We start from the raw sequence: 144,179 nt of genomic DNA, 5'->3' as shown, positions 1-144,179 counted from the left end.
TTTTTTGGGGGCTGAGGAGTTCACTGGAGGTATTGTGGACCAGAGGCATTGAGGGTTTTGAAGACTAACAGGATTATTTTGAAGTTGATTCTGAATTGGATGGGTAGCCAGTGGGAGAGAGGCTAGAATGCAGGTGTTGTGGGCAGATCTCCAGGTTCCTATGAGGACCCCAGCCTGCACTGTTCTGCACAAGCTGCAACCTGTGGCTGGTTTTTGAGAGGAGACCACCAAGGAGGGGATTGCACTAATCAAGCCGGAAGGTGACGAGGGAGTTGACCAGTTTTTCCAGATCAGGTTTGGAGAGAACAGGACGAAGCAGGGTGAGTTTTTTGAGACATGATTTATGTGGTCGGTGAAAGTGAGGGAGGGGTCCAGTAACACTCCAAGATTGGAGACCGAGGAAGACAGTGGGATGGATTGGCTGCCAAGGTTAAGTATGGTGATGCGACTGGTTTTGGTGTAATGGGGAGTGCCGATGAGGATTGATTCTGTTTCAGTATTGTAGAAATGTAGGAGGTAGTTTGACATCCTGGCATTGATCTCATCGGAAGAGAGGGAGTCTGGGGTTGTTTTTACAGTATGTAGTTCTCTGTGTCGTCAACGTAGCAGTGGAATTGGAGGTTGTTGAGGTTGGTCAATTTTCAACCCAGCCCCTATTGAATACACAGTGGGATATTGATATGTTGCACTTCTTAAGGCTTCCACTAGATGTCAACCGTCTTTAGAAACTTGAATGAGGCTTCTACTGTATTGTGGGGCCGGATGAGAGCTCTTTGAGTCAGTGGTCTGGCAGAGAGCCAGGTCCTGGTCACGCGCATTTCACATGATAGCGACCTGCGTTCCATGGTATTTCTACAGACAATGGAATTCTCCGGTTGCAACGTTATTGAAGATTTATGATAACAACATCCTAAATATTGATTCTATACTTAGTTTGACAAGTTTCTTCGACCTTTAATAGAACTTTTTGAAGTTTTTGTCCGACGTTCGGCTGGACCTGCACGAGCGTTTGGATTTGTGTACTAAATGCGCTAACAAAAAGTTGCTACCTGGACATAAATAATGGACATTATCGAACAATGTGGAACTTGGATTCCTGGGAGTGCATTCTGATGAAGATCATCAAAGGTAAGGAAATATTTATAATGTTATTTCTGATTTCTGTTGACTCCAACCTGGCGGATAATTGTTTTTTCTTTTTCTGAGCGCCGTCTCAGATTATTGCATGGTTTGCTTTTTCCGTAAAGTTTTTTGAACTTTACTGACACAGCAGTTGCATTAAGGAGAGGTATATCTATATTTCCATGTCTAAATATTGTATTTATCGACATTTATAATGAGTATTTCTGTAAAATGGTGTGGTTCTCTGCAATATCACCGGATGTTTTTGGAACTAGTGAACGTAAAGTGCCAATGTAAAATGAGATTTTTTATATACATATGCACTTTATCAAACGAAACATGCATGTATTGTGTAACATGAAGTCCTATGAGTGTCATCTGATGAAGATCATCAAAGGTTAGTGATTCATTTTATCTCTATTTGTGCTTTTTGTGACTCCTCTCTTTGGCTGGAAAAATGGCTGTGTTTTTCTGTGAGTTGGTGGTGACCTAACATAATCGTTTGGTGCTTTCGCTTTAAAGCCTATTTGAAATTGGACACTGTGGTGGGATTAACAAAAAGATTACATTTAAAACGGTATTAGATACATGTATGTTTGAGGAATTTTAATTATGAGATTTCTGTTGTCTTGAATTTTGCGCCCTGCACTTTCACTGGCTGTTGTCATTTCGATCCCGTTAACGGGCTTGCAGCCCTAAGAAGTTTTAACCACTCCTATATAAATGGTAGATTATCAGACACGCAACAAGAAGGTCTGATATCGTTATTATTGAAACAGGACTCACGTGGTATATAAAAAGATCCAGTCCATTAAAAAAAATTGGAGACCTCTTACAAGTCAGTGTTGTGATGCAAAAATCCTAGCAAAATGCTTGGCACATATAATTTAAAAAGTATTGTCAGATATTATTCATTCTAAACAGACAGGTTTTTTACATGGACGATACATTGGAGATAATATAAGACAAGTACTGGAAACAATAGAATACTATGAAATATCGGGGACACCAGGCCTGGTTTTCATAGCTGATTTTGAAAAGGCTTTTGATAAAGTATGACTGGAGTTTATATATGAATGCCTAGAATATTTCAATTTTGGGGAATCTCTTATAAAATGAGTTAAATTTATGTATAGTAACCCTTGGTGTAAAATAGTAAATAATGTCTACATCTAAGAAGGTTTTAAACTATCTAGAGGAGTAAAACAAGGTTGTCTACTATCGGCATATCTATTTATTATTGCCATCTAAATGTTAGCTGTTAAAATTAGATCAAACACAAATATTAAGGGATTAGAAATCCATGGCTTAGAAACCAGGGTGTCATTGTACGCTGATGATTCATGTTTTCTTTTAAAACAACAATTAGAATCTCTCCACAGCCTCATAGAGGATCTAGATACTTTTGCTATCCTCTCTGGATTAAAACCAAATTATGATAAGTGTACTATATTACGAATTACATTACCGTGTAGTTGATATGCCTTAGCTAGCCCTTATGTTCCACCCCCCACACATGCATTGACAGCACCTGGCTTAAATAGTGCCTCTTGAGACAAAACCTCTCTCATCGTCACTCAATGCCTAGGCTTACCTCCACTGTTCTCACATCCTACCATACCCTTGTCTGTACATTATGCCTTGAATCTATTCTTCAGCGCCCAGAAACCTGCTCCTTTTACTCGCTGTTCCGAACGCACTGGATGACTAGTTCTTTTAGCCTTTAGCCAAACTCTTATCCTACTCCTCCTCTGTTCCTCTGGTGATGTAGAGGTTAACCCATGCCCTGCAGCCCCCAGCATCACTCCCATTCCCCAGGCACTCTCATTTGTTGAGAGCTTGCTCTTCAACCGATTGCTGCCCGCACCCTCCAGCCTGACTATCATTCAATGCCATACAACTCTCCTTCCGTGGCCTCCAACTGCTCTTAAACGCAAATAAAGCTAAATGCATGCTATTCAACCGATCATTGCCCGCACCTGCCCGCCCATCCAGCATCACTACTCTGGATGGCTCTGACTTAGAATACGTGGATAACTACAAATACCTAGGTGTCTGGCTAGACTGTAAACTCTCCTTCCAGACTCACATTAAGCATCTCCAATCAAAAATTAAATCTAGAATCGGCTTCCTATTTCGCAACAAAGCTTCCTTCACTCATGCTGCCAAACATACCCTCGTAAAACTGACCATCCTACCCATCCTTGACTTTGGCGATGTCGTCTATAAAATAGCCTCCAACACTCTACTCAGCAAACTGGATGTAGTCTATCACAGTGCCATCTGTTTTGTCACCAAAGCCCCATATACTACCCACCACTGCAACCTGTACACTCTCGTTGGCTGGCCCTCGCTTCATACTCGTCGCCAAACCCACTGACTACAGGTTATCTACAAGTCTCTGCTAGGTAAATCCCCGCCCTATCTCAGCTCGCGGGTCACCATAGCAACACCGACTCGTAGCACACGCTCCAGCAGGTATATCTCACTGATCACCCCCAAAGCCAATTCCTCCTTTGGTCGCCTTTCCTTCCAGTTCTCTGCTGCCACTGACTAGAACAAACTGCAAAAATCACTGAAGCTGGAGATTCCCATCTCCCTCACTAGCTTTAAGAACCAGCTGTCAGAGCAGCTCACAAATCACTGCACCTGTTCATAGCCCATCTGTACACAGCCCATCTATCTACCTCATTCCCATACTGTATTTATTTATTTTGCTCCTTTTGCACCACAGTATCTCTACTTGCACATCCATCTTTTGCACATCTACCATTCCAGTGTTTAATTGCCATATTGTATTTACTTCGCCACCATGGCCTATTTATTGCCTAAACTCCCTTATTTGACCTTATTTACACTCACTGTATATAGACTTTGTTTTCTTTTTTTCTGCTGTATTATTGACTGTATGTTTTGTTCATTCCATGTGTAACTCTTTGTTGTTGTATGTGTCGAACTGCTATGCTTTATCTTGGCCAGGTCGCAGTTGCAAATGATAACTTTTTCTCAACTGGCTTACCTGGTTAAATAAAGGTAAAATAAAAAAACTCCGCCAACCCAGATGTCCTAGTCGTGTCTGAATCCTGGCGTAGGAAGGCCACCAGAAATCCTAAAATTTCCATCCTTAACTATAAAATTTTCCGCCAAGATTGAACTGCCAAAGGGGGCGGAGTTGCAATCTAACGCAGAGATAGCCTACAGAGTTCTCACACTATCCAGGCCTGTGCCAAACAATTCAAGCTTCTACTTTTAAAACTCCATCTTTCCAGAAACAAGTCGCTCACCGTTGCCACTTGTAATTATTTTTGCCTCTAGGGCCTATTTATTGCCTACCTCCCTACTCTTCTACATTTGCACACACTGTACATATATTTTTCTATTTTTATTTTATTTTGTGTTATTGACTGTACATTTGTTTGTGTTACTCTGTGTTGTTGGTTAAATAAATAAATATGAAATAAATCAATAATAAATAAATAAACCTTGAGTCCAATCAATCAGATGAGATTGGAGATGTTGGTTAGAGCTGCCCTGCCCTATAAAAAACACTCACAAAATTTGAGTTTGCTATTCACAAGAAGCATTTCCTGATGTGAACCATGCCTCAAATAAAACAGGTCTCAGAAGACCTACAATTATGAATTGTTGACTTGCATAAAGCTGGAAAGGGTTACAAAAGTATCTCTAAAAGCCTTGATGTTCATCAGTCCATGGTAGGACAAATTGTCTATAAATGGAGAAAGTTCAGCACTGTTGCTACTCTCCCTATGAGTTGCCGTCCTGGAAAGATGACTGCAAGAGAACAGCGCAGAATGCTCAATGAGGTTAAGAAGAATCCAGGAGTCTCAGCTAAAGACTAACAGAATTCTCTGGAAAATGCTAACATCTCTGTTGATGAGTCTACGATACGTAAAACACTAAACAAGAATGGTGTTCATGGAAGGAAACCACTGAAGAAGTTACTGCTGTCCAAAAAACCCCATTGCTGCATGTGTTTTTATTTATATTTCTCCGTTATTTTACCAGGTAAGTTGACTGAGAACACGTTCTCATTTGCAGCAACGACCTGGGGAATAGTTACAGGGGAGAGGAGGGGGATGAATGAGCCAATTGTAAACTGGGGATTATTAGGTGACCGTGATGGTTTGAGGGCCAGATTGGGAATTTAGCCAGGACACCGGGGTTAACACCCCTACGATAAGTGCCATGGGATCTTTAATGACCTCAGAGAGTCAGGACACCCGTTTAACGTCCCATCCGAAAGACGGCACCCTACACAGGGCAGTGTCACAATCACTGCCCTGGGGCATTGGGATATTATTTTTTTTAGACCAGAGGAAAGATGGCCTCCTACTGGCCCTCCAACACCACTTCCAGCAGCATCTGGTATCCCATCCAGAAACTGACCATGTCCAATCCTGCTTAGCTTCAGAAGCAAGCCAGCAGTGGTATGCAGGGAGGTATGCTGCTGGTATGTTTGAAGTTCGCAAAAGAGCACCTGGATGTTGCACAGCGCTACTGGCAAAATATTATGTGGACAGATTGAACTACAGTTGAGTTGTTTGGAAGGATCACACAACACTATGTGTGGAGAAAATAGGCACAGCGCACCAACATCAATATCTCATCCCAACTATAAAGTATGGTGGAGGGAGCATCATAGTTCGGGGCTGCCTCGGGCCTGGACACCTTGCCATCATCGACGGAAAAATGAATTCCCATGTTTATCAAGACATTTTGCAGGAGAATGTAAGACTGTCTGTCCTCCAATTGAAGCTCAACCGAAGTTGGATGATACAACAGGACAGCGACCCAAAACACAGAAGTAAATCAACAACAGAATGGCTTCAACATACAGGTATATAATAATGATACACCTTCCTGGGGTAGCCCAGTCAGAGTCCTGACCTCAATCCGATTGAGATGCTGTGGCATGACCTCGAGAGTGGTTCACACCAGACATCCCAAGAATATTGTTGAACTGAAACAGTTTTGTAAAGCGGAATGGTCCAAAATTCCTCCAGACCGTTGTGCAGGTCTGATCCGGAACTACAGAAAACGTTTGCTTGAGGTTATTGTTGCCAAAAGAAGGTCAATCAGTTATTAAATCCAAGGGTTCACATACTTTTCCCACCCTGCACTGTGAATGTTTACATGGTGTGTTAAATAAAGACATGAAAACGTATAATTGTTTGTGTGTTATTAGTTTAAGCAGACTGTGTTTGTCTATTGTTGTGACCTAGATGAAGATCAGATCAAATTTATGCAGAAATCCAGGTAATTCCAAAGGGTTCACATACCTTTTCTTGCCACTGTATGTGTTCCTTCAATCGACCCAGGAGGATGCTGTGGTCAACCGTGTCGAAGGCGGCACTGAGATTAAGGAGGATGAGGATGTTCAGGAGTCCGCTGTCAGCTGACATGAGGAGGTCGTTTACCATTCTGACGAGGGAAGTTTCTGTACTGTGCTTAGGCCTGAAGCCGGATTGGAAAGTCTCATATAGGCCATTGGAGGTCAAGTGTGACTAGTTGTTTAGCGACAACTTTTTCCATAATTTTGGACAAGAGGAGGTTGAAGACTGGTCAGTAGTTGGCAGGGTTCTCTTGGTCGAGGTTGTTTTTTTTCTGGATGGGGAGATAATTGCGGATTTGAACTGGGAGGGAACAACACCTGTTTGGAGGCATTTGTTATAAAAGGGCTGAGAATGATGGAACAAAGGGCACAGCTTGTGGCCTTCATTTTTGAGATCATGGACAACATCTAAGCAGCTGAGGTTTGAGTGAAGCAGCTCATGGAAGGTCAAGTATAGATATGTTTGGAGGGTGGGGTGGTGGCTGAGGAGGTGATTATTGCACTTCTTATAGTCTTAGTCTTCACAAAGTAGGTGGAAAATCTTACACAGTTCTCTGTGGTTGCAGCATTGTAGGTAGTTGATGGTGGACAAGAGGTGGCGCGGGTTTCCTCGGTTGTTGTCTATTAGGTTTGAGTAGTAGGTAGGCCTGGTGGATTTGACGGCTGCAACAGGCAGCCTGGTGGATTTTGAAAGCCAGTAGGTGGACAGAGAGATTTTCACCATTGGCATTCAAGCCTGCGGTCCTGGGCTTTCATTGTACCATGGCGGTGGACAGGGGAATGATACCTGCCATGTTTTCTCAGGGGTTAGGTGGTGTACTGTTAAGCTCAGGGTGTTGTCTTAGGGGTGACCATCTCATTTGGAGAAAGGCTATTTCCGTTTGACGTGAGGTAAGGGTTGACTTCCTCTAGAATATACTCCTTGTTGATGGACTGGATGTTGTGAAGTTCAATGAGACAATTTATTTTTGGGGGGTAGGATTTGGGATGGACAAGGCTCACAGCTTTGTGGTCTGAAACATCGACTTCAAGCATAGTGAGGTCTTCGATGACAAGCTGGCCTGTGATGACAAAGTCTATTGTGTATGGACATAGTTGTGGGTGGGAACATCATTATGATGTTCTAAAATCAGGCAGTCCAGAAGTTTAAAAAAGTTGACAGCAGGGGGCACTGTGGGCTATCAACACGGATGTTGAAATCACCATTAATCATCGTCTTGGGTCGAAACTGGCAAAGTGAAGTTAACTGTTCAGAAAAGTCATGCATGAATGATTTTGTGGGGCCGTACATGACTAGGACACTGGGGCTTTGTGGTGGCTTGCATTTGAATGCAATGTGCTCAAATGACGCGTAATCAGAAAGAGGAAGTCGCCATTTTCAAGCTGCTACGGTGCTAAACAGCAAGACCCCCTCCTCGGCAGGCCAACTGGGCATGTCTGATCGATGCAGCTTCGTTTAACAGGCATGTTTCTCCTTCCCTGTGCCATGTCTCAGTTAAACATAGGAAGTCCAAGCAGTTTTCACATATAAAGTCATTGACAATAAAAGTTTTATTGGAGAGAGATTGAGTTTTGAACAGTGCAGCTTTGAAACTCGGAGGGGAGGGGTAGCCGTATTGTCACAGCGAGGGATAGAGTGCAGGCTTGACTGATTTTCCCCTCGTTTCGGGCGAATGGTGTCTTTAGATTGAGGTAATTCCATTTTGATGGCAGTGCGTGACATATTTACGACCAGCACCCCTGTGATTGTGTCAAGGGACACGCAAGTCCCGCATTTGTGCATAAACTGCACTGCAGGGGACTGTGGCTTTGAAGTTTGCGAAGCTCGGGAAGGGATACTTCAGAGCCATGGCAGCAGAGTAGTGAAATATATTGGCACAGAGTGGGGAGGTGGATAAACCCGCCCACAGGTAGACAAGTGCCGATATAATTGAAGTCCACATTGCTAACTCGATAACTGTGGTGTCCACACCCAATGCCCAAGAAGATTTATTAAGGTCTCAGTACAGAGGCTTACTGCTCTGCCCGGGAATTAGGCATCGGAGACGGATTCGGGTGGACAGTGGCCTCGGGTGAAAATAACAAAGCCAGGTAGCAGGTCAGCAGGTGCTTGGAGGTGATCAGCAATGAAACTTTTCAACATTTCAAGTCTTTCAATTCATCAGTTTGCAATTTCAACTTAGCGGGTTTTATTCCTCAAATTGGAAAATACAAATTATGACAAGGAAATAAACCCAAGTGCTTTAAAATATACAAAGGGATAAATTAATTGAAATGAAAAACAGACTGTCCTATAAAGTCTCAACTTAAAAAAAAAAACTAAGATCTAACGTGCAAGAACAGAACATGCATAAAACAAAAATAATCTACCAAAAACTCTTCAAAACTAACAATGGCCTGTCTAAAGACAAGGGTTTTTAGGACATTTTTAAAGGAACCCAGAGTCTGTGGTGCCTTCAGGTGGTCCGAGAGGAGTGCATTCCAGAGGTGGGGGGTTGAACAGAAAGCCAGATCCCCCATGGAGAGGAGCTTGGTTCTTGAGCAGGCTATCACTCGACCTGAGGTTGCGTTGGAATGTCAGCAGGGGGTTTTTGAATTTGATTCTGAATGAGATGTTATCTCCTCAAGGCAGGGACTTGGGGCAGTTTTCACATACAGCTGGGTGTCCTCAGCATAGCAGTGGAATGACAGCATCTCAACATCCCTCCACACTCCCTTTCCTCCACTGACACTGACCAAAAAGGGACACCATCTTCCAGGTGATGGTGAAACTCGAACCGCATTATTTTTGCCTCATGCACAAATTCATGTTATTACTCCTATGAACAGAGAAAGTTAAATATTCCTCGATATTGTAAAAGACCAAAGCCGCTAATAATAACAACGCAAGCCTATCAATACACTTCCCTACTCATTCATTGCAGCTGCAGTGCTGGTTGTAGCGTGAGTGGAAGTAGGAAGAAAGCACATTTTATGGCTTATGTGTTGAATACAACGTTTTTGACAGTTCTGAGTAAGAACTTACATGAACTCACTCATAAAAACAGCAGCTCTTTGCTGTATTCTTTGACCGTCTCTAGCCATGGTTTTAAAAGTTTTGAAAAGCACTGGTGACCGGGACATGGACCTGCCTAGGAAGACATACTCAGTCCTGTCTGAGAGGTAGGAGCGAAACCAGCTCAGGGTTGGTCCAGAGAGTCTGATGGTGTCCTGGAAGCAAATGCTGTGCTTAAGTCCAGGATGATTAGGAGACCAGGGGGCCTGCATCAGCTGCAATCGGTGACCATGAGTAGGGCCATTTCAGTGCTGTGGGCCAGCTGGAATCCTGACTGGAACTTTTCAAACAGGTTGTTGTGATTGAGATGGTCTTGGAGCTGTACGGCAACCACTTTTTCTAACACCTTGGAGAGGAAGGGGAGGTTGGAGATTAGCCTTTAAATTGGTCAAAAATTCCAGGTTCAGTGTGGGCTTTGGGATAGGGGGCAGCATTGGGAAGTTTGGATGAAAAGCGTGCCCAGAGTAAACTGCCTGTTACTCAGTTCCAGAAGCTAGAATATGCATATAATTCGTAGATTTGGCTAGAAAACACTCTAAAGTTTCCAAAACTGTTAAAGTAATGTCTGTGAGTATAACAGAACTCATATGGCAGGTGAAAACCTGAGAAAAATACAACCAGGAAGTGGGAATTCTGAGGTTTGTAGTTTTCAAGTGAATGCCTATCGAATATCCAATGTTTGTGGCTCAGATTGCACTTCCTAAGGCTTCCAGTAGATGTCAACAGTCTTTAGATGTTGTTTCAGGCTTCTATTGTGAAAGGGAAGAGAATACCAGCACTCAGAGTAAGTGGCTCAGCTGAAAGCCATGAGTTGTTTATCGCGTGACATTAGTTCCCTTTCCTTTCTAATGAAAACAATATTGTCCGGTTGAAACGTTATTGAATATTTACGATAAAACACCCTAAGGATTGATTAGAAACATCGTTTGACATGTTTCTACGAACTTTAAATGAACTTTCTTGACTTTTCATCTGGATGTTGTGTTTTGGGCATAAAGATGAACGTTATCGAACTAAATAAACATTTATTGTGTAACATGGAGTCCTGGGAGTACCACCAGATGAAAATCATCAAAGGTAAGTGATTAATTTTAGCGCTATTTCTGACTTTTGGGACACCTCTCCTTGGCTGGAAAATGTCTGTGTGGCTAGGCTCTGTCTTAACATAATTGCATGGTGTGCTTTCACCATAAAGCCTTTTTGAAATCTGACACAGCGGCTGGATTAACAAGACGTTTATCTTTAAGCCTATGTATAACACTTATCTTTCATCAATGTTTATGATGAGTATTTCTGTAATTGAATTTAGCTCTCTGCAATTTCACCGGATGTTTGTTTGAGACAATGCATTACTGAACATAATGCCCCAATTCCTAACATAATCGTATGGAGTGCTTTCGCCATAAAGCCTTTTTGAAATCAGACACTGTGGTTGGATTAACAAGACGTTTATCTTTAAAATGGTGTATAATACTTCTATGTTTGAGGAATTTTAATTATGAGATTTCTGTTGTTTGAATTTTGCACGCTACAATTTCACTGGCTGTAGGCCAGGTTCTCCGCTAGCGGAACCCCCTTCCCAGAAAGGTTAAGAAGGGGGATGATTTCTGTCTTTAGTGTGGGTGGGACACTGCCAGGGAGTGGTTTGAAGGTAGTGGTTTACAACCTGTGTTTTGTGAGGGCCTGGTGGATGATTTGAGCAGGGCAGTTGGAACAGGATCCAGCGCACTTGGTTTCGGACATGGTTTCCTTAATACCTCACTGAGTAACTTCTAGGAAGCAGGAGAGAGGCTGTGGTGGCATTGGCAGAGTGTCTAGGATCGGAGGATTCAGAGTAGTAGACCTGGAGATTTGATGTTATTGACTTTTTTTAAAGTCAAATGAAGCTGTTATACTACTCCACCATTGTCTCGATAGAGGACTGGTAATGGGGTTTTAGAAAGATGGTTTAAGGTGGGAAACTGGTGGACAACCAGAGGAAGACCAAAGTATAAAAGCATGAACGATTAGAACTATAGCGATCTTAGTAGAACACTTGTTTAAAGGGAACGATAGATTCCCATGGGCGAAAAGTGGACACAGAAATGTAAACATTGGACATTTTTTCTTTATTTTTACTATTTTATACATTGTAGAATAATAGTTAAGGCATCAACACTATGAAATAACACATATGGAATCATGTAGTAACCAAAAAAAAGTGTTAAAGAAATCAAAATATATTTTATATTTGAGATTCTTCAAAGTAGCCAACCTTAGCCTTGATGACAGGTTTGCACACTCTTGGCATTCTCTCAACCAGCTTCATGAGGTAGTCACCTGGAATGCATTTCAGTTAACTGGTGTGCCATCTTAAAAGTTAATTTGTGGAATTTCTTTCCTCAATGTGTTTCAGTCAATCAGCTGTGTTGTGAAAAGGTAGGGGGTGTACAGAAAATAGCACAATTTGGTTAAAGACCAAGTCCATATTATGGCAAGAACAGCTCAAATAAGCAAAGAGTAATGATAGTCCATCATTATTTTAAGACAAGGTCAGTCAATGTGGAAGATTTCAACGTTTTTTCAGGTGCAGTCGCAAAAACCATCAAGCGCTATGATGACACTGTCTTTCATGAGGACCAAAAAGGAATGAAAGACCCAGAGTTACCTCTGCTGCAGAGGAGAAGTTCAATAGAGTTACCAGCCTCAGAAATTGCAGCCCAAATAAATGCTTCACAGAGATCAAGTAACAGACACATCTCAGCATTCAGAGGAGACTGCGTGAATAAGGCCTTCATGGTCGAATTGCTGCAAATAAACCACTATTAAAGGACACCAATAAGAAGAGACTTGCTTGGGCCAAGAAACCCGAGCAATGGACATTAGACTGGTGGAAATTTGTCCTTTTTGGTTCCAACTGCTGTGTCTTTGGATGATCTCCCACCGTAAAGCATGGAGGAGGAGGTGTTATGGTGTGGGGGTGCTTTGCGGGTGACACTGTCTGTGTTTTATTTCAAATTCAAGGCACACTTAAACAGCATGGCTACCATAGCCTTCTGCAGCAATACGCCATCCCATCTGGTTTGCGCTTAGTGGGACTATCATTTGTTTTCAACAGGACAATGACCCAACACGACTCCAGGCTGTGTAAGGGCTATTTTACCAAGAAGGAGAGTGATAGAGTGCTGTATCAGATGACCTAGCCTCCACAATCACCCGACCTCAACTAAATTGAGATGGTTTGGGATGAGTTGGACCGCAGATTGAAGGAAATGCAGCCAACAAGTGCTGAGCATATGTGGGAACTCCTCCAAGACTGTTGTAAAAAGCATTCCAGGTGAAGCTGGTTAAGAGAATGCCAAGAGCATGCAAAGCTGTCATCAAGGCAAAGGGTGGCTTTTTGAAGAATCTCAAATATAAAATATATTTTGATTTAACAATTGTTTTGGTTACTACATGATTCCATATGTGTTATTTAATAGTTTTTATGTCTTCACTATTATTCTACAATGTAGAAAATAGTAAAAATAAAGAAAATCCCTTGAATGAGTAAAATAAAACTTTTTACCAGTAGTGTATATCTTACTGTATTGAGTTGGAGGGAAGTGGCAGAAAGGGAGAGAAGAGTAGGAAGATTAGAGAGACTGTTGTGTGAAGAAATAACCCTGATATCGTTTATCTTATGGCTCAGCACCGCTCAGTCGAGGATTCTTTCAACCTGACACAATAATTAAAATGTCAACCCTTTCTTTTCTATCTGTGAGGTAGGTGGGTTGAGGGGAAGTTTGATGAAGGGATTGAAAGAGCTGATATTTAATTGATACGGGAGAATGGCTGTCCTTTTATTCCTCCAGGCCACTCCAGGACATCAAGCTGGCACAGGTGTGTGTGTGTGTGTGTGCGTTCGTGTGGGTGTCTGTGACAGAAGATTAATGGCATATTACCCATTCATCTCTTCATTACAAACAGTTTCCTTGGAGCGTAGGGCGATTTGAATAGCTAAATTGTCCAAGCGCTGCAGAAACGAGGGCTAATGGTCCTGTGTCCTTGTCACTGATGGCCCACTGTCAAAGTCAAACTGAAGATCTGAGGCACAGTCAACTATTGTCGGGGCAAGACACAGCTCAACAGGGAGCCAAATTGTGTGGTTGTAGATTGATAGAGATTTGCCCATTTCCGGTCTCTGTATTCTGAATGTGCTGTGTGTTGGCATCATGAAGTAAAGGAATTGCTTGTTGGTGACTGATTATGCTCTGTTCATTGGACCTTCTAGTTCTATGCAGAGCTATGTGCAGCCGGGGTAGGCAACCCTGGTCCAACAGTATAGTGCTGCAATGTGTGCAAGCTTTTGTTCTAGCCCAGCACTAACACACCTGGTAATAACAGTCATCTAGTCTTGGTCTTCAATTGAGAAGGTCTCTGGACACTGGACAGGAGTTGCCCATTCCTGGTGTCTGCAACTTGGAGCTACCTGGACGTGATCATCCTCTCCTGAGGATCACATGGTACATGTCTTCCCCTCACTGTCTCTCTCCTTTTCGACACCATCTCTGACATTTTTGCGATTAACAGGCAGCACTTTACAAAACGTCTCTCTTGTGAGACAATATAACTCTCCAACTCTCCGCTGTGACTTCACCCCGTTGTCCTTCAGAGTGATTGCATTTCCAAAAAGAGATTTGTTAAGACAACATTTTGACTTGAGGGGTTTAAGGGTGTGCTCTGTCCTCTCACAACGTAATTTTGTGCTTCACAACTGAGCTTAAGTCAGAATATTGAAAAGCCACAAGGAATGCCATGAACAGTGTGGTATAAACGTAAAGGTGCATTCGAAAAATATTCTGACCCCTACACTTTTTCCATATTTTGTTATGTTACAGCCTTATTATAAAATTGATCAAATATAAAAAATCCTCATCAATCTACAAACGATACCCCATAATAACAAGGCGAAAACACGTTTTTAGAAATGTTTGGCAATTTATAAAAAAAATAAAAACAGAAATCGTATCTACATAACAAAAACCAAGCCCAAGACAGGATTGTGTCGAGGTACAGATCTGTGGAAGGGTTCTAAAAAATGTTTGCAGCATTGAAGGCCCCCAAGAACACAGTGGCCTCCATTATTCTTAAATGGAAGAAGTTTGGACCCACCAAGACTCTTCCTAAACCTGGCCGCTCGGACAAGCTGAACAATCAGGGGAGAAGGGCCTTGGTCAGGGAGCTAACCAAGAACCCGATAGTCACTCTGACAGAGCTCCAGAGTTCATCATTGGAGATGGGAGTACCTTTCAGAAGGACAACAATTTCTGTAGCACTCCACCAATTAGGACTTTATGGTAGAGTGGCCAGACGGAAGCCACTCCTCAGTAAAAGGCACATGACAGCCCGCTTGGAGTTTGCCAAAGGGCACCTAAAGACACTCAGACCATGAGAAACAAGATTCTATGACATGATGAAATTAAGATTGAACTCTTTGGCCTAAATTCCAAGTGTCACGTCTGGAGGAAACCTGGCACCATCCCTACAGTGAAGCATGGTGGTGGTAGCATCATGCTGTGGGTGTGTTTTCAACGGCAGAGACTGGGAGACTAGTCAGGATTGAGGGTAAGATGAAAGGAGCAAAGTACAGAGAGATCCTTGATGAAAACCTGCTCCAGAGCACTCAGGACCTCAGACTGGGGCAAGGGTTCACCTTCCAACAGGACAACGACCCTAAGCACACAGCCAAGACAATACAGTAGTGGCTTCGGGACAAGTCTCTGAATGTCCTTCTGTGGCCCAGCCAGAGCCCGGATTTTAACCCGATCGAACATCTCTGGAGACCTGAAAATAGCTGTGCAGCGACGCTCCCGAGCCAACCTGACAGAGCTTGAGAAGATCTGCAGCGAAGAATAGGAGAAACTCCCCAAATATAGGTGTGCCAAGCTTGTAGCGTCATACCCAAGAAGACTCGAGACTGTAAACGCTGCCAAAGGTGCTTCAGCAAAGTACTGAGTAAAGGGTCTGAATACTTATGTAGAATCAAATTATATTTGTCACATGCGCCGAGTACAGATGGCGCTGAAGGGGATGGCTAATGTTTTACATGCCCTTAACCAATTGTGCTATTTTGTAAAAAACTAATTGCGTTGTTTATAACTTATTTTGTACAACATGTTGCTGCTATTGTCTGTTATGACAGAAAATAACTTCTGGACATCAGAACTGGGATTACTCACCACAAACTGGAAGAAGCTTTTTCATTTAACGAGTCCGACGAGAAAGATAAACTGCTCTCCAGGGAACAGGCCCGGATGCCCGTCATTAGAGTGAAGAAAAGACGGAGGATGCAGATCGGGCTGCCTTTTGAGAATCCATAGGAGAGTGAGTAAACTCCCTCTGCCATCATTTCTACTTGTGAACATGCAATCATTGGAAAATAAAATTGACCTACGATTACTATTATCCTACAAATGGGAACTTAATATTAAAGAAGTCTTGAGGTATAGATCGCCTGAGGTAGAGTACCTTATGATAAGCTGTAAACCATACTATCTACCAAGGGAGTTCTCATCTATATTATTCGTAGCCGTCTATTTACCACCACAGACCAATGCTGGCACAACGACCGCACTCAAAGAACTCTATAAGGCCATAAGCAAACAAGAAAATGCTCATCCAGAAGTGGCGCTCCAAGTGGCCGGGGACTTTAATACAAGCTAATTAAATCAGATTTACCAAATTTTTACCTACATTTCACGTGCAACCAGAGGAAAAAAAGCTCTGGATCCCCTTTACTCCACACACAGAGATGCATACAAAGCTCTCTCCCGCCCTCCATTTGGCAAATATGACCATAATTCTATCTTCCTGATTCCTGCTTACAAGCAAAAACTAAATCAGGCAGTACCAGTAACTCTCTCAATACGGAAGTGGTCAGATGACCAATTTGATTAATTGTTCAGCAGTCTTATGGCTTGCGGGTAGAAGCTGTTAAGGAGCCTTTTGGACCTAGACTTGTGCTCCAGTACCGCTTGCCATGCAGTAGCAGAGAAAACAGTATTTGACTTGGGTGACTGTAGTCTTTAACACATTTTTGGGCATTCCTCTGTCACCGCCAAATATATAGGTTCTGGATGGCAGGATGCTTGGCCCCAGTGATGTACTGGGCCGAACACACTACCCTCTGTAGCGCCTTACGGTCGGATGCTGAACAATTGCCATACCAGATGGTGATGCAACCGGTCAGGCTGCTCTCGATGGTGCAGCTGTATTACTTTTTGAGGATCTGGGGCCCCATGCCAAATATTTTCCATCTCCTGAGGGGGAGCAGGTTTTGTTGTGCCCTCTTCCCAACTTTCTTGGTGTGTTTGGACCATGATCGTTTGTTGGTGATGTGGACACCAAGGAACTTGAAACTCTCAACCAGCTCCACGACAGCCCCGTTCATGTGAATGGGGGCATTCGGCCCACCTTTTCCTGTAGTACACGATCATCACCTTTGTCTTTCTCACATTGAGGGAGAGGTTATTGTCCTGGCACCACACTGCCAGGTGTCTGACCTCCTCCCTACAGGCTGATTTACTGTTGCCTTTGATCAGGCCTTCCATCCTTGTGTCATCAGCAAACTTAATGATGGTGTTTGAGTAGTGCTTGGCCACGCAGTCGTCGATGACCAGAATGTATAGAAGGGGACTAAGCACGCACCCTGAGGGGCTCCTGTGTTGAGGTTCAGCTTTTTTTTCCAAGATGGCGCAGCAGTAAGACATATTTTGTTTTTGTCCCATGTAAATATTCAGTGTTTTCAGTTTTTTTTGTGTACATTTCATTATATTTCAATCTCTTTTTTACATTTTCGAATTAAATATACCTTCCTGCAATCCGCTTAACCCAATGTGGTACGGATCTGCAATTTTTAAGACCTTATAACTGGAACCTCCATCAGGAGCTAGCCAGCTAATTAGCTACTAGCTATTTAGTCATTGTTAGCCACTGCTAGCGGTATTTAACTTTAGCACGGACACCAGCCGCTTTAGCCTGGATAGCCCTGATAATACCTGCCAGTCTACACAGCGCGATATCAGCCCTGAGCATATCGGACTGCTTCTTTTTTCCACTACATCACCGGATTCCTGCCACAAGCTCTGGACCATTACACCGTATCTAGCTAGCTGCTACTGAGTGACTATTGTGGCTAACGCCCTTGTCCAGAAGCATGGACCGGTTAGCCTCGAGCTAGCCTCGAGCTGTGTGTAGCTAACTGACTCTCTCTGGCCATTTATCGCCATTTACCCGTAGTTGTTGTTGTCTTAGCTGTTTACCCGTTGTTGTCTCACCCGTTGTTGTCTTAGCTTTCCCAATCAACACCTGTGATTGCTTTATGCCTCTCTCAAATGTCAATATGCCTTGTATACTGTTGTTTAGGGCAGCTCTCATTGTTTTATTTAACTGTGGAGCTCCTAGCCCTGCTCAACATGCTTCAGATAGCCCCCTTGTCCCACCCCATACACATGCGGAGACCGCACCTATCTTAACTAGCGCCTCCAGAGATACAAACTCTCTCATCGTCACTCAACGCCTAGGTTTACCCCCACTGTACTTGTACCCTACCATACCCTTGTCTGTACACTATACCCTGAATCTTTCCAACCATGCCCAGAAATCTGCTCCTTTTATTCTCTGTTCCCAAAGCACTAGACGACTAGTTCCTATAGCCGCACCCTCATCCTACTCCTCCTCTGTTCCTCTGGTGATGTAGAGTTTAACCCAGGCCCTGTGTGTCCCCAAGCACTCTCATTTGTTGACTTCTGCAACTGTAAAAGCCTTGGGTTCATGCATGTTAACATCAGCAGCCTCCTCCCTAAGTTTGTTTCATTCACTGCTTTAGCACACCCCGCCAACCCTGATATCCTAGCTGTATCTGAATCCTGGCTTAGGAAGGCCACCAAAAATTCTGAAATTTCCGTCAAGACAGAACTGCTAAAGGGGGCGGAATTGCAATCTACTGTAGAGATAGACTGCAGAGTTCTGTCATACTATCCAGGTCTGTGGCCAAACAGTTCAAGCTTCTACTTTTAAAGATCCATCTCTCCAGAAATAAGTCCCTCACTGTTGCCGCTTGTTATAGACCACCCTCCGCTCCCAGCTGTGCCGTGGACACCATATGTGAATTGATCGCCCCCCATCTATCAGAGTTCAAACTGCTAGGTGACCAAAATTGGGATTTGCTTAACACCCTGGCCATCCTACAATCTAAGCTAGATACCCTCAATCTCACACAAATTATCAAAGAACCTACCAGGTACAACCCAAATCCGTAAACATGGGCACCCTCATAGATATCATCCTGACCAACTTGCCCTATAAATACACCTCTGCTGTTTTCAACCAGGATCTCAGTGATCACTGCCTAATTGCCTGCATCCGTTATGGGTCCGTGGTCAAACGACCACCACTCATCACTGTCAAATGCTCCCTAAAACACTTCTGCGAGCAGGCCTTTCTAATCGAACTGGCCCGGGTATCATGGAAGGATATTGACCTCATCCTGTCAGTAGAGGATAACTGGTTGTTTTTTAAAAGTGCTTTCCTCTCCATCTTAAATAAGCATGCCCCATTCAAAAAATGTAGAACTAAGAACAGATATAGCCCTTGGTTCTGCCCTCGACCAGCACAAAAACACTCTGTGGCGTACTGCACTAGTATTGAATAGTCCCCACGATATGCAACTTTTCAGGGAAGTCAGTAACCAATATACTCAGTCAGTTAGGAAAGCTAAGGCTAGCTTTTTCAAACAGAAATGTGCTTCCCGTAGCACTAATTCCAAAAGGTTTTGGGACACTGTAAAGTTCATGGAGAATAAAATAACCTCCTCCCAGCTGCCCACTGCACTGAGGATAGCAAACACTGTCACCACCGATAAATCTACAATAATCGATCATTTCAAAAAGCATTTTTCTACGAATGGCCATGCTTTCCAACTTGCTACCCCAATCCCGGCCAACAGCTCTGCACCCCCCGCAGCAACTGGCCCAAGCCCCCCCGCCTCCCGCTTCTCCTTCACCCAAGTCCAGACAGCTGATGTTCTGAGAGAGCTGCAAAATCTGAATCCATACAAACCCGCTGGACTAGAGAATCTGGACCCTCTCTTCCTAAAATGATCCGCCAAAATTGTTGCAACCCCTATTACTAGTCTGTTCAACCTCTCTTTCATATCGTCTGAGATTCCTAAAGATTGGAAAGCGTCTGCGGTCATCCTCCTCTTCAAAGAGGGAGACCCTCTAGGCCCAAACTGTTACAGACCTATATCCATCCTGCCCTACCTTTCTAAACTCTTCGAAATCCAAGTGAACAAACAGATCACCGACCATTTTGAATCACACCGTACCTTCTCCACTATGCACTCTGGTTTCTGAGCTGATCATGGGTGCACCTCCTCCACGCTCAAGGTCCTAAACGATATCATAACCGCCATCGATAAAACACTGTACTGTGCAGCCGTTTTCATCGACCTGGCCAAGGCTTTCGACTCTGTCAATCAGCATATTCTTATCGGAAGACTCAACAGCCTTGGGTTCTCTAATGACTGCCTCGCCTGGTTCACAAAGTACTTCTTAGATAGAGTTCAGTGTGTCAAATCGGTGGGCCTGTTGTCAGGACGTCTGGCAGTCTTTATGGGGGTGCCACAGAGTTCAATTCTCGGGCAGACTCTTTTCTCTGTATATATCAATGATGTCACTCTTGCTGCGGGTGATTCTTTGATCCACCTCTACGCAGACAACACCATTCTGTATACATCTGGCCCTTTTTGGACACTATGTTAACAAACCTCCAAACGAGCTTCAACGCCATACAACACTCCTTCTGTGGCCTCCAACTGCTCTTAAATGCTAATAAAACAAAATGCTTGCTCTTCAACCGATTGCTGCCCGCACCCTCCAGCCTGACAAGCATCACTACTCTGGACGGTTCTGACTTAGAATATGTGGACTACTACAAATACCTAGGTGTCAGGTTAGACTGTTAACTCTCCTTCCAGACTCACATTAAGCATCTCCAATACAAAGTTAAATCTAGAATCTGCTTCCTATTTCACAACAAAGCCTCCTTCATGCTGCCAAACATACCCTTGTAAAACTGACCATCCTACCGATCATTTACTTGGCGATGTCATTTACAAAATAGCCTCCAATACTCAGCAAATTGAATGCAGTCTATCACAGTGCCCTCTGTTTTGTCACCAATGCCCAATATACTACCCACCACTGCGACCTGTATGCTCTCGTAGGCTGGTCCTCGCTACATATTCGGCGCCAAACCCACTGGCTCCAGATAATCTACAAGTCTTTGCTAGTTAAAGCCCCTCCTTATCTCAGCTCACTGGTCACCATAGCAACACCCACCCGTAGCACGCGCTCCAGCAGGTATATTTCACTAGTCATCCCCAAAGCCAACACCTGCCTTGGCTGCCTTTCCTTCTAGTTCTCTGCTGCCAATGACTGGAACGTACTGAAATAATCGCTGAAGATGGAGACATATCTCCCTCACTACCCTTCAGCGTCAGCTGTCAGAGCAGCTTTCCGATCGCTGCAGCCCATCTATAAATAGCCCATCCAACCAACTACCTACCTCATCCCAATATTTGTTTTTGTTTTCTGCTCATTTGCACACCAGTATTTGTACTTGCATATCCTCATCTGCACATATATCACTCCAGTGTAAATTGCTAAATTGTAATTACTTCGCCACTATTGGCCTATTAATTGCCTTACCTCCTTACTTCATTTGCACACACTGTAGACATTTTTTTTATTGTGTTATTGACTGTACGTTTGTTTATCCCATGTGTAACTCTGTTGTTTTTGTCGCACTGCTTTGCTTTATCTTGGCCAGGTCGCAGTTGTAAATGAGAACTTGTTCCCAACTGGCCTACCTGGTGAAATAAAAACATTGGTCTTGCTCACATCTGCTATGTAGCGCGTGATCACACAGTGGTCTGGAACAACTGATTCTCTCATGCATGCTTCAGTGTTGCTTGCCTCAAAGCGAGCATTAAAGGCATTTAGCCCATCTGGTAGGCTTGCGTCACTGGGCAACTCGCAGCTGGGTTTCCCTTTGTAGTCCATAATAGTTTGCAAGCCCTGCCACATCCGACGAGCATCCGAGCCGGTGAAGTAGGATTCATTCTTAGTCCTGTATTGACGCTTTTCCTCTTTGATGGTTTGTCTGAGGGCATAGCAAGATTTCTTATAAGCTTCTAGATTAGTGTCCCGCTCCTTGAAAGTGGCAGCTCTAGCCTTTAGCTCGGTGTGGATGTTGCCTGTAATCTGTGGCTTCTGGTTGGGATATGTACGTATGGTCAATGTGGGGACAACGTCGTCAATGCACTTATTGATAAATCCGGTGACTAATGTGCTATACTTCTCAATGCCATTGGATGAATCCCGGAATATTCCAGTCTGTGTTAGCAAAACAATTCTGTAGCATCCGGGTCATCTAACCACTTCCGTATTGAGTGAGTCACTGGTACATCCTGCTTTAGTTTTTGCTTGTAATCCGGAATCAGGAGGATAGAATTATGGTCAGATTTGCCAAATGGAGGGAGGGGGAGAGCTTGGTACGTGTCTCTGTGTGGCGTAAAGGTGGTCTACAGAGTTTCTTTTAATTTGTTTGCACATGTTACATACGTCTGTCTGAATCTACAACAGGATGTAATATGTCTATCTGGTTCCCAAGAATAACATTTTGTAACAATAACAATCTGCTAGTTGCAGCAGAGAATGAACCTGTACAACGGATAAAATAAAGATTATATAAACATCTTGGGAACAACACTAGAAGCATTGAGTGCAACTCTGCCCAGCTCAAAGGCGAGAAAGAAAATTAGCGATAAGGGAGGGAAAGCAAATGACTTAAAAGCAGAGCTAGAGAGATGGAGAGACTTAATAATTCAATCAATGTCATTGATGGTACATTTTGGGGGGAAAAAATCTCCACAGTATGAAATGTTATTTTCTTATTCCAGGGAGACATTTTCCCTCAGCAACATTTTTATTTCCTCTGCACAGCTAAATGACCCACCAAATGAACGTGATCTGGAAGGCACATTTCCTTATTAAACACATTTTTATGAACACATGTTGATTATTGTGCTTCCTCTGAAAATGTTACTTCCACAAATTTTGATGGCTACCTTTAGTGGTTTTCTATTTATTTTGTGTTTTATTTCACCTTTATTTAACCAGGTAGGCTAGTTGAGAACAAGTTCTCATTTGCAACTGTGACCTGGCCAAGATAAAGCATAGCAATTTGACACATTCAACAACACAGAGTTACACATGGAATCAACAAAACATACAGTCAATAATACAGTAGAAAAAAGAAAACAAAAAGTCTATATACAGTGAGTGCAAATGAGGTAAGATAAGGGAGTTAAGACAATAAATAGACCATGTTGGCGAAGTAATTACAATATAGCAATTAAACACTGGAATGGTAGATGTGCAGATTAAGTGGTTATGTTAATCAAATATAGCTAATTTACCGGGAATATATTTGTAGATCTGTGAATTAGAATTTGTGGCAAGGCTGAGTCTTGTATGGTATAGTATATGTACTGTGTTACAATACTGTGGTTAGGGAGAGCATTACATGTACTACAAACAGTTTTCACAAAAGGCAGAAGAGTGCTTAGCATCAAAGGTGCTTTTCATGGATTGAGAAGTGCAACATTAAAGCTTTTCTAAGTCCTTAAGGGTTTACAAAAGTAAGATACCACTTTAAATGGGAAAATAATAATTTCAAAGTGCATTATATTATTTTTCAATGTGATATATCTTGCAAATAATCCCCATATACTGAGGTATCTACAGTGCCTTGCGAAAGTATTCGACCCCCTTGAACTTTGCGACCTTTTGCCACATTTCAGGCTTCAAACATAAAGATATAAAACTGTATTTTTTTGTGAAGAATCAACAACAAGTGGGACACAATCATGAAGTGGAACGACATTTATTGGATATTTCAAACTTTTTTAACAAATCAAAAACTGAAAAATTGGGCGTGCAAAATTATTCAGCCCCTTTACTTTCAGTGCAGCAAACTCTCTCCAGAAGTTCAGTGAGGATCTCTGAATGATCCAATGTTGACCTAAATGACTAATGATGATAAATACAATCCACCTGTGTGTAATCAAGTCTCCGTATAAATGCACCTGCACTGTGATAGTCTCAGAGGTCCGTTAAAAGCGCAGAGAGCATCATGAAGAACAAGGAACACATCAGGCAGGTCCGAGATACTGTTGTGAAGAAGTTTAAAGCCGGATTTGGATACAAAAAGATTTCCCAAGTTTTAAACATCCAAAGCAGCACTGTGCAAGCGATAATATTGAAATGGAAGGAGTATCAGACCACTGCAAATCTACCAAGACCTGGCCGTCCCTCTAAACTTTCAGCTCATACAAGGAGAAGACTGATCAGAGATGCAGCCAAGAGGCCCATGATCACTCTGGATGAACTGCAGAGATCTACAGCTGAGGTGGGAGACTCTGTCCATAGGACAACAATCAGTCGTATATTGCACAAATCTGGCCTTTATGGAAGAGTGGCAAGAAGAAAGCCATTTCTTAAAGATATCCATAAAAAGTGTCGTTTAAAGTTTGCCACAAGCCACCTGGGAGACACACCAAACATGTGGAAGAAGGTGCTCTGGTCAGATGAAACCAAAATTGAACTTTTTGGCAACAATGCAAAATGTTATGTTTGGCGTAAAAGCAACACAGCTGAATACACCATCCCCACTGTCAAACATGGTGGTGGCAGCATCATGGTTTGGGCCTGCTTTTCTTCAGCAGGGACAGGGAAGATGGTTAAAATTGATGGGAAGATGGATGGAGCCAAATACAGGACCATTCTGGAAGAAAACCTGATGGAGTCTGCAAAAGACCTGAGACTGGGACGGAGATTTGTCTTCCAACAAGACAATGATCCAAAACATAAAGCAAAATCTACAATGGAATGGTTCAAAAATAAACATATCCAGGTGTTAGAATGGCCAAGTCAAAGTCCAGACCTGAATCCAATCGAGAATCTGTGGAAAGAACTGAAAACTGCTGTTCACAAATGCTCTCTATCCAACCTCACTGAGCTCGAGCTGTTTTGCAAGGAGGAATGGGAAAAAATGTCAGTCTCTCGATGTGCAAAACTGATAGAGACATACCCCAAGCGACTTACAGCTGTAATCACAGCAAAAGGTGGCGCTACAAAGTATTAACTTAAGGGGGCTGAATAATTTTGCACGCCCAATTTTTCAGTTTTTGATTTGTTAAAAAAGTTTGAAATATCCAATAAATGTCGTTCCACTTCATGATTGTGTCCCACTTGTTGTTGATTCTTCACAAAAAAATACAGTTTTATATCTTTATGTTTGAAGCCTGAAATGTGGCAAAAGGTCGCAAAGTTCAAGGGGGCCGAATACTTTCGCAAGGCACTGTCTGTGAATACACCTAATTCAACCGCAACAATAAAAGTAGCAGTGGAGAGTACTGTCACTTGAGCCTCTTCTTTTGTATCACATTGCCATCTAGCGGATAAAACAGATAATTACATCTAACGAGGTTTTGTATGAGGTTAAACCTTGCATCGTTAATGATGAAAACTATCACATCCGTTTGCAATATTACAACAACAAAGAGTTATCGCAAACAATGAACACAGTTCACATACTGTATTCACAGAGCTCATTATAATATCTAATCTCTACGACTACATTGCATTTTGTCTGGACAATGATGATTTCTGTTTTTTGATTTAATTGTTTATTTTTTTCTCCCCAATTGGTCATTAGTCTTGTCCCATTGCTGTAACTCCCATACGGACTCGGGAGAGACGTGCGTCCACTGAAACACAACCCAGCAAAGCCGCAATACGTCTTGACACAATGCTCACTTAACCCGGAAGCCAGCCGCACCAATGTGTCGGAGGAAACACCGTACACCTGGCGACCATTTCCGTGCGCCCGGCCCGCCACAGGAGTTGCTAGAGCGTAATGGGACAAGGACATCCCTGCCTTCCAAACCCTTCCCTAACCTGGACGACGCACCATGGGTCTCCCGGGTTGAGGCCGGCTGCAACAGAGCCTGGACTCGAACCAGGATCTCTAGTGGCACGGCGATGCAGTGCCTTAGACCACTTGGGAGGCCTGTTGTGTACTTGTTTGACATTTCTACTGCATCGTTAGGAGTTAGCAACGTAAGCATTTCACTGCACCTACTATAAGATCTGCTAAACTGTGTACGAGACCAACAAACTTTGATTTGAATATGCACTGCTATTTTCTTTTACCACTTTGTGATGCTCCTTAGCTCCCCCTTTGTCAAAACAATGAAACAACAGTGGTGGGGCGGACAGTGGCGCTTTCCTCTACAGGGTATTCAATCTTTAACCATTCCAACCCACTGAACATCAGCGTTTATAGGTTGAAATGTACAGGTCATTACATTTCTGAGAATCACAGATGTTAGAGTGGTCAAAACCTTTTGGACCGGTATATTCTTAGACTTAGCACTGTATTTTGAATCAATTGGTTCTAAGTATCAAATCCTAGAAACTTGATTCTTATAGGGAAGCACTGCATTTTTCTTCATGTTGATGTTGTGATTAACCCTCCGCCATGGCACGTCGCTCACACAAAAGTCCGGAGTACATCTCCTCTCACTCGCACCCCTGTCACACAGGCAGTTTCCATGGTTACCGAGGTTTCCGTTTAGATCCCGGCAACGGTCCATCTCTGAAGAGCATTCGCATTCAGAACCCATAAACCCCTCCTCAAAAGCACAGCGGTTGCAGTCACACCGCCCGTGACCTGGCAACCAAACACAAACAAAACAGATCCTGCAGTTAAAGTGCCTTCAGAAAGTATCAAATTGATTAAATTGAGGTTGTGTCACTGGCTACCTCATCTCTGTACCCCACAAATACAATTCTCTGTAAAGTCCTTCAGCCGAGCAGTGAATTTCAAACACAGACTCAACCATAAAGACCAGGGAGGTTTTCCAATGCTTTGCAAAGAAAGGCAACTATTGGTACATTGGTAAAGATAAAAAAGCAGAAACCGAATATCCATTTGAGCATGGTGAAGTTATTAATTACACTTTGGATGGTGTATCAATACACCCAATCACTATAAAGATACAGGCGTCCTTCCTAACTCAGTTGCCGGAGAGGAAGGAATCCTCTCAGGGAGTTCACTATGGTGGCTTTAAACAATGGTGGCTTTAAAACAGAGTTTAAAGGCTGTGATAGGAGAAAACTGAGGATGGACTAGGCAAGTCATTTAAGTTAAGAACAAATTCTTATTTACAACGATGGCCGACGCTGGACCAATAGCACTGCCCTATGGGACTCCCGATCACGGCCAGTTGTGATACAGCCCAGAATCGTACCAGGGTCTGTAGTGATGCCTCAAGCACTGCAATGAATAGAACATATTTCAAAACATGCATCCTGTTTGCAAGAAGACAACAAAGTAATACAGCAAACAATGTGGCAGTGGTGAAAGTGCAAGGTGATCTTGATTCTCCTTTCCAATAAATATGAACAATCTTATTCTGGTGACATGATGATCGATGCTTGACTGCCGTTTGACAAATCAAAATCGTCTCGCTCTTACACATGACAATCTCAGAATGTAGACTAGCCTACCTGCGCAGCCTTCAAGCACTGTATCTGCGACCTTTTGGCTAGAGCACACGAGCCAAGACCAGAGTAAGGCACATTTGTTATTTAACGCAACAGTTTGTGACAACTATCGGTAGAGTTCAAAATGTGATGGAAACACAGCGAATTTAAGATTTCTATTCAGTACATAAAAATATAAGCGAAAAAGTACATTTTATGTGTACTACGTCAGCATGCACAGATTTTTTTCTTCTGCAACAAGTCGGTTTTTAGAATATACTCATTAAAATCTGTCACCAATTGGATGGAAACCTAGCTATTGTCAGCTACCTCACTGATGGGTCAACTTCACACATACAATTAGAGCAGGGCAGTGTGGTGCCAGGACAACAACCTCTCCCTCAATGTGAGCAAGACAAAGGAGCTGATTGTGCACTACAGGAAAAGGCAGGCCGAACAGGCCCCCATTAACATCGACGGGGCTGTAGTGGAGCGGGTCGAGAGTTTCAAGTTCCTTGGTGTCCACATCAGCAACGAACTATCATGGTACGAACACACCACGACAGTCATGAAGAGGGCACAACAAAACCTTTTCCCCTTCAGGAGACTGAAAAGATTTGCCATGGGTCCCCAGATCCTCAAAACGTTCTACAGCTGCACAATCGTGAGCATCCTGACCGGTTGCATCACTGCCTGGTGTGGCAACTGCTCGGCATCTAAGCGTAAGGCTCTAAAGAGGGTCCTGCCATCCAGGACCTATATACTAGGCGGTGTAAGAGGAAAGCACAAAACAATTGCCAAAGACCCCAGTCACCCAAGTCATGGAATGTTTTCTCTGTTTTTACTTTAGTTTATTTGGTAAATATTTTCTTAACTCTTTCTGGAAGTGCACTGTTGGTTAAAGGGCTTGTGACTAAGCATTTCACGGTAAGGTCTACACCTGTATTTGGCGCATGTGACAAAGTTAGATCTGATTTGATGTACTGGCCGACAATTGGAGTCACACTCATTGGAGTTATAGATATAGATAGCGTAGTATGAGTTGAGCTCTTGGTAGCATGGCTTGGTTGTCGATGGCAGCTTGCTGAGATGTCTCTTGCAATGCACTGGGCCTGCTGGATTGTAGCGTTGGGTGTAGCCTCTCACAGCTGCGTCATGCAGGTCCCCTTTGTATGTAGTCACCCTGAAGGTAAATTCCAGGTCTTTTATACTCTAGACTAGTTCTTGGGCGTGTTTAGCAATTCGTTTGGAGAAGGAAGAGGTAATAGGGAATTCTCAATAGCTGTCTAAACGTCACTTTAGTCTATGCCAATCTGTGGAATCACAGCACACCATACAAGCAAGGAAAATAGTCCATGCAATTCAATTCGAATTCACTCGTGAGAATGTAAGGAGTTAAATGAAAGGAAATCGTTGTAAACTACACACAGCACACATGATTAAAAGGCACTCATACATTACTATGGGGAGGCATTGACTGAAGCTCAATGTTCAATTCAAATCTCCTTATGTCACGTCCTGACCATAGAAAGCCTTTATTTTCTATGGTAGAGTAGGTCAGGGCGTGACTCATATTATGGCAAGAACAGCTCAAATAAGCAAAGAGAAATGACAGTCCATCATTACTTTAAGACATGAAGGTCAGTCAATACGGACAATTTCAAGAACTTTGAAAGTTTCTTGCAGTCGCAGAAACCATCAAACGCTTTGATGAAACTGGCTCTCATAAGGACCGCCACAGGAATGGAAGACCCAGAGTTACCTCTGCTGCAGAGGATAAGTTTATTAGTTACCAGCATCAGAAATTGCAGCCCCAATAAATTCTTCACAGAGTTAAAGAAACAGACACATCTCAACATCAACTGTTCAGAGGATACTTTGTGAATCAGGCCTTCATGGTCGAATTGCTGCAAAGAAACCACTACTAAAGGACACCAATAAGAAAAGAGAAATATGAGCAATGGACATTAGACCGGTGGAAATGTGTCCTTTGGTCTGGAGTCCAAATTGGAGATATTTGGTTCCCACTACCATGTCTAGGTGAGATGCGTTGTAGGTGAACAGATGATCTCTGTATGTGTATTTCCCACCGTACAGCATGGAGGAGGAGGTGTTATAGTGTGGGGGTGCTGTGCCAGTGGAATTCAAGGCACACTTAACCAGCATGGCTACCACAGCATTCTGCAGCGATACACCATCCCATCTGGTTTGTGCTTAATGGGACTATCATTTGTTTTCAACGGGACAATGACCCAACACACCTCCAGGCTGTGTAAGGGCTGTTTTACCAAGAAGGAGAGTAATGAAGTGTTGCATCATCTACCTCAACCAAATTGAGATGGTTTAGAATGAGTCAGACCGCAGATTTAAGGAAAAGCAGCCAACTAGTGCTCAGCACATGTGGGAACCCCTTCACGACTGTTGGAAAAGCATTCCACGTAAAGCTAGTTGAGAGAATGCCAAGAGTGTGCAAAGCTGTCATCAAGGCAAAGGGGGGCTATTTGAAGAATCTCAAATATAAAATATATTTTGATTTGTTGAACACTTTTTTGATTACTACATAATTCCATATGTGTTATTTCATAGTTTTGATGTATATACGTTTTACGGACACAGTAGGTTTTACATTAGTTATCTTGTTGTTATTAATCCCATTCAACCCCTCCCATCTATATCTCAACACCATCCATATTGGATTTCTATTTACCATATATTTTTTAACTGTGCTGTGATGTTTCACAAAAATTCTGAACCTTTCTATTCTCGATTGAAAGTTGACATTAAACATTTTTGCCAAAGGTATAATAAAGTATATCTTATTATACTTTTTCATTTATCACAATTTTCTTTAACCAATTATGGTCTTTAATGCAGGGCCAACAGTTCATTACTTTTCCCCCGTCCACTTTCCTCTTCCATTTTTGCGGTAATGCTGCAATTTTTTGTTGTTGTAATTTTGGGTAGAGAAGACATTTCCATATGTTTTGGTTAGCTGCATGTATGACATAACTCCACCAGCCGTCTTTGTGATATAATTTACAAAGATTATACCTTTGTTTTTAATGTTTTATTATCCATTAGGTTAACCATAATATTTGTTGTATTATATGTTCTGTCTTTTCTGGTGGATTAAATAGAAATTGCAAACAACTTTCTATGGCTTGTTTTAAAAATAGTGATATTTGGGAGATGATTTCCTTTTCAAATAACTGAAAGTGAGAGGTTGTAGTCTGAATAAAGGGAAAAAGGCCTTTCTTGAACATAGGGTGAGACATTCAAACTAATTTGCTAGAGAACCAGTTCGGATTTAAGTATACATTTTGCATGACTAAAGCATTTAGGGAGAGGTCTAATGCTTTAATATTTAATAAATCCTGCCCTCCGAATTCATTTGAATTATATACAGTAGGGCAAAAAAAGTATTTAGTCAGCCACCAAGTTCTCCCACTTAAAAAGATGAGGGGCCTGTAATTTTCATCATAGGTACACTTCAACTATGACAGACAAAATTAGGCATCCACAGTGTAGGATTTTTTATGAATTTATTTGCAAATTATGGTGGAAAATAAGTATTTGGTCACCTACAAACAAACTAGATTTCTGGCTCTCACAGATCTGTAACTTCTTCTTTAAGAGGCTCCTCTGTCCTCCACTCGTTACCTATATTAATGGCACCTGTTTGAACTTGTTATCAGTATAAAAGACACCTGTCCACAACCTCAAATAGTCACACTCCAAACTCCACTATGGCCAAGACCAAAGAGCTGTCAAAGGACACCAGAAACAAAATTGTAGACCTGCACCAGGCTGGGAAGACTGAATCGGCAATAGGTAAGCAGCTTGGTTTGAAGAAATCAACTGTGGGAGCAATTATTAGGAAATGGAAGACATACAAGACCACTGATAATCTCCCTCGATCAGGGGCTCCACGCAAGATATCACCCCGTGGGGTCAAAATGATCACAAGAACGGTGAGCAAAAATCCCAGACCACACGGGAGGACCTAGTGAATGACCTGCAGAGAGCTGGGACCAAAGTATCAAAGCATACAATCAGTAACACACTACGCCGCCAGGGACTCAAATCCTGCAGTGCCAGACGTGTCCCCCTGCTTAAGCCAGTACATGTCCAGGCCCGTCTGAAGTTTGCTAGAGAGCATTTGGATGATCCAGAAGAAGATTGGGAGAATGTCATGTGGTCAGATGAAACCAAAATATAACTTTTTGGTAAAAACTCAACTCGTCGTGTTTGGAGGACAAAGAATGCTGAGTTGCATCCAAAGAACACCATACCTACTGTGAAGCATGGGGGTGGAAACATCATGCTTTGGGGCTGTTTGTCACGCCCTGGTCTAAGTATTTTGTGTTTTTCTTTATGTATTGGGTCAGGCCAGGGTGTGGCATCGGGTTTTTTGTATTGTGGTGTGTTTTGTCCTGGGGTTTTGGTGTGTATGTATTGGGATTGTAGCTAGTGGGGTTATCTAGCAAAGTCTATGGCTGTCTGGAGTGGTTCTCAATCAGAGGCAGGTGTTTATCGTTGTCTCTGATTGGGAACCATATTTAGGCAGCCATATTCTTTGAGTTTGTCGTGGGTGATTGTCCTGAGTGTCTTGATGTCCTTGTTTGATGTTAGTTGACACAAGTATAGGCTGTTTTCGGTTTTCGTTTCGTTTATTGTTTTGTAGTGTTCGTGTTTAGTCGTGTTTACGTTTGTTTAAATAAACATGGATCGCAATCGACACGCTGCAGTTTGGTCCGACTCTCCTTCACTATATGAAAGCCGTTACAGAATCACCCACCACCAACGGACCAAGCAGCGTGTTAACAGGCAGGAGCCACAGGAGAGGCAACAGAGGCAGGAGCAGCAGCAGCTGCAGTGGGAGAGGCTGCACCACCTGGAGAAATGGACATGGGAGGAAGAACTGGACGGTAAAGGACCCTGGGCTCAGCCTGGAGAATATCGCCGCCCCAAGGAAGAACTGGAGGCGGCGAAAGCTGAGAGGCGCAGATATGAGGAGGCAGCACGGCGTAGCGGATGGAAGCCTGAGAATCAGCCCCAAAAAATTATTGGGGGGGGGCTCAGGGAGAGTGTGGCAGAGTCAGGAGTCAGACCTGAGCCAACTCTCCTTGTTTATCTTGAGGAGCCAAGGAGGAGACCAGAACCAGAGCCGGTGTTGGAGGTGAGCGAAACAGAGACTGTGAAGGAGTTAAAGGGGAAATTGGAGGAGAGAGAAATGAGGGAGTTGCTGTGTTGGTGCTTTTTGCATGGAATTTGCCCGACGGAACGTGTTGGGGATTTGATGGCACCTGGGTTAGCGCTCCATACTCGTCCTGAGGTGCGTGTTAGTCGGCTGGTGAAGTCGGTGCCAGCCTCACGCACCAGGCCTCCTGTGCACATCCTGTGCCAACACTGCTCTCAAGATCTCCAGTACGCCTTCACGGTCTAGCCCATCCTGTGCCACCTCCACACTCCAGTCCTCCGGAAGCAGCTCCCCGCACCAGGCTTCCTGTGCGTGTCCTCGATCCAGTACCACCAGTTCCAGCACCACGCACCAGGCCTTCAGTGCGCCTCGCCTGTTTAGCGCAGCCAGAGCCTTTCTCTTCTACAGCGCTGCCGGAGCCTCCCGCCTGTTTAGCGCAGCCAGAGCTTTTCTCCTCTTCTGCGCTGCTGGAGTCTCCCGCCTGTTTAGCGCAGCCAGAGCCTTTCTCCTCTCCTGCGCTGCCGGAGTCTCCCGCTTGTTTAGCGCAGCCAGAGCCTTTCTCCTCTCCTGTGCTGCCGGAGTCTCCTGCCTGTTCAGCGCAGCCAGAGCTGCCAGCCTGCATAGAGCAGCCAGAGCTGCCAGCCTGCATGGAGAAGCCAGAGCTGCCAGCCTGCATGGAGAAGCCAGACCTGTCAGTCTGCATGAAGCAGCCAGAGCTGTCAGTCTGCATGGAGCAGCCAGAGCTGTCAGTCTGCATGGAGCAGCCAGAGCTGTCAGTCTGCATGGAGCAGCCAGAGCTGTCCGTCTGCATGGAGCAGCCAGAGCTGTCAGTCTGCATGGAGCAGCCAGAGCTGTCAGTCTGCATGGAGCAGCCTGAGCTGTCAGTCTGCATGAAGCAGCCCGAGCTGCCAGTCTGCAATGAGCTGCCAGTCTGCACGGAGCTGCCAGTCTGCAAGGAGCTGCCAGTCTACAAGGAGCTGCCAGTCTGCACGGAGCTGCCAGTCTGCAAGGAGCTGTCAGTCTGTAAGGAGCTGCCAGTCTGCAAGGAGCTGCCATTCTGCACGGAGCCGCCGGAGCTGCCAGTCTGTAAGAAGCCGCCAGAGCTGTCAGCCTACATGGAGCAGCCAGAGCCGCCAGTCAGCATGGAGCAGCCAGAGCCGCCAGACAGTATGGAGCAGCCAGGTCTTTCAGTCTGCCAGGATCCGCCAGTCAGCCAGACTCCTCCAGATCTGCCAGTCAGCCAGACTCTTCCAGATCTGCCAGTCAGCCAGACTCTTCCAGATCTGCCAGTCAGCCAGACTCTTCCAGATCCGCCAGTCAGCCAGACTCTTCCAGATCCGCAAGTCAGCCAGACTCTTCCAGATCTGCCAGTCAGCCAGATTCTTCCAGATCTGCCAGTCAGCCAGACTCTTCCAGATCTGCCAGTCAACCAGACTCTTCCAGATCTGCCAGTCAACCAGACTCTTCCAGATCTGCCAGTCAACCAGACTCTTCCAGATCTGCCAGTCAACCAGACTCTTCCAGATCTGCCAGTCAGCCAGACTCTTCCAGATCCGCCAGTCAGCCAGACTCTTCCAGATCCGCAAGTCAGCCAGACTCTTCCAGATCTGCCAGTCAGCCAGATTCTTCCAGATCTGCCAGTCAGCCAGACTCTTCCAGATCTGCCAGTCAACCAGACTCTTCCAGATCTGCCAGTCAACCAGACTCTTCCAGATCTGCCAGTCAACCAGACTCTTCCAGATCTGCCAGTCAACCAGACTCTTCCAGATCTGCCAGTCAACCAGACTCTTCCAGATCTGCCAGTCAACCAGGCTCTTCCGGATCTGCCAGTCAACCAGACTCTTCGAGATCCGCCAGTCAACCAGACTCTTCGAGATCCGCCAGTCAACCAGACTTTTCCAGATCCGCCAGTCAGCCGGGATCTGCCAGAACTGCCAGTTGGCCAGGATCTGCCAGTCGGCCAGGATCTGCCAGTCGGCCAGGATCTGCCAGTCGGCCAGGATCTGCCAGTCGGCCAGGATCCGCCAGATCCGCCAGTCGGCCAGGATCTGCCAGTCAGCCAGGATCTGCTAAAACCACCAGCCAGCCAGGATCTGGTAGATCTACCTACCTGCCTGAGCTTTCTCTCACTCCTGAGCCTTCTCTCACTCCTGAGCCTTCTCTCACTCCTGAGCCTTCTCTCACTCCTGAGCTTTCTCTCACTCCTGAGCTTTCTCTCACTCCTGAGCTTTCTCTCACTCCCGAGCTTTCTCTCACTCCCGAGCTTTCTCTCACTCCCGAGCTTTCTCTCACTCCCGAGCTTTCTCTCACTCCCGAGCTTTCTCTCACTCCCGAGCTTTCTCTCACTCCCGAGCTTCCCCTCAGTCCCGAGCTGCCTCAGTCCCGAGCTGTCCTTCAGTCCCGATCTGCTCCTCAGTCCAGTGGGTTTCTGGGTGAGGACTACTAGGCCATGGTCGGCGGCGAGGGTGGACTATCCAGGGACGCGAGGAGAGGGGACTAAGACATTGACTGAGTGGGTTCCAAGTCCCACGCCGGAGCCGCCACCATGGACCCTCCCTATTGTTTTGAGGTGCGTTCGGGAGTCCGCACCTTAGGGGGGGGGGGGGGGGGGGGGGTTGTCACGCCCTGGTCTAAGTATTTTGTGTTTTTCTTCATGTATTGGGTCAGGCCAGGGTGTGGCATCGGGTTTTTTGTATTGTGGTGTGTTTTGTCCTGGGGTTTTGGTGTGTATGTATTGGGATTGTAGCTAGTGGGGTTATCTAGCAAAGTCTATGGCTGTCTGGAGTGGTTCTCAATCAGAGGCAGGTGTTTATCGTTGTCTCTGATTGGGAACCATATTTAGGCAGCCATATTCTTTGAGTTTGTCGTGGGGGATTGTCCTAAATGTCTTGATGTCCTTGTTTGATGTTAGTTGACACAAGTATAGGCTGTTTTCGGTTTTCGTTTATTGTTTTGTAGTGTTCGTGTTTAGTCATGTTTACATTTGTTTAAATAAACATGGATCGCAATCGACACGCTGCAGTTTGGTCCGACTCTCCTTCACTATATGAAAGCCGTTACACTGTTTTTCTGCAAAGGGACCAGGACGACTGACCCGCCGTGTAAAGGAAAGAATGAATGGGGCCATATATTGTGAGATTTTGAGTGACAACCTCCTTCCATCAGCGAGGGCATTGAAGAGGAAATGTGGCTGGGTCTTTCAGCATGACAATGATCCCAAACACACCCCCTTGGCAACAAAGGAGTGGCTTCGTAAGAAGCATTTCAAGGTCCTGGAGTGGCCTAGCCAGTCTCCAGATCTCAACCCCATAGAAAATCTTTGGAGGGAGTTGAAAGTCCGTGTTGCCCAGCAACATCCCCAAAACATCACTGCTCTAGAGGAGATCTGCATGGAGGAATGGGCCAAAATACCAGCAACAGTGTGTGAAAACCTTGTGAAGACTTACAGAAAACGTTTGACCTCTGTCATTGCCAACAAAGGGTATATAACAAAGTATTGAGAAACTTTTGTTTTTGACCAAATACTTATTTTCCACAATAATTTGCAAATAAATTCATTAAAAATACTACAATGTGATTTTTTTTTCACATTTTGTCTGTCATAGTTGAAGTGTACTATGATGAAAATTACAGGCCTCTCTCATCTTTTTAAGTGGGAGAACTTGCACAATTGGTGGCTGACTAAATACTTTTTTGCCCCACTGTAAATAGGTCCATTTAATTTTGTCTGGCTTGCCATTCCAAATCAAATATTTTTTTAAATTCTCATATGATTAAAAAAAAAACTGTTTGCTAGGTGTAGGCAAGACCATAAGCAAATAGGTAAACTGCGATTATAACTAAAGAGTTAATCAGGATGATTTTTCCACAAATAGAATGTCAGTGAAGTCACTTGCCAGTTGGTCTGGGCACGCTCTGAGTACATGTCCTAGTAATCCGTCTGGCCCCGCGGCCTTGTGAATGTTGACCTGTTTAAAGGTCTTGCTGACATCGGCTACGAAGACAGTGATCACACAGTCATCCGGAACAGCTGGTGCTCTCATGCCTTCCAGGCATCCCTTCCACAAGCAAACAAAGCAAGAGAAACAAAAACATACATTTAGCCGTCCATTCATCAGTTGGTGTGTGTAAGTGTGTGTGTTGCGGGGTTAAAGCTACGAACCCATAGGCTTGGCTCTCTCATCCCTTCCAGGCTTTTCGGAGGAAGGGTGAACAATGAGGCAGTCATTCGAATGTAAGCAATGTCCCCACGTGCTCTGGCAGCTTTCATGGCTGGGATAAGTTATTTTCCCTTCTGACGCACAGCTTCAGGATAGTCCTCAATGAGGAAGATGTACATTCCCCTCAAGTTCTTGACTCATTCCAGAACCACTACCTTGTCAAGTTCCTGAGGTTCAAGGACGTCACGTGGGCCGGTGGTGGGTTTTCCAGTATTTGGGGCGTGCTCCAACTCAATCTCCATCTTCAGTTTCTTCAAGATCATTTCCCTCACTTTGTCCACCATCCAGGTCTCATGTGGAGATTGTCCCTCGAGATAATCTGATTTATTTGTCGTTGTTATCATAGATTCACATACAGAACTAATGTCCTCTCAATGATTTACAGATTGTCTTCTTGCCGTTTTCCTGTATAAACTCATCGAGCGGACCCTGGGAGAACTGCAAACTGTTCTTCAGGTCCTGGACCTCTCTGGTCAGGTCGTCCATTTTTTAAATTAGTTTATTCCACCAGTATTATGACACAACAGTTGAAGCTATTTTCTTGTTGTAACAACTGCTTGTAGAACTGCGATAGTGACGCCCACCGGCTTTGGTCTTTGTCATGGTAGCAACGTAGGCTACGCTGTTACTCCCCACAATTCCAGAGAGGGCAGGTCACAGGGAAGATGGGAACAGCAACAAACAGTAGGGATCTAGACAGCCACGAGCCCGGGAAAATCCGCGCTCAAAGCCACAAGGGCTAACTGCGTCTCAGGCTGCATTCAAGCCCCCAAGGAAACCCTGCTTGCTTTATAGACAGCTAACCCTCGGACGGAATGATCCGCGAACAGACCGCAGTGATCCCAGCATCTGATGCCAACGGTGCAGCGGGATCCAAAATCAAAAGGTATCTAGCTAGTAACCAAATTTTTCCAATAGAACACTTTCAGACACTTCCAAAACAACATACCGAGCGCTGTCTCATTCCGCATTCAACAGGAAATTATGTGATTAATGGACGACATCAAGCTTGTGAATGGTAAATAATGTATTGTGTCATTTTGGAGTCACTTTTATTGTAAATAAGAATATAATATGTTTCTAAACACTTCAGCATTAATGTGGATGCTACCCTGATTACAGATAATACTGAATTAATCATGAATAATGATTAGTGAGAAAGTTAGACACACAAATATCATATTCCCCCCAAAATGCTAACCTCCCATGTGATTGTAATGGTGAGAGGTCAGCATGTCTTGGTGGTATGATATTTGTGCATCTGTAACTTTCTCACTCATCATTATTCACGATTCATTCACCTCATGGAGTACAGAGCCAAAATGAAAAAATGCTTCACTGTCCATGCCCTCATTGTAAATCTATTAAGCACTGAGCCGATAAGTCTTCAATCTATTAAATTCATATTTGAATATGTTTGTATCCTCTTGCATTCTGCAACAATTAAGTCATGTCAACAACCCTCACAGAGAATGTCCATATAACGTTAAATGTACTGTATATATTTTGTCTGTTTAAGTAAGCATTTGGAGTCAAAAGCAAATGAACATCAACAAATTCAGTACACTGCACACTGTCATTGATCTTTATTGATCATCTATTGTATACATTTTGTGTAAACAGATGGATGTCCAAGACTCAGTGAACCACTCTGGTTGTTGCTCTATTGGTACAGAGTTTATAAGGCTGTGAGGTCACAGTTCAGTGTGCAGTAGAAGCTTGGCTTTTTTCATGTTCTTGGCCACTATGGAGAGAGGGAAAAGAAGCTTGGGTAAGAATCTGTTTACCAGGGAAGTGGTTAATTCCATTTCATGTCAGGAAGAGAATTGGGAATTCAATTCGGGAATTGACTGAAGTTAAATGGCCCAACCTTGCTTTATGTTGTTCTGATAGTAGTGGACCAAGCAATACATTTTTTTACACTTTGAGCAATTAGCCGCTAAGAACTGTCCTTATACATTCTCATTATTTTGCATCTCCCAAATTTCTCCTCTCAACTAGTTAGTGAATTATGTGAAGGGGTGGAAGAAAGAGTAGAACCAAGTAAGTGCAGTCTGTGTTATTGGAAAGTGTGTGTGTGTGTGTGTGTGTGTGTGTGTGTGTGTGTGTGTGTGTGTGTGTGTGTGAAGGAGGCAACAGGAGGATATCTGACTCTCATAGGACCTCATTAGGGAAGAAGAGGGACACTCACAGTACGGGATGTCGCTTGGCTTGTAGGTGTACAGGCGATTACTGTACTTCCCAACAAGGTCTAAACGCACAGTCATGGATGGATCTGTGGGCGGAGAGATATTTTGGAGGACTTTGCCAACGCTTTAAAACATAATGCATCATTATGTAGGTATAACTACATTGTAATGCTTTATTCATGCTATTCCATTTCTAACACTATGACGACCCATAAATGACATTGATCCCTTGATCAAGACCCACACACGTACTGTAAGTTATTTGGTGGTTCTTAGGCAAATTGCTACTGATTAAAATAAATGTATGTGAGGCACTGAATACAGTTACATCAAAGATCTCACAGCAAGCGTTTGACCTGAGTGATGTGTTGGGGATTCAGAATAAGTGGTGGTTTATTTCCTAAGTGAGATGGCATGGTAGAAGAAGAGGCCCACCAACAAAGATGATTCTTGGAACATAGTTGCCATCTGCTGCCAGATTCGTGTCTGTAGTCTCATGCTGAAAAAGAAATCAAAATGACATCAAAATGTGCATTTCTAATCAACTATCATCTATTTAACATCTAAATTCAAACATTTACCTCCAAGTGATGAAATAATGAAATGCATGATGCAATGTACAATATGTGATTGGGATATGGTTACAACTATATAATTCCATTGCTTCCATTGCGTGTATGTTGATTTTGTTTTGCTTTGATGATCAATTACCATCAAATTGAGCATAACAAAATCCTTTTGGGCCATTTTCTGTACGGTTTTATCCACAGCAAACGCCTTCTTCAGAGCTGTGGAGGGAAGTGTGACAGAATGATAATCAGTGAGAACCTCACCTTTAACTTCAACACACTTTATCCTCAGAGTGGAATTTGTATGTATTGCTATTCTTTTGTCATACAAGCCTTGACAAATGATAATGTCTAAAGAAATGTTGATACCACGAGACCAACTGTAAGGCAACAAAGACCTTGGTTGGTCCCTTGGTTAGATGAAGTACAGTACCAGTCAAGTTTGGACACACCTAGTCATTCAAGGATTTTTCTTTATTTTTACTATTTTCTACATTGCAGAATAATAGTTCAGACATCAAAACTATGAAATAACACATATGGAAACATTTAGTAACCCCCCAAAATGTTAAACAAATCAAAATATATTTTATATTTGAGATTCTTCAAATAAAAACAGTCTTGAAGGAGTTCCCACATATGCTGAGCACTTGTTGCCTGCTTTTCCTTCAAGTCCAACTCATTCCAAATCATCTCAATTTGGTTGAGGTCAGGTGATTGTTGAGACCAGGTCGTTTGACGCAGCACTCCATCACTCTCCTTCTTGGTCAAATAGCCCTTACACATCATGAAGGTGTGTTTTGGGTCATTGTCCTGTTGAAAACAAATGATAGTCCCACTACGCACAAACCAGATGGGATAGCGTATCGCTGCAGAATGCTGCGGTAGCCATGCTGATTATGTGTGCCTTGAATTCAAAATAAATCACAAACCGTATCACCAGCAAAGCACCCCCACACCATCCATGCTTCACGATGGGAACCACACATGCGGAGATGATCCATTCACCTACTCTACGTCTCACAAAGACATGGCAGTTGGAACAAAAAATCTTACATTTAGACTAATCAGACCAAAGGACAGATTTCCACCGGTCTAATGTCCATTGATCATGTTTCTTGGCCCAAGCAAATCTCTTCTTATTATTGATGTTCTTTAGTAGTGGTTTCTTTCCAGCAATTTGACCATGAAGGCCTGATTCACTCAGTCTCCTCTGAACAATTTAACCAAATAGGTCTATATTTTGTATACCACCCCTACCTTGTCACAACACAACTGATTGGCTCAAACGCATTAAGAAGGAAAATCATTCTACAAATTAACTTTGAACAAGGCACACCTGTTAATTGAAATGCATTCTAGGTGACTACCTCATGAGGCTGTTTGAGAGAATGCCAAGAGTGTGCAGCTATCATCAAGGAAAAGGGTGGCTACTTTTTGAAGAATCTCAAATATAAAATATATTTGATTTGTTTAACACTTTTTTGGTTACTACCCGATTCCAAATGTGTTATTTCATAGTTTTGATGTCTTCACTATTATTCTACAATGTAAAAAATAAAGAAAAACCCTTGAATGACTAGGTGTGTCTAAACTTTTGACTGGTACTCTGTGTGAGTATGAAAGCACAGCAGTATTACCTTGGCTATGAGGACAATCCTCCATGTGATGAATGACCATCAGAGGCTTCTTACTGTGGGAACATGAGGACACAGACAAAACAAGAACACATTCCACTGCAGAATAAGTAATGGGTGGATGTGCTTACAGAGAAGTCTCTGGGATTGTACCAAACTTAAGTCCCTAGTGTCATTATGGAGATAAGAAAAGAAATAGGCTTAGTGTGTCCCAAATGGCAACCTATTTCCTATTCTGTGCACTACTTTTGATAGCGCCCTGGTCAAAAGTAGTGCACTGTCTAGTGAATATGGTGCTTGCGCCATTTTGGGATGCAACCATATAATAAATATGAGGATTTCCGTTACAGTTTGATTAGTTTAATTGGACATGTTGAATTAATGGGGCGCATCGATATGTGATTCTCACCTAGTTATCTTAAGATGAATGCACCAACTGTAAGTCACTCTGGATAAAAGTGCCTGATAATTGACTGAAATGTTTAACATGTTTAACATAAGCAGATAGCTTTAATGAAATGTTTCACTCTCAGACATTTGAAAGACTGCTCTAATTGTCAGACATATGCCACTAACCAAACAACACAATTGCAATTTGATGTCTTGTTGTGTATTTTGTCTAATCTTGTTTTACCTTTCTTTCATTGTCATCAGGGCTTCCTCGTAGGTCTTGACCCAGGCAATGTAATCTCCCCATCCTGAGACAAAATTGAGGATGGAAATCAGACCAAAGGATTTGGTGTTAATGTAATGGGGATGGAGAACTGTTTTCGTACACTCAGAAAAAAAGGTGCTTTCTAGAACATGAAAGAGTTATTCAACTGTCCCCATAGGAGAACCCTTTGAACAATTTTTTTTTTCCAGGTAGAATCCTTTTGGTTCTATGTAGAACCCTTTCCACAGTGGGTTCTATGTGGAACTCAAAAGGGTTCTACCTGGAACCAAAAAGGTTATCCTATGGGGACAGCTGAAGAGCCCTTTTTTTCTGAGTGTAGTAAATTCAAATAGACGTTAGGGGTGGGGCGAGAATACATTGTGACATAATTCTTACCTCTTGAGAGAGTTTGAGGGCCTTTCCTTGTTTTCTTCTGTAGGGAAACGTCCATACAGGTGACAAAGAGCAATGCAAAGAGAGACCAGCGATACATGGTTGTCATCCGTTCTGAGGTAGAGAGAAGAGGAGGCAGTCAAGTCAAACTGCTCAAAAATACGTATATGTAGTACTTATGTTTATTATTTATTTAGTTAACCTTTATTTGACCAAGGAGTCATGCTGAGACCAAGGTCTCTTTTACAGATGAGCCCTGAATTACATGCATTACAGAAAATGCACACATCAAAATAGCAAAATACAAATTGCAAGCAGAAAGAAAAACACAGTCATAAAATGAATTGCTCTAGAGGCACCAGAACATCAAATTTAAGAACATTTTAAAGATCATTCCTCAAATAAGGTGCAAGAGAACTAAAAGCTGATTTACCTAACTCAGTAGAGACCAAAGGAATGTTCTAAGTTTGCCATCCCTGCGACCGGGTGTGGTAACTCGTATGTCTGAAGATAAGTAATGATGTTAGGTATGGATCGACTTTTTGTAAAAAGGGCTTTATAAATGAAAACGTGGCAATGTATCTCTAGCCTTGACCATATAAAAGCCAAGTGCCATAAAAAGGAACCCCTTCCAAGAAACACCTGCCTTGTGCCATTTATGGGTAGGCCTATTTCAATACAAGTGCCTAAATGAATAGGAGCAATATTTGTCTGCTTACTAAAACAGGCCAAACCTGTTTGGTTATGTGTGCCACATTTCCTCAAACTACTCCTTTTCTCGATTATGGCATTTGTCATTTGTCTATTAGTATTTTTTAAATTCTAAAATAAAACCATGTACAAGTATTTTAGAGTTTGCACAGATCACATTGATGTGTGCGGAACTTCAAACAACCGATTTTGGTGTCAGTCTGTTTCTTCTTCGGCCGAATTGCCAAAGGCAAAATGAAAGTTTAACATGATTGAATGTTGACAGAGATAGGCCTGTACACCAACCAGGTAATTCAAATGCTGCATCAAGTCAACACAATAATATTACAAGTTTACACTAAGAAATGTTCAATGATTTTGATATCTTACCTATTGCACAGGCAGAGGAGGAGTGTCTGCAACCTATCTCCAAGCTGACAGTAATTTGGTTTTGATTTGCAGTTATTTTTATAGACAACAGAACTCACCAAACAGGTATGGGGAGCCAGGCCTATCCAATTATTTATTTTTTATTCTCTCTACTTGTCAGTGTTCCAAACAGGACATTTTTATTTTTGCCTAAACACTTAAACACCATGAGAATTCATAGAAAGCAGTGCCCTGTTTTAGTCATATTTGATAAAATATAACTGAAGAGATGAACTGGAATAACATTCACTCTCATGGAATGGGTTGCCAATAGTAATTACCTGAAAGCCACATCCCCAATAAGCCAACCTCTTAAGGATAGGCAAATGTCTGAACTGGCCAATATGACTGCAATGACATGATATGTCACAGTGCTTCTATGGTTATATACTGTACACCATGGCACTGCCTATTTCATTTGTTAATTTAGCAAACAAGACAACTGAAAATCCAGTGCCTTTGTCACAGTCAGCACACCTACATATTTTCCCAGTCGTAGCTCATTTGTCCCGAGTTCGCAGTTGTCTTGAACTCACTAAAGTCAGATATTGCAGTTCCTAGTTAAGTTGTTTTGAGCACGTCACAAATCATGCTTCATTGACAGCATGGCCAATGTTGAATGTTTATAATTTAAATTAGGAAAAGAGACCCTTAATTTTAGACTTGGGACCACACCGCCACAGCCACACCACTGAATAGCAGGCTAGTGATTGCTTTGCAACGCTTGCAGTTAGCCACTTATTCCTTCCAAACCACTCATTGTTGAATTTGCTATTTCCAACTTGTTGTGTAATGTTTATGTCCAATGGCCGATGAGCACCGATACATTTTATCTATACGTTCTCTTCATTATTTTATCTTCACATGACAAGGATTAAAAAGGATTTGCCAGTAGATTGTCAACGTGATTCATGATGATGACTGCTAGCTGAGATTTTGAAAGTATGATGTTGACATGACAGAAAGTGATTTGAAATCAAATCAAATCAAATCAAAATCAAATTTTATTTGTCACATACACATGGTTAGCAGATGTTAATGCGAGTGTAGCGAAATGCTTGTGCTTCTAGTTCCGACAATGCAGTAATAACAAGTAATCTAACTAACAATTCCAAAACTACTGTCTTGTACACAGTGTAAGGGGATAAAGAATATGTACATAAGGATATATGAATGAGTGATGGTACAGAGCAGCATAGGCAAGATACAGTAGATGGTATCGGGTACAGTATGTACAAATGAGATGAGTATGTAAACAAAGTGGCATAGTATAGTATAAAGTGGCTAGTGATACATGTATTACATAAGGATACCGTCGATGATATAGAGTACAGTATATACGTATGCATATGAGATGAATAATGTAGGGTAAGTAACATTTATATAAGGTAGCATTGTTTAAAGTGGCTAGTGATATATTTACATCATTTCCCATCAATTCCCATTATTAAAGTGGCTGGAGTTGAGTCAGTGTTAGTGGTGGCTGTTTAACAGTCTGATGGCCTTGAGATAGAAGCTGTTTTTCAGTCTCTCGGTCCCAGCTTTGATGCACCTGTACTGACCTCGCCTTCTGGATGATAGCGGGGTGAACAGGCAGTGGCTCGGGTGGTTGATGTCCTTGATGATCTTTATGGCCTTCCTGTGACATCGTGTGGTGTAGGTGTCCTGGAGGGCAGGTAGTTTGCCCCCGGTGATGCGTTGTGCAGACCTCACTACCCTCTGGAGAGCCTTACGGTTGAGGGCGGTGCAGTTGCCATACCAGGCGGTGATACAGCCCGCCAGGATGCTCTCGATTGTGCATCTGTAGAAGTTTGTGAGTGCTTTTGGTGACAAGCCGAATTTCTTCAGCCTCCTGAGGTTGAAGAGGCGCTGCTGCATCTTCTTCACGATGCTGTCTGTGTGAGTAGACCAATTCAGTTTGTCTGTGATGTGTATGCCGAGGAACTTAAAACTTGCTACCCTCTCCACTAATGTTCCATCGATGTGGATAGGGGGGTGTTCCCTCTGCTGTTTCCTGAAGTCCACAATCATCTCCTTAGTTTTGTTGACGTTGAGTGTGAGGTTGTTTTCCTGACACCACACTCCGAGGGCCCTCACCTCCTCCCTGTAGGCCGTCTCATCGTTGTTGGTAATCAAGCCTACCACTGTTGTGTCGTCCGCAAACTTGATGATTGAGTTGGAGGCGTGCGTGGCCACGCAGTCGTGGGTGAACAGGGAGTACAGGAGAGGGCTCAGAACGCAACCTTGTGGGGCCCCAGTGTTGAGGATCAGCGGGGAGGAGATGTTGTTGCCTACCCTCACCACCTGGGGGCGGCCCGTCAGGAAGTCCAGTACCCAGTTGCACAGGGCGGGGTCGAGACCCAGGGTCTCGAGCTTGATGACGAGCTTGGAGGGTACTATGGTGTTGAATGCCGAGCTGTAGTCGATGAACAGAATTCTCACATAGGTATTCCTCTTGTCCAGATGGGTTAGGGCAGTGTGCAGTGTGGTTGAGATTGCATCGTCTGTGGACCTATTTGGGCGGTAAGCAAATTGGAGTGGGTCTAGGGTGTCAGGTAGGGTGGAGGTGATATGGTCCTTGACTAGTCTCTCAAAGCACTTCATGATGACGGATGTGAGTGCTACGGGGCGGTAGTCATTTAGCTCAGTTACCTTAGCTTTCTTGGGAACAGGAACAATGGTGGCCCTCTTGAAGCATGTGGGAACAGCAGACTGGTATAGGGATTGATTGAATATGTCCGTAAACACACCGGCCAGCTGGTCTGCGCATGCTCTGAGGGCGCGGCTGGGGATGCCATCTGGGCCTGCAGCCTTGCGAGGGTTAACACGTTTAAATGTCTTACTCACCTCGGCTGCAGTGAAGGAGAGACCGCATGTTTTCGTTGCAGGCCGTGTCAGTGGCACTGTATTGTCCTCAAAGTGGGCAAAAAAGTTATTTAGTCTGCCTGGGAGCAAGACATCCTGGTCCGTGACTGGGCTGGGTTTCTTCCTGTAGTCCGTGATTGACTGTAGACCCTGCCACATGCCTCTTGTGTCTGAGCTGTTGAATTGAGATTCTACTTTGTCTCTGTACTGGCGCTTAGCTTGTTTGATAGCCTTGCGGAGGGAATAGCTGCACTGTTTGTATTCGGTCATGTTACCAGACACCTTGCCCTGATTAAAAGCAGTGGTTCACGCTTTCAGTTTCACACGAATGCTGCCATCAATCCACGGTTTCTGGTTAGGGAATGTTTTAATCGTTGCTATGGGAACGACATCTTCAACGCACGTTCTAATGAACTCGCACACCGAATCAGCGTATTCGTCAATGTTGTTATCTGACGCAATACGAAACATCTCCCAGTCCACGTGATGGAAGCAGTCTTGGAGTGTGGAGTCAGCTTGGTCGGACCAGCGTTGGACAGACCTCAGCGTGGGAGCCTCTTGTTTTAGTTTCTGTCTGTAGGCAGGGATCAACAAAATGGAGTCGTGGTCAGCTTTTCCGAAAGGGGGGCGGGGCAGGGCCTTATATGCGTCGCGGAAGTTAGAGTAACAATGGTCCAAGGTCTTTCCTCCCCTGGTTGCGCAATCGATATGCTGATAAAATTTGGGGAGTCTTGTTTTCAGATTAGCCTTGTTAAAATCCCCAGCTACAATGAATGCAGCCTCCGGATAAATTGTTTCCAGTTTGCAGAGAGTTAAATAAAGTTCGTTCAGAGCCATCGATGTGTCTGCTTGGGGGGGGATATATACGGCTGTGATTATAATCGAAGAGAATTCTCTTGGTAGATAATGCGGTCTACATTTGATTGTGAGGAATTCTAAATCAGGTGAACAGAAGGATTTGAGTTCCTGTATGTTTCTTTCATCGCACCATGTTACGTTAGTCATAAGGCATACGCCCCCGCCCCTCTTTTTACCAGAAAGATGTTTTTTCCTGTCTGCGCGATGCGTGGAGAAACCTGTTGGCTGCACCGCTTCGGATAGCGTCTCTCCAGTAAGCCACGTTTCCGTGAAGCAAAGAACGTTTGATTTGATATAATTTTATCTGTGGCCAATGACCTTGAGGCTTTTTGTATCAGCACTTCTAATGTAACTCTATGGCAGAACCCAAAGGGTAGAATTTTTTTGGTCTACCCTTCGACTTGTTGGTGAAGTAGTGTCCCCATGAGTGACAGAACACTGAGCCAATCATGACGCAACACTCTGTATTTTCTGCTGGCTTGCCCCACCACAGAAAACACTGTGTTAGGCTGAAACACCTGCATTTTGGAGCTGCCTTACTCAAGAAAACAAAAAAGAGACCATGTTTGTACGTGGCTTTATTAACTCAATGACAAAATAACATGCAAAACAGGCAAGCATGCTAAAAATGTGGGGCTCAAAAGCCACACCTGCCCTGAATGACGGGTCGCCACTGCATTTGACATTCCGGCAACTTTGAGAAAAAACACTTCATATCGGAGTTGTTCCGCCCCCACTGTTAGGGCTTGGACGCAAGCATCTCGCCATTATATACAGTATCTCTGATTTAGCACAAGCGCATTTCAGATTAATGATGCATTGTGGGATTGGATGCTATTGACATAGCGACAGGATTGTTGATTGAAGAACAGTCTTGTTTTCATCAATAACTTTGGGGGAATTTGTCATTTCAGCAGCTGCCATGAACGGGTCAGTGGCCAAAAAGACCCAAGACACTTTAGGGAGAGTTATAAAGAAACCGCCGCTTACTGAAAAACTGCTCAGCAAACCGCCGTTTAGGTATCTGCACGACATATTCAGTGAGGTGAGTGATTAGCTAACATTGGCTACTAGCTACAAAGAGTTATTGCTAGTTAGATTGGATTTGATAGCTAGCTAGCATTTATCCCCTGCTAAAACCAGCCAACTAACCTTTCAGCATTGAGACTGAGGCATGATAATTAGCCAATTTACCTAACAGTAGCTAGCCATCAATCAGATTTTTTCGTTGCTAGGCACTCCTGTCTGCTTGTTTTAGTAAACAAAACCAAGTCGCGGCGCCGGGAAATGTGCCTTTTCACTGTATCTATGACAAAAAAATGAAATTATTTGCTAACTGTTTGGCTATTTACTCATGAAAAGGTTAAAAACATTATCCTCCAACAAATTACATTTCTGCCACAGCACTAGTTAACTCTAGTTAACATTTACTAGTTAGTTAGCAGGTACAGTTACATTTTTTGTCACCGAAGTTTTGTGAGGGTGTCATCCCTGTTATGAAATGAGACCTCCCAACCTTCTATTCTAGGTGACGGTCAATGAGCTTATCCCTAAATGCAGCTGGATTGCTTGTTTGAATTGGGCTCTTCCCTAACTAACTAGTTAGGATGGCAACATGAAGGCATGGCACTGTGCTTGCTTGTTATGCTTGCTTGTTATAGCCAAATAATATAAAAAGGAGGCCGCTGATCATGGTTCTAAATCCATTGTAATTTGTACTTGACATAACAAGTATCATGATGGCAGGGCCATGGGGCAGGCAGGGACATGCCCTCATAAATGGTGCCTTCAAAGTATTTACACCCATAGACTTTTCCCAAATGTTACCTGCATTTCAAATCGATTACACTTTCACTGGTCTACACACCAAACCATATAATCTCTAAGTGTTTTTTTTTCTTTTCTGTTCTTGATTCATGTATTCAACCATTTTGGTAGATGGGCTAAATCAAATCTGACATTGAATATCCCTTTCGGCATGGTGAAGTTATTTATTACATTTTGGATGATCACTACAAAGATCAAGACGTTCTTCCTAAATCAGTTGCTGGAGAGGAAGGAAACCACTCAGGGATTTCACCATGAGGCCAATGGGGACTTTAAAACAGAGTTTAATGGCTGTGATATAAGAAAATTGAGGATGGATCAACAACATTGTAGTTATGTCACAATACTAACCTAATTGACAGAGTGAAAAGAAGGAAGCCTACACAGAATAAAAATATCCCGAAACATGCATCTGGTTTTCAGCAAGGTACTAAAGTAATAATGCAAAAAATGTGGCAAAGCAACTTTTTGTCCTGAATACGAAATGTTTTATGTTTCGGGGAAAACCAATACAACACATTACGGAGTACCACTCTCCATATTTTCAAACATAGTGGTGGCTGCATCATGTTATGGTTATGCTTGTAATCGTTAAGGACTGGGGAGTTTTTCAGGATAAAAATTAACTTAATGGAGCTAAGCACAGGCAAAATCCTATTGGAAATCCAGGTTGTCTGCTTTCCACCAGACACTGGGAGATTAATTCACATTTCCTAAAACACAAGGCCAAATCTACATTTGAGTTTCTTACCAAGAAGACATTGAATATTCCTGAGTGGCCGAGTTTTAGTTTTGACTTAGATTTTCAAGTAGATTTTAGGCAAAACCTGAAAATGGTTGTCTAGTAATGATCAACAACCAATTTGACAGAGCTTGAAGAAATTTGAAAAGAATAATGGGCAAATGTTGCACACTCCATGTGTGAAACTCTTAGCGACTTACCCAGAAAGACTCCCAGTTGTCAAATGTGCTTCTACAAAGTATTAACCTAGGGGTGTGAATACTTATGTAAATGACATATTTCTGTGTTATATATATATATACATATTTTTTTTAATGTCTAAAAACATGTTTTCACTTTGCCATTATGGGCGTGTGTGTGTGTGGATGAGAAAACAAATTTAAATAATTTTGAATTCAGGCTGTAACACATCAAAATGTGGAATAAGTCAAGGGGTATGATTCATTCTGGAAGCACTGTACGAACATAGGGTGTTATGCTTTGAGAATGGCTTCCTCGCTAGAAGGTTTGCCTGTGGCTGGGTCTGTGCCACAGGCTATATACCAGGCTAAGCGAAGATTATCCAGACTGACAGATCCACCTGCACAAGACTACAACATCTTCTGGACACAACACACTCTCTGAGCAAGTCTGACTTAAAGGTCATTCAGGTTGCTTTTGGCAACTGCTGTTCCCACGAGCAGCAGAGCTGAGTACAGTCTTAATCCCATTCAATTGGTAGTCTCTCTCTCTCCTCCTCCAGTGAAGTTTCTCACCTTTCAGTATATGCTCATGCATATTTGATAAGTGTGTTTGCGTGGATGACGCAATTGACCCTTCGCTAAGCCCCACCTCAGAATTTAGGGCACCAATCTCAGTGTTCCAATGGATAGCAACTGTTGTTGAGTCCGACGTCTCGGACAAGCTCATGTTTAAATCGCATTAAAGATATTTTAGCGATTCGATTTTGAATTATAGGACCCTTTTAGGGAAATGCAAAAACGTCCCTTTTTCAGGACCCTGTCTTTCAAAGATAATTCGTAAACATCTAAATAACTTCACAGACCTTCATTGTAAAGGGTTTAAACACTGTTCCCCATGCTTGTTCAATGAACCATAAACAATTAATGAACATGCACGTGTGGAACGGTCTTTAAGACACTAACAGCTTACAGACGATAGGCAATTAGTGTCCTAAGTTTTCATAACTGTGACCTTAAAGAGGCTTTTCTACTGACTGAAAAACACACACAAAAAAAGGTGCCCAGGGTCCCTGCTCATCTGCGTGAACGTGCCTTTGGCATGCTGCAAGGAGGCATGAGGACTGCGGGTGTGGCCAGGGCAATAAATTGCAAAGTCTGTACTGTGAGACACCTAAGACTTCGCTACATGGAGACAGGATGGACATCTGATCGTCCTCGCAGTGGCAGACCACGTGTAACAACACCTGCACAGGATCGGTACATCCGAACATCACACCTGTGGGACAGGTACAGGATGGAAACAATTGCCCGAGTTACACCAGGAATGCACAATCCCTCCATCAGTGCTCAGACTGTCCGCAATAGGCTGAGAGAGGCTGGACTGAGGGCTTGTAGGCCTGTTTTAAGGTAGGTCCTCACCAGACATGACCGGCAACAACGTCGCCTATGGGCACAAACTACTGTCGCTGGACCAGACAGGACTGGCAAAATGTGCTCTTCACTAATGAGTCGTGTTTTTTTTGTCTCACCAGGGGTGATGGTTGGATTCGCATTTATCGTCGTAGGAATGAGCGTTACACTGAGGCCTTTACTCTGGAGCGGGATCGATTTGGAGGTGGAGGGTCTGTCGTGGTCTGGGGCGGTGTGTCACCGCATCATCGGACTGAGCTTGTTGTCCTTTGCTGTCAATCTCGACACTGTGCGTTACAGGGAAGACATTCTCTTTCTTCCCTCATGTGGTACCCTTCCTGCAGGCTCATCCTGACATGACCCTCCAGCATGACAATGCCACCAGCCATACTGCTTGTTCTGTGTGTGATTTCCTGCAAGACAGGAATGTCAGTGTTCTGCCATTGCCAGCGAAGAGCCCGGATCTCAATCCCATTGAGCACGTCTGGGACCTGTTGGATCGGAGGGTGAGGGCTAGGTCCATTCCCCCCAGAAATGTCTGGGAACTTGCAGGTGCCTTGATGGAAGACTGTGGTAACATCTAACAGCAAGACCTGGCAAATCTGGTGCAGTCCATGAGGAGGAGATGCACTGCAGTACTTAGTATCTGGTGTGGAACCAGCTGCATTGACTCTTACTTTTGATTTTGACCTCCCCTTTGTTCAGGGACACATTATCCAAATTCTGTTAGTCACATCTCTGTGGAACTTGTTATGTCTCAGTTGTTGAATCTTATGTTCATACAAATATTTAGTTAAATATATTTAGTTAATAGTTAAGTTTGCTGAAAATAAATGCAGATGACAGTGAGGATTTTTCTCTTTTTTTTGCTGTTTATAAAACCAATATTTACAAGTCAAATGTTTGGACACCTACTCATTCCAGGGTTTTTCTTTATTTTTACTGTTTTCTACATTATAGATACTATTGAAGGCATCAGAAATATTAAATAACAGTGTATGGAATCATGTTGTAACCAAAAAAGTGTTTAACAAATTAAAATATATTTTATGTGTAGATATTTATTTATTTAATCCATTTTTAGAACAAGGCTGTAACTAAACAAAACGTGGGAAAGGGAAGGGGTGTCTCCTATATCTAGGATATATAAGAAAGCTCAGGAAATATATATATATATTTGACACATTTCACCCCTTATTTTTGTTGCCACAAAACTACCTCCATACTTTCAATTGTTTGTATGGGTTACCTTCAGATGAGTCCCTTGACAATTGTGGCGGTCGTAGAGCAAATTGGAGAACACAATCATGTTAGTTTATAGCTTAAACAGCTTGAACAGACATTTTCGTGAAGAACGATTTTTGGGATGTCTCATGGTCTGACAAACACCACTATATCTCACCCGCCTTCCACCGCATGTGCGGAAGGCCGACGTAGGCGGATGCAATGGATTGAGCCGCAGCCCCTGCAAAACATATACATTTCTAGCTTAAACTGATGGCTTTTGGGGATTTTTTTTATTTTGTTACTTAGATTGACACGTGTGCGTCAATAGCCTCTTAAGGATTAACGTAACTTGTTTTCTCAATTTATTTTAGCAAGCTAATTTAGCGGTGTTATGACTACAACTCCCATCTGTTGCTGGTTATAGCTTTGACTGCATGCTGACAGTGAATTCAGTCAGCTATTTAGTGGCTAGCTACAATACAAACATTTACCAGGTTCCTGTGAAGCAATGACAAAGGTGCATAAAGATGAGTGTCCCCATGTACTTACCACAAATGCTATGTTTGCTGTATTGTACACTGCTCAAAAAAATAAAGGGAACACTAAAATAACACATCCTAGATCTGAATGAATGAAATATTCTCATTATAGTTTACTTTTTTCTTTACATAGTTGAATGTGCTGACAACAAAATCACACAAATTATCAATGGAAATCAAATGTATCAACCCATGGAGGTCTGGATTTGGAGTCACACTCAAAATTAAAGTGGAAAACCACACTACAGGCTGATCCAACCTTGATGTAATGTTCTTAAAACAAGTCAAAATGAGGCTCAGTAGTGTGTGTGACCTGCCTACAAAGCCTGGGCATGCTCATGATGAGGTGGCAGATGGTCTCCTGAGGGATCTCCTCCCAGACCTGGACTAAAGCATCCGCCAACTCCTGGACAGTCTGTGGTGCAACGTGGCTGGTGGATGGAGCGAGACATGATGTCCCAGATGTGCTCAATTGGATTCAGGTCTGGGGAACGAGCGGGCCAGTCCATAGCATCAATGCCTTCCTCTTGCAGGAACTGCTGACACACTCCAGCCACATGAGGTCTAGCATTGGCTTGCATTAGGAGGAACCCAGGGCCAACCGCACCAGCATATGGTCTCACAAGGTGTCTGAGGATCTCATCTCGGTACCTAATGGCAGTCAGGCTACTTCTGGCGAGCACATGGAGGGCTGTGCGGCCCCCCAAAGAAATGCCACCCCACACCATGACTGACCCACCGCCAAACTGGTCATGCTGGAGGATGTTGCAGGCAGCAGAATGTTCTCCACGGTGTCTCCAGACTCAGTCACGTGCTCAGTGTGAACCTGCTTTCATCTGTGAAGAGCACAGGGTGCCAGTGGTGAATTTGCCAATCTTGGTGTTCTCTGGCAAATGCCAAACGTCCTGCTTGGTGTTGGGCTGTAAGCACAACCCCCACCTGTGGACGTCGGGCCCTCATACCACCCTCATGGAGTCTGTTTCTGCACATGCACATCAATGATGTTGCTCTTGCTGCGGGCGATTCCCTGATCCACCTCTACGCAGACGACACCATTCTATATACTTCCGGCCCGTCCTTGGACACTGTGTTATCTAACCTCCAAACGAGCTTCAATGCCATACAACACTCCTTCCGTGGCCTCCAACTGCTCTTAAACGCTAGTAAAACCAAATGCATGCTTTTCAACCGATCGCTGCCTGCACCCGCATGCCCGACTAGCATCACCGCCCTGGATGGTTCCGACCTTGAATATGTGGACATCTATAAGTACCTAGGTGTCTGGCTAGACTGTAAACTCTCCTTCCAGACTCATATCAAACATCTCCAATCCAAAATCAAATCAAGAATCGGCTTTCTATTCCGCAACAAAGCCTCCTTCACTCACGCCGCCAAACTTACCCTAGTAAAACTGACTATCCTACCGATCCTCGACTTCGGCGATGTCATCTACAAAATTGCTTCCAACACTCTACTCCGCAAACTGGATGCAGTTTATCAAAGTGCCATCCGTTTTGTCACTAAAGCACCTTATACCACCCACCACTGCGACTTGTATGCTCTAGTCGGCTAGCCCTCGCTACATATTTGTCGCCAGACCCACTGGCTCCAGGTCATCTACAAGTCCATGCTAGGTAAAGCTCCGCCTTATCTCAGTTCACTGGTCACGATGGCAACACCCATCCATAGCACGCGCTCCAGCAGGTGTATCTCACTGATCATCCCTAAAGCCAACACCTCATTTGGCCGCCTTTCGTTCCAGTACTCTGCTGCCTGTGACTGGAACGAATTGCAAAAATCGCTGAAGTTGGAGACTTTTACCTCCCTCACCAACTTCAAACATCTGCTATCTGAGCAGCTAACCGATCGCTGCAGCTGTACATAGTCTATTGGTAAATAGCCACCCATTCTCACCTACCTCATCCCCACACTGTTTTTATTTATTTACTTTTCTGCTCTTTTGCACACCAATACCTACCTGTACATGACCATCTGATCATTTATCACTCCAGTATTAATCTGCAAAATTGTAATTATTCGCCTACCTCATCATGCCTTTTGCACACAATGTATATAGACTCCCCTTTTTTCTACTGTGTTATTGACTGTGGTTAATTGTTTACTCCATGTGTAACTCTGTGTTGTCTGTTCACACTGCTATGCTTTATCTTGGCCAGGTCGCAGTTGCAAATGAGAACTTGTTCTCAACTAGCCTACCTGGTTAAATAAAGGTGAAAAAAAAAAAAAATGTGTGGCCTGCTGGAGGTCATTTTGCAGGGCTCTGGCAGTGCTCCTCCTGCTCCTCCTTGCACAAAGGCGGAGGTAGCGGTCCTGCTGCTGGGTTGTTGCCCTCCTTCGGCCTCCTCCATGTCTCCTGATGTACTGGCCTGTCTCCTGGTAGCGCCTCTATGCTCTGGACACTACGCTGACAGACACAGCAAACCTTGCCACAGCTCGCATTGATGTGCCATCCTGGATGAGCTGCACTACCTGAGCCACTTGTGTGGGTTGTAGACTCCGTCTCATGCTACCACTAGAGTGAAAGCACCGCCAGCATTCCAAAGTGACCAAAACATCAGCCAGGAAGCATAGGAACTGAGAAGTGATCTGTGGTTGCCACCTGCAGAACCACTCCTTTATTGGGGGTGTCTTGCTAATTGCCTATAATTTCCACCTGTTGTCTATTCCATTTGCACAACAGCATGTGAAATTTATTGTCAATCAGTGTTGCTTCCTAAGTGGACTGTTTGATTTCACAGAAGTGTGATTGACTTGGAGTTACATTGTGTTGTTTAAGTGTTCCCTTTATTTTTTGAGCAATGTACATTGCTCTCCATTACTCTAGCTCCAAGACGGCGGCAATTTGAAGAAACGCAGATTGTGCTGATTTACTGGCACATTGAGCCATGTTGCGGGCCGTAGTTTAAGATCTCTGTGGGTAGTGTTCAAAAACAATGCCATCAGAATTCTTCCGTCTTCATGCACCTTCCCCAATGTAATGACAGCCCAGGAGTTTCCTGATTAGCAAGGGGTCATTTGTGTTTAATAGAAACACAGTTTGAGATCATTGTGAGGGGGATTTTTCCAGTGGTTGAATGGGAAATTGAGCTTCCTGTGGAAATGTTGTCAGAGGTTGCAACAGTAAACAAGGGGGCTGGGGCTTAGCAAAGGGTTAGTTACTGACCACTGAATTTAGCATACGTGTATTGAATATAACTTAACTGACTATTTATTTGGTTTTCCCTCCACAAAAAATATGCTCAAAATGAACGGCTTAAAATCAGTCATGCTGTACTGCATTGATAATTACAACCATATAGTGGCTAACCGCTGACTCATTTGGCAATGTATCCTAACCTTTTCTCCTATAGGTGATCCGGACCACTGGCTTCATGAAGGGACTCTATGCAGAGACTGAGATGAAGTCAGACAATGTCAAGGTAAGACATTTTCTCCATTTGATCACTTGGAGGAATTTGTGAAACTCCAGAACAGACTGAAATCTTGAAGGCCCCCTGCCTATGAATTTGTTGCTTTGGCCTAATTGTTATACTGCTCTGTGACAGATCTAATGAGTAATTGTCATTAGTCATTATAAAATAAATGATACATAGCCTAACTCTTAAGGTGTCCGCGTGCTTCCCAACTAGAACAGTTCGTTCATATATTATGCCAAAATTGTGATGTTTTGGTCTTTGGATTGTGATGTTTTGGTCTTCAGGTGGTCGTGCTCACAACAATTTCGGAGTCGAAGTCTAAGCCCCTTCATTGGTCAACAGTAGGAATTCTTCAATGAAGTGTTGGTTGTCATTCAACAATAGATGACCCGTTTACATGAAGAAAAATAATTACTTGGGAAATACTACATCAAACATCTTAGTTAGATCTCCAATGCAAAAACGTCAACTCAAAGGATCTGTCTTATTTTATCTTACATTAATTCTGACTTATTTGAGGAAGTGTGTACTGGCTACGGCGTCTCAAAATGGACAAACAGTGCTATTGCTGCTTTTTTTTTTCATTTTTCAAGCAAAGGTCTTCTTTAAGTGTGCGAGCAGACTCGTTCGGCTAGCTGAGTTCGACTATGTGCCAGCCAAACCGACGCATGTAGAAACCTTTAGGCCTGTTTCATACAGTGATTGCTCTGATTAGCCGGGGCCTTTTTAACACTAAGTGGATAGATATCATCTCACTGAAGTGTGCTTCTGCCCATACTTATGTGTGTGTGCATCACTTCCAGCACCCTGCCTGGGTGTGGAAAAGCATCCAGCCATTACATGACATGATTAGTGTAACCCAAAACGGCTTGTGTAGTTATATAACCTGTAAGTCAAAAATGCACTCGCATGCCTGAGCTATCTTTTTTTGCAGCTGCATGGTAACAGTTGAATAAAATGAGAGAAATGTTGAAGCCCGCGCACACTGCTCTTGATAGTATCACTGCTCTTTAATAAGCTTTACGTATCGGCCTCAATTCTCTGACGAAGGCCGTGAGGCCGACATGTAAAGCTTATTAAAGAGCAGTGATACTATCAAGAGCAGTGTACAGGTTTCTTCTTTTTTCTCGTAGTTATATAACCTAAAACTCTCCGTACTAGAGTGGGCTGTGACTCAGGCCGTATCAGAGGTGGTGTAACGTCACACTGCTGTGTTATCACACCACTGACTGACCTGGGATCAGTATCAGGGTCAGATTCTTAGCGAGGCAACCTTCTTCTCACCCAATAGGGCAGGAGACTGTAAACCCATAGGGTGGCCTCGTCTGTCCTCCTAACTGACCTTAGATCAGTTTGAGAGACCACTTGTAATTTTTGGAGCTGGCACATACAATTTAGAAGAGTAAACCCATACTCACCCACATAATTACAGACACGCAACCTGTGTCGAGATCAGTTTTCAGGCGCTTTTCTCTCCAACTGGCCTTAGGTCAGTATGAGAGTCTGGCCTAAGAACAGTAGAGGAGAATAGAAACCCAGAGAGGGAACAAGGTAGGGCTGTCCCCGACCAAAACAATATGTTGGTCAACTGATTTGGTATTAAAAAAAAAAAATACGTCTATTTACCCTGTGTTTTAATAAAATCAACAATATGCTTTTAGCTTACGTTTTGATGAAATAAGACAAATGCCTCTAGGGCGCCAGAGATCTAGATAACAAGAAGAAAAAAAACTTAACCTGACCCAGCTATTCTCCTTCCACTCGTGCTAGCTTTCACAGTTTCTGCCATTACTCTCCTGAAATTACCAGTAATGGGCTACACGAGGAGTCGGCAACCTTTCTCATGTGGAATGCCAATGTATCTTACCATTTCTTCCAATCTACATACCAGTTATGATTTTCACATGCAAATTTTCATGAAAGTTTAATTTAAAATAGTTTAAAAAGAAAAACTCTTGAATGAGTAGGTGTGTCCAAACATTTGACTGGTACTGTAAATTGAATAGAAATTGTAACTTCTAATTACTACCGCAAAGATGGCCGCCAGTCCACCCACCGTCAAAATGTCAACTTAATTAAATGGTCATGCATGTTCAAATATCTAAAAATCTATAATAAAAAATAAAAATGTTTATTTCACCTTTTATTTAACTAGGCAAGTCAGTTAAGAACAAATTCTTATATACAATGACGGTCTACTTCAATAGACTTCAATAGGTTTCCTATTGGGGATTGACAGTATAATTCAAAACTACTGATATTCCCATTTCAAGTCAACATGCTCTGATTCATGGACCTCCAACAGTCTTTGTGATACCATTTGAAAGTTTACATTTCAATCCCATTTCAGTACATTTATCAGCCAAAACATGACACCCACCCTGTATTCAAGATCATGTTGTCTCGATCGATGGCAGGCACAACACAACCTCCGATAGGGTCAAATAGGGTCTAAGCTGCAACATATGTGAATATGAAGACAGAGTTGATGCACTTTTTAAGGATAAATTAACGATTTTACTAAACAATAAATTATAAAATGGTTTAAGTTTTTACATTATATAACCCTCAACCATTTTAAAATGTTCCAGTTAAGAAGACATGGATGTCTCATGATATCGGTCGACTTTGAGCACCAATGTGTAGGGAAGGCTTCATTCTAATCAAACCTGGTGCTGTTAAAAAGTTTAAATTTACCTAGCAGCATGCATAATGAAAGGGGACACACACAAAGCCTGTAATTGGCCGGCAGCACCTGAAAGGGACACCTATCAATCAATCACCTTTATTTATAAAGCCCTTTTTACATGGGCAGATGTCACAAAGTGACATTTGGGGCGGCAGGGTAGCCTAGTGGTTAGTGTTGGACTAGTAACCGGAAGGTTGCAAGTTCAAACCCCCGATCTGTCGTTCTGCCCCTGAGCAAGGCAGTTAACCCACTGTTCCTAGACCGTCATTGAAAATAAGAATTTGTTTTTTAACTGACTTGCCTAGTTAAATAAAGGTAAAATAAAAGTGCTATACAGAAACCCAGGCTAAAACCCCAAACAGCATGCAATGCAGATGTAGCATGGTGGGTGGCTAGGAAAAACTCCCTAGAAAGGCAGGAACCTAGGAAGGAACCCAGAGAGGCTCTGAGGGGTGGCCAGGCCTCTTGCTGCTGTGCCAGATGGAGATTATAAGAGTACATGGCCGTTAAGGCCAGATTGTTCTTAAAGATGTTCAAACATTCATAGATTACCATTTGTCATGGCTCCCGAGTGGCAAACAATGGGGTTGCCTTGCAGTTCTCCAGCTTTATCCACTCACAGTGGTGAGCGTGCGAGGTTCAAGGCACGAGGGGACGGGCCGCAGAGCAGCGCACAGAAGACGGACCTAGCCCATGGGGAAGGGAGGAGGAGGAAGGGGGTGAACCCACACCCTGCCCCACCGGGTAGCACAGAGGGGCACTTTAAGGGGCATTGCACTAATAATGGCGCTGACTAGGAAAACATTCCCACTGTTCTTAGAGCCAGTCTGCACGTTCAAACTAAAACAATGTTAATGGCGTGGAAAATGTCCCTTGTATATGAATTCGGAGGGCAGAAATGATTCAATATTAAAGCATTAGACCTCTCACCAAAGGCTTCAGTCAAAAGTTATACTTGAATCCGAACTGGATTTAACGAAAAAGGACATGAAAAGCGCACATTTGTAAATCACAAACTTTAAAAGTAATTGGAAAGGTAGATACAAATGATTTGTTGCTATTGTGGTTACAATAAAGAATACACATGATGTGTTTTTATTTACAGTAGTAATGGACAGCTGGAGGCATTTTGAAAGCAGGTTTTCAAACACTTGTGAAAAACAAGTGTACTGTAGCAGGTGTAACCCTATTAGCAGGACAATAGACTCTTTATAGCCCGGCTACTGTAGGTGTGAAAATCCCCAACTTGCAATGTATTCGATGCTTAGGTACTTTAAAGTGTTGCATTTGTAACTCAAAACAGCAGTACAGTATTTCTTCATTGACATCTTTCTGCTTTCCTTAATAAAATGACGAGGAAAAAGTTGGGAAGCGATTCCATGGCACATGGTTTACGAATTGACACACAGTTTTCCGTTCCTCCTGCAAGTCCTAACAGTCAAAACCATTCTCTGCGTCGCTACAGATGCTGGTTCGATACCCGTACCGGCCGCCACCGGGAGACCCATGAGGCAATGCACAATTGGCCCAGCGTCGTCCGGGTTAGGGGAGGGTTTGGCTGCCGGGATGTCCTTGTCCAAAAACCAACAGATGGAGAACCTACACCAGTCTAGCAATTTAATTTCACCAATAAGCTTTATTTGAATTTGACTTTACAAACAACAAGAGGGCTTAATTACAGTCTATTTCTTCGGAGCCTAGACCTATCTAACTTAACTGGCTGAGGTAGGCTATGAGGCCTAGTAGAAGTAGGATTTTTAAATTTAAATTAAGCCTACTTACAATTGCAACTGATCAAAAAATGTTGCATCCTACATAAAACAAGTATTTAAAGAAAAAAAGTCTGTCTGCGTCGGGATAGCCTGCTCTTGTAACGACAGAAAAAACGGAACATACTGTCAGCTTGAGATGTCAATATCCCTGGATAACCTCTCACAGTAGTATTAGAATTGACCAAATACAGTCATATCGGCCGCTAAGTTACTTATTCAATGAGAAGAATTGCATTTCCCCTCTGACACAATCTTGTGGATGTCGGGTTTGATGGATGGATGTGATTTTGATGTGCAGGCAGTCCTCGATTGACTTATGTGAAAGCCGGTTCCTGTCATGAGTCTATATTGCGTTCATAGAGGGAAATGAGGACTCGCAGGTGTAAGTCGATCCAAACATTGTTAGCACATAAAATGCCAGTTTCTTTATTGTGCTGTATTCCTCTGAGCATGCCACCCACAACGCACACAGGGACTCGGCACTCCTGAGCGCAGCCCTGGTTTGGCTCGATGTCTGGAATCAGCTCAGTTTGAATTGCGGCCTCATCCAGCGAGGTTTGTAGTTTTCTTAGCAAGGGAGAAGTATTCTCCACCTGGGAAGACTGTGAGAGGATCACATACAAACGCAATGATATCCTTGGGCATGCTTAAGTCTTCAAATCTGTTGGATAAATTGTCCCTCAGCTGCTTGATGAAATCTTCCATCACCTCTGTGACAATGCTGCAAGTTATTTTTTTTCTAATTTTGTCTGTCATAGTTGAAGTGTACCTATGATGAAAATTACAGGCCTCTCTCATCTTTTTAAGTGGGAGAACTTGCACAATTGGTGGCTGACTAAATACTTTTTTGCCCCACTGTATATGGGGCGGGAATACCAGTAAAAGTTTGCCAACAACGATATTTTAATTACAAATAAGACTCACTGGCTTGGCATTGGGAAAAGAACACATCTCTGTACATTCTTCTCTGAAACTTCGATTTTCATTATCCCTTTCTTTTTGATACTTTTTGAAAGTGACATTTTAATAATAAATAATATATTATAAATAAATAAATAATCAGATCAAAATGATTTTGTCACTGAGTTTATGTACTATTCATATGTGTTAAACATGTTACTTTTGTAGTCTAGGCCAATTAATTGTTCTAATATTATATTCTGGCCCCACTGACTTGTCTCAGAAAAAAACAGGATATAACCCCACCCACTTTGCCAAAGCACAGCCCCCAGAACACTAGAGGGATATCATCAACCACCAACTTATTACCCTTAGACCAGGCTGAGTATAGCCCATGAAGATCTCCTACACTGCAAGAGCCAGAGGGGACGCAAAACCGAACAGGAAATCACGTGGGCTCAATCCACTCATGTGGCGCACCCCTCCTAGGGACGGCATGGAAGAGCACTAGTAAGCCAGTGACTCAGCCCCCGTAATAGGGTCAGAAGCAGAGAATCCCATTGGATGGAGGGGCGCCGGCCAGGCAGAGACATCAAGGGCAGTTCGTTGCTCCAGTGCCTTGCCGTTCACCTTCACACCCCTGGGCCAGACTACACTCAGTCATAGCACATACTGAAGAGATGACTCTTCAATAAAGACTTAAAGGTTGGGCCTTAACAGGAAGCCAGTGTAGAGAGGCTGGCACTGGAGCATTGGTTTTAGTCAAGATTCTGGCAGCTGTGTTTAGCACTAACTGAAGTTTATTTAGTGCTTTATCCAGGTAGCCCGAAAGTAGAGGATTGCAGTAGTCTAGTCTGGAAGTGACAAAAGATGGATTTGCTTTTCTGCCAATTTTTTTGACACAAAGTTTCAGATTTTTGCAATGTTACGAGATGTAAAAAAGCTGTCCTTGAAAAATTCTTGATATGTTCGTCAAAAGAGAGATCAGGATCCAGAGTAATGCAGAGGACCTTAACATAACAGGCTTCCGGGGTAGGCGATTTTGGGGTTTCATCGAAATGTACAGCTGTGTGTTGTCAGTATAGCAGTGAAAGTTGACATTGTGTTTCGGAATGACATCACCAAGAGGTCAAATATATATTGAAAACAATAGTGGTCTTAAAACAGAACCATGAGGAACACTGAAACTTACAATTGAATTGTCAGAGAACAAACCATCCACAGAGAAACTGATATCTTTCCGTCAGATAAGATCTAAACCAGGCAAGAACTTGTCCGTATTGACCGTATTACCAGTCTCTCCAAAAGAATATGGTGATTGATGGTGTCAAAAACAGCACTAAGGTCTTGGAGCACGGGGACAGATGCAGACCCGTGGTCTGACACCATTAAGGTATTTTACAACATTCACGAGTGCAGTCCCAGTGCTATGATGGGGTCTAAAACCAGACTGAAGCATTTCATATACATTATGTGTCTTCTGGAAGGCAATGAGTTGCTGCCCAACAGCTTTTTCAAAAAACAATTGAGAGGAATAGGAGTTCTTTTTTTGACATTTTCAAGGTCAAAGGTATGGCTTTTTAATGACAGGCTTTATTACTGCCACTTTTAGTGAGTTAGGTACACATACAGAGGATAGGGAGTCATTTACGTTCGACATATGAGGGCCAAGCACAGGAAGCAGCTCTTTCAGTAGTTTAGTTGGAATAAGGTCCAGTATGCAGCTTTTAGGGTTATGAATATGTTAAGAGAGACAGGATTGAGAAAATTGATAGTCTCTGTTGATCCTAGGTCCTGGCAGTTATGCGCAGACTCAGGACAACTGAGCTTTGGAGAAATACGCAGATTTAAAGAGTCCGTAATTTGCTTTCTAATGATCATGATCTTTTCGTCGAAGAAGTTTGTGAATTCATCACTGCTGAAGTGAAAGCCACCCTCTCTTGGGGAATGCTGCATTTTAGTTAGCTTTGCGACACTGTCAAAAATACATTAACAGATTGTTCTTATTCTCCTCAATTAGTTTGGAATAATAGGATGATTGACCAGCCGTGAGGGCTCTTCGATATTACACGGTGCTGTCTTTCCAAGCTAGTTTGAAGACTTCGTTTGGTGGAGCGTCTTTCCAGTTTTCTTCAGGGCTCTGGTATTTTCTGTATTCCAGGGAGCTAATTTCTTGTGACAATTGTTTTGTTTTTAGGGGTGCGACTGTACTCTTGGCTGTGGCCCGTTCACCGCTCTTTTCTTTCAGGCCTGAATATCAGCTGTGTTGTGAAATACAGGGCCTGGAGAGCTCAGGGGCTGAATGGATTTAGAGCTTGTTATACGTTAAGTTAGTGGCCAGCTTAATGTTACACTGTTGGCATGGAGCTTAGGTTGTGGTCTCAACTGTGCTTATCTGGAAATGGATAACAGATGAGGACACTGTTTTGGAATGGTCTGTGCAGCGCAACACCCTCAGTTCCATTTGTGCGTTGGCACGTAACTATACAATGTTGAGAATTCCCTCAAGTGCACATGGTGAAGAGGGGTTTCACACAAGCATGTCTGCATAAACTCTCCAGTGGTCATGTGTACTCTGATATTAATGGAGGATCCACTCAAGAAAACCGATGCAAAGAAACCGGTCGAAGCAGTTTTGTTATGCTAACCTCAGAGGGAAAAAACAAAAACATTCCCATTAGACGGTCTTCCTAAAGCCGTTGTTCTCACTCTTTCTTTCAATCCCTCTCATCCTTCCTCTCTCCTGCAGGATAAGGACGCTAAGATAGCGTTCCTGCAGAAGGCCCTAGATGTGGTGATGCTGGTGAACGGCGAGCCCCTCTCGGTCAAGCCAGCGCGCATTGTAGCCGGCCATGAGCCTGAGAGGACCAACGAGCTGCTACAGGCCATCGCCAAGTGCTGCCTCAACAAGGTCTGTTTGCTTGGAAAGACCCATGTACATGTGTAACGGAGTACATGTGTACCGGAGTTACAAATTGGTAACTTTTGTATAGCTCAGTTGGTTCACACGTTGTCAAGGAGGGTGGTCGCGACGCAGAGGGTGAGCACGGTTCGAGCACGGTATGGGGACAGGGACAGTGGAGGAATTTAAACTGTACATTGGCATCTGTTTCACATGCACACGCCTGTAACTACACGACATACACCCTCACAGACAGACAGACAGACAGACAGACGCGCACTCTGTCCAGATTGTCATACACATGCAGACACGTTTGTGTACAATTGTAGCGCAATCTTCAGTCCACAACATCCAAAGTTGCCAAGAAATAAAATATTTTACATAGCCACAGCCGCAAAGAAAAGTGAAAAGGTAGCTCTTGCTGCAAACATTATGAGCATATGTTTCAGTGGCTGTCACCTATCAACACACAAACCAAATGCTCCAGATGAGGCCATGCATGTTTACACACACTAATGATGCTTGTGGGTGAAATCTGAAGAGGATCAATTACAGTCTAGCACATTTTAATTGGACCCTGAAGACAGCCAGTTCGAATAAAGGGCTTCGAGCTCAGGGGATCTTTGCCATGCCTCCCAAAGGGTCTCATCATGACAACTGTTCACATGAATGTAAACTAGCTAGCTAGCACAACATTTAATTATAACAAGGACCACAATGGGAAAACATTTAGACTTGATTGTGTTTTTAATCCTCTATAATTGATGTATCGTTGTACTCGAATGGCTGCGGCAACTATGTTAGACATTTCTAATAAAATGAATTCAATTCATTATGAACAGACAGATGGGCAGGTAATTCTACTCAACGATTGATGTGTGATAGTGATGTGCACTCCTTCTACAATGAATTACTTTGAAAAATGTTTAATCCCAATAAACAAAGTTAAAGATATAGATATGGTAGAAAGGACTATCTGCGTTGACCCTATCTTGCACTGACTCTATGCATACTCAAGTCTATACACACTATATACACTGAGTGTACAAAACATTAGGAATACCTCTTTCCATGAGTCTGACCAGGTGAAAGCTATAATCCCTTATTAATGTCACTTGTTATATCCACTTCAATCTGTGTAGATGAAGGGGAGGAGACAGGTTAAAGAAGGATTTTTAAGACTTGAGACATGGCTTGTGTATGTGTGCCATCCAAAGGGTGAATGGGCAAGATAAAATATTCAAGAACCTTTGAACAGGGTATGGTAGTAGATGCCAGGCTCACCGGTGTCAAGAACTGCAATGATGCATTGGAGTCAACATGGGCCAACATCTGTGTGGAACGCTTTCGACACCTTGTAGAGTCCATGCCCCAATGAATTGAGGCTGTTCTGAGGGCAGAAGTGGATGCCTTTTATGTACATACTGTATCTACCTCAAATACCGCATGTTGGTCTGGTACTGGTAATCTCTGTATATAGCTTACAATTTGTGTTACTATTTTTTTTACTCTGCATCACTGGGTAAGGCTCGTAAGCAAGAATTTCACGGTATCGTCTACACCTGTTGTATTTGGCGCATGTGATAAATTGATTTGAAAGTGAGTTGACAATCACATCTGTCCCCTGTGTCATGTCGTCCCCAGCTGTCCAGTGAGGAGGCGGTGAAGCGGGTGCTGGCCGGGGACAAGCTGGACCCCAAGGGGAAGGCCAGCTCCTCCCGGTCCCAGGACAAGGAGAACAGGGAGGGACGAGAGCGCCAACGAGACCAAGTGGTGAGACCAGGGGCTCCATCCACAAAGCCTCTCGAAGTGAAATGCTGATATAGTATCAGGTCCCAACCTGTCCATATAATCTTATTAATTATGATCTCAAAGGCTAAACTGGTCCTAGATAAGCGATACTACTCTGAGATGCTTTACGAATACGGCCCAGACACACACAATTCAGACTGGACAGGATATATTCCCATCAGACTTTATTGGGACAGTGAAGCAAAGATTTTATTTTTTGCTCTCTACTCCATCATTTTGGATTTAAGTATTTCCATAGATATCGGTGTTACTGTTTTAGAAATGAAAGCACTTCATGTATATAGTCCCCTCCATTTGAAGAGGTCATAGGTATTTGGACAAATTCACTTGTGTATTAAAGTAGTCAAAAGTGTAGTGTTTGGTCCCATATTCATAGCACGCAATGACTACATCAAGCTTGTGACTACGAACTCGTTGGATGCATTTCCAGTTTGTTTTGGTTGTTTTGAATAATGATGATCATACCCCACAAAAAACGCTTGACTCCCCATTTCATTGGTAATAATGTTTTATTGTAGCCTCTGAATGGTATCTCACTCATCATTATTCATGGTTTTTCTTAATCATGGCATTATCAGGATTAATTTAGAAGTGTTCAGAAACCTCTTATCTGCTCACTTAAAGAAAGTTACTCCAGTCATCATTCACCATTCAGTTACTATTGGGCGAGTTAGTAATCACAAGCTTGATGTACTGGGTGCTAGGAATTTGGGACCAAATACACTTTAAGTGAATTTGTCCAAACACTTATGACAAAGCACTTTCGTGAAAATAACCTCAAATAAAAGGTGACATTCTGTAGTGTTGCCTCATATGAAACGTTTGATCTCAAATCCAAAATGCTGGCGTGTAGAGAGAGCCACATGTAACATTTTACCTTCACTGTACGTAGGGGAGTGTACATTAGCTTAGTGAAATTCTAGAAATCAGTCAACATCATTTAATTTTTTTTAAATTCAATTATTGTTCTGCATGTAACTTCAACCTCCTAACGTAAAGGTTTGTCATACAGGGCTAATGTTTGCCTGGTGCCACTGTGTTTTGAGGGTGTCCCTATGGTCACATTTAATGTATCTGTGTGTATGTACGCTTTTGTGTGTGTGTGTATATGCTTTGCTATATATGTGTGTGTTTCTCCAGGAGAAGGCGATCCGAGAGCACAGCGCCGGGGAATGGGAGCAGAAGGACCCAGACCTGCCCAAAGAGCAAGAGGGCAGACGGGGCGACAAGGAAAAGGAGCGCCACCGCGAGAGAGAAAGGTCAAAAAAGAGCCGCGATCGAGACCGTACCAAAGACCGTGGCAAGGACAAGAGCCGGGACCGAGAGTGGGACAAAGACAATGAAAAAGAGAAAGACCGAGAACGAGTCAAGGAGAGTGAGAGGGACAGAGACAGGGAAAAGAGCAAAGACAAGGAGTCGCACAGAGGGAGAGATCGAGAGAGGGATAAGGAGAAAGATTTAGACCGGGATAAACGGCGAGAGAAGGAGAGAGAGCTCAGACACAAACAGGGGGAGGAGAAAACCAAAGTGCCAGAGAAGGGTGACAAAAAGGTAGAGTATGTCTGTCATTCTGTGGCTTTGTGCCAAATGGTCCTCAATATAACAGTGGCCGCAACGATGCTTCTATGAGATCCTGAAGTGTGTGTGTGTGTGTGTGTGTGTGTGTGTGTGTGTGTGTGTGTTTAGGCCAGAGTGTCAGAGGACACAAAACACAGACCACATCAAGAGGAGCCCAGTAAAACTGCCAAACCTGAACCAGCGGTAAGCTTTAAATGACTCCAACCCACTTTCTCTCCAATGAGCAGTATCTACTATTGTCAGTCAAATTCAACCAATGCCTACATTTCTCATGCCAGTCCTTTCCATGGTTGTATTTTTGCCACATGTTCATGTTAAGTCTAGTTTGGGAAATGAATATAATCAGTACATTATGAAAGTGACTGGTCATTCGTTAACATCGTACAGTACATAGCAACAAGTCTCATTGAAGACGAGCAAAACACAACAACATAAATAACGTTTTTACAGTTTGGCAGTTGCAATAGCATATGAATGTGTGATGTCAACCCATGACATTTAAAAATGTCTGATTTTTCATTATATTAATGGAGGATATTAAGGTTAAGACTTGCAGTATGTAGAAGAGTGTTGATAAGGGATTGATTTTAAGGGTTCACCTTATTACCTGGGGCAAGTGAACTAAGCATTCCTGCAAGTTGAGCATGCTCTGAGTTTGCCCCATTGGGCAGGTGATAAAAAACAACCAAACTACAAAGAATTATAGTAGCCTAAAACCGATCTTTCCGATTCCTCACCATTGTTTAAGTGAAAGACACAATTTATGCCATTTATGCAAGTTATCCCAGCTATGAGAACTTTTTTACTAATGACGACCCAAATAAAATAGATTCCTGTACTTATCTTTCTGATTCCTCCACTATGTGTAGGTGAAAGGAAATATGGCACTTCTGTGTGTAAATAGCTCATTTATATTTTCAGTCAAGTGAACATGAACTTTGGCCTCCTGACGTGATGGCCTTTAGAATTTTATTTAAAAAAAATGTATTTCAAATATAAATTGGTTAAAATTGTGACACGTTTGGGACCAACTCCATATTTAAGCCCATGATTTTGGAATGAGATGTTCGACATGCAGGAGTCCACATACTTTTGGTCATGGAGTGTAAATCTATTTCCGGAAACCGTAGTCCCAAAGTCCATGACATTTCAAAATAGTTCTGATTGATTACATTTTGATCTCAAAATCTATGTCCACATGGTGTGACACATTATTCTGATTAAAGAACGACCCAGCATTTGGTCACCATTGCGCAGGGGAGGGTTCTCTTACAATGAGAAAGAACGGAAGACATTGCTGGAGCACCTGTTCTGGACAGATTGTGAGCTTTATCAAAAATATTTATCAAATATTGCACTTTTCTGCCATTACCATAAAAAGGGGCAAATTCCTTAGTCCTTTGAATATATAATTGAAAATAATAATTAATTCGAAGTATAAATAGCAATGAAAATATGTGTGGTGAAATCAAATGGTAAGCTTACTGTTAACAATAAAGCCAATCCAGCCTGAGATTTCCACAGGCGTGACAACTTTTTTCCCTTGGTGTGACTTGAAGATGGTGACACACCAGAGGAAATAGCTGTCACCCAGGGGGACATAACCTATTAATAAACTTCTGTAATTGCCTTTTTGAGATGTATTTCTCATCAAATAACACCTATTTGTATTAGACTTATCCTGTATAAATGTTGATCATTTTAAGTGGTTCTGAGTGCAATATTTACATTTTCATTCTCCCACGTCTGGTTTCTCACACCCTGCAGTTGACCTTTGCTCAGGCAACCTCTGTGTCTCTCTCTGCCGTCTGGGCAGGGTCTGGTTATTTTACCTGGCCCTAGTGATGGTGCAGGCCCATATTAGGGACTGGCTGTGGTGCCTCAAAGTCCTGGTTTTCACTCCCTGCATAAGACCATCCATCCTCTTGATCCCTCTCTGTCAAATCATTTTCACTCCCACTGACCGATTGGCATATGTAGTACCCCTGGGAGGGCCCCCATTGGCAGAGCCTCTTTTTGAAGACTATTCACCCTGCCTCCTATACGCCCCAGTCGGTCTTACTCTGAGTGTCTCAGTTTTCCTCCGATGGTTTTCCGGTGATGGTTCTCCGGCGCGGGGCATGGCACGCCAGTGCAGTGATGTCTGGAACGGGGGTCACCCTATTACCTGCCAACATCAGAGATACGTTGTGTTTTTCAAACCCTGTCATTGGCTCCATTGTACGGTATACTCCAAAAACCCTCAAACGGAACACCTATCAAGCCGTGCCTCGGCTCCTATGGCTCCCACTGCATCAGCTGTCAGGGCCTCCCCCTCGGTGCGCATGGGTCAGACCCAACATCAATGTTGGCTACTCTCAGGCACCACAGACGCTTTTGGTGAGTTTATAGCCTCGACTGGTGACGTACTGACATGTAATTCAAATGTCTGCCCTGTCAGCTTTCAATGGTACTTTCTGTGCGTACAATGGTGACCACGGGTAATGTTGGAAACAGGGTTTGATTCTGGGTAGGGAGCCTAAGAAACGGCTACCACATCCACGGAAGGCACTAGGTGTGCAAATGACCCATTCCTGACCCTGGGAGGTAGTGATGAAAAATAACTACAGGAGTCAATTTTTTTTATATATATATATTTTTATACATTTGAGTCATTTATTATCTCATCCAGAGTGACTTACAGGAGCAATTGGGGTTAAGTGCCTTGCTCAAGCAGCTTGTTCACCAAGTCGGCTCAGGGATTCGAACTAGCGACCTTTCAGTTAATTTGACTGCCTGTTGTATATTGTCCATCGCTGTGATATAATGTCCTATGGAGTGACGCCAATTGATAAAGGGGGAATAAAAGGTGTTTTAAACAAAATGTAAAAATGAAGCATGAGGCAAGCAACGGCTTAATACGCAAGTAAACTAAGGACACATTCAATGAATGAAATGGTTAATTAAGTTTGATAAAAAAAATTCAATCAAAGGTGGCCACAACACTTTGAATTGTTTAGACATAGTTTATTGCAACTATATGTTTTTACTTTCATTTTAGAATAATAATTTGTTCACTTTGTTTTGGCCTTAGCAACGACCCTTATGTCAATTCCTTGTTTATGCTCCCATTTATAATCTTGCCCCATCACCGTGTGTGTGTCATGGCCTTAATGCATTTGTACTCTCACCTTCAACCCCAAGGCTGAAGATGATGAACAGGAGGTAGCTACATGCCTAATAGTAATGTAGTTGCTCTGAATGCATTTGTGTTAGCATAGATGCTAATTTGCTCGCTCGCTTCATTTCACTTCAAGGGCTCTTACTCCTTGCTTGTTGCTAGGATAGAACACATTCAGGTTTTTTTCTGCAACTTTGACCAAGACAGCTGTCATCTGCAGCGCTCTGCATTCATTGAGAGATGAGTTATATTTAGCACACGCTTGGTTTGTGAGAGTTTCCAGTCTATTGCTTTATCTTCCGTTTTCAACTCCAGCATTTCAGTAGAATTTCATCATTATTTGTCTATGCTAGCCTATATTTGCTATAAAAAAAAAAATAGAAACTTAATTTATACTTGGTAAGACGAACCATGGCACATATTTTAGGTGGTCATAAGACTGCTGTTGTTTCTGAGACTGATATAGGCTACTGCTACGTCCATGAGCTGATGTTGAATATGCTTTAGTTGTGTGGCACAGATTTGACTTAGCTTAGATGGAACCCATGTAGTACCACATGGTCATAGGTTAGGACTAGGGTGCCATCCATAGAAATAGAAAAGTGGGCCAATATAACATATTAGACTGGCTAATATAGTCTATTTCTATGCTGCTATTAGTGTGCTAATGGTTCATTCTGTGCTTCTGTGCTACCGCTGGAATTATCCACCGAAGCCTATTGAAGATGCATCTGAAGAGGTATCCTTCCTTTGCCTCTATCGCTAGAGCTATTTAGTAGATTCAGAACTGTGTAGAACTCGCTAGTGCAGCATGGCTGCCTGATATAGGTTCACCTACTTTAACATAGCGCTGTGAGCATCTTCAGTAGTTTGTTTGGCTGTCTTAGCGTAACTTGTCATTCCATGCTCTAGGAAAAAAATATAATAATCATAGCAGCTTGGTTTTCCTACTGTTTTACTTGCTTTGTAGCCCCCCTCGGTGGAAGGTTTGGACATAGGTCTGCATTCAGATATTTACTCAACGCTGTCTTTCTCTGTTTGTAGACAGCGGAAGTCACATACAAGCAGGTAACCTCTTATTTTTAAAGAGGGGCTGCCTGTGTTCTCCTTTTCCTACGAATGACCCTGCATGTGTGTATGTTTATAAGTGTGTACGCATGCTCTCCATCCGAAAGGGGACACACTTACCCAGTCATCTTCCCCTCCCATCTCCTCTCCTCAGTCTGACAGTCCAGCCAGAATACCTCGGCCTTCATCTGCCAAGGGGCAGAGGCGCTGGCCCAAAGCAGGAGCCCAACAAGGTAACCCCAAGCACCCCTCAACCCCTCCGGCCTTTCGCTAAAGTCATTCTTCTTTTTACACCATAATATGAATAGATACAAATAATTGTTCTGTTTCCTCTTTTCCAGAAGAGTTTGACAGTGAAGGTGAGTATTTTTCTCACTGCACCAACGGTGCTGGAGTTTTTTCCCCCATTTAGTAGTCCAGGTGGACATTTCTATACGTCTCTGTTCTAAAAGCCCTAGCCGTCAGTATTTCTAGTTCTTGCCATCAAGTTCATCGGCTGTTCCAATAAAACGTGTTAGAAGGGGTGTTCTCATGTCAGCATCATGTTGTAGATGGAGACACTCCGTTGGCACAGAGGCCGGTTCCACTGGAGAACGGAGATGCCACAGACGCAGTGCCAGCCCACATGGCCCACAGGTCTGTACTGTGTGTGTGTGTGTGTGTGTGTGTGTGTGTCAACAGCTTACTAAGCAAATTAGCAGGGTTTGAGGGCACTGCTCGATTTGCACATTCAGCAACAATGGAAACGGTCTCTCCCGTAACCTCACAACTTTGAACCGTCTTTCTGCCCATTTCCTCTGTGTGCCCGAAAAAGTTGTGTAACATGCAGCAATGTGCGTTTGCATGCTACAGCTCTCCATTCACTGACGCAAATCCTCCACTTTCTCCTTGATCAACAACAAATTGCTCCGCTAGTCCCCACTTATAATTTTCTCAGTGTAACGTCAAACGCGTGACTGTCCCATGGTGGAATAACTGACTGACTGAATGGGAGTGAGTGTTGTCGACTGTTGAGGGCCAGTAGAGCAGCAGGGTTTCTCAACTCTAGTCCTGGGAACCTCTGTATGTTCGGGTTCTCACTACAACCAAATACAGCCATTAGACTCTGGTCTATTTTATTTTATTATTCCAACTAAATACAGTAACTTTGTACCCTGTCCTGTTCCTGTCTACCGTTCTTTGAATATTTGTGATTATTTGAAGATATGATTCTCAGTGTCTCTTGGTTAAATGGTTGTCTTTAACCATCCAAACAGATGACTATTGGTGAAGAATATCGCGTACATAGCGGGTCCCCGGGATCAGTTTTGAGAAGCACTGTAAATGAGGCTATTGGTGATAGAGTTGCTTTACTGGCTGGCTGATCATTAGTGTGGACCGTCTTATCTCCCCAACAGGAGGATACCTCGGCCCAGCAGCGCCCGGCCCGCCCCTCCTCGGGTCAAGAGGCAGGAGAGCTACACTGACGTGACCACAGCTGAAAGGTGACTTCCCCTCATACTTTTTTACTTCCTGTGCCACTATGAATTATACAGTAGTCAGCATTGAAGCTCTGTATTTAGCAGTGCACAGCATTTTGGAGCTTTTCTAAATATATGACGTAGAACAAACATGCCTCTCTGACATGTAGATTTAGGAGTCACATCAGCTCTATTTGTGACATTTCTATCTGCTTACGTTCCACAGTGTTTACCTACGGAACCAGGCTGAGAAAATGTTGTACTTTGCGCCATAGCCTCCTTCCTCTAAATTGTGTGTATGTGTGTGTAAGGCTGACCAGTGCCAAGCCCCCGGCGGCCGTCATCACGGAGGGGAAGAAGCTTTCTGAGGATGAAGATGAACAGTTTGTGGTGTTGGAGGCCGCCCCTCTTCCCCCCGACATGCCCGAGATGGTGAGAGAGCACATACGTACAGTACCTTCGGAAAGTATTCAGTCCTCTTAACTTTTTCCACATTTTGTTACGCTACAGCCTTATTCTAAAATGGATTAAATAGTTTTTACCCCATAATGACAAATCCAAACAGGTTTTTAGAATTTGTTGCTAATTTATAAGTAATGTAAAACTATCACATTTACTCAGTACTTTTGTTGAAGCACCTTTCGGCAGCGATTACAGCATCAAGTCTTCATGGGTATGACGCTACAAGCTTGGCACACGTGCATTTGGGGAGTTTCTCCCAGTCTTCTCTACAGATCCTCTCAAGCTCTGTCAGGTTGGATGGGGGGCGTTGCTGCACAGCTATTTTCAGTTCTCTCCAGAGATGTTCGATCGGGTTCAAGTCCGGGCTCTGGCTGGGCCACTCAAGGACATTGAGACTTGTCCCGAAGCCACTCCTGCGTTGTCTTGGCTGTGTGCTTAGGGTCATTTTCCTGTTGGAAGGTGATCCTTCGCCCCAGTCTGAGGTCCTGGGTGCTCTGGAGCAGGTTTTCATCAAGGATCTCTCTGTACTTTACTCCGTTCATTTCTCCCTCGATCCTGACTAGTCTCCCAGTCCCTGCTACTGAAAAACATCCCCCACAGATGCTCCCACCACCATACTTCACCGTAGGAATGGTGCCAGTTTTCCTCCAGACATGACGAGATCAATCTTGGTTTCATCAGACCAGAGAATCTTTAGGTGCCTTTTGGCAAACTCCAAGTGGGCTGTGCCTTTTACTGAGGAGTGGCTTCCATCTGGCCACTACCATAAAGGACTGATTGGTGGAGTGCTGCAGAGATGGTTGTTTTTCTGGAAAGGTCTCCCATGTCCACAGAGGAACTCTGGAGCTCTGTCAGAGTGACCATTGGGTTTTTGTTCACCTCCCTGACCAAGGCCCTTCTCCCCTCGATTGCTCAGTTTGGCCAGCCAGCCAGCTCTAGGAAGAGTCTTGGTGGTTCCAAACTTCCATTTTAAGAGTGATTGAGGCCACTGTGTTCTTAGGGACCTTCAATGCTGCATAAATATTTTGGTACACTTCCCCAGATCTGTGCCTCAACACAATCTGTCTTGGAGCTCTACGGACAATTCCTTCAACCTCATGGCTTGGTTTTTGCTCTGACATGCACTGTCAACTGTGGGACCTTATATAGACAGGTGTGTGCCTTTCCAAATCCAATCAATTGAATTTACCACAGGTGACCTCCAATCAAGTTGTAGAAGCATCTCAAGGATGATCAATGGAAACAGGATGCACCTGAGCTCAATTTCGGGTCTCATAGCAAAGGGTCTGAATACTTATGGTATTTGTGTGTTTTCTTTTTTTTTTAATGCATTTGCACAAATTTCTAAATTGTTTTTTATTTGTCATTATGGGGTATTGCGTGTAGATTGATGAGGAATTTTGTTTTATTTAATCCATTTTAGAATAAGGCTGTAACGTAACAAAATGTGTAAAAAGGAAAGGGGTCTGAATACTGTCCGACTGCACTGTAGGTCATTCAGGTTGCATTTGGTTGTGCTGTTCCCACGAGCATATACTGCACTGTATCTGTTCAAGAGAAGGCAGCAGCAGTGTTGGTCATTCAGCGTCTCTTTCTAATGGTTTCTTCACGATTTGGTCCTTCCACAGGAGCCAACAGTGGATCTCCAAGGCGATGAGAATCATGGTGAGCAATCCTACAAGCCAAACAATCACTCACATTTGACACTGGAGGTGCTTATAATTCTAGTACAAATTGCTAGACCTTTGGTCAGGGTTTGTATCTTAAGGAGCAGTCTGCAGTTGTTTATATCCATTTTCAGACTTTTATATTGATATACCGATTTGATTCCTGAAAAATATAACATATAAATAAACTGCAAGTTTGATCTCATGAATGGTCAGTCCTTGCATCTTTACCTCTGTCAATGAATTTGAGTGGTCACATTTCTCAAGCCCCATTCCTCAGCTATTTACCAAAACAGTGGAGGGTTACCCACTTATTTGAACCTCAGATTGCCACTTTAAGGATGGTTAAACATGGCCAACATTTTGAAAAAACAAATGAACCTTTTTTCATCCCCAGGTGGGCTGGTGAAAAAAATCCTTGAAACCAAGAAAGACTTTGAAACATCACCATCATCTCCAAAGTCCCAAGACCAGGTAAAATGTGTCCTACATATGTAGTGATCTTGATCTCCGCTAGAGGGCAATGCAATGACAGCATAACGAACGACTGTGTTCCAAGTATTTGGCTCTCTCATTCCTCTCCCGTGACTCAATTCTAGACATTTTACTACCTCTCACGGAGTGTACACACACCGCTATTTCTCGACATTCAGTATCTTACGCATGTGGGTTGCAAAACCCCATAGCATACAGTCTATTAGCTAAAGAAAGAATCTTGCAAATGGAGTGACAAAGTTTGCAAAATTGCAAAAAACATTGAACATTTTGATCTCCTCAGTGGAGCTAGAAAAACAGCATCATGCGGGTTGATTACATCAGCGAGAATGAAGATTAAGTCAGCAAAAAATCTCCACCTCTTGTTGTAATTTAATGTGGTTGTTTCTCATTTTATGTTTTGTAAGTGTTTTTGGCCTCAGAAAGCGTTGCAAAAAATGCATCCAAATTAGGCTTATCTAGCTCAATGTCTCAACAACCAGTTTGAGAGAATGTATGTTTTATTTTCTTCTGTCTAGTTCACATGCCTAATGAATACATTTGATCATTATAATGGAAAATAGATTTCAATCGGCTGCACCGATTTTACACCAGCTGCATCATTTTACTAAACTTAACTACATTTCCTTTCTGGTGTGATTTAAGTCTTCCTCAGAAAAAAATCTTCCTTTTTTGGGGCCATGCTATATCCCACTTTTCTACCTTGGCCTCCTTCCCTACCTCTCCCTGTGATTCAACCATAAACTGTTGTCTCCACATTTCATAGTTGATAGATTTTTCATTACTCTGAACATGTCTTCCAGTCTGATGTAACGCCATTATTGCTGCCCCTCTTCTGTTCCCCCGAGTGTGTTTATTGGCCAGAGAGGGCTCCCACAGTTAATATTTGGATAGGGAATCGGTGTGAAGGCCTCTTTTCATGCTCCAGCGGTGTGGGTTGTACAACGCTGCCTGTTTTGGGTGGTCTTTTCTGCCCAAGCGTGCTGCTCCCTCCGCTCCCTGCCCAGCTGACCACCCGACTCTGATGGATGCTGGGTTTTTGCCTGTTGCCTGCTAAAAGGCTCTGTCTAGCCCCCCCCCCCCCCTTTTCCTGACCCCATCCCTCTTCCCCAACAATGTCGCCTGTCCCTGGCCAGCTGCTGATGAGCGGGGAAAATGAGTGCTCCTATCTGCAAGGCGTGCGCCAGGCTCCATCCGTTGTTCCGGCTCCGAGGCACATTTAGCTCATAGCAACTCAGATGAAGTCCCCCATTCCCAGCTTGCCTTCGGATGGACGGCTCCCCCACCCGCCCCAATAGGTCAGATTTCACTGCGCGCCCCTTGTAGTTTTAATTTCAAAATAATCAGACTGGATTTCCCTTTGGTTTCCAAATAAGTTTCCGGTTCAACTTGAGCACAGCCCACAGGGTTATCGTAATTGACTTAATGAGCTTTGGGATTCCAGGCCCCTTATTATAGGGCATCTAATTGGGGGGGGGCTGTATTGCTGGGGCATTCTGCAGTCTGAATGGAAGGTAGGTGTACTTGTACAAGCCACGCTATGTGCTACCCCCCTCGTTACTGGCCTTGCCTCGTCCGCTGTAGGAAGGACTATAATGGCTTCCTTCCTGACATGAAAGGGTTGACGGTCAGTGTAATAGAGACATTGCTCTCTTGTAATCACGGAGGAACATGGAGGGTTAAAACATGTAAACATTGAGCTTCCCCCATCCCCCGGTGTGGGGTCTGGAATTACAGCAGGACGTGATTCTTTCTTAAATGCTTTATCAAACGTTTTGCCGTATCCCGCCACACAAAAAGTGCACCATAGAGCAAATTCTTCTCTGTTTATAGGTACGACCTTCCCCATGACCTTTCAGAACACTTGTATATTATTCTAAGATACTTCTGAGGCCTTTTTATTTAGACAGAATCGGGCCCTCGTAGCAGCTGCGTTTTCACACAATGTTTTCGGACTGTCTCTCCCTTTTCTTACCCCATCAAATTAGCCTTGATGAAAGTTTACAATGTATAAATAAACCCCGTGGCACACATGGATGGTTGAGTTAGAGTCACGGAGGAGGAGTGCCAGAATACTTGTGGCAGAATCGGCAGGAAAATAAATAGTCCAATACCCACCAGGCCCGTGTCTTCGTAAACATTCACCTTTTTTTGTGGAAACGTAAATGAAATGACCCTGCAGCATTCCATTAGCCATATTGCCCTTGCAAGAACTGCACTTTGAGATTCCAGTGGAATGAGGAAAGGTTTCTGAAAAATACCTTTCTGAGACTGGACTCCAATGCAGACCGTGGCGTAGTAGGTCCTATTTTTCTTAAGTCGCTTCAATCACACCAATCGAGTCAAACCCCATAACCTTACAAGCTAGAGGTCTTAGCAGTTTCAACCTTTGTGGTGTAGCCCACTTGGTCAAACAATTGAATCAAGCCCTTTTCCCTGTCCCCAGTCTTGTTCAGAGGTAGGGGTTCCCCCTGTACCCCTGGGTTCAGGGCAGGGGGCTCAGCTGTGACCCCCTCAGGGGGCTACACACTGATCCTAACATCCTGTAACCCCTCTCGCCCTTAGCCTCACTCTTCACCTCACTGACTCCTAGCTATTATTATGATCTGGCTGGACATTTGGATGATGTCTGTCTTCCCCCCCCCCCCCCCCCAAAAAAATAGCTAACCTCTGAACAAAACTGGACTAATCATCATCATGCTGTAATACATAGCTCCTTGGCCTACCTCTGAAACCCTCTCTGGGGACACAATTCAGGGCCCTTGGGTAGCCTGCATTGTCTCCAACTTAGAGCCAGTAGCCAGGAGGTGGATGGGTCTAAAGTGACGTCATCAACTCCTCGTCTCCTTTCCTTTGCCTGCTCTGTTCTGAACACGACTATGTTTTGAAATCTATCGCAGAAGCCAGAGAGAGCCAGAAGACTTGTTCATCTGTTAAAATGTAAAAAATTAAATAATAATATTTAATAACGTGGGGATGAAGGAAACAAGACGAGACGAGGAAATCCAGTTGACACTATTTGGGGCCGTAGTAATGATCCGAAAATATGAGGAAACATGCTGTACGTTCACCTGATCGACACTGGAAATTGAATTTGTCATATACCCTAAGTGTGTCATGCCATTCACCACGGAAACGTTGTTACACTGTTGCGGTGTGCAGTTTATATGTTTGTCGCCGGACATTTCAGCTGACCCACAATTGAGGTTGATGAAGTGGCTTATTACATCAGTCTGGAAGCCAATACTCTGCCCTGAAATGGTCCAGTGGTGGGTAAATGAATTATGTAATTAAAGACGCCCAAGAGGTTGGTAGGTCTCTTAACAGGTTTCACGCCGGCAACCCATTCTTCTTTTTAAAAGCCTTACTTTGTTGACAGTTATTCTCCCACCGCCTCTCACCAGCTCCTTATTACCGCTCCATAAATCATGTGTTTTGCATGTGTTCCCTCCTTTAGGCAAATTAGGCATCAGAGATTTCGGGTGAATTCCACATTGCAGCACAGCAGCCTGCCCTGCAGGCCTGTGAGGAGTTTAGATCCTGCTCTTAGTCGCCGGGATGAGACTAGATGCTCATCAGAGTTTCCACAAGACATAGTAAAACATTATGGCACAAGAGTGCACGTTTTGGATTGATATACTCAGCAACGCATCGTTTACAATGCGAAACCAGAGGGAACTTTCTCCTGCAAGGAAAAGCAAGATTGCTATTAATGACATATCCCTGACACGCTCTGACCTGTATGGATTGACTAGGGGCTCCTAGGAAAAACCATGAAAGACCGATAGAAAGGGAATTGATGTTCAACACTCAGCTGTCTCTGGGTGCCACCTGCTCCCAGGAAGGATCATTGGCTCGGGTCTCCACCAGTGGCGGTCGGTGCCGTTTTACGATTTCCTCTTTTTTTTGTGTGTGAGCATGGCCTTATTACAGCATATCGGATGACTCTTTCATATTCCATTCACCCAGTTCAATGTAACATCGATAGGTTTAGGCCACTACATGATACTCAAATTTGCCCTATACCCATCATGAGGTTGCTACAACCTAGCCTACAAATGAACGTTTTTAACGTAGGTGCACAGGGCGAGAGACAAATTGGAGTAATCAAGGTGACTGACAGTGACCCGTTCAATACCGCCTTGCACACTCTCGCCTGCTTCTCGATGATCTAGGGTGTAATCATTAGTCCAAAACGTTGCAAAACGGTAGTCCATCCCCATTTCGTGCTGTTTGCTTCTGTTAAAAAATGTTTTGCAACATAATTGGTGGAATGAACCCCTTATTACCCGCACACACAGGTCACTTTCATAACAGCCATACACAAACATCACATCTACGTGCTTTCCTCCTATTACGTTGTCCCTTCGCTTGTGGACTTCAGTGCACAACACAACAGCTGTCTGTGATCAGGTAAAAAATACCTCTCCAAGCCAAAACGTCATACCATACCATAACCGCTACACACAACCTGCATTGTTGTCACCATAGTTAACCTAGTCAACATAGCTACTAGAACTAACGCATTAGTAAACCCACAATCCAATGCATGTGTACAATCCCACAGTAGTGTACAGAAAGCAGTTTAGCAGTTACAGTGGAAGGCCCCGCTGGCAATACATTTATAAAATTGAAAGTTTACCTTAGCCAGCTAGCTAACATTAATATCATTCCTCTCTGTTTGAGTCAGGTTGATGAGTAGGTTAAATTAGCTAGCGTAAGTGAAACTGGAAAAACTAAAAACAAAATATCTCTGTCCTGCTTCTACTTAATTTTTAAAGAAATTAATTTGTTCAAAACTGTCCAACTATTGTCTTTCTCTCTCTTTGAGTCAACTATTCACCATGATATGCACTGCAGTGTTAACTAGCTGTAGTTTATGCATTTAGTACTAGATTCATGGAAGTTGTTACTGTGTAGGTCTATGGAAGGGGGTGAGAACCTAGGAGGCTCTTGGTTTTGTATTGAAGTCAATGTACCCAGGGGAGGCCGGAAAATATCTGTCCTCCGGCTACACAATGGTACTACCCTACAGAGTGCTGTTGACGCTACTGTAGACCTTCATTGCAAAACAGTGTGTTTTAATCAGTTATTTGTGCTCCCGAGTGGCGCAGTGGTCTAAGGCACTGCATCTCAGTGCTAGAGGCATCACTACAGACACCCTGGTTCGATTCCAGGCTATATCACAACTGGCTGTGATTGGGAGTCCCATAGGGCGGCGCACAATTGGCCCAGTGTCGTTTGGCCAGTGTATGCCGTCATTGTAAATAAGACTCTGTTCTTAACTGACTTGCCTAGTTAAATAAAGGTTAAATGGTGACGTAAATATATTTTACATAGTTTTATATAAAAATGACAACTTTAAAATGTTCCACTATTTTGTTTATAAAATTCAGTGAGTAGGATGGTCCTCCCCATCCTCCTCCGAGGAGCCTCCACTGGTCTCCACAGCCAACGGCGCTTCCGTTACTGACTTCATGAGCTAATGGAAGAACCTGCCCCCACACCCTCCTCACCCTTCCTCCAGCCACCGGACTCAAAACAAATCATGTTCTTGGGTCGGGGTGAAAAAGAAGAAAGTAGGAGTGCGCTGGACTTGTAGAGCCTGACTATAAAGTGCTGATATATGCTCGCTGGACAGAGTGCACCGTGCAGACCAGGGACGGGTTTTCTTTATATTTTACTGGTTTTCTGAGGGGTTGAGGCTGTGCAAGAGGACAGAAAACAGCGCGGAGCCCGTCGGAGCTTCCGCAGCGCTCCACCGTGGCCAGCGGACTGACTGAGCCGCGGCGTGTTTGTGTAGCCGCAGTGTTCACGGGGTCAAGGGGAAAGCCACCCACATTGCAGGCGACGATTAGACATTTCAATCCTCGCACACTTTGCAAACCACAGAGCGAAGGGAGGGAGGGGGGGGGGGATGAGGCAGCTTGTCAGACGTTTTTGCTGGCTTCCTGAAGGAAAGGAAGACAGTTGACATTTTTTACAGTTTAGTTCTATGTAGTTTAGCGTGTTTCTAAGCTTTAATTATTGAGTTGGCTTGTTTTTATAAGCGAAATGATAAGAAGCTAGCTCGTAATGAAAGTTGGATTAGTGGCGCTTAACGTGAAGTTTTGCCCACCTATCTGGCCTAATACCTGAGTCTATGATGGTTGGTCTGTTTTGAAGGGGACGTTATTGGTTAGTTTACACTGTCATGTAGCGGGAATGTGATTTTTTTTTTACAGACCCGTGAAAGCAGGTGTTTCAATCTCGAGGCCAGAATGACACATTGGCCCAAGAGTTGAACTTGAAAGGGACATAATTGTAGTAGTTGTTACCGAATACTGTAGTAAAATAACTTCACTGCCACAGCCTGTTACTAAAATAAACAAGGGGTTTTAATTCCACAGGAGTGTGGGTGGGTACCATTTAGTGTGTGTGTGTGTGCGCGCCTGCAGTGCCACACACACCAGCCTGCAGACCCAGCTGAGTAAACGTCCCTGGCCCTCACTGTGCCAAGGGGAGGCCCTCCACCCCCCTCCCATCCTGGGGCTGAGGGGTGACTGGGGCAGAGCAGGACTTCCTAGCCACATACCATACAGAGGCCTTCACCAGCCAGTCCCCCCACATTAGCCAGCATAATTCAGCCACGCGTTTGATATTTATATACACAGCCTAGGTTTATATAATTCCTGCCTAACATTTTTAGCCTTGAAATCCTAAACCACTAAATGCAGCCCTGCAACTGGCTCTGTACATTTGATACTTTTTATGTGATTCGGTTTAAGTAGCCTCTGGTAGAGTTGAGGAGTGTGTGCATGCACATTTGGTAGAGAATTTTAGCATTATTACAGACATCCAAAAGCTATGAAGAGTTGCTTTGCAGCACATCACAACATATGTGTGACCTTGTACTGACATTTATTAAAAGTCTATTTTAAGATTAACATGTAATGCTCTGAATTTATAAAATACATCGGCCAATTCAGAAGGGAAGAGAAACTTTGGAGGTAGCTCTCAACTAGTTTCTTTCTGGGATCACTTTCGCAATTACTGGGCTGGCACTGTATCAGTCCCCTGTAGATGGCGCACTCTGCCCATAATAAGTCTGCCACCTGAGACAGCATAGACAGGGAAATAGGCAGTTTCCGTTTTGCCTACTCACAAATTTGATTTAGAACGTCATAATTTGGGATATCAATACATTGTAGCCTTAAGTTTAGTTAACACAATCATGTTCAACATTAATTCATTGTTTCTATTTATAGTTTTATTGTTTAGGGGTAAGGCAAGTCCTGTACCTTTACCTAAAGTGGATATACGCCAATCTTTGTCTGAGACTCTATTTCCTAGACCCTTTAGACCAGGGGTGTCAAACTCAAATACCCAGTGGGCCAAAATGTAAAACCTGAACAAAGTCACGGGCCAACATTGAACAAATTAACCTTTTAATATGGACCCAAACAAGTTTTGCTTTAACATTGAATATGGAACAAGCATCGCTTATTACCAGACAATATATAATTTAATAGTGGAGACATGCAACATCGAATTTCAAATGAAAAAACACATCAATGGCATTCATTTATTAAATACATTTTTTTTTAATAAAAATGGTATGCCTCTTTTCTATTTGCAGCCTTCTGATTTAAATACCAAAATAAACTTTTTCCACTGGCTAATAATTTTACAAATAAAATGATAATAAATCAATCAACCATTCAAGCCCATGCCTTGTAGCAAGAAAAAGTGCATAAAGAAAACGTTAATTATTGCACACTGGTCTAATCTGATGTGCCCAAGCCAGATACCTGGCATCTCTTCTTGGATGCTAGTTCATCAATGTCTGGGCTCAAGCTCTGAGCTGAAGAAATCCTCAGTATCGAGCGAAGATGTTCATCAGTCAGACGTCTCCTGTGAGTTGTTTTGGTCATCTTCATCGAGGAGAAAAGTTGCTCGCATAGATAAGTGCTGCCGAACATGGAGAGCATCTGAGCAGCTTGGGTGCGGAGCTGAGGCATTGTGTCAGGGATGAACCGTGGAAACTGTGCGGCGCCCACAGCATCATACTTTGACTTCAGCGTGTCGTTGCACTGGAGTTCAATCAGCTCCATTTGGATGTTGGTTGGTGCATTTTCCACATCAACTGCGAAGGGATTACTAAGCAGTTCAAACTTGCATTTCTGGGCATCGAAGTCGGCAAATCGCCGGCTAAACTCAGCGGCGAGAACACTGAGTTTTTCAGCAAACTGTGCGCATGGGAACACGGCGGTAGAGATCTGCGCTTTTATGGATTGGCAGCAGGGAAAATGGCAAGGGTTTCCTTGCAGCATCTGATTCTCCCACAGGCACAGTTTAGTTTTGAAGGCCCTCACTGCAGCGTACATGTCTGTGATGATGCGCCCCCGCCCCTGAAGCTGCAGGTTCAGCGCATCGAGATGGCTCGAGATGTCACAGAGAAAGGCCAGCTCACACAGGAACTTTTGCTCCCGGAGCTCTGCTGTATCCTTCCCTTTGGTTTCCAGGAATTGACATATTTCCTCACGCAGCTCAAAACATCTGTTCAGTACTTTTCCTCTTAGCCATCTCATCTCTGTGATACTCCAGAAAAGATTTAAACTGGCGGTGATTTAGACCTTTGGCTCTTATAAAGTTAACTACCTGTGTTACTGTGGTCATAACATGTTCCATCTTTAGGGCTTTGGCACACAGTGCTTCCTGATGTATGATGCAGTGGTAAACAGTTAGCTCACCTGCACAGTTCTCTTCCCGCATCTTCTCCCGAACCATGCCCACCAGTCCACTCTTTTTACCGCACATCGCTGGCGCACCATCTGTCGTTAATCCAACGAGTTTATCCCACGGCAGCTTTATTTCAGTTACACATTTGGAAACCTCCTCAAAGATTTCCTTTCCTGTGGTTGTGCCATGCATTGATTTGAATCCTAATAGCTCCTCCGTAACACACAGATTTGAGTCCACTCCACGGATGAAGACTGACAGCTGAGCAGTATCAGATGCGTCGCAGCTCTCATCCACAGCGAGGGAGAACGCAACAAAATCTTTTCCCTTTTCCATCAGCTGGTCATACAGATTGGTGGCAAGATCACATGTGCGATCAGCTACTGTGTTCCTGCTCAGGCTCACGTTTGAAAATGCTTGTTTTTTCTCTGGGCATACGAGGTCACAAACCTTCATCATGCACTTTTTCATGAACTCTCCCTCATTAAAGGGCCGGGCTGATTTTGCGATCTCTGCTGCCACTATATAACTAGCCTTTACAGCAGCCTCGCTTTGTGATGTGGCTTTTTTAAACATATTCTGTTGTGAAACCAAACTTCTTTTCATCTCCTCTACTTTCTGGCTCCTTTGAGTCATGTCCAGGTCCTTGTATTTGTCATGGTGTTTCGTTTCATAGTGTCGTCTAATGTTGTACTCCTTACTTACAGCCACGTTGACTCTAAACAGATATTCTGCCTCCCACTTGTCCAGAAAGCTCCTGTTTTCTGCCTTTCTTTTCGCCATTTTTGGGAAGGGTTAGCTCGCTGACAGTTGTAGCGTCTATGTTGCTATGACTACTGTCACAGAGGAGAGAGCGTTTCTGGGTCCTGCCCTGATTGGCGTGCGAAAACAGCAGAGCATTATGGGATTCGTAGTATTAGTGGTGAATGCGCTCGCTGTATAATACCGGCGGGCCAGCTCTAGTAGTAATTTGGTATTGTCTCGCGGGCCAAATATAATTACCCCGCGGGCCAAATTTGGCCCACGGGCCAGAGTTTGACACCCATGCTTTAGACAGTCCTACAATGCTTTAACCTTTTCTTTATCAAATGATCCATAGAGGGACCACTCTGAACATTTCTCAAAATATGTTTTGCACCACTTACGTACTCCTACGTGTGGGTGTGCAAGTTGTTTATTATTTTTCTCCATTGTTACTTTATCAAATCTCTAGTAACCCAGTATACTTCACCAATTCCTCCTTTAGACTAGTGTTCTATTCTTTCAGGGGTTTAGATATTTACACTAGTTGTTCTCTTTAACAGCATATTCGGGAATAGTACGTTCTCCTTTCATATCTCTCACATACACAGATTCCCTATATAATGTTATAGATCAACGTGAATCCCTACAGACATCACACCACTCATGTGCATCTTCAACGACTCAAAATGCCTACAGTAACACCTTGTGCGATTATCAGTGGTTCTCGGACCACGTAGACTATCGTTACATCCTATGCCATATGTATCTTCAACGGTTCTTTTGCCGCAACATCCTATACATATAAAATAACACTGCTATTAGTAATGGCAGCAGACACACAGAGACACTTCTTCGGTATTTACCATATGTATCTTCAGTGGTTTTCAGACCATGTAGACACTTCTCTTTATAAATGCCAACAATTGTCAGTGGGGCCTCCTGCCCTCACTCTAGCCTTCTCTGAAGACTAGCTTGCCGCCACTTCCTATACATATAAACTCAGCAATAAAAGAAAAGTCCCTTTTTTCAGGACCCTGTCTTTCACAGATAATTCGTAAAAATCTGTTTCCCATGCTTGTTCAATGAACCATAAACAATTATTGAACATGCACCTGTGGGACGGTCGTTAACCTCTCTGGGATATGTGGGACGCTAGCGTCCCACCTGGCCAAAAGCCAGGGAAAATGCAGAGCCAAATTCAAATAAATTACTATAAAAATCAAACTATCATGAAATCACACATGTAAGATACCAAATTAAAGCTACACTTGTTGTGAATCCAGCCATGTCAGATTTCAAAAAGGCTTTTCGGCGAAAGCAGACAATGCTATTATCTTAGGATAGCACCTCCGTAAACAAAGAGAGAAAGCATATTTCAACCCTGCAGGCGCGACACAAAACGCAGAAATAAAAATATAATTCATGCCTTACCTTTGACGAGCTTCTTTTGTTGGCACTCCAATATGTCCCATAAACATCACAAATGGTCCTTTTGTTCAATTAATTCTGTCGATATATATCCGTTTGCTGAAAATAAACGTAGTTGACAGGGAGAGGACGTTTCTTTTTTTGCTGAGTTTATATTAACTGTAGATAACGTTATAGATCAAAATACTCAGCTCACAGAACTGGCTGGGTTATCCATTCAGACCTCTTTCACACTGGAGCCAGTCTCCTGACAGCTCTTATTCACTCAGTACTTAATTGTAATAATGTATCTTATTATCCAAATTTCAATCCGTTTAACACGTACTTTCCACACTCCCACAACTCTCACATCCACATTCACTTAGTACTATTCCCAAACACACTCGGTTATCTCCCTAATTACCCCATGTGCATCTCAGCACCATATGTATCACATACATATATAATAACACCATATGCTACCAGTAGTGGCTGCAGCCCATGTAGACACGTCAGCGGGGCTTTTCATGGTACCGTTACTTGCCCTTCTCTATAAGATTGGCTCTAACCTTCTTCTGTCATATGTATCACCGCCATGGTTCCTCTATAGTCTCTACAGTCGCCATAGTCTCTAATGTCTATCCGTCCCTATAGCATCACAGTCCCTATAGCATCCATAGTATCAATAGTTTATATAGTCATAAATGCTATGTTTTCTATAGACTCTATAGTTTATGCATATAGAATAAAATAACATGCATATAGAACAACACACATACTTTCACACATTCACTCAGTACATATTATCCAAATTTCAACCACCTAACTAATATTTCTTAATATCCAAATTTCAAGCTTTTATTATCCAAATTTAAATCTGCTTAATAGGAACATTTCTATCCTGCTATTGTCCCAATTTTCAATTATCTTAATAGTTTCCACTCTCACAAAGCTTTCACGTTCACTACACTCACACAATTCACATTCACTTCGTGCTGTTACTTGACTTAGGACTAGTGGTACCCTCCTCCAAGTAACAGCACAAAGGGAATGTGAATTGTGTGAGTGTAGTCAATGTACATGTGAACGTTGTGTGAGAGTGGAAACTGTTAAGCTGATTTGAAATTGGGATGATAACAGGATAGAAATTTGCTTATTAAGTAGATTGAAATTTGGATAATAAAAGCATATTTTTTTTACAAATTCATTTAAATTGACTTACTGAAATCAGAAGACATGTCCCTCAATTGCTCGCGGGGAATGTGTCTCCTCCAGGGCAGCTCACAGTAAGGGTCTGGTCTGAGCGGGTCTTTTGGTCAGATGGAAATTTCCCTCCCGCTTCATAAAATGCGCCACCGGTTATCCTCGCAGACCCCCTCTGGAAAGCTCTGCAGGCAGAATCAATCATCCTGTTCGTTGACGCCAAATTGTTTTGAAAATTCTACACAGGGACACTCGAAGTCAATATTAAATGTATCATTCTTTATTAGCAGCGTGATGAAGAGGTTCCAACCAACTCAATGCACCAAGTACACATGTCCATCAGGAGCTCTACCGGGGCAGTCCTGTTAGTTATATTATATACTGCAGACAAGTTATATTTGCATGATTTAGCTTTATTCATCATTCACAATTAATTCATCATTCACGTTCGCTTCATTCATTTGACCGACCAATACTGGTTCATGCATGTGACAGACCAATACCTCACGAGGCTTCTTCTCTAAGTTGAGACCTTGAAACTGAGAGATCTTTTGTTCTTAAAGCAAGGGTCTGGGTGTACTGCCAAATTGCAGATACTGATTGTGAGGATTTGTTCAATCAGTCACTTGCACGAACATGAAAATTATTCATTAGAAAAGCACAAACATCCAAAATCCAGTTTTTCTATATTGTAACAATCTTTCTTGGCTTCTCTCCTACTCCATCCATCTATCCACCCCTTCTCTCTATCCCTCCATCTATTCATCATCCCTCATTTTCTCCAGAGCCTGGTGTCAGAGGTGTCCAGGAAGAAGGAGCGGGACCTGGTGTCTAGGGAGATTGAGCGGCTGCGCTCGTCCATCCAGACAGTGTGCCGCAGCGCCTTGCCCCTAGGCAAGATCATGGATTACATCCAGGAAGACATGGACGCCATGCAGAACGAGCTGCACACCTGGAGGAGGGAGAACAAGGAACATGGGCAGGCCCTGCTGCATGAACAGAGGTTTGGAGGGCTACACACACACACACACATCTTACACAAACACACACTAAAGCAGGGTACTCCAACCCTGTTCCTGGAGAGCTACCATCCTGTAGGTTTTTGCTCCAATCCTAATCTAGATACCTGATTCTAATAATTAGTTGGTGGATAAGCTGAATCGGTTTAGTTACAACTGGGGTTGGAGCGAAAACCTACAGGAGGGTAGCTCTTCAGAAACAGGGTTGGAGAGCCCTGCACTAAAGCCTGGAGGTAGGAAAACAAGGAGCACACACAGGCCCTGATGCAGCAACAGATCTGGAAGACCACCAACTCACACATTCTCACACACACACACGACTTGGCATACATTTATATTTTGGGGTGTTTACATCTTTTCCAGAGTGACGGACAGCGCGGTGGAGCCTCTGAAGGCCGAGCTAGCCGAGCTTGAGCAGCTGATCAAGGAGCAGCAGGACAAGATCTGCGCCGTCAAGTCCAACATTCTGAAGAATGAGGACAAGATCCAGAAGATGGTAACCAGCATCAACTTCTCCTCGCGAATATGAGGGGGAGCCAAGGTCCAAATAAAGGATTATCGCCTTTAAAAAAGGACCGAGCGTTCAGGGTGAGCCTGGTTCTTACTTAGTCTGGTGAAGTCCGAAATGGAGGCCTCAACTGCACTTTTACACACACACGCACACACTGACTGACTGGTTAGTGGAGAGAGGGTTCGAATTCAACCCCCTAGGGAGGGAGAGAGACGCATGTTATTTTGCTAGTGCTCCATCCACTTTAAGGTGATTGACACACCTTTACTACACTGAACAAAAATATAAACCCAACATGTATAGTGTTGAATCCCATGTTTCATTAAATTAAAATATCCATACGAACTAATAGCTTGGTTCTCTCAAATGTTATGCACAAATTTGTTTAGATCCCTGTTAGTGTGCATTTCTTATTTTCTGCTCCATTTCTCCATCCACCTTACAGGTGTGGCATATCAAGAAGCTGATTAAACAGCATGATCATTACACAGGTGCACCTTGTGCTGTGGACAATTAAAAAGCCACTTTAAAATGTGCAGGGTTGTCACCAACACAATGCCACAAATGTCTCTACTTTTAAGGGAGTGTGCAATTGCCATGCTGACTGCAGGAATGTCCACCAGAGCTGTTGCCAGAGAATTTAATGTACATTTCTCTACCATAATCTGCCTCTAACATTTGACAGTTCTTCCAACCAGTCTCACAACTGCAGAACACGTGTAACCACGCCAGCCCAGGACCTGCACATCTGGCTTCTTCACCTGCGGGATTGTCTGAGGAGGGGTGGGAGGGGTGCTGAGAAGTATTACTGTCTGTATTAAAGCCTTTTTGTGGGGAAGAATCATTCTGATTCGCTGGGCCTGGCTCCCCGGTGGGTGGGTCTATGCCCCCTCAGTCCCACCCATGACTGCAACCCTGCCCAGTCATGTGAAATCCATTGATTAGGGGATAATGAATTTCTTTCAATTGACTGATTTCCTTATATGAACTGTAACTTAGTAAAATCTTTGAAATTGTTACATGTTGCGTTTATATTTTTGGTCCGTATAGTTTCGTGTTTTTTGACATTACAATGTATATGCGTTATGGGAATTAAGGCTTGACATTGGAGTTATTTTACAGCTTCAAGCAAAGGGCACATGGACCAAGCCAATACCCTCCACATCTACTTGATATACATTTGATACAGACATCTGTAATTTTTTAACATGTCTGTCTATTAACAATTATGTTTACCTGAAGCTTCTTCAAAGCCTGTACAAAGCAACAGGTCTGAGGTTTGCTGAGGAGCTAGGGACGCCACGAGCAGAAGACATGGCAGTCCTTTGACTCTTCCTTCTGTCAACCACTATGCTTATCCCAGATCTGTTTGTGCGTTCTGGCCAAGGTCAGCAAGACATCAAAAACAGGCCTGGGATCAGGCTAGTCGAGCACCACTGTGCTTTGAGAAATTGGGTTAGTATAGAACTGTGTCCACTCATTGAAAGAGTAGCGTTGGAGTTAAAAGTAACATGACACTTTCATAGATAAAAAATAAATAAATATACACTGCTCCAAAAAATTAAAGGGAACACTAAAATAACACATCCTAGATCTGAATGAATTAAATATTCTTATTAAACATACTTTACATAATTGAATGTGCTGACAACAAAATCACACAAAAATTATCAATGGAAATCTAATTATCAACCCATGGAGGTCTGGATTTGGAGTGACACTCAAAATTAAAGTGAAAAACCACACTACAGGCTGATCCAACTTTGATGTAATGTCCTTAAAACAAGTCAAAATGAGGCTCAGTAGTGGGTGTGGCCTCCACGTGCCTGTATGACCTCCCTACAACGCCTGGGCATGCTCCTGATGAGGTGGTGGATGGTCTCCTGAGGGATCTCCTCCCAGACCTGGACTAAAGCATCCGCCAACTCCTGGACAGTCTGTGGTGCAACGTGCCGTTGGTGGATGGAGCGAGACAGGATGTCCCAGATGTGCTCAATTAGATTCAGGTCTGGGGAACGGGCGGGCCAGTCCATAGCATCAATGCCTTCCTCTTGCAGGAACTGCTGACACAATCCAGCCACATGAGGTCTAGCATTGTCTTGCATTAGGAGGAACCCAGGGCCAACCGCACCAGCATATGGTCTCACAAGGGGTCTGAGGATCTCATCTCGGTACCTAATTGGAGTCAGGCTACCTCTGGCGTGCACATGGAGGGCTGTGCGGCCCCCCCCAAAAAATGCCACCCCACACCATGACTGACCCACCACCAAACCGGTCATGCTGGAGGATGTTGCAGGCAGCAGAACATTCTCCACGGCATCTCCAGACTTTGTCACGTGCTCAGTGTAAACCTGCTTTCATCTGTGAAGAGCACAGGGCGCCAGTGGCGAATTTGCCAATCTTGGTGTTCTCTGGCAAATGCCAAACGTCCTGCATGGTGTTGGGCTGTAAGCACAACCCCCACCTGTGGACGTCGGGCCCTCATACCACCCTCATGGAGTCTGTTTCTGACCGTTTGAGCAGACACATGCACATTTGTGGCCTGCTGGAGGTAATTTTGCAGGGCTCTGGCAGTGCTCCTCCTTGCACAAAGGCAGAGGTAGCGGTCCTGCTGCTGGGTTGTTGCCCTCCTACAGCCTCCTCCACGTCTCCTGATGTACTGGCCTGTCTCCTGGTAGCGCCTCCATGTTCTGGACACTACGCTGACAGACACAGCAAACCTTCTTGCCACAGCTCGCATTGATGTCCCATCCTGGATGAGCTGCACTACCTGAGCCACTTGTGTGGGTTGTAGACTCCGTCTCATGCTACCACTAGAGTGAAAGCACCGCCAGCATTCAAAAGTGACCAAAACATCAGCCAGGAAGCATAGGAACTGAGAAGTGATCTGTGGAACCACTCCTTTATTGGGGGTGTCTTGCTAATTGCCTATAATTTCCACCTGTTGTCTATTCCATTTGCACAACAGCATGTGACATTTATTGTCAATCAGTGTTGCTTCCTAAGTCGACAATTTGATTTCACAGAAGTGTGATTTACTTGGAGTTACATTGTGTCGTTTAAGTGTTCCCTTTATTTTTTGAGCAGTGTATATATACACTACCGGTCATACTCATTCAAGGGTTTTTGTTGTTTTTTTAAAACCATTTTTTACATTGTAGAATAATAGTGAAGACATCAAAACTATGAAATAACGCCTATGGAATCATGTAGTAACCAAAAAAAGTGTTATAATATTTTTTAGATTCTTCAAATAGCCACCCTTTGCCTTGATGAGAGATTTGCACATTCTTGGCATTCTATCAACCAGCTTCACCTGGAATGTTTTTCCAACAGTCTTGAAGGAGTTCCCACATATGCTGAGCTCTTGTTGGCTGCTTTTCCTTCACTCTGCGGTCCAACTCATCAAAAACCATCTCAATTTGGTTGAGTTCAGGGGATTGTGAAGGCCAGGTCACCTGATGCATCACTCTCCTTCTTGGTCAAATAGCCCTAACACAGCCTGGAGGTGTGTTGGGTTATTGTCCTGTTGAAAAACAAATGATAGTCCCACTAAGCCCAAACCAGATTGGATGGCGTATCGCTGCAGAATGCTGTGGTAGCCATGCTGGTTAAGTGTGCCTTGAATTCTAAATAAATCACAGACAGTTTCACCAGCAAAGCACCCTGTTAAGGTTAGTTTCTTTGTTCCTTGTCAATCATTGTCTCATTGGTTAAATTAGCATTGTGACAATATCTTCAATTACATCATTCAAAAACCTTTATTAATTAAATTGCAGACATATGTTGACAACAGGAACGTAATGCATGTTTACAAGTAAGTTCTGCATCAAAGAAAATGTCCCAAGTTATTTTAAGTCCAGCCCTAGTGATGTCACTGCCTATGTCATTATCTTCTACAGTCGTGGCCAAAAGTTTTGAGAATGAATATTAATTTTCACAACGTTTGCTGCTTCAGTGTCTTTAGATATTTTTGTCAGATGTTACTATGGAATACTGAAATATAATTACAAGCATTTCATAAGTGTCAAAAGCTTTTATTGACAATTACATAAAGTTGATGCAAAGAGTCAATATTTGCAGTGTTGACCCTTCTTTTTCAAGACCTCTGCAATCTGCCCTGGCATGATGTCAATTAACTTCTGGGCCACATCCTGACTGATGGCAGCCCATTCTTGCATAATCAATGCTTGGAGTTTGTCAGAATATGTGGGTTTTTGTTTGTCCACCCGCCTCTTGAGGATTGACCACAAGTTCTCAATGGGATTAAGGTCTGGGGAGATTCCTGGCCATGGACCCAAAATATCAATGTTTTGTTACCCGAGCCACTTATCACTTTTGCCTTATAGCAAGGTGCTCCATCATGCTGGAAAAGGCATTGTTCGTCACCAAACTGTTCCTGAATGGTTGGGAGAAGTTGCTCTCGGAGGATGTGTTGGTACCATTCTTTATTCATGGCTGTGTTCTTAGGCAAAATTGTGAGTGAGCCCCCACTCCCTTGGCTGAGAAGCAACCCCACACGTGAATGGTCTCAGGATGCCTTACTGTTGGCATGACACAGGACTGATGCTAGCGCTCACCTTGTCTTCTCCGCATAAGCTTTTTTCCGGATGCCCCAAACAATCGGAAAGGATATTCATCAGAGAAAATGACTTTACCCCAGTCCTCAGCTGTCCAATCCTTGTACCTTTTGCAGAATATCAGTCTGTCCCTGATGTTTTTCCTCGAGAGGTGGCTTCTTTGCTGCCCTTCTTGACACCAGGCCATCCTCAAAGTCTTCGCCTCACTGTGCGTGCAGATGCACTCACATCTGCCTGCTGCCATTCCTGAGCAAGCTCTGTACTGGTGGTGCCCCGATCCCGCAGCTGAATCAACTTTAGGAGATGGTCCTGGCGCTTGCTGGACTTTCTTGGGCGCCCTGAAGCCTTCTTCATAACAATTGAACCGCTCTCCTTGAGGTTTTTGATGATCCGATAAATGGATGATTTAAGTGCAATCTTAATGGCAGCAATTTCCTTGCCTGTGAATCCCTTTTTGTGCAAAGCAATGATGACGTCACGTGTTTCCTTGCAGGTAACCATGATTGACAGAGGAAGAACAATGATTCCAAGCACCACCCTGCTTTTGAAGCTTCCAGTCTGTCTGAACAATATTAAACCTCATAATGTGTATATATTGTTCATCTGTAGTCTAGGACCCTATACATGTAAGGAGGGTCTTATAACCCCTCCCCTTCTATTAATACAACATAAGCATAATTAATTATAATAATAATAATACATCAAACATTTCGTACAGCCCCTATCATGACCCCTAGGTGAACCCCTTTCAACCCCCACACCATAACACCACCTCCGTACTTTACGGTGAGAAATACACATGCTGAGATCATCCGTGTAAGTCTCACACTGACACGGCAGTTGGAACTAAAAATCTCCAATTTGGACTCCAGACCAAAGGACAAATTTCCACCGGTCGAATGTCAATTGCTCGTGTTTCTTGGCCAAGCAAGTCTCTCTTCTTATTGGTGTCCTTTAGTAGTGGTTTCTTTTCAGCATTTCAATCATGAAGGCCTAATTCACACAGTCTCCTCTGAACAGTTGATGTTGAGATGTCTGTTACTTGAACTCTGAAACATTTTATTTGGGCTGCAATTTCTGAGGCTGGTAACTCGAATGAACTTATCCTCTGCAGCAGAGGTTTTTTTATTTTTTTATTTCACCTTTATTTAACCAGGTAGGCTAGTTGAGAACAAGTTCTCATTTGCAACTGCGACCTGGCCAAGATAAAGCATAGCAGTGTGAACAGACAACACAAAGTTACACATGGAATAAGTAAACATTTAACAAGTCAATAACACAGTAGAAAAAAAAGTCTATATACATTGTGTGCAAAAGGCATGAGGAGGTAGGCGAATAATTACAATTTTGCAGATTAATAACACTGGAGTGATAAATGATCAGATGGTCATGTACAGGTAGAGATATTGGTGTGCAAAAAAGCAGAAAAGTAAATAAATAAAAACAGTATGGGGATGAGGTAGGTAAAAATGGGTGGGCTATTTACCGATAGACTATGTACAGCTGCAGCGATCGGTTAACTGCTCAGATAGCAGATGTTTGAAGTTGGTGAGGGAGATAAGTCTCCAACTTCAGCGATTTTTGCAATTCGTTCCAGTCACAGGCAGCAGAGAACTGGAACGAAAGGCGGCCGAATGAGATGTTGGCTTTAGGGATGATCAGTGAGATACACCTGCTGGAGCGCGTGTTACGGATGGGTGTTGCCATCGTGACCAGTGAACTGAGATAAGGCGGAGCTTTACCTAGCATGGACTTGTAGATGACCTGGAGCCAGTGGGTCTGGCGACGAATATGTAGCGAGGGCCAGCCGACTAGAGCATACAAGTTGCAGTGGTGGGTGGTATAAGGTGCTTTAGTGACAAAACAGATGGCACTGTGATAAACTGCATCCAGTTTGCTGAGTAGAGTGTTGGAAGCAATTTTGTAGATGACATTGCCGAAGTCGAGGTTCGGTAGGATAGTCAGTTTTACTAGGGTAAGTTTGGCGGCATGAGTGAAGGAGGCTTTGTTGCGGAATAGAAAGCCGATTCTTCATTTGATTTTCGATTGGAGATGTTTGATATGATTCTGGAAGGAGAGTTACTCTGAGGTAACTCTGGGTCTTCCATTCCTGCGGCGGTCCTCATAGGGCTTGATGGTTTTTGCGACTGCACTTGAAGAACTTTCAACGTTCTTGAAATTTTCCGTATTGACTGACCATTTCTTAGTCATGATGGACTGTCGTTTCTCTTTGCTTATTTGAGATGTTCTTCCCATGATATAGACTTAGCCCTATTTGGTAAAATACCATCTTCTGTATACACAGCTGATTGGCTCAAACGCATTAACTTTTCAGAAGGCACACCTGTTAATTGAAATTCATTCCAGGTGACCAGCTCATGAAGCTGGTTTAGAGAATGCCAACAGTGTGCAAAGCTGTCATCAAGGCGAAGGGTGGCTATTTGAAGAATCTCAAAATATAAAATATATTTAGAGTTGTTTAAAAATGTTGGGTTAATACATGATTCCGTATGTGTTATTTCATAGTATTGATGTCTACTATTATTCGACAACGTAGAAAATAGTAAATTAACGAAAAACCTTTGAATGAGTAGGTGTTCTAAAACTTTTGACCTGTAGTGTATATATTTTTTTTTATTGACTAAATCTAGCAAAACTGAATAAGTTGTCACTCGTGTTTTTATGATGACAATTTGTAGACACTGCCCAAATTGCATGTGAGAAAATAGTGTACTTTGATTTCAGAGTGCATAACATGATTGCTATTTCATATGAATTGGTTTTCGGAAAAACGTATCCCCACCTAGTGAATATGACATGTTTTATGGAGTTTAATTTACATAGATTTTGTTTTTAAAGATTAATAAGCAATGATTTATAAGATGAAGCCATACTATGCTGGTGAAATTGCACTAGAATATACACGACATGGTTAATGAATGAAAATGTGAAGATGAAAAAAACAAAAACAAGTGGATCGCAGTCTAAGTCCCTAACAACCCAACATTTTACACTAACATGTTTATTTGTCCATGCTGAAAATAACAAAGTTTTCATGCTGAACTTGTTTCACTTACGAAGCCAAAACAGTCACTTCAATTGGATACAGAACCAAACTGCACATTTATTACATTTAAATAGTTATTTACCTTCTTACACAAGTGTAAAAAAGTAATACTGTATACAGATTTTAATCCATTTCATATCAGTATTATTAGCTAGCACATCAAATGTACATGTTAACATTGTACTGCAAAATAATTAACACTTTAAAATAATGTACTCTTAAACCTGTGTAGTAACACTCATTTCTTTAGTAAGAGCATTTGCTAGGGTATTAGGATACATATAGTGCTTGAGCAATTGAATCTTAACTGACTTGCCTAGTTTTTTATTGAATTAAGGACAAATTCTTATTCACAATGAAGGCCTACCCCGGCCAAATCCGGACGACGCTGGGCCAATTGTGCACTGCCCTATGGGACTCCCAATCACTGCCGAATGTGAAGCAGGCTGGATTCGAATCCGATACTGCAGTGATTCCCCTTGCACTGAGATGCAGTGTCTTAGACTGAGTGGCATACTGTACAAGGAAACTTTTTACTGAATTTCCTGCAAAGCAAACCCCATTTAGGGAACGCTTAGTATTTCCATGTATTTTTAAGAAAGTTTATAGTGTAAATGGTCCTATTTGTTTCATACTCACAGTTATGATGTATATTTTGAGTCTGTGTCAGTTCACACATGAGTATAATTTTTGTTGTGGAGTGAAATGGTTATATTTAAATAAAATAAATTAATGTCCTTTTGATTATTTTCATTAGAGATTGAGTATGGTTTGGGGTATACTGTAGACTGCTAACATTAGGATGGAAAAGAACAACCAATATTTTCCTTTTATAATCTTGGCCCTTTCAATCGGGATAGGCTATACGGACACACCTGGTGCCCAAATTGATGATGCATGTCGAGTGTGAAGACTAATGGATTCGGTTCAGGCTGTCATCCTGAAGATCCCTTCCCAGACCCAGCTGGCAGCAACAGCAGCATGGTACTAGTTAAAACTTGTAAAATAAAGTGATGTTTATTTTTATGGGAGAGGAATAAATAACTTGTATTGGTCACCATCTGGATTTGGTCACTATCTCCAAATTGTTCCATCCCATTTGATTTTATTTTGAGTAGGATAGCAGCCTACACAATAAATAACTTGTAATATTGATAGTAACCATCGATGTCACCCTGAAACAGTCTACAACTGCTCAATGGGGAGAGTTTAAGCTGCATGCCTGCAACACAACACTGGGCAGTGTCTTTCGCTCCCTCTTGCCGCAGTATGAAGTTGCTCGGTAGTGTAGGCAAAGATGTATTGTCTTTTTCGCCGAAAATGTCCAAAGTTACGGCATTAACGTTTAAAATTTTCTTACAATTTTTTTTTTATCACTGATCAAAACTGAAAGATTCAGAACACTCCCAAATCCCAGTTTCGGCAGACACGTTTCAAATTCTCGCTGAAGTTTCTAGCCACAAGTATAAACTAAAGGATGACTGACTGAAACACATCCGTTCATCTCGACTCGCAGCGCAACAAACGCCATCGATTTGGGCACCAGGCGTGTCCGTCTAGCCTCTCCCTTCTCTATCGATTCACAGCTGTATCCAGCCATATTGGCCATATACCACAACCCCCCTGGGTGCATTTTTGCTATTATAAACTGGTTACCAACATAATTAGACCAATAAAGCTGCAGATCAGAAGCAGGTGACGCTCGTTCGCAATTCTCAAACTACGGGCAGATGAGTCATTCGGTGTGGATCATCGTTTCATAATTTTTCCTGCCCTCACTCCATTTGTTAGATATTATGCACGTTTATGGCTTGATAGCAAATGCCATTGCCTTTGAGCTAGTTATCATAGCTAGCTAGTAGCAGTAAACAGCTGCAAATGATCTGTGCAGGGTTGCCAGGTCCAGCTAAAATGTCTAACCCAAAGTCCACAAAAAACAGCCCAAAGCAAGAGAGGAGTTTCTATAGTTATACAATATACCCTTTTTCCATAAGGTTATTGAGCCAATTAGGAAGGAATATCGTAGTAACTTGTAAAGAGGTTAGAAGCCAAATTTGGTTTTCCTCAACATATTAATTAATGAGAGCTATGACAGGATTTAGCTAATAAAGTAATTATTATAAGTTAGTTACCTACCCTAAACACCTGGGGGAGGCCCGTCAGGAAGTCCGTCAGGAAGTCCAGGATCCAGTTGCAAAGGGAGGTGTTTAGTCCCAGGGTCCTTAGCTTAGTGATGAGCTTTGAGGGCAATATGGTGTTGAACACTGTGTTGTAGTCAATGAATAGCATTCTCACATAGGTGTTCCTTTTGTCCACTCTACCATAACAGCCTGATTAGTGGAGTGCTGCAGAGATGGTTGTTTTTCTGGAAGGTTCTCCCATCTCCACAGAGGATCTCTGGAGCTCTGTCAGAGTGACCATCGGGTTGTTGGTCACCTTCCTGACCAAGGCCTGAAGTCTCAGTTTGGCCGGGCAGCCAGTTCTAGGAAGTTTTGGTGGTTCCAAACTTCTTCCATTTAAGAATGATGGAGGCCACGGTGTTCTTAAAACCTTCAATGCTGCAGAAATGTGTTGGTATCCTTCCCCAGATCTGTGCCTCGACACAATCCTGTCTCGGAGCTCTACGGACAAATTCTACGACCTCATGACTTGTTTTTTGCTCTGACATGCAATGTCAACTGTGGGACCTCATATAGACAGGTCCAATCAATTCAATTTACCACAGGTGGACTCCAATCAAGTTGTAGAAACATCTCAAGGATGATCAATGGAAACAGGATGCACCTGAGCTCAATTTCGAGTCTCATAGCAAAAGATCTGAATACTTATGTAAATAAGGTATTTATGTTTTTTATTTGTAATACATTGGCAAGAACGTGTTTCCGCTTAGTCATTATTTGGGTATTGTGTGTAGATTGGTGAGGGGAAAAAATATTTGATCAATTGTAGAATAAGGCTGTAACCTAACAAAATGTGGAAAAAGTGAAGGGATCTGAACTCTTTCTGAATGCACTGTGTCCTTGAACCGATTATTTTAAAATCGTACACAGAATAAGTTATAAAGATAATTTGGTAGCCTGCAGTGCCCCGGTCGGCCTTCAATTTGAGGTTGCTCGAATACTCCCTTAAAAGACCTTCGCTTGAAAAATGAGAAAAAAACGGCAATAGTACTGTTTTTCCATTTTGAGATGCCGCAGCCTCAAAATAGTCCAAATTAATCTAAGATAACTCAATAAATCTGTCATTCATTTTGACGTTGTTGCAGAAGCGATCTTAGTCACGCAATTTTACATCGAACTGAGATGTTTGGTGCTGTATTTCTCAACCAAACATGAAATGTACATGAAAACAAGTCGTCTCGTTGAATGACAATACTTTATTGATGGATTCCTTCTGTTGACCAATCACAGATGAAATGTGTGTGCCTGTACAGATGAAAAAACCCTTACTGAAATCCAAAACAAAAAGGTCACAAAATGTCGTCATAATACAGTATATTCACAAATTCTTCCGAACTGTTTTGGCTGGAAAGCATGCGGACGGACGACTTTACTCAATGAAAGGGGGCAGCACTGAGCTAGCCTGATTGCACTTATTTTTCATTTGCCTGAATGACAGCCAGTCAGCCTGAGTATTTGTGTGCCGAGCCTTTCGCCAAATAGAATTCTTGAGGTGGAGTAACTCTGCCAGATAACGGTCGACCCGGGGCTGAACCTTGTTTTAATTCTCATTTTCTTTATGGGGGCATGTCTGTTAACAATACCACTGAAGATATATAAAAAAGAAGGTCCAAGCGTCTTCAACAGAGGGGATCAAGCTGATTCTATAACAATTTACAGAGGCCAGGTCATGAAGGAAGGCTTGCTCATGAAAGTTTTTTAGCAAGCGTCTATGACGTTGAATTAATCATTTTTAGGTAATAAGCTTAATGTGCAGAAAACCCAGGCTTTTACAAGAGCAGAAATCTGTGAAGCAGAAATCAGAGCACAAGTCAGGATTGGGGTTAGCAACAGTAGCTGGGCCAGGGTGTATATACACATTTCCAGGTAACATCAAAAGTAATACAATCAGGGCACGGCAGGACAGGGAGAGCTGTGCAGTGTGGATTTTGTTATGACATTTGAATGTGCATCAGGTGATAACACGATCATAATGTACAGCAATTTCATCAGGAAACATGAATACAAAGCCGGCGAGAGATGGATAGAATAGGAGGGGAGGCCAAGAGTCCATGTAACCAATAGAGAGTCAGAGTCGCAAGTGTGGAAACAAACATGGTCTGTCCCACGGTCGGGTTAACAAGCAAGTTCATAATTAACAAAGCATGCAGGAGTCATGGGGTAAATAGAACAAAGCACAAGAAAAAAATAAAACGACTTGGGGCCATTGTAAGTTCAAAGAGTCACTCGCCCCAACAAGATAACTTTAGAGATTAGCTCTCTATGAGTCCAATAGGCTATAAATGTCTTAGACTAAATAAACAAACAGTAGGCCTATACTAGTTAATTCAAACTTTTCTGAGTAAGATCACATAATAAGCTTCACAAGTTAATTAGCTTACATAAAATCCAGATCAGTCCAAAGTCTGCGGGTTGTGTGTATGTTCGTGTGTGTGAAAGCTCGGGAGAGAGGGGGGAATGTGGCGGGCGTACCTGTAACAGACAGGGGGAAACAGGCCAGGGCAGACGGGCAACAGATCACCAGGTGGGATCCAAGTAGCAGGCAACTGGAGTAGTGTAAGGCGTGCGTAACTGGTGGCAGTGAAGTCAAACGCAGGAGAGCAGAACTTGGTAAATAGCTAGAGCCGTTTAATAAACATAACTACCGGCATACAAAAAACAACAAACACATGGGCACAAAATCCATATCGCACCAGGTACACAATGCACGTGATAAATAATTCCCGACAAGGACATGGGGGAATCAGAAGGAACATATACAACATGTAATTATGGAATTGAAACCAGGTGAGTGTGAAAACAAGACAAAACAAATGGAACATGAAAAATGGATCGGCGATGGCTAGAAGACCGGTGACGCCGACCACCAAACACTGCCCGAACAAGGAGAGTAACCGACTTCGGCAGAAGTCGTGACAAGTAGGTTTTACACCCGCTTGGGAGAAGCTTTTTTCGGGAGGCAGAGTAGGAGAGGAGGTGTTTCACCTTACCCGACAGGTGCATGGGAGAACAGATAAAAAACGCCCTAAGCTAAAAGCTGTTGAAGAACTGTAGTAAAGTTGGCTTGCGTTTCAATATTTGCCAGACATTCGGGCCATCAAACATCAATAGTTTGCGAATGATTTCCTGAGTCGTTAGCCAGGCATCTCAATAGGGCTGAGATGTGGGGTTTCCGCCAGTTAGTAATTCTTATGATATGTAACCATAATAAACGTAACATAAGACGAATGGTTACTTTGGTCAGGGTGGATGGGTGGGTGTATAAAGCAAACGTCTATCAGCACAAAAGTTGCGAGTTCGAATATCATCACAGACAACTTTAGGATTTTAGCTAATTAGCAACTTATCAACTACTTGCTACTTTGTAACTACATAGCATGTTAGCTAACCAAAACCTTAACCGTGAGCTAACCTTATAACCCCCTATAGTCAATGTCCGTGCCACCGCGTAAATCTAATTAGCATAATAAAACATCCCCATAAACATCTGTCAGAGATATCTGTTTTGCATTGGAGTCTCAATCTACAGCATCCACCGATGTCACATCTGGGGTGAAAGGTGACAGAGCTAGAGCGATGTTTGTCAGATCATGAGACATCCTGAAAATCGTCTGTAGCGTCCGGACAGTTTGGATTACACGCTCATATGTGTGGATATGTGAGACTCATGAAAACATACAGTACCTGTCAAAAGTTTGGACACATCTACTCATTCAAGGATTTTTCTTTATTTTTTCTACATTGTAGAATAATCGTGAAGACATTAACACTATGAAATAACACATATGGAATCATGTAGTAAGCAAAAAAGTGTTAAACAAATCAAAATACATTTGTTATTTGAGATTCTTCAAAGTAGCCACCCTTTGCCTTGATGACAGCTTTGCACTCTCTTGGCATTATCTCAACCAGCTTCATGAGGAATACATTTCAGTTAACAGGTGTGCCTCATTCAATGTTAATTTGTGGAATTTCTTTCCTTCTTAATGCGTTTGAGCCAATCAGTTGGGCTGGTATAAAGAAGATAGCCCTATTTGGTAAAAGACCAAGTCCATATTATGGCAAGAACAGCTCATATAACAAAAGAGAAACGACAGTACATTATTAAATGTGGAACATTTCAAGAACTTTTAAAGTTTCTTCAAGTGCAGTCGCAAAAACCATCAAGCGCTATGATGAAACTGGTGCTCATCAGGACCGCCACAGGAAAGGAATACCCAGAGTTACTTCTGCTGCAGAAGATTCATTAGAATTGCCAGCTTCAGAAATTGCAGCCCAAATAAATGCTTCACAGACTTCAAGTAACAGACACATCTCAACATCAACTGTTCAGAGGAGACTGCATGAATCAGGCCTTCATGGTCGAATTGCAGCAAAGAAACCACTACTAAAGGACACCAATAAGAAGAAGAGACTTGCTTGGATCAAGAAACGTGAGCACTGGACATTAGACCGGTGGAAACAAGATGCTTTACTACATGATTACATGTGTTATTTCATAGTTTTGATTAGACTGTGTTAACCTAACTCCTAAACTTAACCATAACCCCTAGTCTAGCTAACATTGGCCGTATAGATAATGTTAACCACCTAGCCGACTAGCTATAACTCGTAACATATCATACACTTTCGAAATCCTTAAATTATTTACGTTTTTGCTAATTCGTAACAATGTACCTTTTACAAAATCTTAAATTATTGTACATTTTGCTAATCTGTAACATATAATACAAACGGTAATATGTAACATATCATCCGAAATGGGTGCTGGAGATCCACAAATTAATACATACATACTTCCGCTGAAGTCGGTTCCTTTCCTTGTTCGGGCGGCATTCGGTGGTCGACGTCACTGGTCTTCTAGCCATTGCCGATCCACCTTTCATTTTCCATTTGTTTTGTCTTGTTTTCCCACATACCTGGTTTACATTCCCTCATTACTTGTCGTGTATTTAACCCTCTGTTCCCCCAATGTCTCTGTGTGAAATTGTTTGTTGTAAAGTGCTTGTGCACTCTGACTTCTTCTCAGCCAGGTCACCAGTGATACAAGTCAATATTCGATGTCCATCAATGTTTGAGGACATCGGGAGATGAAATGGAAACCAGTCACAAGCGTCAACAGTGAGGGTGTTGTGGATGGGTGTAAGTGTCCGCCTCTGATTCCAAGGGTTGCAAGTTCTATTCCAGCGATAGAAAGCTTCTTTTTTTTAAACACACAAAAAAAGCATTGTTGTGTTCTGTTAATAAATATGGATTCCCCTTGAAAAAGTGTAGAATTGCAGGAAATGTTTTTTAAAATTCAAATGATTTTTTGCACCTTAACTTTCAAAGTCAGCAATTCCTGGGGCTACCTTTAGAAGGTGCTATTGAGACTACTGTTGACCATTGCAAAATAGTGTGTTTAAACAGGTATTTGTTGACGTGAAATTTAGCATTGTTTTATCTAAAAACTTATTTTTTTTTAAATGCCTAACATTTTTTTCTGAAATTCACTGAGTAGGAATTTCCTCCCTTCCTCCTCTGAGGAGCCTCCACTGATATGCATTCACTTGTATTATGAGTAGGTCTATGCCATCTTGAGTTACCTATTTTATCAAGAGATACCATCTCACCATTCAAATAAAATATTATCGTTATGTAATTAGATTGTTAAAAACAAAGTTACATTTATTGATTGATTTGAAAATGAATGCAATAATGTCTGTCTCTGGGAATATTTATCATCAACATTTAAAAATGAAATGATCATGAATATCGGCATAATATATTGGCCATCGGCCTCCCAAAAATCTGTATAGTCCCTAAAAAAATACATATATTTCATTCTCTAATCTTAATGACTGGTCTGGGTAGCTCGTGTTGCATTATGAGCCGAATGACAAACAACCCGAATGTGTGTTTCTGACGGGTTCACCCAAACTGATCGTGGCACGACCTAGTCACAATTGTGAGGAGACCCTCTCCGTTGAAGTCTAGCCCAACGTGACATAACTAAAACATGTATTAAATAATCTATTATTTCATCAGCCGCTGGACTGTTTTTTGGCAATCCATAAAACAGCTGCGACGCACACACAAGTAATTAAGAAGCCTTAAAATCTCTTAAGTGAGGTTTTTGTCTGGGCGTTTGGGATAGAAGTTAGGATATAGAGGCCCCTTTAGAGGCAAGTGGACACCTGCTTTAAAGCAAAGGCTGGCCTTTGTCTGAAGTTGAACAGTTGGATTAGTGCAGGCTGTTGTAGCACATACAGCCACTACTCCCATTGTCTATCTGTGTTTGCCCTCTTGCTGTAGGACTAAAGTAAACTCTCCTGGAAGACAGGCCTGAAGTCAAATCAAAATCTATTTGTCACATGCGCTGAATACAACAGCTGTAGACTTTAAAGTGAAATGCTTACTCACGAGCCCTTTCCCAACAATGCCCAAGTAAAAAAATATGACTTTTGGGGGATGGGGGTGGTGGAATAGTAACACAATAACATAACAATAATGAAGCTAGTATTTACAAGGAGTATCGGTACTGAGTCAATGTACAGGGATACGAGATAATTGAGGTAATATGTACATGTAGGTAAGGGTAAAAGTGACTGGGCAATCTGCCTAGATAATACACAGAGTATCAGCAGCGTATGTGAAAGTCTGTGTGTGACGTCCATGTGCATGTGTCACAGGAGGCTGCTGAGGGGAGGACGGATCATAATAATTGCTGGAATGGCACGAATGGAATGGCATCAAACACATGGAAACCATGTGCTTTATATATTTGATACCATTCCACCTATTCCACTCCAGCCATTACCACGAGTCCATCCTCCCCAATTAAGGTGCCACCAACCTCTTGTGGTGTGTATATGTCTGTGTGTGTGTTGGAGTATCAGTGTAGTATATGTGAGTGTGCGTAGAGCCAGTGCAAAAACATAAAAGTGACTTGTGTGGGGTTTAGGAAATGGCTGTCTCTTTACCTTTAGAAAGGTCTGAGTCCATCCAACTCAAATGTTTGGTCCCTGAGCTTCAGAATGGTTTGCTTTGCTAATGAGTGGCTTAATCCGGTGAGTAGGCCTCTAACATACCCATCCCCCACCCTGTCATATCTAAATCTGACTCTGTTTTACACTTTAGATATTGCTTCATGTGACACAGCCATACCAAAATCCATTATGTTCCATGGCATGATAAAAGAGTAACTTGACACAAACAGCCATTATACAAATAATTTATTTTTAAAAAGAAGGAACATGTTTGACAGGTTCCTTTCTCCACTGTTGAGCAACCTTTGGTCTTCACAGAGCTGGGGGGTTCGTGGGTTGCTACAGTCCAGTCCGTTCAGAGTAATACATGGAGGCCCGGCGGGGGCCTCCCCTGTTTATTTTAAGAGGCCGCCGTCCAGTGTCCATGGTTCAGCTGTCGTCAGGCAGCAATAAGCCATGGCTGCATGCCACCTCCCCCGTCGTGAAACCTTCAACAGCGGTACAGTCAAGTCACCTGCCACAGGTAAACAGTGAGACGCAACGCTGACTCGAGTCAAACCACCCAACTCACACTCTCAACTCACAGAAGACTGACTGTTGGTCCTAGACCCTAGTTTTGTCTTCTCTCTTGTAACCCCATGAAGGAGGCTTTATTCTCGGGCAGGCCTTAGGTGCTAAGTAGTCCCAACACTTTCAAACGCTGTTCAAAAAGGTTATTAATAACCATGGCCACTGAGACATAGGTCAATTTACAGCAATGACGATGGACACCTTTTGATTTGTCCAGTGCCTGTGTGTGGTCGCTATATTATTCATGATATTGATCAATGTTATACTCTACATTTGAACCATAAATAGGTATACAGTGAAACCTGTGACCCATGCAATTCATTTAGTCTGTTCTAATAAAAAAAAAGCAATGATTTGGGAATGCAACATTCTCCGTCCCCTAAATTTGAGCCTTATCATTTCAGCAATCTACATAACTTAACACAGTAGCCCAATATCTCCTTTCTCCTAAAGTATGCACTCGTTCACTCCCACAAATTACCAAAAAGCATTGGATTGGTGTTGACATGGGTTAGAGCGTTTCCACTATATTGCTTATATGAGTCATTTCCTTTCAAATCGGTTAAGGGAAGTGGACAAGTGCACACGTCGGGATAAAGGAGATTATTGGGATGGGACCAGCATCAGAATTGTATTCACCATTCACCAACCAAATCTTTATTGTTGATGGAAATGGCATGTTATATATAGAAGAGTCCAGACACTTTTTTAGCGATTTCACTTGGTTTTGAGAAACTTACCCCCAACCAGCGATTAATTTCCTCGTCCTCGTTATGCAGTATGTGGGCTCCGAAAAAACATGAACAAAGGCTCCAAAAACACCAAAATACATCCTTTTAGAAATGGAAAAGCTCTCAGTATAGTGATGCAGGTCTTTAGATGTTGTACACATAAAATTGTGATTCCGAACTTTATCCGCCACATTATATTCCATTTTGATGCAACTCGAGCGATTAACTCTCTGTCCATTATATAGGCAACTGCCAAAATAAAGGAAACACTTGAGTAAATGAGGGATACAAAGTATATTGAACGCAGGTGCTTCCACACAGGAAGTTCCAGACACTTGTAGAATATATGCCAAGACGTAATGAAGCTGTTCTGGCGACTCATGGTGGTCCCAATGCCCTTTTGAGACACTTTATGTCGGTCTTTCCTTAGTTTTGACAGTTACCTGTAGCAGCAGGCTACAAGGAGAATGGATCAGCTGAATAGGGAAAACGCCAAGAGTTGCACAAAATGAAATATAACGTTGCAGATAAAATGGATGACACAATTTCAACTAGGATGAGAAAATGAATCGCTGGTTGGAGTAAGGTTCTCAAAAACAAGTGAAATCATCCCAAAAGTCTCTGGACCCTTCTATAACATGCAATTTACATAAAAAATGGAGAATTGTGTAGGAAAATGAAAAAGAGGCGATTGACCGCACAATGGTCCAGCAGCGTCTTGCCCATAAGGGTGTTAGGGGTGGCACCCAACTTGAGAAAAAGTAAATAAATAAAAAAATCTATATTGTTTTAAATTCTCATAAAAGTGTGGTAAATGTGTTTCAAAACCGTATTGTATAAAACAAGGTGTTCAGTTACTACTCTGCCCCTCAGTGACTCCCAGCTCCGTCTTCATGGGCGCATAGGTTATGTGAACTTTGCTTCGATTGTTTTTCCAGCTATTTGTTATGAGGGAGAACTGCCCCAATGAAATCGCAGGATTTCATAGCATACATTATAGCAGCACAAAGTAAATGCATCATCAAGTGTGTGTCCTATCAAACAGAACTTCTGGGTCTGCTCTAATCTCCTCCCAACGAGTCTCTTGCACCAGACGGCTTTCTACTGCAAGTGAGACTAGATCTGCTCAATCAGGTACAGATGGCATTAAAGCAAAAAGCTGATTGTAATGAACTTGTAAATAAATAATCGTAACAGTCATGGGATCCTGGGACCTGATAAACTGGACAACTACATCCAACAAGGGTCGAAGGACACAGGGATACACTAGCTAGAAACTTATCATAGCGCAGTGGTTCTTAACCTTGTTGGAGGTAACTGAACCCCACCAGTTTCATATGCGCATTCACCGAACCCTTCTTAATTGAAAAAAAAAAATCTAATTCAAAACATAGGTATATATTTGACTGGTGCACAAAATGAACCGTGCATCAACATCACTGTGTTCAAAGAACAAAATCATCAAAACATTTTCACACAGATTATAATTTTCACACAAAAACAAAAACATAATAATGAATATTTACTGCAAATCAGTGTGACTTCTGCTGTTGCCTTTCAGAGACCAGTTCAGAAATGCGCGGCTTCACCTTGGCAAGTGCCACTCTCATGTCATTTTCGCAACAAAGTCTGTTCCTTTTCTTCATTTTTATGTCCAGCATCCTCGAAAAGGATTGCTCGCAAAGATATGTTGTAACAAACGGTATGAAAATCTCCAGAGCTTTCTTAGCATTAACAGGGTACGTTACCATTTGTTGACACCAAAACGTTGAAAGCGTTGTTGTTCTGAAGAGTTGCTGTTGAACCTGGCTCTGCTGAATTTCAATGATTTCATCGAGGTATTCATCATTGACATCTGTTGTCTCAACACTAAACGTGAACGGCTGTCTCACCCATGCTGGATATGACTCTCTTGTAGGGAAGTATCCGTCGAGAGAATTTGCAAGCTCATCTAAGTGCGTGGCAATTGCTTGCTTCAGTTCAGCGGGTACAGAAATGTCTCCGATTCCAGATACATCTTCGATCTTACTTACACAGTCGTCCAGCAGTGGAAAGTTTGCGAAGTTATTGTTCTCTGTTCGTCGTTTCCATAACGGTAGCTTTTTTTGAAAAGACTTCAGGTTTTCCTCCGCTTCGATGATGTTGACTCCACCGCCCTGCATCTTTTGATTGAGATGATTGAGAGCTGCGAAGATATCGGCCATGTACGCTAAAATGAGAATGAACTCAGAATTTTTGAAGCAATCTGCATGACAATGTTGGTGCTCTTGCAAAAACAGGGCTAATTCCACACGCACGGCAAAAACACGATTCAGCACCTGTCCCCGGGATAACCACCTAACGTTAGAATGGTACAGAAGTACCTCGAATTCAGAGCCCATTTCTTTACACAACTCACTGAAGATGCGATGCCGCAGAGCACTAGTTCGCATATAGTTCACGCATTCCACTACAATTTTTAATACTTCTGCCAGTTTTGGAGGCAAGGTTTTTGTTGCCAACGCATGCCTGTGCAGAATACAATGCGTAACAATGATGTGTGGTGCATCGGCTTTCACTAGCGCACCAAAACCAGACTTTCTTCCCAGCATGACTGGAGCTCCGTCCGAACAAACTGCAGAAACCATATCCCACGAAAGATTGTTGTCTTTGAAGAAGTCATCCACAAGTTTCTTCACATTGGCTGCCTTAGTTGTTGTTGTAAGAGGCTTACAAAATAAAAATTCTTCCTTTATCACGTCGTCTTTCACATAGCGCACGAATACAGCAAGCTGGCTTAGATTGGAAACGTCTGTGGTCTCGTCGAGTTGAAGGCTGAATTTTGCCGGGCTTGAAATCAGATCTGCAACTACTTGAGCCAAGATGTCTTTGCTCATGTCCTCTATTCTGTCGCTGATGGTGTCATTTGAAAGAGGAATTTGGGATAACTTAACTTCGGCCTCTTTTCCCAGCATGATATTCGCCATCTTCAACGCAGCTGGTTTTATGAGTGTTTCACCAATGGTGTGTGGTTTGCCCTGCTTTGCGATCAGGTAAGCAACTTCGTACGATGCTGTGAGGATCGGTTTGTTGATGGGTACAAAGCCGAGAACAGGCAGAGTAGCCTTTTCATCGAATCTGTCTCTCTTCACCTTGAATTCAGCGAGCGTTGTGTTCTTGTATTTTCCATCTCCATGCAGCTTAAGGAAGTGTTCTCTTAGTTTTGCCGGTGCTAGACTAGAATTGCTCAACTTGGCATTGCAAATCATGCAGTTAGGACACTGACTCCCATCACGTTCGGTTACACATGTAAATCCATATTGTACATATTCGTCCAACCACTTTCTTTTTTTGCTCGACATAGTAAGTATGAAGCGATTCAAATATTAAGAAAGAAATCACAAGTCGACTACTGAGCGCACCAAATTCCCTGCAGCACAGATAGGCCAAGCGATGTAGCGTGATCACCTGCAGCCAATGATGGCCAAGCGGAGCGTGTCATCACGAATCATATTAATCGAATGTGTGTCTTGACCTCCGCCGAACCCCTGAGACTGACTCACCGAACCCCTGGGGTTTGATCGAACCCAGGTTAAGAACCACTGTCATAGCGGATCTGGTAGGACATAAAGCATGGCCAATTTTGCTTCCCCTTGATGTTGTTTATAAGGTTCTACTGTAGGTGACAGGAGGCCATGTTTTGTGGACTAAAACAGCATAAAACCGGGTTATCACAAAGCATGATCAAATGAATTAGCCAGCTACAGTCATTTTGAGAAACATTGATACTTAGTTTGGTCGAGTTTTGGGGGGCCAAATTAATCAGTTAGCTATCTTCCTTTGATAAGCATTTAAGTTAGCTACTTATTGCTAGCTGGTAGCTTGTTAGCTCCCATGCAAACTTCAAGACTTTCTAACTCAGAAATTAAGTTATTTCAGAATTAAAGTTAACTGGCTAGCGCATCATGTTTTGTGACATTGTTAGCTAGCTATCCCCAATTAGATCATGTGTTTTCACTTATTGCATCTGCATGCTGCTTGTTGTGTTCTCCCTGGTGTGTATCGTTCGTTTGTGAGCTGGCTGCTCATTATAAGTAGTATAATCTAAACCGTCGCTGCAATGGCAGCTTTGACAATGTAGTTTTGATAATAGATATTCAGTTTCCTAGTTCTGGTGCTGTTTCATAGTAGATGTTTCTGTATGATATGTTAGATTAAAGAATGAAGACAGACACAAATGTCAAGTTCAATAGCCATGTTCAAGCATTGTACAAGTCCCTACATACAGGTCCGGGGAACAGCCCTAGTGGATTACCTATCAACTACACTCCGTAACAGTAGACTCCCAGCAAAGAGACTTGAGAAGTTATTATTAGGGAGAAATGGGGGACGGTGGAGACATCGAGAGGGATGTTGACGATCTGCCCATTGAGTCCAATATCATCGATTGTCCCCATGTCAGCGTTTCGGACCTACTCAGCACCAAAGCTGCAGGTAAAACACAACATGCTGAATGTTTCCACTGTTTTACCACCTAGCAGTGCAAGAGAACACAGCAGCATTAGTGTGAGAAACTACACTGAGTTTACAAAACATTATGGACACCTGCTCTTTTCATGATATAAACTGGCCAGGTGAATCTGGGTGAAAGTTATGATTCCTTATTGATGTCACTTGTTAAATCCACTTCAGTCAGTGTAGATGAACGGGAAGAGACTGTTAAAAACAAATCTGGCAATTGATACATGGATTGTGTATGTGTGCCATTCAGAGGGTGAATGGGCAAGACAAAAGATTGAAGTGCCTTTGAACAGGGTATGGTGGTAGGCGCACCGGTTTGTGTCAAGAACTTTAACGCGGCTTGGTTTTTAATACCACCCAAAGAACATCCAACCAACTTGACACAACTGTGGGAAGCATTGGAGTCAACATGAGCCAGCATCCATGTGGAACACCTTCGACACCTTGTAGAGTTCATGCCCAGACGAATTGAGAATGTTCTGAGGGCAAGGGGGTTTTAAAATGATCCAAATCCAATGTCCCTGTGGTGACAAAAACAGAATAATTAAATGGCAGTTGCAGTCACTCCTCATTGATGACGTCCAAGATACTATACTGAACAAAAATATAAATGCAACGTGCAACAATTTCACAGATTTGACTGAGTTACAGTTCATTTAAGGAGATCAGTCAATTTAAATAAATTCATTAGGCCCTAATCCAGTGTATCCCAACCCTGGTCCTCGATTACCCTCAACAGTACACATTCGTATTGTAACCCTGGACAAGCACACCTGATTCAATCATCCAGCCCTCAATGAGTTTAATGAGGTGTGTTTGTCCAGGGCTACAATTAAGATGTGTATTGTTGGGGGTACTTGAGGACCAGGGTTGGGAAACATGGGACCAACACTTTACATGTTGCATTCATATTTTTGTTCAGTATATAATATAAATAAACAAATTCAGAAATGAGGGAATTAAAATGAGTGTTGAAGCATCACCCAGACAGTTCCATTCCTGAGATTTCTTGGGCTGGCTTCATAGCTTGCATGAGCCATATAATGGTTGTGGCTACACTCACCCCCCAAATAAAATAAAAAAATGCTTAAAAACGCCACCACAAGAAAGTCTACAGCCATCTCATGTCTTTGTGGGCAAAACACACGTCTATATCAAAACATTTGGCTATTTCACTATTACGAGCATACACGAGTATAACTCTAACTTTGTTTACTTCCGATTTTGCCCTTACTTTGTAACTCATTTCTATGTCACTACTTCATCCGCGCACTGCTAGTCACGCACCATATGTGTAGCCACTTGTGAATTTTTGTATTTATTAAGATTTATTTTTGTATCATTATACAAAATTATCAGCAATCAACAACTTACATCCCTAGATAAAACATATCTAACAAATATAAACAAGAAAAATACTAGGGGCCTCCTGAGTGGCACAGCGGCCTAAGCATCACTACAGACACGGGATCGATCCCAGGCTGTATCACAACCGTCTGTGTTCGGAAGCCCCACAGGGCTGCGCGAAATTGGCCCAGCATCATCAGGGATAGGGGTAGGTTTGGCCGGGGAGGATTTACTTGGCTCATCGCGCTCTTGCAAATCCTTGTGGCGGGCCAGGCGCCTGCAGTCTGACCTGGGGTGAACAGTGTTACCTCTGACACATTTGTGAGACTGGCTTCCGTGTTAAGGAGGCGGGTGCTAAGATGCGTGGTTTGGCGGGTCATGTTTCGGGGGACGCATGACTCAACCTTCGCCACCCGAGATGCGTGGTTTGGTGGGTCATGTTTCCGAGGACGCATGACTCAACCTTCGCCTCCCGAGCCTGTTGGGGAGTTGCAGCGATGAGACAAGATTGAAAAATTGGGGAGAAAAATGGGGTAAAAAAAATATATATATATATATATATATATATAACTAGGCAACATAGAATTACAGTTGAAGTCGGAAGTTTACATACACTGAGGATGGAGTCATTAAAACTAATTTTTCAACCACTCCACAAATGTCTTGTTAACAAACTAGAGTTTTGGAAAGTTGGTTAGGACATCTACGTCATGCATGGCACAAGTACATTTTCCAACAATTCTTTACAGACAGATTATTTCACTTATAATTCATTATATCACAATTCATTGGGTCAGACGTTTACTGCCTTTAAAAAGCTTGGAAAATTCCAGAAAATGATGTCATGGCTTTAAAAGCTTCTGATAGGCTAATTGACATCATTTGAGTCAATTGGAGGTGTACCTGTGGATGTATTTCAAGGCCTACCTTCCAACTCAGTGCCTCTTTGCTTGACATCATGGGAAAATAAAAAATAAATCAGCCAAGACCTCATAAAAAAAAAATTGTAGACCTCCACAAGTCTGGTTCATCCTTGGGAGCAATTTCCAAACGCTTGACGGTACAGCGTTCATCTGTACAAACAATTGTATGCAAGTGTAAACGCCATAGGACCACGTAGTCATCATACCGCTCAGGAAGGAGACGCGTTCCGTCTCCTAGAGATGAAGGTACTTTGGTGCAAAAAGTGCAAATCAATCCCAGAAAAGGACCTTGTGAAGATGCTGGAGGAAACAGGTACAAAAGTATCTATATCCACAGTGAAACGAGTCCTATATCGACATAACCTTAAAGGCTGCTCAGCAAGGAAGAAGCCACTGCTCCAAAACCGCCATAAAAAAGCCAGACTACGGTTTGCAACTGCAAATGGGGACAAAGATTGTACTTTTTGGAGACATGTCCTCGGGTCTGATGAAATAGAACTTTTTGGCCATAATGACCATTGTGACCATTGTTATGTTTGGAGGAAAAAGGGGGAGGCTTGCAAGCTGAAGAACACCATCCCAACCGTGAAGCACGGGGGTGGCAGCATCATGTTGTGGGGGTGCTTTGCTGCAGGAGGGACTGGTGCACTTCACAAAATAGATGGCTTCATGAGGAAGGTAAATTATGTGGATATATTGAAGCACCATCTCAAGCTTGGTTGCAAATGTGTCTTCCAAATGGACAATGACCCCAAGCATGCTTCCAAAGTTGTGATAAAATAGCTTAAGGACAACAAAGTCAAGGTATTGGAGTGGCCATCATACAGAAAATGTGTGGGCAGAACTGAAAAAGAGTGTGTGAGCAAGGAGGCCTACAAACCTGACTCAGTTCTGTCTGGAGGAATGGGCCAAAATTCACCGAACTTATTGTGAGAAGTTTGTGGAAGGCTACGTGAAACGTTTGACCCAAGTTAAAACAATTTAACGGCAATGCTCCCAAATACTAATTGAGTGTATGTAAACTTCTGACCCACTGGGAATGTGATTTACAATAATTCTCTCTACTATTATTATTACATTTCTGACGCTTAAAATAAAGTGGTGATCCTAACTGACCTAAAACAGGGAATTTTTACTAGGATTTAATGTCAGGAATTGTGAAAAACCGAGTTTAAATGTATTTGGCTAAGATGTATGTAAACTTCTGACTTCAACTGTACATGGATGTTTGAATTATGTCTGAATTATTCCACAAAAGAGATTTATGCGGGGAAAGGTTGTGCAGGAAACATATTTTCTGGGACATTAAAGCTTGTTGGTGAATCATAGCAGATTAAGTGGGTAATCTTTCAAGAATATAATTACATTTCAGTAAAAATTCAAGACATCCCAGGTGGTGCAGCGGTCTAAGGGACTGCATCTCAGTGCAAAAGGCGTCACTACAGACCTTGGTTTGATTCCAGGCTGTATCACAACCGGCCATGATTGGGAGTCCCATAGGGCGGCGGACAATTGGCCCAGTGTCGTTAGGGTTTGGCTGTCATTGTAAATAAGAATTTGTTCTTAACTGACTTGTCTAGTTAAATAAAATATTAAACTCATTGTTTGGAATTAAATACCAAATTGGTTCTGTATTGACCAAACATATTTTCAACCAATTGATCCTGAGTGTTATTTACAGTGGGGAGAACAAGTATTTGATACACTGCCGATTTTGCAGGTTTTCCTACTTACAAATTATGTAGAGGTCTGTAATTTTTATCATAGGTACACTTCAACTGAGAGACAGAATCTAAAACAAAAATCCCAAAAATCACATTGTATGATTTTTAAGTAATTAATTTGCATTTTATTGCATGACATAAGTATTTGATATATCAGAAAAGCAGAACTTAATATTTGGTACAGAAACCTTTGTTTGCAATTACAGAGATCATACGTTTCCTGTAGTTCTTGACCAGGTTTGCACACACTGCAGCAGGGATTTTGGCCCACTCCTCCATACAGACCTTCTCCAGGTCCTTCAGGTTTTGGGGCTGTCGCTGGGCAATACGGACTTTCAGCTCCCTCCAAAGATTTTCTATTGGGTTCAGGTCTGGAGACTGGCTAGGCCACTCCAGGACCTTGAGGTGCTTCTTACGGAGCCACTCCTTAGTTGCTGTGTGTCATTGTCATGCTGGAAGACCCAGCCACGACCCATCTTCAATGCTCTTACTGGGGGAAGGAGGTTGTTGGCCAAGATCTCGTGATACATGGCCCCATCCATCCTCCCCTCAATATGGTGCAGTCGTCCTGTCCCCTTTGCAATGAAGCATCCCCAAAGAATGATGTTTCCACCTCCCCGCTTCACGGTTGGGATGGTGTTCTTGGGGTTGTACTAATCCTTCTTCTTACTCCAAACACGGCGAGTGGAGTTTAGACCAAAAAGCTCTATTTTTGTCTCATCAGACCACATGACCTTCTCCCATTCCTCCTCTGGATCATCCAGATGGTCATTGGAAAACTGGACCTGGACATGCGCTGGCTTGAGCAGGGGGACCTTGCGTGTGCTGCAGGATTTTAATCCATGACGGCGTAATGTGTTACTAATGGTTTTCTTTGAGACTGTGGTCCAAGCTCTCTTCAGGTCATTGACCAGGTCCTGCCGTGTAGTTCTGGGCTGATTCCTCACCTTCCTCATGATCATTGATGCCCCACGAGGTGAGATCTCGCATGGAGCCCCAGACCGAGGGTGATTGACCGTCATCTTAAACTTCTTTCATTTTCTAATAATTGCACCAACACTTGTTGCCTTCTCACCAAGCTGCTTGCCTATTGTCCTGTAGCCCATCCCAGCCTTGTGCAGGTCTACAATTTTATCACTGATGTCCTTACACAGCTCCCTGGTCTTTGCCATTGTGGAGAGATTGGAGTCTGTTTGAATGAGTGTGATCAGGTGTCTTTTATACAGGTAACGAGTTCAAACAGGTGGACAACAGGAGGGCTTCTTAAAGAAAAACTAACAGGTCTGTGAGAGCCGGAATTCTTACTGGTTGGTAGGTGATCAAATACTTATGTCATGCAATAAAATGCTAATTAATTACTTAAAAATCATACAATGTGATTTTCTAGATATTTGTTTTATATTCTGTCTCTCACAGTTGAAGTGTACCTATGATAAAAATGACAGACCTCTACATGCTTTGTAAGTAGGAAAACCTGCAATATCGGCAGTGTATCAAATACTTGTTCTCCCCACTGTATGTCTACAAAATCCAACACTTCCAGACCTCCTTCAGGTCTTTTATTTGAGAGGACTGACTTTTTTATTTTATGAGATGTATTTTTCTAGATGAAGTCAAGAAAGGTCTTGTTGATCTCTTTACAGGTAGAGGGATTTACAAACAAAGATAATGAGGGAGGGGTACACAAAGCGAGACAGTCCCTCTGCATTGGACAGAAGCACTCTCCCAGGTGTGGATAGATCCAATTATTAAATATATTCTTGGTTTTCTTAATTTTAAGAGAGAAAATCACAGTCCTTGTCTAAGTGTTTTTTTGATAGATGTATTCCTAAATATTTAACAGTCCTTTCCAGGAATATGTTTTATTTCTTTACCATCAGAGTCATATAAACATAAGATTGCACATTTAGAAACGTTCCTTTTGAATCCAGATGCAATAGAGAATTGTCATGTTTACTAGGTCATCAGGCTGATTATCCCGCACACCTGTCACCATCGTCAAGCACACCAGCGCCTCATGACACTCACCTGGACTCCATCACCTCCTTGATTATCTTCTCTATATCTGTCACTCCCCTTGGTTCTTTCCTCAGGTGTTATTGACTCTGTTTTATATTGGTGTGTTGTTTATGTTTTTTGTATATTAATTAAAACACTCACTCCCTGTACTTGCTTCCCTACTCTCGCACACGTTACAAGAATGAAGTGATAGCATTAAGGGCATGGGTGACCTGGTCTTTGTCTTCAAAGAAAAGAGTAGTATCGTCTGCCATTGGGGAAATTTTGCAACTCCGCCCCCTTTGGCAGTTCTATCTTGTTGGAAAATGTTATAGTTAGGGATGGAAATTTCAGGAGTTTTGGTTGCCTTCCTAAGCCAGGATTCCAACACGGCTAGGACATCCAGGTTGGCTGAGTGTGCTAAAGCATTGAATAAAACAAACTTAGGGAAGAAGCTTCCAATGTTAACATGCATGAAACCAATATTTTCGGTTACAGAAATCAACAAATGAGAGCACCTGGGGAATGGGAGTGGTGCTGGGGGCTGCAGGGCCTGGGTTAACCTCTACATCACCAGAGGAACAGAAGAAGAGTAGGATAAGAGTATGGTTAAAGGCTGGTCGTTCAGTGCGTTCGGAATGGAGAGTAAAAGAAGCAGGTTTCTGGGCGAGGAAGAATAGATTCAAGGTGTACAGACAAGGGTATGGTAGGATGTGAGTACAGTGGAGGTAAGCCTAGGCATTCAGTGACGATGTGTGGGGGGTGGAACAACAGGGCTAGCTAAGGCATTTTGTGCAGGTTCTGGAGGCACTACAGTGAAATAAGACAAAAATGACTAACCAAAACCGCAATAGACAAGTCATATTGACATTAGGGAGAGGCATGTGTAGCCGAGTGGTCATAGAGTCCAGAGAGTAGCTAGGTGAGCTGGAGGCACGGAGATTCAGACATCTAGTAGGCCAGGGCTAGCAGCAGGCTAGCAGATGGGCCTCAGGGGGACGGCGCAATGGGAGAGCCTGTTGAAACCCCCTCAGACAGTTACGTCGGCAGACCAGTCGTGATGGATCGGCGGGGCTCAGTGTAGGCAGCAAAGGGTCCAGGCCAATTGGCAAAAGAGGTATTGAAGTGGACAGAGACATTATATTCGTGACAGAGACGTTAGCCAGGAGTAGCCACTCGAATAGTAGCTAGCTAACTGCGATGATCTGGAGTAAAGGTGCAGAGCTTGCTGTAGGAATCCGGAGATATGGTGGAGAAAAGCAGTCCGATATGCTCTGGGTTGATATCGCGCTGTGCAGGCTGGCAGCCAGACTGCAGTATAACTGCAGTACAATGCAGTATAACTGCAGTTAGAGTGCAGTCTAACTGCAGTATTCTGCAAATACTGCATCCCAAAAAATACTGTTTTGTTTATTACAGTAAGTTTGCAGTGTAACTGCAGTTACAGTGCAGTATAGTTGCAGTACACGTCATTAATTCTGCAGTCCAAAATACCACAGGCGACTGTAGTTACTGCACTTTTCAGTTGGATGCATTTGCTGTTTGTTTTGGTTGTTCACAATAGAAATGAATGTTAAATAATGTATTGTGTCATTTTGGAGTCCATTTTTATTGTAAATAAGAATGTAATATGTTCCTAAACACTTCTACATTAATTTAGATGCTACCATGATTATGGATAGTCCTGAATGAATCATGAATAATGATGAGTGAGAAAGTTAGACTCACAAATATCATACCCCCCCACCAAAAATCCTAACCTCTCCTGTTATTGTAATGGTGAAAGCTTAGCATGTCTTGGGGGGTATGATATTTGTGAGTCTGTAACAATATAACAGAGCGCGTGCGAGTGGGTGCGCATCACTTGGTAGATGGCTAGTGATGGCTGTTCAACAGTCTGATGGCCTGGTAATAGAAACTGTTTTTTAGCCTCTGTCTTAGTTCTGATGCACCTGTACTGTCTCCATCTGTCAGACGGTAGCCGAGTGAACAGTCAGTTGCTCAGGTGGTTGAGGTCCTTAATGATCTTCATGGCCTTCCTTTGACACCAGGTGCTGTAGATGTCCTGGAGGGGAAAGTAGTGTGCCCCTGGTGATGCGTTGGGCTGCCTGTACCACACTCTGGAGAATAATGCGCTTGAGGGCAGTTGATGTACTAGGCGGCGATGCAGCGCGACAGAATGCGCTCAGTGGTGCGTCTGTAAAAGTTTGTGGTTCTTAGAGGGCCTATGCTGAATCTTTTCAGCTGCTTAAGGTTGTAGAGGTGATGTTGCGCAGCCTTCACCACGATGTCGGTTTGGGGAGACCATTTCAGGTTTTCAGTGATGTGCACGCAGAGGAACTTGAAGCTTTTGACCCTCGCCACCGCGGCCCCTTCGCTGAGAATGTCGTGCTCTCTCTTCCTCCTCCTGTAGTCCACGATAATCTCCTTTTAGAGGTTATTTTCCTGGCACCCCTCTGCCAGGGCTATAACATACTCACTGTAGGCTGTCTCGTCATTGTTAATAATCAGGCCTACCACTGTCTTGTCATCAGCAAACTTGATGATTGAGTTGTTGTCGTTCATGGCTACGCAGTGGAGGGGGCTGAGCACACATGCACCCCGTGTTGAGGATCAGAGTGGCAGAGATGATGTTGCCTACCCTCACCACATGGGCCCCCCTGATGATTGGTATTAGGAAAGAGATGAGGAATCATTGGTTCAAATACATCCCTTCTCTACTGCTCCTGGACCCCATTAAGAACTTCCTGCTTCCGGCAGGCCTTGTCTTTGATGATCGTTATGCAAATTGTGGGCTATGACATACCTGCTATTCAATTCTCAACCCTTCTCCTCAAAGTGTGCACACCTTCACTCCCCCTCATAGACTTAAGAAGAAATGGACTACTATAAGAATGATGGAAAATCCCTCTAACACCAATCCACAGCTTTAAGGGGGAGGCAACATGCTGAGCATTCTGTGGCCTCTTTGCAGTGGTGGAAAAAGTACCCAATTGTCAGACTTGAGTAAAAGTCTAAAACTATCTGTTTTTTAATATACTTAAGTAACAAAAGTAAGTGTAATTACTAAAACAGACTTAAGTATCAAAAGTAAAAGCATAAATCATTTCAGATTCCTTTCATTAAGCAAACCAGACAGCACAATTGTTTGTGCCTCTTGCCTTACTCATATAACTCCCAGATAAATGTACAATAATTCTGAACACATATTTATCATCTATTGTCATTCCATAGAATAGGGCTTACTCTGCCACCTGCAAAGATTCAATAATTTAAGAAATATCTGTCTTAAGGCTAGGGGGCAGTATTCGGAAGTTCGGATGACTGACGTGCCCAAAGTAAACTGTCTGTTACTCAGGCCCAGAAACTAGGATATGCATATAATTGCTAGCATTGGATAGAAAACACTCTGAAGTTTCTAAAACTGTTAAAATAATAAACTGATCGCAGGTCAGAGTAGTCACAGGTCAGAGTAGTCGCAGGTCAGAGTATCGCAGGCAAAAACCCGAGGAGAATCCATCCGGATTTTTGTTTTGTTTGAGGTCACAGGCCATTTCAATGCAAGCCTATGGGATATTCAAAGGAGTTCCTCCCAGATTGCAGTTCCTATGGCTTCCACTAGTCTTTAGAAAGGGTTTCAGGCTTGTTTTTTTGAAAAATGAACAAGTAGTTGTAGTTTTTCAAGTTGTCCCTCATTAGGACTCTAGTCTTGTGGCGCACGTGAATGAGGGCGCGCACTTCGTTATTTATCTCTGGTATTGAACATACTGCATTCCATCTTAAATTGTATTGTTTATTTACATATCAGGGTACCTGAGGATTGATTAGAAACATTGTTTGACTTGTTTGGGCGAAGTTTACCAGTAACTTTTGGGATTCCTTTGTCTGCATGTTGAACGAGTGGAACGGGTGGATTACTGAATCAAACGCGCCAACTAAACAGACTTTTTTGAGATATAAAGAAGGACTTTATCGAACAAAACGACCATTTGTTGTGTAGCTGGGACCATTGGGATTGCAAACAGAGGAAGATCTTCAAAGGTAAGTGATTTATTTTTTTGCTATTTCTGATTTTTGTGACGCCTCTGCTGGTTTGAAAAATGTGTTTAATGCTGGTGTATGCGGGACGCTGTCCTCAGGCAATCAAATGCTATGCTTTCGCCGTAAAGCCTATTGTAAATCGGAGAAAGCGGTTCGATTACCAAGATTCTATGCTAAAGAATGATGTATGACACTTGTATTTTCATGAATGTCTAATATTACGATTTTTGTATTTCGCGCTCTGCAATTTCACCGGATGTTGTAGTGGTGGGACGTTAGCGGCACACCTAGCCCAAAGAGGTTACGAACTGGTAGTAATACCCTGACTACACCACTCGCGCCACGTGCACGAGCGTTGCAAAATAAATTTAGGAATCTATGTTATTCAATTATTGCCCCATCACAGTGCTCGCGTGCATCTAAAGTTTAGATGCCAATCACCATATAAGTTAATCAATGGAAAAAGCCTGGAAGTAGGAGAGATGACTAGAAACGATTCGGTTGACCGTTTTTTTGTGTGGATTAATTGTCGGAGTAGAGGACCTTGTGCATTTCAGGTAAAATAACAACCTAATGTTTATATCCCATGACAAATTAGCTAGCAACAGCAAGCTAGCTAAATAGGACAAATTAGCTAGCAAGTGCAAGCTAACTATCTGAATTGCCATAAATGTTTAATGCTTTTCGACCTGTCCCCAAATTAATGTCATTGGTTCAGAGTTTGTTTTGATATTTTAACCTGCTTGTCGTGATCGCGTTTGTTGTAGGAAGACAAAATACATTTATGCACGATGTCGCACATGCGCAGCCAGTTTGGGTTCCGTGTAAAGGTCTATTACAGAATCTTTGTGTTTCTATCAATACCCCTGCTTTTTTCAGTCCCTCAATTGTCATGCTATGCCTCCCTCAGCTTCTGGCTTCGTATAATATTGGGCTTTCCAGGGGGCTTAGCATTTGGTTTAACTTGGATGCTTACAGGACTTGCTGATTTTACCTATGCAACGTCTGTCATGTTGTGACCATACCCCTTCTGGTATGTTTTTTCCATTTCCTATCTTTGTTCACTAAGTTACTTAAGATCTCTAGTATCATATTTCTATAATAGTAATTCGTGCACCATTCACACTCCCCTCTTTTAGTGCAGAACTGCGTGCCTCTGCCCCACCAGGTCACACTTAAGTGACGATCCGGGAGAGGTGTGCAACCTTTTCTCACCAAGGACAGAGAGTTTTCACACTCACTTTCACACTCTCTCTCACACTTTTCTAAGCAACCTGCAAATTCAGCCCTTCTCTGATAAACTTCCTCGACACAGAAAAGCATTATTATACAGGGTTTTACCTGTCTAAGCAGTCCCTTGCTGATTCACTTCCTCAACACAACAAGGTGTTAACCACAGTATTTCTGCCTATCTGAGTAGTCCTTTATTGATACACTTCCCCAGACACAATAAAGTGATAACCATAAGACTTCTACTTATTGTATTCGACCATGAAGACGGACAGCTGCCACCCCAAAATGGGTTGAGCAGAACAGTCAACAGGGCAGACAGATGAATTGAACGAGATCGAACAAATTCCCCAGATGAGCAGCTGAGCGAGTCGGATAAATTGAATGGCCCGCCCGACTTGGAATTATTGAATAAGATGAATGAATTGCGCCCGCAACCTTAAGCAGGTTGAACAGCCAAATTGAATCAGACAAAACAATCCTAACGTCAAACAGACTGAATAAACTTAGTCAGATCAACTCCCATAAACAAAACAAGTGAGTAACCCCACTCAACTGAACCATCCAAAACAGATGAAGCACACAACTCTCAATCCACAGTGGTCCATGCAAATATTTATATTATACCATTCACTATTGTAACCCCAAAGCGTTCCCTTTCTTTATTTTGCTTGCATTCATTGAATTCAAAAGCTCTCAATATCCTTTAGTTTGTTCAATTTGGAGAGACCTAGTTGGTGCTCTATTGCTGAGGCAGGCTCTCGAAACGAACCACACACACTTTATTCTATAAGTAAGACCATTGCTTACCTTCTTAAGGTGGCGACCTGTTTGTGCAATTCGTCCAGAAAGACCCGTCTGCAGCCATAGATTTTCCACCGTTTATTGGTCCCTTGTGGCTTTTTCCCGCTTCTACAAATCATTGAACCGATTATATTGGTGGCGCAACCGTGACAGTTTGGTTAAAATATAATAGCGGCCTCTACCAGGCTGCAGTCACAAATACATTCATTATATAGTTTATATCAGCACCCACCAGGCTATAGTCATAAGTACATTAATGATATTGATTCTGACACTTCTTATCCAGGCATGCATCTGGATTACAATGTGTGTCTATTTATTTTATATATTGGCATTTCTTATGCTATGCAGGTGTGGTTACAGGTTCCTTTAATGCTTTTAATGATTCTGTTTTATTACATTAATATTTCACAATATGCTACTGAATAATCACCATACCAGTCAAGCAAATGTGTCTGAGATACGAAGAATAAGATCGTACACAATGTTAGATAGCGACCCAGCCAGCTAACGTTAGCTAGCTAACAATACACTTGAAATTAAACCACTTTCTGTCAAAATTAGAAATGTGTAACATCTAAAAATGTAGCTAGCTAGACTATCTTACCAGTATAGATCATGCTTGGACACATCTCCTGTCTGATTGCATGCATGGTTGCCCTTAGTTTGACGATGTAATCCAGACTAGTATTTTCCACATCTCCTTAGCTATCATAATCGAATTCCACTGATTTCAAAACTCGGTCCTCCAGAAAGTGGAGAGCCAGCCAGCCAGCTAACATTAGCTAGCTAACAGTACACTTTAACTTGACATTAGGTTTATGCAGTTTTACTACGCGATACATTTAAGAAAAATCCACATTTGACACGATTACCTAGACATACTGACCAGCTCCAATCTGCTACATGGCAGACCAATCTAAACTCATCTCTCGGCATGTCCAGCCCCTCATTATCTCAGCCAGTCATGGCTAGCGGGAAGGTTGCCAGGTTGCCAACTACCAGACCAACATTTTTTATTCATACTTACAGATGGCATACAAGTTTGATATTAAGGCACATGAAAGTTCACAAGTTCGAGACGGCATTTCTGCCAAAAAACGCATTTTGATCAAACATTTTTTTAAATGTTCAAACAGCTCTCTTGTGAAGTCGTGACTTGAGAAATATGCCTAGTTTCCTGAATCGGGTCACGTGATATTTCTGTTTTTTATTTTCAATAAATGAGCAGAAAACGATTTACCTGTTTTTGCTTTATAATTCTAGGGTATTGTGTGTAGATTGATGAGGGGAAAAAAACATTTTATTACATTTTAGAATAAGGCTGTAACGTAACATAAATCAAGTCAAGGGGTTTGAATACTTTCCAAACACACTGTATCACTCGTTGGCCTATCCGTTTGTGCTGGCACATATCTACTACTCACAGGGATCCTCTCAGGATACCTCACATTGAACCATCCTCCTTTCTTCATTGCCTCAGCGTACAGCACCTGCACTACTCTGGCTCTAGCCACCTCAACCTGCCTCTATCCCACCGGACATTTCCGATCTCCAGCAACATGGGCACCTTTTTCTTGGAATCTGCCTCCTACAAACTGCTGCGACATGACCATAAACTTAGCACCTGAAACAGCACAGTGGATTCTGCACAAAAGCAGGATTTGTGGATAACTGATATATTCTAACATGACTTAGTCAGGTTAAGACCTTGACTCAACACTCAAAAGGACTGACAGTCCAAACATCAGAAATCTTCAACTTCAATTGCTCCACCTCCAAACTTAACGCTACTCCAGAAATCACTCCTTTCAATGGTGCCCTGTTCCTAAGAGCAAAGCAAGAAACATATCTTGACCCAAGTTGCGTGACCCAGAGCACCTGCTCCCTCTGGTCAGAAGAAACACAATATCACAAGTCCACTACAGGTTACATTCATTGATTCAACTGCACCCAACTCCTTTCTCACCCACCCTGAAACCACAAATGGATCATGGCAAGGATCAACTTTCTCCAAAGATTTCACTCCTACTGGACCAGATTCTGCTTATCATGTCTATTGATGCCAGCCTCGAGCTCTGAGCTCTTCACCTTCCACCTCAATTAACTTGCCCTCATTCACTTCCATTTCACCTCCAGAACTCGGTCTGCCGCACAGCTCATTCTGTTTGCACTTGACACCAATCTTCTTCAACACCCCATCTCCATTTTTATCGCCATCTTACTCAAATCCAACCTCTGTTTTCCTCATTCTCTTCAACCTCTTCTTTCTTTTCACCCTCCATTCCTCAGAAATCCACTGTTCTGTTTCCCTGTCACAATATTCCTCTTGTCGTAATGTTGTGTTGATTAATGTGACGACTGCTGCTTATCGAATTATTAACTGTTTATAATAATACGTGATTAAATTAATCAGATAATTATTAACTAAGTAACCTGGGGCACCATGGGAAGGTTTGGGTTTTTGTTGAGTTTCTATTTCCCAAATTAACTCAAAGAATATCAGAATATCGATTTTACAACAGTCGCTAATTAATTAATTTCCTCTACAGTCTCATCCTGAACGTCGCATAATCCGGGAATCTGCACAAACCCAAGTCTCACTAAATAAGTCCGTGCCACACCAATTAAGTTGATTATTTACTTACTAACAAGCTAAAATGACAATATAAGATACATGTACACAAACACACAGTCTAAGCTATTGATTAGAACTTAGTTCAATGAAACAGGTCCCTAGCTGGCCAACACAACATGACACGTGTTACACAAAATGGGGATTTAAAAAGAGAGAGAAAGAGAGTGCACGAGAGAAAAGCACACTTGTGTACGTTTCTAAACTATACCTGGTTTAACCCTAACCCTGCCCCGAACTGCCGCTCTTATGGGTCAGAATATAATGATGTAATTACGTGTTGAAGGTCTCCGATGGGGTGTCTCTTTGTGGACCGGGTTCGACTTCTCCTCTGATGACGGCCCTCCTTTGGTTACCGGGTGTAACTCTCTGATTGTCCTCATGATGTCAGTGTCCTTTGTCTTAGTGGTCTGTTTCCTCGCCCTTGTTCTGAAAAATGTGTATTTTGAGGACGGCTAATCAGCCGTGTAGATGGTTCCAGCGCGGGAATGAATGCAGTGTCGACACACGATTCCTTGGAGAGAATAGCCGGTTGGTCCTGCTTGAATTCGCCCTCTTAGACACAGCTACTCATCCATAGCATAGATTAAGAGGTACCAATGATTAAGAGGTTCCTTTGTCTTCTTCAACCTTGAGTTGCGTTTTTGTTAACGCACATGTTTTATACCCTCTGGTCAGAAATGGGCGTTTCTGCCTTTAGGGCAAGTTCTCTGGGCGTAACTAGTTACGAGGCAAGGTCTGGATTTGACTCAGATCTAATTTAGACAACTAACGTCACATTTCATCATTACAAAAAACATTCTATTCCATCTGGACATTTTCCACAAAATGTACAATATGAAAACATCTGGTACATCTTGTGAAAACTCTTCAAGTTACAATGTTTTCATTGTAATGTCGCCATTTAACTTTTAACAACATAGCAAAAAACGACATTCATTTTCATATTCCATCTATCGTCATTACTACCATTTTGGCTGACGAAACATACTGTCCCAAAGTCAATTTATTGCTGTTGCTGTTCAGATGTAGGTTCTCCATAGGCTCATCATACACCCCATTCCTCCATATTGAGAGGACAAAGGGATTTTGTCAGCTGCCTTAAGATTTACAATCGGCATGATGTGTCATAAAACCCCCACACCTCCATACCACTCGATCTCTCCCCCGCTGGTGGGTGTGAGAGACATCTCTGTAGGATTATGGTCCACGGTAACCTGACCCCAACAGTCGCGATCATAACCATCTCATAACATCTCATCCTGTCTTCTCCGGGCATTGACATTTTGAGAGCATGAGCAGTGGCCACATACAGAAAAACGAGTGCCCTGTGGGCCACTCATAAAGGGCCCACATGGCACCAAAACTTCCCCACAACTTGACTGCAAACTGGCACGAACCTAGAAGGAGCTCAAGAAGGTACATACTGTATAAGCACCTGGCCCCTCCCAGTACCATACAATTACCTAATTGGCATTTACAACCAATAAACTGGTTCTACAATGTAAAAGGCAATTTCCACATCTATTCTTACATTGGTACATTCATCTTAATCACACTTAATGATTATTAATGATATTTTATCACCATTCACGCATGGAACAATGCGTGGCGCGCAGGCCATCTAGCCTATTTCTATGTGCACTGAGGTGTGAATGCTCCTATTACACACAGCCAGGATGGCAGAGACATAGGACACACACACACGGAACTCTGACCTAACCCAGGAAATATCAACAAAGGAAACCATACATTGAATTAAACTGAACTTCTACCTCATGAGTCTTGTGAATGTTCATGTGCACAGTAAACATCGTGCCCACTCAGCATTTAACACCAACAGCTCAGCATTTAACACCATAGTACCCTCCAAACTCGTCATCAAGCTCGAGACCCTGGGTCTCGACCCCGCCCTGTGCTACTGGGTACTGATCCTCAACACTGGGGCCCCACAAGGGTGCGTTCTGAGCCCTCTCCTGACTTCCCTGTTCACCCACGACTGCGTGGCCACGCACGCCTCCAACTCAATCATCAAGTTTGCAGACGACACAACAGTGGTAGGCTTGATTACCAACAACGACGAGACGGCCTACAGGGAGGAGGTGAGGGCCCTCGGAATGTGGTGTCAGGAAAATAACCTCACACTCAACGTCAACAAAACTAAGGAGATGAGCAGAGGGAACACCCCCCCCTATCCACATCGATGGAACAGTAGTGGAGAGGGTAGTAAGTTTTAAGTTCCTCGGTGTACACATCACAGACAAACTGAATTGGTCCACCCACACAGACAGCATCGTGAAGAAGGCGCAGCAGCGCCTCTTCAACCTCAGGAGGCTGAAGAAATTCGGCTTGTCACCAAAAGTACTCACAAACTTCTACAGATGCACAATCGAGAGCATCCTGTCGAATAATTTTGCACGGCCAATTTTTCAGTTTTTGATTTGTTAAAAAAGTTTGAAATATCCAATAAATGTCGTTCCACTTCATGATTGTGTCCCACTTGTTGTTGATTCTTCACAAAAAAATACAGTTTTATATCTTTATGTTTGAAGCCTGAAATGTGGCAAAAGGTCGCAAAGTTCAAGGGGGCCGAATACTTTCGCAAGGCACTGTATCATCTTGATTTCCAAGATGGCGTAACAGTGCAGACGTGGTTAATCCTCCTCTCGTTTACTTTTTGTATTTTTTGTCTTTTTTTTTGTATATATTTCAATTTATTTTCAATATCTTTTCCATTCTTAAGTTAAACATACCTTCCGGTAACCCGCCTCACCCAATGTGACACGGATCTGCTATTTTTTTTAGACCTTATAGCCAGAACCTCCATCAGCAGCTAGCCATCAGAAGCTATCCAGCTAATTAGCTACTACCTGTTTAGTCATTGTTAGCCACTGCTAGCGGCCTTTACCTGCTGCACAGACACCAGCCATTAATTATTATTTTTTAGCCTGGATAATACTTGCCAGCCTGCCTGTATCGGACTGTTTTCTCCACTACAACGCCGGTTTCCTGCCATAAACCCTGGACCATTACTCCTGATCATCACAGCTTACTAGCTGCCACCGAGTGACCCAGCCCCAAAGCTAACCCTGAGCCAGGCCCATCTTCCGACCTACTCTGTGATCACTCGGCTACTCAGCCGATGCCTCCCGGACTCTACCCCCAACACGGCTAGAATCCACTATTCCACCAGATCCTTGCCGTAAGCTCTGGACCCTTGCATCGGATCATCGCTGCTAGCTAGCTGCTACCAAGTGGCTAACGCCCCTGCCCCGAAGCTAGCACCAGTCAGCCGCGAGCCAGGCGCATCTCCCGGCTAGCAAACAAAATTACTACAACTACAATACCTCTTTCGCCATCTGACCCCGGCCTGCTAACTTTAAACGCTGTGTCTCCCGCATGCTAGCGTAGTAACGACTACTCCCCAGGGATGGACCAGGGAAGCCTCTGTTCCATATATTGCTGTTCACTGGACCCTATGATCACTTGGCTACATAGCTGATGCCTGCTGGACTGTTCATTAATCACGGTATTACATTTTGTTTATATTGTTTTTGTTTATCTGTCAGCCCCTGCCTCAAACTCAGGCCCTGTGTGTAGTTAACTGACCCTCTCTGCCCATTCATTGCCATTTTACCTATTGTTGTCTTAGCTGATTAGCTGTTGTTGTCTTACCCATTGTTGTCTTAGCTAGCTCTCCAAATCAACACCTGTGATTGATTTATGCCTCGCTTTATGTCTCTCTCAAATGGCAATATGCCTTGTACACTGTTGTTTAAGATAGTTATCATTGTTTTAGTTTACTGTGGAGCCCCTAGTCCCACTCAACATGCCTCAGATACCTCCTTTGTCCCACCTCCCACACATGCAATGACCTCACCCAGCGTAACTTGCCCATCCAGAGAAGCAACCTCTCTTATCATCACTCGGTGCCTGGGCTTACCTCCACAGTACCCGCACCCCACCATACTCCTGTCTGTACATTATGTCCTGAATCTGTTTTACCACACCCAGAAATCTGCTCCTTTAATTCTCTGTCTACAACGCACTAGGCGACCAGTTCTGATAGCCTTCAGCCGTACCCTCATCCTACTCCTCCTCTGTTCCTCTGGTGCTGTGGAGGTTAACCCAGGCCCTGCGTGTCCCCAGGCACTCTCATTTGTTGACTTCTGTAACCAAAAAAGCCATGGTTTCATGCATGTTAACATCAGCAGCCTCCTCCCTAAGGTTGTTTTACTCACTGCTTTAGCACACTCCGCCAACCCTGATGTCCTTGCCGTGTCTGAATCCTGGCTTAGGAAGGCCACCAAAAATGTAGAGATTTCCATCCCAAACTAAAACATTTTCCGTCAAGATTGAACTGCCAAAGGGGGAGGAGTTGCAATCTACTCCAGAGAGCCTGCAAAGTTCTGTCATATTGTCCATACTATGCCCAAACAGTCTAATTTCAAAAATGAATCTCTCCAGAAATAAGTCTCTCACTGTTGCCGCCTGTTATAGACCCCCCTCAGCTCCCAGCTGTGCCCTGGACACCATATGTGAATTTATTGCTCCCCATCTATCTTCTGAGTTTGTTCTGTTAGGTGACTTAAACTGGGATATGCTTAACACCCAGGCAATCCTACAATCTAAGCTAGATGCCCTCAATCTCACACAAATTATCAAGGAACACTCCAGGTACAACCCTAAATCTGTAACCATGGGCACCCTCTTAGATATCATCCTGACCAACTTGCTCTCCAAACACACCTCTGTTTTCAATCAGGATCTCAGCAATCACTGCCTCATTGCCTGCATCCGCTATGGGTCCACGGTCAAACGACCACCCCTCATCACTGTCAAACGCTCCCTAAAACACTTCTGCGAGCAGGCCTTTCTAATCGACCTGGCCCGGGTATCCTGGAAGGATATTGTCCTCATCCCGTCAGTAGTGGATGCCTGGTCGTTCTTTTAAAGTAATTTCCTCACCAAATAAGCATGCCCCTTTCAAAAATGTTTGAACTAAGAACAGATATAGCCCTTGGTTCACTCCAGACCTGACTGCCCTTGAACAGCACAAAAACATCCTGTGGCGTATTGCACTAGCATCGAATAGTCCCCGCGATATGCAACTTTTCAGGGAAATCAGAAACCAATACACACAGTCAGTCAGGAAAGCAAAGGCTAGCTTTTTCAAACAGAAATTTTCATCCTGTAGCTCTAACTCCAAAAAGTTATGGGACACTGTAAAGTCCATGGAGAATAAGAGCACCTCCGCCCAGCTGCCCACTGCACTGAGGCTAGGTAACATTGTCACCACCAATAAATCCACGATAATTGAGAATTTCAACAAGCATTTCTTTATGGCTGTCCATGCTTTCCTCCTGGCTATTCCAAACCCGGCCAACAGCTCCGCACCCCCCACAGCTACTTGCCCAAGCCTCCCCAGCTTCTCCTTCACCCAAATCCAGATAGCAGATGTTCTAAAAGAGCTGCAAAACCTGGACCTGTACAAATCAGTTGGGCTAGACAATCTGGACCCGCTCTTTCTAAAATTATCCACCGCCATTTTTGCAACCCCTATTATCAGTCTGTTCAACCTCTCTTTCGTATCGTCCGAGATCCCTAATGATTGGAAAGCTGCAGCTGTCATCCCCCTCTTCAAAGGGGGTGACACTCTGGACCCAAACTGTTATAGACCTATATCCATCATGCAGTGCGTATCTAAAGTCTTCGAAAGCCAAGTTAATAAACAGATCACTGACCAATTCGAATCCCACCGTACCTTCTCCACTGTGCAATCCGTTTTTTGAGCTGGTCACGGGTGCACCTCAGCCAAGCTCAAGGTCCTAAATGATATCAGAACCGCCATCAATAAAAGACAGTACTGTGCAGGCGTCTTCATCGACCTTGCCAAGGCTTTCGACTCTGTCAATCACAGTAATCTTATCGGCAGCCTCAACAGCCTTGGTTTCTCAAATGACTGGCTCGCCTGGTTCACCAACTACTTCTCAGACAGAGTTCAGTGTGTCAAATCGGAGGGCATGTTGTCCGGACTTCTGGCAGTTTCTTTGCGGGTGCCACAGAGTTCAATTCTGAGGCCGACTCTCTTCTCTGTATATACCAACGGTGTCGCTCTTGCTACTGGTAATTCCCTGATCCACCTCTACGCAGACGACACCATTCTGTATACATCTGGCCCTGCTTTGGACACTGTGTTTTAACTAACCTCCAAACGAGCTTCAACTCTCCTTTCGTGGCTTCCAACTGCTCTTTAACGCTAGTAAAACCAAATGCATGCTTTTCAACCGCTCGCTGCCCGCACCTGCCCACCCGACTAGCATCACTTCTCTGGACGTTTCTGACTTAGAATATGTGGACAACTACAAATACCTAGGTTACTGGCTAGACTGTAAACTCTCCTTCCAGACTCATATTAAACATCTCCAATCCATAATTCAATCTAGAATCTGCTTCCTATTTTGCGACAAAGCCTCTTTCACTCACGCCGCCAAACATACCCTCGTAAAATTGACTATCCTAACGATCCTCGACTTCGGCGATGTCATTTACAAAATAGCTTCCAAAACTCTACTCAGCAAACTGGATGCAGTCTATCACAGTGCCATCTGTTTTGTCACCAAAGCCACCCACCACTGCGACCTGTATGCTCTAGTCGGCTGGCCCTCGCTGCATATTTGTCGTCAAAACGCAGCGTGGTAAGTGTCCATGTTTTAATAGTATAAACTGAACATGACACAATACAAAATAACAAAGTGAATATAAATTAAACAGTCCTGTGTGGCACAAACACTGACACAGGAAACAAACACCCACAAACCAACAGTGAAACCCAGGCTACCTAAGTATGATTCTCAATCAGAGACAACGACACCTGCCTCTGATTGAGAACCATACTAGGCCGAAACAGAAACCAAACGTAGAAACACAAAACATAGACTGCCCACCCCAACTCACGCCCTGACCAACTAAATAAAGACAAAACAAAGGAAATAAAGATCAGAACGTGACACTGTTTGTATTCGGCCATGTTTCCGGTCACCTTGCCCTGATTAAAAGCGCTTTCAGTTTCACGCGAATGCTGCCATCAATCCACGGTTTCTGGTTTGGGAATGTTTTAACCTGATGACGGGTGAGGGTTCCCTTTTGGGAACGACCCCTCCCACGTTCAGCTGGAACGTGGCGCATGAAACGCAAAAATATTCTTAGAAATATTTAACCTCCACACATTAACAAGTCCAATACCTCAAATGAAAGATAAACACCTTGTTCATCTACCTACCATGTCAGATTTTTTAAATGTTTTACGGCGAAAACACACCACATATTTATATTAGACCACCACCGAAACGAAGACAAGAGGCAGCCATTTTGTCCCAGAAAATCTAAAATTATAAAAGCAGGATTAAAAAATAAATCATTCACTAACCTTTTGAAAATCTTCATCAGATGACAGTAATAGGACATGTTACACAGTAAAAAAAAATGTTTTTCAATAATATGCCATTTATATCCATAAATGTCCATTTACATTGAATTCATGTTCAGAAAATACTGAAAAATGTCCGCAGAACATATAGATAGCGCCGCAAGATAACGTAAATAGACATCATAAACTTTGACTAAATATACATGTTCTACATATAGTTAGAAAGATACACTGCTTCTTAATGCAATCGCTTTGTTACATTTCTTTTTAACGTTACAGAAATCGCTCACTATTCAATATTCTGAGACGGCGCTCAGACATAAGCAATATTTCTCCGCTATGTTGGAGTCAACAGAAACACACAATTTCAGCATAAATATTCCCTTACCTTTAATGGTCTTCGTTCAGAATGTACTGGACAGGTTCATACTTACCCAAAACATCGCTTTGTTTCAAGTCTTGTGTCTTTGTATTAGCATCTGCTAACAATATCAGCTGAAATGCACCCAAAATGTCCTCTGGTCCCGAAAAGTTGCGCATCAAAACTTCAAAATTACATATATGTCGACTAAACAGGTCAAACTAAGTGCAGAATCAAGCCTTAGGATGTTCTAAACGTACAAAACAATTTTCAATTCAACCGGTCATTGTTAGTTCTCCTCCGGAGTGCTGGAACAAAGGAATGGATGGGACCAATTCGCGCCCTAACGCACAGGTATTTTCTTGCGACACGCACTCAATTCACTCCCATAGGGCAAAAACTCGCGGGATTTGAACGATTAAACGCTCTACTGAATGAGGACATCTAGTGGAAGACATAGAAAGTGTCCCCAGATCCATAGCTGGTTGGGAAGGGTGGGGGCGATCACGTCAAAGTTGCCCCAACTTTCATGATCCCAAAACTAGTTTGGAAGAATGCCTGCCCTGTGAGTTCTGCTATACTTACAGACATAATTCCAACGGTTTTAGAAGCTTTAGAGTGTTTTCTATCCAAAAATGCATATATTAGCAATTTTGGACAGATTTTTTTTCAGTTTACTATGGGCACGCAATTCCTCCAAAGGGGGCAGTATTCTGCCTAGCCTTAAGAGGTTTTAATCGTTGCTATGGGAACGACATCTTCAACACACGTTCTAATGAACTCGCTCACCGAATCAGCGTATTCGTCAATGTTGTTGTTTGACGCAATACGAAACATATCCCAGTCCACGTGAGCAGTCTTGGAGCGTGGAATCAGATTGGTCGGACCAGCGTTGAACAGACCTCAGCGTGGAAGCTTCTTGTTTTAGCTTCTGTCTGTAGGCAGGGAGCAACAAAATGGAGTCGTGGTCAGCTTTTCCGAAAGGAGGGCGGGGGAGGGCCTTATATGCATTGCGGAAGTTAGAATAGCAATGATCCAAGGTTTTACCAGCCCTGGTTGCGCAATCGATATGCTGATACAATTTAGGGAGTCTTGTTTTCAGATTAGCCTTGTTAAAATCCCCAACTACAATGAATGCAGCCTCAGGATATGTGGATTTCAATTTGCAAAGAGTCAAATGAAGTTCGTTCAGAGCCATCGATGTGTCTGCTTGGGGGGAATATATACAGCTGTGATTATAATCAAAGAGAATTCCCTTGGTAGATAATGCGGTCGACATTTGATTGTGAGGAATTCTAAATCAGGTGAACAGAAGGACTTGAGTTCCTGTATGTTGTTGTCACCACACCACATCTCGTTAATCATAAAGCATACGCCCCCGCCCCTCTTCTTACCAGAAATATGTTTGTTTCTGTTGGCGCGATGCGTGGAGAAACCAGCTGGCTGCACCGACTCCGATAGCGTCTCTCGAGTGAGCTATGTTTCCGTGAAGCAAAGAACGTTACAGTCCCTGATGTCCCTCTGGAATGCTACCCTTGCTCGAATTTCATCAACCTTGTTGTCAAGAGACTGGACATTGGCGAGTAGTATGCTAGGGAGTGGCGCGCGATGTGCCCGTCTCCGGAGCCTGACCAGAAGACCGCTTCGTTTGCCTCTTTTACGACGTCGTTGTTTTGGGTCGCAGGTTGGGATCCATTCCGTTGTCCTGGGTGGAAGGCAGAACACAGGATCCGCTCTGGGAAAGTCATATTCTTGGTCGTACTGATGGTGAGTTGACGCTGCTCTTATATTCAGTAGTTCTTCTCGACTGTATGTAATGAAACCTAAGATGACATGGGGTACCAATGTAAGAAATAACACGTAAAAAAACAAACAACTGCATAGTTTCCTCGGAACGCGAAGCGAGGCGGCCATCTCTGTCCCGAATAGCCGGGAGACTCCGGCAGCGCCGGAGTGAAGGGCGATTCTGGCATCGCCTGGCTGACTGACGGCTCTGGCAGATCCTGGCTGTCTGGCGGCACTGGCAGCTCCTGGCTGGCTGGCGGCTCTGGCAGCTCCTGGCTGGCTGGCGGCTCTGGCAGCTCCTGGCTGACTGAAGGCTCTGGCAGCTCCTGGCTGACTGACGGCTCTGGCAGCTCCTGGCTGACTGACGGCTCTGGCAGCTCCTGGCTGACTGACGGTTCTGGCAGCTCCTGGCTGACTGACGGCTCAGGACAGACTGGCGGCTCTGACGGCTCAGGACAGATGGGAGACTCTAGCAGCTCAGGACAGACGGGAGACTCTAGCAGCTCTGGACAGACGGGAGACTCTAGCAGCTCTGGACAGACGGGAGACTCTAGCAGCTCTGGACAGACGGGAGACTCTAGCAGCTCTGGACAGACGGGAGACTCTAGAAGCTCTGGACAGACAGGAGACTCTGGCAGCTCTGGACAGACGGGAGACTCTGGCAGCGCTGGAGAGGAGGAAGGCTCTGGCAGCGCTGGACAGGCGGGAGACCCTGTAGGCAGAAGACGGAGAGACAGCCCGGTGCAGGGGGCTGCCACTGGAGGGCTGGTGCGTGGAGGTGGTACTGGATAGACCGGACCGTGCAGGCGCACTGGAGCTCTTGAGCACCGAGCCTTCCCAACCTTACCTGGTTGAATGCTCCCCATAGCCCGACCAGTGCGCCGAGGTGGAATAGGCCTCACTGGGCTGTGCTGGCGAACCGGGGAGACCATGCTTAAGGCTGGTGCCATGTACGCCGGCCCAAGGAGACGCACTGGAGACCAGATGCGTAGAGCCGGATTCATGGCACCTGGCTCGATGCCCAGTCTAGCCCGGCCGATACGTGGAGCTGGTATGTACCGCACCGGGCTATGCACCCGCACCGGGGACACTGTGCGCTCCACAGCATAACACGGTGCCTGCCCGGTCCCTCTCGCTCTCCGGTAAGCAAGGGAAGTTGGCGCAGGTCTCCTACCTTGCTTCGCCACACTCCCCGTGCCCCCGCCCCAAGAAATTTTGGGGGCTGACTCTCTGGCTTCCAACCGCTCCGCGTGCTGCCTCTCTGCCTTCGCTGCCTCCAGCTCTGCTTTGGGGCAGCGATATTCCCCTGGCTGTGGCCAGGGTCCTCTCTCGTCTAGAATTTCCTCCCAAGTCCATGAGTCCTGTGTCTTCGGCCACTGTTGCTGCTGCCCATTATCACGCCGCTTGGTCCTCTGTTGGTGGGTGTTTCTGTAACAACAGATTTCCTCCTCCTCATCTGAAGAGGTGTAGCAAGGATCCGACCAAAATGCAGCGCGGTAAGTGTCCATGTTTTAATAGTATAAACTGAACATGACACAATACAAAATAACAAAGTGAATATAAATGAAACAGTCCTGTGTGGCACAAACACTGACACAGGAAACAAACACCCACAAACCAACAGTGAAACCCAGGCTAGCTAAGTATGATTCTCAATCAGAGACAACTAACGACACCTGCCTCTGATTGAGAACCATACTAGGGTCGAAACCAAACATAGAAACACAAAACATAGACTGCCCACCCAACTCACTCCCTGACCAACTAAATAAAGACAAAACAAAGGAAATAAAGGTCAGAACGTGACAGCCAACACCTACTTTGGCCGCCTTTCCTTTCAGTTCTCTGCTGCCAATGACTGGAATGAATTGCAAAAATCGCTGTAGCTGGAGACTTATATTTCCCTCCCTAACTTTAAACATCAGCTATCCGAGCAGCTAACCGATCGCTGCAGCTGTACATAGCCCATCTGTAAATAGCCCACCCAATCTACCTACCTCATCCCCATATTGTTTTTATTTCATTTTCTGCTCTTTTGCACACCAGTATTTCTACTTGCACATCACCATCTGCTCATCTATCACTCCAGTGTTAATTTGCTAAATTGTAATTACTTCGCTACAAGGGCCTATTTATTGCCTTACCTCCTCATGCCATTTGCACACACTGTATATAGACTTTCTTTTTTTCTATTGTTTTACTGACTGTATGCTTGTTTATTCCATGTGTAACTGTTTGTGTCGCACTGCTTTGCTTTATCTTGGCCAGGTCGCAGTTGTAAATGAGAACTTGTGAGAACTTGAGAACTTATTCAACCTACCTGGTTGAATAAAGGTGACATTTAAAATTTAAAAATGATAAAGATGACATCCAGACTTCAGATATAATAGAGGGCTCTTTTGAGCTTTGGGGACGATTCTCATGCTGCTTTACATACAGATAATCAACTCCCTGCATTTGCCATACAGAATGTGCCTCAATCCTGTGACGGTGAAAACCACATCTTGTTGGGGTTGAAAACCACACCTTGGGGAAAAGGCAGGGCCTGTGAACTGCATCACCTTTGAGACCAGGGATACTGAGTCCAGCTGGTCTGGCCAATGAGGGTAGAGGTGGGCTTTTTCTTACACACACACACACACACACACACACACACACACACACACACACACACACACACACACACACACACACACACAAACTATCTTTACTCCTATAATAGAGGCATATTCCACAGTCAGTCCCCAAAGTGGAGTTGGGATTGGTTCCATTTCTGTTCATAGCCCTCTTCTCTAACTCTAATCCTTTCTCTCAGCCTGCGCTGTGCCACTGCAGCAATCACAGACCTGGAAAAACTGAAAGCTGAAAGCAGTAGAGCCAAAGTTCTACTTAGGCTATTGGAAGGCAAGGTGGAAGTTTAACCCTTTTCATATTGTTTACACCTATCCAGTCTTGCTAAACGCAGTGTAGACTGAGCTCATTTCCCCCATCCACCAGTGGCGCTGGAGGGGAGCCACTAAGCTGCCTGCCACAAACCTCACACTGCAGTTGTATCGTTTTAACTTTTGTATTTTGTTTTATGCAATTTATGCAATTTATCTGACAGGGAGAAATATGTTATATCTTAATTAGACAATACTAAGGAGTTAAACAGAGCTGGAGTTGGCTCGACGGCTCATTTGTGTCCATTGTCCCATCCATACCATTGTTCTTCAATAACAGGCTGTGTGAATGGAGGTCATAGAATGCCTGAAATCATTTAGGTATCACTGTTTTCTGACTGAAAGAGGTTTAAGAGAGAGAAATTGCATTTGTGTCAATGAAAGGCTAAGTGATGTCCCAGGAAGGGCTCTAGATGGCACTCTCTTCATGTCAAGTGTGGCAGTCTCTCTTTCTCTCTCTCCCTTACACACTCGCTCTCCTCTCCTCAATGGAAGACCAGCTGGAAACCTCAGCATCTGTGTGAGTGCTTCATCTCCTGCTTAGATCTCATTAAACCAAATCTATCATCATCAACAGTGTGTGCACACACACACACACACACACACACACACACCACACACAAGTTCCTTTGCAGTACATTAGTGGAAAAATTGTGAGGAATGGATAGTTTGCAAACCAATATCTTCTGCTGTGAGTTTCCATTGCAAGGAGATGCTTTCAAGTGAGGTTTTTATCCCTTACTCCCTAGATAGTTTTGCCCCCAAGGATTCAGCACACGCACGCACACACACACACACACACACACACACACACACACACACACACATGGTCCGTTTGTAAATTCAGACCGTTTCGCTCTCAGAGCGCACACTGGAAGTTCGGGCCGAGGAGTAGGGTTGATTTGAGCATTCTGGCTTACAACGGCAGTCAAGCACCCAAGCTAACGTTGGCTAGCTACTTCCAGACACAAATGAGACCACTCTGACCATTTTACTCACCCTAGCAGAGCTGGTAAGGCAGTTTTCGTGTTAACCAACGCGTTGGTGACTGTAAATGTGCTGCTGGAAACAATTTAATTATGCTTTTTTTTTCGATGTTTACTGACACCGGCCATATTCAACGGGTTTTGAGACGAGAGTGCTCTGAAATCCGTGTAGAAAGTAGGCTGGACACATGAAATTTTTAACAACGTTATTTTCTGATAAAAACTAGGTCATTGCATCCGCCTTGGAGCCCAGTTTCAAAATATGACCACATTTCCGAGCTGTTTGCCGTCGTTTTGAAGTAATCTCGAAAAAAAAACAGGCCTTATTTTAGTGCATTTTTCACCCTGCCAGCTCTTATTAGTTCTATTGAGCACCATGGCACCAACTCGCCTTCCAAACGTTCTATTCCCAGCTTATTGTTCAACGTCACATTGCATGCTTCGCTATTGTTGGCAATGAGACATGCTCACATTGTTATAAAGTTAAAATGAAAACAACAAAATAATATTGTAACTCTGCAGTCTTCCCATTGTTTCCTATAGGGGAAATATAGGCATGTCTGTCTATTTCGCCAAATATCTCGCAATGTGTATATTTAGATTTTTTTTCAAGTCGGTTGTAACCGGTGTGAAATGGCTAGCTAGTTAGCGGGGTGCGTGCTAATAGCGTTTCAATCGGTGACGTCACTCGCTCTGAGACCTTGAAGTAGTTGTTCCCCTTGCTATGCAAGGGCCATGGCTTTTGTGGAGCGATGGGTAACGATGCTTCGAGGGTGGCTGTTGTCTTTGTGTGCAGAGGGTCCCTGGTTCGAGCCCAGGTAGGGGTGAGGAGAGGGACGATAGCGAAACTGTTACACGGGCACCATTTTATTCAGGAGAATTTCCTCTTTGTAATTATGTAAGTCTGGGCAGCGAGCTAGTTTGTTATCAATCATATCTCAGTTATTGTTTTCATATCTATAAAAAATAAGCTGTTTTCTTTATTTTCAGAGAGCGAGCTGACCAAGGGGTCGAAAATGTAGATAATGCCAGATGTTCACTGTCTGAGGAACAGGCCATGGTAGCTTTATTGCTTGTAAAGTATCCATAACCAGAGGTAATTAAACTGTTCTGTATTATTTTTCTCTATCTCTGCCTGTCTTGTTGTACATGGAACCTGTCTCATATGCATTCATTAAAAAAACATTGAGATGTCAGCTGCTAATTTTCAGATTTACACCACATAAACAGCCATTTTCACTGGTCTATCTGTTGCTGCCAAGTCATGATTTCCCTGGGGGTTAGCCTTGCAATAAGCAAGTGGTGAGACACATAGCCCTCTAAATTTAAATGTTTCAGGTACACTCCGATAGGTGTCTGCATCACATACAGTATCTTCTATTGACATTATCTTCTATTGTTTATCCTCATTTGTCTGTTTTTCTGCATAAAGTACTCTGTAGCCACTTAGTGTGAACACCAGGTGAGATCACACACAATAGCAGTCTCTCTTCTTCACTTCATCCCTCTCCCCCTTCTCCCTAAATCCTCTAGGTTATATCAGCTGTTTTGGAGAACCACTCCCACATCTGAACAGGCTGACACAGAGGGCACAGCATGATCGTAGGTAAGATGTCACTTGGTCGGGTCAACAGGAAGTATTATTAAAGAGATGCTTTACATTGACATACAGACAGAGATGTAGTAGTCCCAGAGTTAATGATCAAAGGTCAGTTTTGCATTTCACCTCCTGATTTAAGATGACTGACCGTGTTGGAATGAAAAAAACAAGGCTTAATCATGCTCTGTCGTCTGCAGGTATGCTTTGATGTGAGAGAGGAAGCCAGTCCCGTCATCACCACCTCACTCGCTCTTAAGATAACCTTCGGGCCAACTGGGGGCCCAAGGCTGGTTAGGAGCCACCACAATTGTGATGAACTGAGAGAATATTAGGGTAGCACTGTAATTCATGGATCATATGCTGTCTATGTATTTATAACACCTGGATAATGAATCATAATAATAATAATGATTCTTTCAATAAAGCGTTTCACATTCTCCACTGGTTGAAATTAAGTATCTCATTGAAATACTATCCCGTGTCCTCAGATTAATGCAGATGATGGGAGTTAGATGTGCATAGGTTTTTTCTGTAGATATGAATTACAAATCAATCATGTTTTTAGTCTATTGCATAGTTACAATGTGTAATCATTGATGTCCCAGGAGCAGGAGTGGTAAACACTGTTGAAGTGTAGAATTGTAATACATACATGCAGACACAGCATCATTCAAATAATGGAGGTTGATATGACTGAAAAATAATGTCTCAGAGATTCATACCTGAACCGCACCTTTATTTGCCAAGGAAGAGTACATGATCAGTGAAAATATACAATGTACAGGCTACAATGTGGGAATCTCATGCATGGTAATAACTACAGTATGTGTATAGAGGACTTGCATCCTTGGCACAAAAAAGTTATTATATTCTACTCTATGCATAGGCTTCCTTAATGCCATTCAGACTTGAAATTGATGCAACAACTATGATAGCTGAGTTCAGAACCTAACTTTTTAGGGTCCATACGCAGATCGGCTACATACTGTAGCTACACATCCATAGGCATACAGTTATTTTTATCCTCCACTACACAATACACAATAAAATAGTTAGCTACCTATGTTACTTCAGCTGCATTGCAAGGCAAGCTTACACAATTGTACATTCAATATGCAGTAAATTCTTTAGCTAGCTAGATTCTTTACATCCACTGTTTCACAAGACGACGCCTGGTTTAATGGTTTTCTCAGGAAATTAAACAACACAAATTACAAATTCATTCTCCTAACACTAGCTAGCTGGCTGATGTTAGCTAGTAAGATAACTTGCTAAATAGCGATTTTCGTAAATTAACTTAATGACAAAAAAATATGCACAAATGTTTGTCTCTACATTAACTAACATATACCTCTCAATTGTATATTTTTTGCTTGACTCGTCACGTTCTGACCTTAGTTCCTTTGTTTTTGTCTTTGTTTTAGTATGGTCAGGGCGTGAGTTGGGGTGGGCAGTCTATGTTTGTTTTTCTATGTTGGTTTTTGAGTTCGGCCTAGCTTGGTTCTCAATCGGAGGCAGCTGCCAATTGTTGTCCCTGATTGAGAATCATACTTAGGTAGCCTCGGTTTCACTTTTGGTTTGTGGGTGTTTGTTTCCGTGTGAGTGTTTTGGGCCACACGGTACTATTTCAGTTTTGGTAAATTCACGTTGTCATTTATTGTTTAGTGTTCTGAGTTTTAATTAAACATCATCATGAACACTTACCACGCTGCGCTTTGGTCCTCCTCTCTTTCTCCCGACGACAACCCTTACTCTCGTTATGACATTATAACAACTTCATCTGTTTCCACCATAATGTTTTGTCAGCCATCCTTGTTGAAGCTTCACCACAAGGCATGGGTGGCTCGCGTCAAAATTCGTCATTGGAACCACTCGATATGATTGGTCATTTCAAAACCAAATGCATCATGAGTTCTCTAACTCCCCCTTGTGGTGGCCTGGAGCAATCAAGCCGTGACGCTGTGTACCTCTAA

At 43.1% G+C, this 144,179-nt stretch overlaps 2 protein-coding genes and 1 long non-coding RNA gene across 14 annotated transcripts; 2 read left to right on the top strand and 1 right to left on the bottom strand.

Annotated features, from left to right (window-relative positions):
* Positions 1-38,157: 38,157 nt before the first annotated feature.
* On the bottom strand, positions 38,158-43,161 carry LOC110520002 (anterior gradient protein 3). 2 transcript variants are annotated; one of them, XM_021596954.3, is made up of 9 exons: positions 43,110-43,161; positions 42,463-42,533; positions 42,033-42,143; positions 41,616-41,679; positions 40,985-41,037; positions 39,487-39,563; positions 39,211-39,274; positions 38,778-38,861; positions 38,158-38,330 (listed from the first exon to the last, which is right to left on the bottom strand). In XM_021596954.3, the coding sequence occupies exons 3-9, from the start codon at positions 42,136-42,138 to the stop codon at positions 38,281-38,283; spliced, it is 498 nt and encodes a 165-aa protein (XP_021452629.1). In that variant the 5' UTR covers positions 42,139-42,143; positions 42,463-42,533; positions 43,110-43,161; the 3' UTR covers positions 38,158-38,280. The 2 variants fall into 2 exon arrangements, with proteins under 2 accessions (XP_021452629.1, XP_021452627.1); XM_021596952.3 differs by lacking the exon at positions 42,463-42,533.
* A 4,487-nt stretch (positions 43,162-47,648) lies between these two features.
* On the top strand, positions 47,649-90,824 carry LOC110520000 (intraflagellar transport protein 54). 11 transcript variants are annotated; one of them, XM_036974207.2, is made up of 17 exons: positions 47,649-47,916; positions 56,170-56,238; positions 64,346-64,507; positions 66,143-66,271; positions 67,451-67,861; positions 67,997-68,071; positions 71,764-71,787; positions 72,093-72,116; positions 72,271-72,349; positions 72,461-72,475; positions 72,668-72,752; positions 73,514-73,600; positions 73,888-74,008; positions 75,667-75,703; positions 76,103-76,179; positions 89,061-89,278; positions 89,658-90,824. In XM_036974207.2, exons 1-17 carry the CDS (start codon positions 47,794-47,796, stop codon positions 89,821-89,823), a joined length of 1,902 nt encoding a protein of 633 aa, XP_036830102.2. In that variant the 5' UTR covers positions 47,649-47,793; the 3' UTR covers positions 89,824-90,824. The 11 variants fall into 11 exon arrangements, 10 of the variants coding, with proteins under 10 accessions (XP_036830102.2, XP_021452620.3, XP_090085701.1 ...); XM_021596945.3 differs by having other exon boundaries at positions 72,458-72,475; XM_090229575.1 differs by lacking the exon at positions 71,764-71,787 and adding an exon at positions 71,072-71,110 and having other exon boundaries at positions 72,458-72,475.
* Positions 90,825-140,488: 49,664 nt separating this feature from the next.
* Positions 140,489-143,943, top strand: LOC149984613 (uncharacterized). The gene is made up of 4 exons (XR_016494910.1): positions 140,489-140,632; positions 141,597-141,702; positions 142,140-142,212; positions 142,404-143,943. It is a non-coding gene; the product is annotated as an uncharacterized LOC149984613 (long non-coding RNA).
* The last annotated feature ends 236 nt before the right edge of the window (positions 143,944-144,179 follow it).

This window comes from Oncorhynchus mykiss, chromosome 3 (assembly GCF_057628025.1).
Source record: "Oncorhynchus mykiss isolate SJ-2025 chromosome 3, ASM5762802v1, whole genome shotgun sequence".
NCBI classification, from domain to species: domain Eukaryota; kingdom Metazoa; phylum Chordata; class Actinopteri; order Salmoniformes; family Salmonidae; genus Oncorhynchus; species Oncorhynchus mykiss.
This window is presented reverse-complemented; position numbering and strand designations above follow the sequence as displayed.

What these genes read in the sequence shown, in the direction of transcription:
- LOC110520002 (XM_021596954.3), bottom strand. Translation starts at nt 42,138, where the DNA reads ATGACAACCATGTATCGCTGGTCTCTCTTTGCATTGCTCTTTGTCACC. An exon ending in CTGATGACAATGAAAGAAAG is followed by an intron (nt 41,038 to 41,615) that starts GTAAAACAAGAT and finishes ATGTTCCCACAG; the next exon opens with TAAGAAGCCTCTGATGGTCA. An exon ending in GGATTGTCCTCATAGCCAAG is followed by an intron (nt 39,564 to 40,984) that starts GTAATACTGCTG and finishes TTCCCTCCACAG; the next exon opens with CTCTGAAGAAGGCGTTTGCT.
- LOC110520000 (XM_090229575.1), top strand. Translation starts at nt 47,794, where the DNA reads ATGAACGGGTCAGTGGCCAAAAAGACCCAAGACACTTTAGGGAGAGTT. An exon ending in AGGTAGCTACATGCCTAATA is followed by an intron (nt 71,111 to 72,092) that starts GTAATGTAGTTG and finishes CTCTGTTTGTAG; the next exon opens with ACAGCGGAAGTCACATACAA. An exon ending in CCAAGGCGATGAGAATCATG is followed by an intron (nt 75,704 to 76,102) that starts GTGAGCAATCCT and finishes TTTCATCCCCAG; the next exon opens with GTGGGCTGGTGAAAAAAATC.